The sequence below is a fragment of the Anolis sagrei genome, chromosome 1 (assembly GCF_037176765.1).
Source record: "Anolis sagrei isolate rAnoSag1 chromosome 1, rAnoSag1.mat, whole genome shotgun sequence".
Classification (NCBI taxonomy): Eukaryota; Metazoa; Chordata; class Lepidosauria; order Squamata; family Dactyloidae; genus Anolis; species Anolis sagrei.
Genome location: NC_090021.1, coordinates 5,052,508 through 5,191,399, shown reverse-complemented (window position 1 = coordinate 5,191,399; position 138,892 = coordinate 5,052,508). Strand labels below are relative to the sequence as shown.

The following is a 138,892-nucleotide window of genomic DNA, read 5'->3' as shown; positions in this document are numbered from 1 at the left end:
TAAAGAATTTATCAATACGGGTTAAAGAAAATTACTATACATTTGTACAGTTATGCGCGAACCAATGGTACAGGTGTGGATGATTATGGAGGGAATTAATCTCAGGCCTCAATTGTGTATAAGAATATATTATAGAGGAGGCCAATTATTACTTGTAAATTAAGGTAACTGCCACCAACGTGAGGTATTTGAGGTACCACCGATGAGATCTGGCTTTACAGACGCAGATTAATTGAGATGAGACGGTCTTCAACAAAAGATAACAAGTTTATTGTGTACGAAGCGTATGGTTGCAGGCTGTTAAATAACTTATAGAACTTTGAATATCACTTGGTTTGTAACACAGTCCACTCTTCCCTATAACACAGCTCGTGGCTAACTTACTGAGGTGAAGCTCTTTAGTGAACAATGTTTCCTACTATGAATAGCCTTCCAATTTGATCTTTCCTTGATCAAATTTCTGATCTCTAGTCCTTCCTTGACTAGGCTTAACAAGCTTCCTTTAGTCTTCCTTGACTAAAGAAACTGGCCAGGTTTTTCTCTTTAGCCCTTCTAGACTGAAAAACCTCCAGCTGCTCACACACACCTCTCTCCCAGGCTCTTTTTCAAGCCTCCACACTCACACACACTCTGCCCCTTTTTCCAAAGACGCACATAACTTTTTCTGCTTGGCTCCACCCACTTCTCACTCTCCTGAGCTAGCCTGCCTGGTCTCCTTGGCAACGCTCACTGTGGATTCAAACCAGATAACTCTAGTTTTAGCTACTGTTACAAACACAAATATATACTCTAACAGTTAAACACATACATAGTATCAATGACTTCTGCACAACATTAATATGGAAATGATACCTTACACTAGTAAGAATAGCAAATATAAATAAAAACTACTCAAAAAATTGCTGGAGAGGATGCCAAAAATCAGGAACATATATACATATGTGGTGGCAATGTAAATACATAAATAATTTTGGGGGGAAAGTGTTTAGAAAAATAGAGTATATAATGAGCATTAAAATAGAAAGAAGTCCTAGTATAGCTTTATTATCATTATATAATAATAAACAATTGAAAAAAGAGGATAAAGATGTGATAACAAACACCAATGACCACCATGTCAGACTACACAGAGAAGCCATTGAAATCCACAAGCATGTGGACAATTTCAACCTAAAGGAAGAAACCATGAAAATGAACAAAATCTGGCTACCAGTATTAAAAAACTCTAAAATTACAACAGCAAAACAGCAGAGAGGAAACAACCAGGCACATCTTAACACCTCTCAACAAAAGATTTTCCCAGGCTCAGGCAGGCCTTCAAATGCTAATGAAGGTGGTCAGTTGAAACATTCACACCTAGCTCCAGCAGAGAAGAGCTCTTTGCCCCACCCCAGCCATTCCACAGATATATAAACCCATTGTCCTAATTCCAACAGACCTCACTACCTCTGAGGATGCTTGCCATAGATGCAGGCGAAACGTCAGGAGAAATGCCTCTAGAACATGACCCTATAGCCCGAAAAAACCCACAAGAACCTAATTACACTTTAATTGTAATTGGACATCTAATTGTAAAAGGACTTCTAATCACCTCTCAACAAAGGTTTGCTCCAGGCACTGTCAGGCCATTATATGCTAATCAAGGTGGTCAGCTGAAACATTCACACCTAGCTCCAGCAGACAAGAGTCCTTTGTCCCACCCTGGTCATTCCACAGATATATAAACCCTTTTTCCTAGTTCCAACAGACCTCACGACCTCTGAGGATGCTTGCCATAGATGCAGGCAAAACGTCAGGAGAGAATGCCTCTAGACCATGGCCACCTACAACAACCCAGAGATTCCGGCCATGAAAGCCTTCGACAATACAATGACACTTTTAAGTTTCTGCAGCCTTTGGAACTCTCTGCTGCAGGCACGAAGGGAACAAATAATAATAATTTTGCCCAGCTGGGGGGTTTCATGCATGCCACATGATTATAGCTTCCTTCCTGGCCGCGCGGGCCTCCCATGGAAGTCCCATGTCACGGAAGAGGAGCCAGCTGGTGCTCCTGAGTGGAAGGTGGTGTTGTGGTTCCTGCTTCCTGTGTGGTGGTTTGGGGCTTGCCTGTGGTGGGAATGGAGGACAGGCAGGCCCTCCTGGGGTTCTCCGCCCACTCCTGAGTTCCATCCATCCTTTCCTTGGCTGGGAGCAGCAGGGCTTCCCTCCGTCTGGGGCAGTGTTTCTCAACCTGGGGGTCGGGACCCCTGAGGGGGTCACGAGGGGGTGTTAGAGGGGTCGCCAAAGGCCATAACAAAACACAGTATTTTCTGATGGTCATGGGGATTCCATGTGGGAAGTCTGAGCCAATTCTATCGTTGGTGCAGTTCAGAATGCTCTTTGATTGTAGGTGAACTATAAATCCCAGCAACTACAACTCCCAAATGTCAAGCTCTAATTTCTTCAAACTCCACCAGTATTCACATTTGGGCAAATGGAGTATTCGTGCCAAGTTTGGTCCAGATCCATCATGGCATGAGTCCACAGTGCTCTCTGGATATAGGTGAAGTACAACTCCCAAACTTCCATCAAACCTTTCCAGTGTTTTCCATTGGTCATGAGAGCCAAGTTTGGTTCAAATCCATCGCTGGTGGAGTTCAGAATGCTCTTTGATTGTAAGTGAACTATAAATCCCAGCAACTACAACTCCCAAATGACAAAATCAATCCTCCCCCAACCCCACTAGCATTCACATTTGGGTGTATTGGGTATTTGTGCCTAGTTTGGTCCAGTGAATGAAAATACATCCTGCGTATCAGAGATTTACATTATGATTTATAACAGTAGTAAAATGACTGTTACGAAGTAGCAATGGAAACAATGTTATGGTTGGGGGTCACCACAACATGAGGGACTGTATTCAGGGGTCAGGGCATTAGGAAGGTGGAGAACCACTGCAGTCTGGGGGCTCCCACCCAAGCCCCATCCAGGGCTGGCCCTACTCACCCTCCCAGGTTTTGTTCTTCTTGGGGGCTGGGCCCTCCTCCCTCCCTCCCCTTGCACAGGGCCCTCTCTCCTGAGTGTTGAGCCTGGGAATGACCCCTAGTCTGGGCTTTGGAGCTGCTTGAGCCTCACAATGGACAAGAGATGGCAGCACCTTCCCTGCAGCCAAGGAAGCCTGGCAGCCCTCCAGAAGGAAGGAAGGAAGGAAGGAAGGAAGGAAGGAAGGAAGGAAGGAAGGAGAGAAGCCCTGAGTGAGTGGGTGGGTGGGAGGGAGGGGCCCCAATGGCTTTAACCCACTACTATAGGGGCCCTATAGTAGTAATAGAAGTCATAAAATAATAATAATAATAGTAATAATAATAATAGTAATAATAATAATGATGATGATAAGTAACAGAATGTGACCCAGCTTCTGTTCCTGACTGGAGAGTTTTCATAGAATCATAGAATCAAAGAGTTGGAAGAGACCTCATGGGCCATCCAGTCCAACCCCATTCTGCCAAGAAGCAGGAATATTGCATTCAAATCACCCCTGACAGATGGCCATCCAGCCTCTGCTTAAAAGCTTCCAAAGAAGGAGCCTCCACCACACTCCCCCTGGGGCAGAGAGTTCCACTGCTGAACAGCTTTCACAGTCATAGAATCCTAGAGTTGGAAGAGACCTCCTGGGCCATCCAGTCCAACCCCATTCTGCCAAGAAGCAGGAATATTGCATTCAAATCACCCCTGACAGATGGCCATCCAGCCTCTGTTTCAAAGTTTCCAAAGAAGGAGCCTCCACCACACTCCCCCTGGGGCAGAGAGTTCCACTGCTGAACAGCTTTCACAGTCATAGAATCCTAGAGTTGGAAGAGACCTCATGGGCCCTCATCCAGTCCAACCCCATTCTGCCAAGAAGCAGGAATATTGCATTCAAATCACCCCTGACAGATGGCCATCCAGCCTCTGCTTAAAAGCTTCCAAAGAAGGAGCCTCCACCACACTCCCCCTGGGGCAGAGAGTTCCACTGCTGAACGGCTCTCACAGTCAGGAAGTTCTTCCTTGTGTTCAGATGGAATCTCTTCTCTTGTAGTTTGAAGCCATTGTCCCATTGCGTCCTAGTCTCCAGGGAAGCAGAAGACAAGCTTGCTCCCTCCTCCTCCCTGTGGCTTCCTCTCACATATTTATACAGTTGTTCCTCCTTCCTGTGTGCTGGTGTGGGGCTTGCATGTGGGGGGAAGGGAAGCCAGGCAGGCCCTCCTGGGGTCCCCCCCCCCACACTCCTGACTCCTGGAGGGCCTTCCTTCCTTCCTTTTCCTTCCTTCCTTTTCCTTCCTTCCTTCCTTGGGTGGGAGCAGCAGGGCTTCCCTCCCTCTTGGGACTCTGGGGGCCTCCCACCCAAGCCCCATCCAAGGCTGCCCCTGCTCAGCCTCGCAGGTCAGCCAGGAAAGAGTGGGTGGGGGCCTCCAGGGGACTCAGGCCAGGCAGAGCCAGAATGGTGGTGGACCACGTGGTGTTGTTATGGTGGCTCTTCTGGGACCCTGGCCACCCCTCCCTCCCTCTCTCTCTCTCCTCCTGAGTGTTGAGCCTGGGAATGATCCCTACTAGTCTGGGCTTGGGAGCTGCTTGAGCCTCACAATGGAGAAGGGAGGGCAGCACCTTCCCTGCAGCCAAGGAAGCCTGGCAGGAGAGAGAAGGAAGGAAGGAGAGGAGCCCAGAGTGGGAGGGAGGAGCTACCAAAGGCTATCCAGCCACGCCCCTTTTACAGGGCAGGCCCCGCCCCTTCTGTAAGTCACATGGCCACGCCTACTTTGCGTCATAGAGGCGCGTCGTCACCCAGACCACGCCCCCTCGCAGCCGCCATTTCTGGGAGGAAGACAAGGAATGAAGACGGAGAAGGTGAGGAGGGTTCTGAGGGGAGCCATTTCAGCTTCTCCCAAGAGGACAAAGGCAGGCTGAGGTGGGCCAGGAATGAGGCCTTGGGGGCCTCTTTGGCCTCCTTTGTGCTTCAGGCAGGGCTAGGCCGGGAGGGGGAAAGGCACCCAAGGGAGGGAGGGAGGTGGGCCTTCCTTTCCCAACTCATCCGCGGCCTCCTCCTCTTTCCTGAGGGATTCCTTTCTTTCAGGCCTTGAGAGAGAGAGAGAGAGGCCCAGGCCCTTCTGGAGTGAGTCTCCTCCTCGCAGAGCCTGCCTTCCGCTTCCCCTTCAGCTGAGGGATTTCCAACTCTGTCCCTTGTGTTTTGATCTCCGTTCTGTGTCTATTTCAATATGTCTTTTATAGAAACACGTTTTAATAGACATCTTTTATAGAAATACATTTATACTATGCATATTTATTTATTTATTTATTTATTATTATTAACTTTATTTGTACCCCGCTAGCATCTCCCGAAGGACTCGATGCGGCTTACACGGGCCAAAGCCTCAAAACACAATATAATAGAAAACATAACACAACAATAGACAAAGCAAATCAAAACAATTAAGCAAATAACCACAATAACAATACATCAAGACACTATTAAAACTGGTTGGGCCAGCGCAATGGGGTACAGGGTTAAAAGTGCTGAGATGGCAGGAGGAACGTAGGATTAAGTGCGGTGTGCAGCAACATTAGTTGTGCTAAAGTGCATCTAGGACTTGGGTGGGGATTCCTAATCTGCGAATGCACATCGGAACAGCCAAGTTTTTAGGTTCCTTCTGAAAACTGCCAGAGTAGGGGCCTGACGAAGCTCTTTTGGAAGGGCATTCCAAAGTCGGGGGGCTGCCACAGAGAAGGCCCTGTCCCACGTCCCCACTAAGCGCGCTTGCGACGTAGGTGGGATCACGAGCAGGGCCTCCCCAGATGACCGGAGCGAGCATGTGGGTTCGTAGATGGAGATGCGGTCACGCAGGTAGGGTGGTCCCAAACCGTTCAGGGCTTTGTAGGTGAGCACCTGCACCTTGAATTGGGCTCGGAAAATAAATGGCAGCCAGTGGAGCTCCTTGAACAAGAGGGTTGACCTCTCTTGATAATGAGCTCCAGTTAGCATCCTGGCTGCTGCCCGCTGGACCAATTGTAGTTTCCGAGCCGTCTTCAAGGGCAGCCCCACGTAGAGCGCATTGCAGTAATTTACCTTACTTATATACCGCTGTTCTCAGCCCGAAGGCGACTCACAGCGGTTCACAACAAATACGAACAGCAAAAATTCAGTGCTACAGTATAGAAACAGTTAACAACCTAACACATGACACAATTAATAAACAGTTACTACAATACCCATTCACTGTCGTCTCGTCATCAAAAACATGATCCAAATTCGTCATCCATTGTTCCATTCCAGTGTTCATTAACTAAACATTGCACTAATTATTCGAACGCCTGCTCAAACAGCCAGGTCTTCACCTTTTCGCGGAATACCATTAGAGATGGTGCTAGTCTAATGTCCGTAGGAAGGGCGTTCCACAGCCGAGGAGCCACCACCGAGAAGGCCCTATCTCTCGTCCCCGCCAGCCGAGCTTGAGAAGCAGGCGGGATCGAGAGCAGGACCTCCCCGGAAGATCTCAAAGTCCTGGTGGGTTCATAGGCAGAGATGCGGTCAGATAAGTAGCTTGGGCTTCTGGCAGGTCATTCCACAGTTTAGGGGAGACCTCCTCTCTTATATTTATTTATACCCTCCTTATCTCGCTTGTTCAGAGACCCAAAGCTTTAAAATTAGCATTTAAACCCCATATAATATTTATATTAAAAGAGAACTAAACTTCATGGAATTTTTGTGATGTTTCTCAAGTGTGCCTCAGGGAGGGAGGAAGGAGTTCTTCTCAGGATTTATTTATTTGTCGTGTCAGAGCAACCAGTTCATTATATGACATTTCTAATAGAACAAAGCAAACAAACAGACAAAATACAAAACTTGTGAGTTTGGTAGTTGGTTAAATGTCCTTTGACCAGCATCTGGCCACTTGGAGTGCCTCTGGTGTTACCACAAGAAGGTCCTCCATTGTGCATGTGGCTGGGCTCAGGTTGCATTGCAGCAGGTGGTCAGTGGTTTGCTCCTCTCCACACTCGCATGCCGAGGATTCCACTTTGTAGCCCCATTTCTTGAGGTTGGCTCAGCATCTCGTGGTGCCAGAGCGCAGTCTGTTCAGCGCCTTCCAAGTTGCCCAGTCCTCTGTGTGCCCAGGAGGGAGTCTCTCGTTTGGTATCAGCCATTGGTAAAGGTGCTGGGTTTGAGCCTGCCACTTTTGGACTTTCGCTTGCTGAGGTGTTCCAGCGAGTGTCTCTGTAGATCTTAGAAAACTATGTCTAGATTTAAGTCGTCGACGTGCTGGCTGATACCCAAACAAGGGATGAGCAGGAGATGTCTCTGCCTTGGTCCTTTCACTATTGGCTGCCACTTCCCGGCGGATGTCAGGTGGTGCAATACCGGCTATCAGGATGATGATGGGAATCCCTTCACAGGCAGACCTGATGGGAGTGTTTCCCGTGAAATGCAAACAAAAGGGAAATTAAGAAGAAATGGGTTCCCGAAGGCCAACAAGACCGGCAGGTCCACTCTTACCAAAGTAGAACAACACCAATCATATATTTCACATCTTGTACAAGGTACAATACACCAAAATCTACAATAAACACCAGTATGTTGGGTTCACAATACTGGTTATGTGTTTATTGTTGGATTTTGTATCTTGTACAAGATGTGAAATATACGCTTGGTATTGCTCTACTTTGGTAATAGTGGACCTGCACGTCTGAAAACCTTTTCATGCTTCTGCCTTTTATGTAGACTTCGGAGGCACTTTGGGATGTATCTCTGAACTAGTTTTTTGCTATATTACACTTCTTTTTAGAATAAACTTTACCTCAGTTGACTACTTCCTTGTTGGCTGAGCCTCATTTTGGGTGCAGAAGTGTCACATCGTTGGCTGGGCTGCAGCACCGAACTCCCTTCCAACTCCCACACCCAAGGGGCCCTCCCGCCACTCAAGCCACACTCCAAAGGTACTCACACCCAAGCTGCATTCTCAAGCTCCGCTACCTGCCCATTACCCACACCCAAGCCGCATTCCCAGTCCACTCCTCACAACCAAGCCACCTTCCCTTCCCACTCCTCTCACCCAAGCCCCCTCCATGCACATTCCCACTCCCCACACCCGAGTCTCCTCCTTTCCCAATACCCATACCCAAGCCCCCTCCCTTCCCACTCTCTACACCTGAGCCCACTCCCAACATCTAAATATCCTCCCTTCCCACTCCCAATACCCAACCCCCTCTCCCTTCCCAGTCCCCACACTCAAACCCCATCCATTCCCATCTCCACACCTAAGCTTTCTCCCTGCTTAGTCCCCACACCCAATCTCCCTCCATTCTCACTCTCCACACCCAAGACCTCTCCCTGCCCACTCCTCCCACCTGAGCCATCTCCCCCACTCCCAATACCCAAGCCCTTTCCCTTCCCATTGCTCATACCCAAGGCCCCTCCATTCCCACTCCCCACACCCAAACACCCTCCCTTCCCACTCCCCACAGCCAACCCCATCCCTTCCCACTCTCCACACCAAGCCCCCTCCCTTCCCACTCCTCACACCCAACCTCCCTCCCTTCCCACTCCCCATATCCAACCCCTCTGGCTTCCCACTCCTCACATCAAGCCCCCTCCTTTCCCACTCCTCACACCCAACCCCCTCCCTTCCCACTCCCCATACCCAAGTCCCCTCCTCTTCCACTCCTCACACCCAAACCACCCTTTATGTGCCAAGGCCACCCTGGTTTGCAAGGCCTCTCCACCTGCACTTTGTGCATTTACTGCATGGCAGTAGAGGTTGAACTGGGTGGCCCGTGGCATTGCTTCTGTTGTTGTTGTTGTTATTTTAAAGGCTGGAGGGCCATCTATTCATGGTGCTTTGATGGCTTTTATGGCGTGGCAGAAGGGAGTTGGACTGGGTGGCCCCCAGGGTTTTCCACTGAAATAGAGTTATGTTTATTTTGGATAAGATTATCCTTCACCTAAAATGGCTGCCTCTAGCTTCCATACAAAACGGATGCCAGACCACTGGACCTATTCTACCCCTGGTCTTCTATGGTAAGGAAATCCGTCACATCATGCAAGAGGACGGTGCGTCTGAGTAAAGGACCTTCCTTCTTTCCCTCCTTCCCTCCTTTCACGGCTTCCTTATCTTCACTCCTTTCCTTCATCCTCCCTTTCCTTCCTGCCTGCCTCTCTTTCTTTCCTTTCCTTTCCCTTCCTTTCCTTCCCTCCCTCTCCTTCACTCCCTTCCCTCCTTCCTTTCCCTCCTTCCTTCCCTCTTCCCTTCCTTTCCTTTTTTCCATCCTTCCCTCCCTCTCTTCATTTTTCTTTCCTTCCTGTCCCTCCCTCTTTCCTTCTACCTTTCCTTCTTTCCCTCCCTCCTCCCTCTCTTCCTTCATTTCACATTTCTCCCTTTCCTTCCCCTTCCTTCCCTTCCCTCCCTCCTTCCCTTTCTGTACATCCTTCCTGCTTCCTTTCCTTCCTTCCCTCCCTTCCTTTCACCTTTCTCCCTTTCCTTCCCTTCCTTCCCCCTCCTTCCCTTCCTTCCCTCTCTTCCCTTACTTCCGTTTTTCTCCCTTCTTGTTCCTCCTCCTTTCCTTCTTCCTATCCTTTCTTTCTTTCCCTCTTTCCCTCCTCCCTTCCTTCCTTTCATCATTATCCCTTTCCTCCCTTTCTTTCCTTCCCCTTCCTTTCCCTCCCTCCTTCACTCCCTTTCCTCCTTCCTGTTCCCCTTGCTTCCTTCTTCCTTTCCTTTCCCTTTTCCCCCCTTCCCTCCCTCTCTTCCTTTTTCCTTCCTTCCTAACCCTCCCTCTTTCCTTCTTCCTTTCCTACTTTCCCTCCCTCCCTCCATTCACTTCCTTCCTTTCACCTTTCTCTCTTTCCTTCCTTTCATTCCTTCATCCCTTCCTTTCCTTCCCTCCCTCCTTCCCTTCCTGTCCATCCTTCCTTCCTGCTTCCTTTCCTTCTTTCCATCCCTCCCTTCCCTTCCTTTCACCTTTCTCCCTTTCCTTCCTTTCATTCCTTCCTGCCTTTTTTCCTTCCCTTCCTTCCCCCTCCTTCCCTTCCCTCCCTTCTTCCTTCCCTTCTTTCCCTCTCTTCCCTTTTCCTTCCTTCTTGTTCCTCCTCCTTTCCTTCTTCCTATCCTTTCTTTCTTTCCCTCTTTCCTCCTCCCTTCCCTTCCTTCCTTTCATCATTATCCCTTTCCTTCCTATCATTCCTTCCTCCCTTTCTTTCCTTCCCCTTCCTTTCCCTCCTTCCCTCCTTCACTCCCTTTCCTCCTTCCTGTTCCCCTTGCTTCCTTCTTCCTTTCCTTCCTTCCTTTCTTTCCCTCCCTCCTTTTCCTTCTTCCTCCCTTTCCTTCCTTCCTCCCATTCTCCCATTTGCCATTTTTGTTATTCCCTGGAAACCATCCTGAGTCTCCTCAGGGAGAGAGGGCTGGTTATAAAGAAAGTGTTGTTGTTGTTGTTATATTTCTTTATACCCTACTTTATCTCTCCAAAGGGAGATAAAAATTAGAAGGAGTCCTCTTTTCTTCCTTCTATCATTCATTCTTTTCCTTCTCCGTCCCTTTTCTTTTTTATTTTCTGAATTCATTCCCTTCTTGTTTAAGAATCAGTGATTGCCTTGATTGGCATCAGTGTATGCGCTTGAGACTCTGCATTTCTTGGTATTCCCTTTTTCAACCTGACTCTTGAAGGGAAAGGAGGAAAATCTTGCAGGTAAAGAAGGTTTCCGCCTGTCTTCACTGATCTTTTGCTTCTTTCTTCCCCAGGGAAATGAGGATTCTATGGAGCCACCTCTTGGGTGCAGTAAGAAAACCAATAATATAGGAAAAAGGAATAATCCAAGGTGATGCTCTTGCTGAATTCTTGACTTCACTTACAGATAAGAAAGAGAAAAAGTAGTGCCAAGTATCTGTATTGCAATTCAACAACCATATCACTGTTGACATGGAGGAGAAAGCATTTAAGTGCCTAGAGTGCGGAAAGAGTTTTACTCAGAAGGTTCATCTTCAGCAACATGAACGGACTCACACTGGGGAGAAGCCCTATAAGTGCCTGGAGTGTGGACAGAGCTACCCTCATAGTTCAACACTACGTTCGCATCAAAGAATTCACACTGGGGAGAAACCCTATACATGCTTGGAGTGTGGACAGAGCTTCACTTTTAATTCAGGACTACGTGTGCATCAAAAGACTCACACTGGGGAGAAACCCTATAAATGCCTGGAGTGTGGACAGAGCTTCACTCAGAATTCACATCTACATTCGCATCAAAGGACACACACTGGGGAGAAACCCTATAAATGCCTGGACTGTGGACAGAGCTTCACTCAGCATGCACACCTACGTTCACATCAAAGGTTACACACTGGGGAGAAACCCTATAAATGCTTGGACTGCGGACAGAGTTTCACTAAGAAGGGAACTCTGGATGTCCATCGAAGGACTCACACTGGGGAGAAGCCCTATATATGCCTGGAGTGTGGACAGAGCTTCACTCACAGTGGAAGTCTACGTTTGCATCAAAGGACTCACACTGGAGAGAAACCCTATAAATGCTTGGAATGTGGACAGAGCTTCAAGCAGAATGGAAATCTAAAGTGTCATCAGAGGACTCACACTGGGGAGAAACCCTATAAATGCTTGGCATGTGGACAGAGCTTCACTCAGAAGTCACAACTACAGAAGCATCAAAGGACTCACACTGGGGAGAAACCCTATAAATGTTTGGAGTGTGGACGGAGCTTCAGTGAGAATGGAAATCTACGTTTGCATGAAAGGACTCACTCTGGGGAAAAACCTTATAAGTGCCTTGAGTGTGGACAGAGCTTCACTTGTAATTCAGGTCTACGTTCACATCAAAGGACTCACACTGGGGAGAAACCCTATAAATGCTTAATGTGTGGACAGGTCTTCACTCATAGTTCAGGTCTACGTTCACATCAAAGGACTCACACTGGGGAGAAACCTTATACATGCCTGGAATGTGGAAAGAGCTACACTCAAAGTTCAATGCTGCGTTCGCATCAAAGGACTCACACTGGGGAGAAACCCTATACATGCTTGGAATGTGGAAAGAGCTTCACTTACAAATCAGGTCTACGTTCACATCAAAGGACTCACACTGGGGAGAAACCCTATAAATGTCTGAAGTGTGGACAAAGCTTCACTCACAATGGAAATCTACATTCGCATCAAAGGACTCACACTGGGGAGAAACCCTATAAATGTCTGAAGTGTGGACAAAGCTTCACTCACAGTGGAAGTCTACACTCGCATCAAAGGACTCACACTGGGGAGAAACCCTATACATGCTTGGAGTGTGGACAGAGTTTCACTCAGCATGCACACCTGCGCTCGCATCAAAGGACTCACACTGGGGAGAAACCCTATAAATGCTTGGAGTGTGGACACAGCTTCGCTAGAAGTGGAAATCTACGATTGCATCAAAGGACCCACACTAGGGAGAAACTCTAGAAATGCATAGTGTGTGGAAAGAGCTTCTCTGAGAGTTCAAATCTACATAGACCTAGAATTCACATCGAAAAGAACAGTAGTGTTTGATCCCAGAGAGACTCCTTAAAACAAAGCTTTGCAAACTTTTCATGTTGGTGACACTCTTTTTAGACATGTATCCTTTTGCAACATGGTAATTCAATTCAACTAGTAACCAGAGGTTAAACCAACTCCTTATAAGATTTTAAATATAAATATAATATAGTAATATCGACAAATTTGTTTTTTTAATTAGAATTTTATTAATTTTTATATAGATTACAACGAAAGAGTGAGAACAATAAAGTATAGGAAAGTAAGGAAAAGAAGAAAAAAAAGAAAAAAGAAGAAGCAAAAAAGTATGCTAAAATCCCAAATAGCCCCTAAAAAATATTAACTACAAAAATACACAAAAAAGAAAAACAAACAAAAAAATGACCTCCATTCCATCTTCTTGGATCATATCTTCTTATTATTCAAAAATATAAAATAAGTTCAAAAAGAAATTGTCTCCCTTGTTTCTTATTTTCCCAAATTGTCCAGATATTCATGGAGATTATCCCAATTTGTTCTTCTTAGTATCATACCTGTATTTTTCTTCAACAAAAAAGTCAATTCATCCATGTCCTTTATTTCTCTGATTTTTCCCACCCATTCCTGTACGGGTGGTACTGAGTCATTCTTCCATTCTCTAGCAAAAACAATTCTAGCGGCAGTCGTCATATATGTAAAACGTTTATCCTCTTGTTCCGTCAGTTGTAGATCTAAATCTGTAAAACCTAACAAATAAAACTCCGGTTTTCTTATAAATGTTCTTTTAAAAACCTTTTGTGTCTCTTCATGAATTACCCTCCAAAACTTTACTACTTCTTTACAAGTCCGCCACATATGGTAGAAGGAGCCAACCTGTTCCAAGCATTTCCAACACTTATCAGAAACTGTTTTATACATTTTAGCCAATTGTTTCAGTGTGGTATACCATCTGTGGAACATTTTAATCCAATTTTCTTTTAAATCCATTGCGTATGTATATTTTAATTTTTTGTTCCACATCTGTTCCTACTTTCTCATTTGAATTGGTCTTCTTAAATTTTCAACAAATTTGTTTTATATACTCACTATTGCATAAACAAGTCTTATATCTTTTCAAAATTGCTAATAGGCTTACTCTTATGGCATAATAAAAAAAAAAATATTAATTCCATCTTTTCCATTCAATAAATACGCATTCCAGCCAAATCTTAGCTTATATCCTTCTCGATAGAGTAAAACTCGATTTTCTAATCTAACCCACTCCTTTAGCCAGCTGAAACCTACCACTTCATAAAGGTAAAGTCCCCTGACATTAAGTCCAGTTATGTCTGACTCTGGGGTGTGGTGCTCATCTCCATCTCTAAGCCAAAGAGCCAGCGTTGTCCATAGACATCTCCAAGGTCATGACTGCATGGAGTGCCGTTACCTTCCCGCCAGAGCGGTACCTATTGAGCTACTCACATTTGCATGTTTTCGAACTGCTAGGTTGGCAGAAGCTAGGGCTGACAGTGGAAGCTCACGCCGCTCCCCGGAATCGAACCTGCGACCTTTCGATCAACAAGCTCAGCAGCTCAGTGCTTTAACCCACTGCGCCACCGGGGGCTCCTTCATATTAATAACTAATGTCTGGCAGTGCTAAGCCCCCCCCCCCCCCTTTGACATCTATTAGGTTTTTGTAAGCAATGCTAGCTTTTCTTCCATTCCATATAAATTTAGTTAAATCCTTCCTCCAAAGTTTGAAAATTCTCACTACTTTAAATATTGGTAGATTTTGGAATAAAATCAGCATTTTGAGCAAGATCATCATTTCTATCACCGCTATATTCCCCACCCAAGTTAATTGAATTCTTTGCCATCTTTCCAAATTTTCTTTAATCTCCTTCCATGTTTTTTCATAATTATTTTGAAAGAAGTTATTTTTGTTGGTTAGCCATAATCCTAGAGAGGTTACTTGCGAGGCTGCCTTACTGTTAAGAATGTGTGTGTGTTTTGATTAACTGTATTGTAGTTTTCAAAGTTAGTGTTTGTGTGCTTAGAAATGTGATGCTTTGTAATGCAATGTTCTGGAGATTGTAATTCCTGTGTGGAAAGGGTTAACCGTATCATGAAGGAAGAGTCGTAAATCTCAGTGCGGAAAGTGTTGTACGCTGTGTTGCGTCGTACGTCATACATCCTCTCATCACTGTGGACTGTAATGCGGTGCCCGATTCTAGATTACAACGAAAAACCAAACCATGTTGGAGATATTTCTTGTTCTGCTTAGCTTCTAGTGTAAATATTATTTTTGTTTTGTGTTAAATAAAGTAGTTTTTAGACAAGAAGATGTGTTTCAGTGCCTTGTGTGTGCTGAGATTGTCGCCATTCCATTGACACTTACCAGCTGATAAATTCTCTAATTTATTGATATTGCTTTTTGACAGATTTTTTAGTGAGGAAGACGGAATTCTCTTTATTCATTTTTAATCTTGCCCCATTCCCATACTCATTAATCATTTCCATCAAGCTTTGAATACTTTTCAGTGGCTCTTCTATCATGCATAACATATCATCAGCATATGCTTTAACTTTGAATTCTTGTCCTTGTATTTTCACTCCTTCAATGCAGCTGTCTTCCTTAATTCTAGTATTTAATATTTCTAACATCCACATGATAAACAAGGATGACAAAGGGCATATGGATTTCCGCCTATATGTCAGTCGCATGGCTCCAAGTTCGATTTTTATTTTTATTCTTTAGTTATTAAATACATGGGTTATCCGGAAAGTAAGGTTACAAGGCATGTAGCTCTCGTGGGGAATTTTCGTGGGAGAAGTTGGTATCACTGCCGTGTAGTGTGAAGCCAGTGGAAGCAAAGGAGCAGTACCAGTCGTCAGTAGCTCATCGACTACTGCAGTCATCGCTAATAGCACGGATTTATCAAAAACAAGTCATGCCAGACTAAGCTTGATCTCTTCTTTCGATAGAGTTACGAGCTGGGTAGATGCTCTATTCTGCCTTGGTTAGACCACACCTGGAATACTGTGTCCAATTCTGGGCACCACAGTTGAAGAGAGACATTGACAAGCTGGAATGTGTCAAGAGGAGGGCAACTAAAACGATAAAAGGTCTGGAGAACAAGCCCTATGAGGAGCGTCTTAAAGAGCTGGGCATGCTTTCCTGAAGAAGAGAAGGCTGAGAGGAGACATGATAGTCATGTATAAATATGTGAGGAGAAGTCATAGGGAGGAGGGAGCAAACTTGTTTTCTGCTACCCTGGAGACTAGGATTGAGCAATGCCTTCAAATGATAGGAAAGGAGATTCCACCTGAACATGAGGAAAAACTTCCTAAGTGTGAGAGCTGTTCAGCAGTGGAACTCTCTGCCCTGAAGTGTGGTGGAGGCTTTTAAACAGAGGCTGGGTGGCCATCTGTAGGGGTTCTTTGAACGCGATTGTCCTGCTTCTTGGCAGAATGGGGTTGGACTGGATGGCCCTTGAGGTCTCTTCCACCTCTAGGATTCTATGACAGACATTGTGGTGAAGGTTAAAAGTGAGCATCCTCATTCTGCTTCCCTCCAAGTGCAACGTTCGCACTGTACGAGGAATATCCAGAATCATAGAATTGGAAGAGAACTCCTGGGCCATCCAGTCCAACCCCATTCTGCCAAGAAGCAGGAATATTGCATTCAAATCCCCCCTGACAGATGGCCATCCAGCCTCTGTTTAAAAGCTTCCAAAGAAGGAGCCTCCACCACACTCCGGGGCAGAGAGTTCCACTGCTGAACGGCTCTCACAGTCAGGAAGTTCTTCCTCATGTTCAGATGGAATCTCCTTTCTTGTAGTTTGAAGCCATTGTTCCATTGCATCCTAGTCTCCAGGGAACCAGAAAACAAGCTTGCTCCCTCCTCCCTGTGGCTTCCTCTCACATATCACGCCTCAGTGGCCTTCCTGAAAAGTGTCTTTTTGGATTCTTATCTGCAAGGGAGCCATCTGGTTGAACCCAATGACTTTTGTATTGTTGAAGGCTTTTATGGCCGCAATCACTGGGTTGTTGTAGGTTTTTTTGGGCTATATGGCCATGTTCTAGAGGCATTTCTCCTGACGTTTCGCTTGCATCTATGGCAAGCATCCTCACAACCTCTGAGGATGTTTGCCATAGATGCAGGCGAAACATCAGGAGAGAATGCCTCTAGAACATGGCCATATAGCCCGTAAAAACCTACAACCCAATGACATTTAGGTTCTTGTGTGTTTTTTCGGGCTATATGGCCATGTTCTAAAGGCATTTCTCCTGACGTTTTGCCTGCATCTATGGCAAGCATCCTCAGAGGTAGTGAGGATGCTTGCCATAGATGCAGGCGAAACATCAGGAAAGAATGCCTCTAGGACATAGCCGTATAGCCCGAAAAAACCTACAACCGACCTCACTACCTCTGAGGATGCTTGCCATAGATGCAGGCGAAACGTCAGGAGAAATGCCTTTAGAACATGGCCATATAGCCCGAAAAAACCCACAAGAACCTAGTGATTCCAGCCATGAAAGTCTTCGACAATCCAATGACATTTGTTTCTCATTATGGGCTCGATACCAGAACTCGTAAAGACACTGCGATTGGTAGGTCCATTCTCTCTACCTGCCCACCTTGACTTCCCTCCCCAACTAAGTCAGATTTTTCTTCTATCTTGCAAAAATGACTCATTCACAAAGTTTGTACTCGATTGCTCAAATCCTTATTGTGCGTATATTGTGCAAATATCCAACTGTTACTGTTGATATATCTGCCCGCCTTCTCCGCTTGTCTATCCTCAGGTAAGTCTTGACTGTTGTGGACTTCCTACCGTTGATTCTTTTCTCCAAACATGTTCTGTAGCGGAATTCATGCACCGTTATTCTAATGTGTTTTCATGTAGCCGTTTCCACGTTATGACTATTGTCCATCTCAACTACACTAGCCTAAGCGTCTGCCCAACTCCCTCTTCTTTAGGTGTTGTGACCTTACTGGGCCGCAGAGGCCCCTGCTTGTTTCCTTTCGTGCGCCTCCCGCATGGAAATGCTCCCTGTTCTTTGCCACACAGTGGTTATATCATATCTTTGTATTCTGTCAAGGGATATATGCCTGTTCTTCCTTTTTGGCAATTTGCCTCTCCCTATAAGGTTTTCTCACTGAGATGTACCTTGTTTGGCTACATATGTTCCCACAATAAATCATGTGCTGGTCCTTAAGAAAGGTGTGGGTTTGCTTTGTCCCACCTTCCAAGACCTCCGCTTGCTAGTCTCCATAGGAATGCATTCACAGAGTCCACGAAGAAAAGGGACAGGCTACTCAGCTGTAACCACGTTTCTTCGAGTGGTACTCTGTGAACCCACACAAACCCACACGGCCTGCCCTCTAATAAACCTCCTCCTTTCTCGCTGCCTTTGCAGAGCGTGCGGCCAGGGCGCCTTTGATGCCCGGGAGAGGGGACTGGCTGGGGGTTACCCCCAAAACGTTGGATTTACACTTTCCGTTGGAGACTGCGCAAGCACGGATCCTCCATACGTGTGGATTCACAGAGTACCACTCGAAGAAACATGGCTACAGATGAGTAACCATCACAGACCTCTAGAGAAGGAGACTCCACCAGACTCCCCGGAATGCTATATGAAATTTGGCAGGGACCTCAAAGGGCATCTAGTCTGGCCCCTTTAGCTAGGCAGGAAGATACACAATGCAAGTCTGCCCAGCAGATGTCCATCCAGCCTTTGAGTTAAAGAGCTCCAGAACTGGAGACTCCCCCAAACTCCAAAGAAGTCTATATTACATGTGGAAGGGACATCTTCTGCCAGGCAGAAAACACACAATCCAAGCCTGCCCAGGAGATTGCAATCAAGTTTTTCATAAAGCGCTAGAGAAGAGACTCCACCAGACTCCAAGAAGGTCTATATGAGATTTGGAGCTCAAAGGTCAGCTAATCTGACCCCTTCTGCTAGGCTGGAAGACACACAATCCAATTTTCCGCAACAGTTGGCCATCTGGCCTTTTGGTTTAAGGACCTCTAAAGATGGAACCCCCAAAGAAGTCTATACTATATTTGGAAGGGATCCCAAAGGTCATCTAGTATCTCCCTCACCCCCCCCCCCCCCTTCTTGCCATGCAGGAAGACACACAATCCAAGCCTGCCCAGGAGATAGCAATCCGGTCTCATTTTCACAGCGCTCCAGACAAGAGACTCCACCAGACTCCAAGAATGTCTACATGAGGTTTAGAAGGGACCTCAAAGGGTATCTAGTCTGACCACTTCTGCTAGGCTGCAAGACACACAATCCAAGTCCCCTCATCAGTTGGCCACCCAGCCTTAAATTTAAAGACCTCTAGAGATGGAGACTCCACCAAACTCCATTGAAGTCTATATTCCATTCGGAAGGGATCTCAAAGGTCATCTAGTCTGACCTCCTCCCCCTTCTTGCCATGCAGGAAGACATACAATCCAAGGCTGCCCATCAAATAGCCATTCAGCCTCTGTTTCAGAGACCTCTAAAGAAGGCGACTCACTCCACCAGACTCCTGGGAAGTCTGTATTAGGTTTGGAAGGGACCTGAAATATCATCCAGTCTGCCCCCCCCCCTTCTTGCCATGCTGGAATACACAACCCAAGTGTCTTAACTATGTTGTGCCTCCAGCCCCGAGGAGAGGCCTGGAAGACATAGAATAATAATAAGTAATATTTATTTTATTTATTTAGTATATTTCTATACCGCCCCTCTCAGCCTTCCGGCGATTCGAGGCGGTTTACAAGGCAAGAATTCAATGCCTCTAAGGACACAGATTACAATATGCAATATAAAAAACATCAGCAACAATAAAATCAAACATTATAGTGAAAGATACTTCAATCAATATTCATTAAAACAATGTCCATTTCTGTCATATAGTTATTCCGTTATTATATCCGTTACTCCATATTCTCAAATGCCCGCTCAAATAGCCATGTCTTAAGATTCTTCCAGAATGATAGGAGCGAGGAAGCCGATCTAATCTCCCTAGGAAGGGAAAATCCAAGAAGAGCTGGATATGTCTTGCTCAGAATGCTGGACCTTGAACCTGCCATGAGCAGTCCAGAAGATGCATGGCCAGTCCCACAGCACTTAAATGTCTTCTATCCTTTCATTTTGAGAAGCATCAGGAAACCACGGCCATTCACTTGTGGGTCTTCTGTATGCTGAACATATAAGCTGTAGGTTTGTTTTTGATGTATATTTTTTTAGCTCTGCACATTTTTGTATAGAGAAATGTAGTAAATTGAGTGTCTGACAGCTCTTGAAATCCATGTTCTGTTGCTTGTCAGGTTGGATACTTGGCTCAGTTCTCTGTGTCATTTGGCCCCCATATAGCTGATCTGGAAGGGAGACTGCTAAAGGACCAATGCCATTTGGGGTGGCATTAGCACCAAGCTAAGGCAACGGAGATGAAGTTGCACACACTTCCCTCTTATGCTGTTATTGTACCCATCAAGCCCCAGTTCTTAAAATCCGTAACTCTTAGGGCCTTTTCACACAATTATTCCATTTGAAATTCCCTCCAGGATAGTAAGACACTTAGTACTCTCTTTTGCACAGCTGGTGCATTTCCGCCTTAAAAGCATTGTTTATATGGGTTTGGTCCCCATTCATTACCTTTACTTTGATATTGATTCAGATATTGATTCAGATACTGGTCAAAGGACATTTAATCAACTTCCAAGCTTGCAAACTTTGTGTTTTGTCTGTTTGTTTGTTTTGTTTTGTTAAAAATGTAATACAACTGTCTGGTTGCTCCTGACACGATAAATAAATAAATAAACAGCAAACAAAAGTAATAAGGGTTGTTGTAGGTTTTTTCGGGCTGTATGGCCATGGCCTGGAGGCGTTCTCTCCTGGCGTTTCGCCTGCATCTGTGGCGGGCATCCTCGGAGGTGGGGAGGTCTGTTGGAACTAGGAAAAAGGGTTTATATATCTGTGGAAAGAGCAAACATTCACACCTAGCTCCAGCAGACAAGAGTCCTTTGTCTCACCCTGGTCTTTCCACAGATATATAGTTCCAACGGACCTCACTACCTCTGGGGATGCTTGCCGTGGATGCGGGCGAGGCGTCGGGAGGGGGTGCCTCTGGACCATGGCCATGCAGCCCGAAAAAACCTACAACAACCCAGTGATTCCAGCCATGAAAGCCGGCAGCACATATATTAAGACTACTATTAATAGTAGTAATAGTAAAGGTAAAGGTTGTCCCCTGACATTAAGTCCAGTCACGTCTGACTCTGGGGTGTGGTGCTCATCTCCATTTCTAAGCCGAAGAGCCAGTGTTGTCCATAGACACCTCCAAGGTCATGTGGCCAGCATGACCGCATGGAGCGCTGTTACCTTCCTGCTGGAGCAGTACCTATTGATCTACTCACATTTGCATGTTTTCGAACTGCTAGGTTAGCAGAAGCTAGGGCTGACAGTGGAAGCTCATGCTGCTCCCTGGAATTGAACCTGCGACCTTTTGGTCAACAAGCTCAGCAGCTCAGTGCTTTAACCCAATGCGCCACCAGGGGCCCTATAGTAGTAATAGAAGACATAAAATAATAATAATAATGATGATAAGTAAGAGAATGTGACCCAGCTTCTGTTCCTGACTGGAGAGTGTTGTTCCTCCTTCCTGTGTGCTGGTGTGGGGCTTGCATGTGGGGGGAAGGGAGGCCAGGCAGGCCCTCCTGGGGTGTCCCCCCCCCCACTCCTGAGTCCTGGGGGGCCTGCCTTCCTTCCTTCCTTCCTCCCTTGGGTGGGAGCAGCAGGGCTTCCCTCCCTCTTGGGGCTCTCGCCCTAGTCCCCCCCAGGGCTGTCCCTGCTCAGCCTCCCAGGCCAGCCAGGAAAGAGCGGGTGGGGGCCTCAAGGGGACTCAGGCCAGGCCGACCCAGAATGGGGGTCCACGTGGTATTGTTATTATGTCTGTTCTGGGACCCGGGCCACCCTATGGGCTGAGCCTGGGATCCCTCTCGGCTTTTGGTCTGCTTTATTTGTCGTGTCAGAATAACCAGTCAAATTATATTACATTTCTAACAGAACAAAGCAAACAAGCAAATTACAAAATGTGTGAGTTTGGTAGCTGATTAAGTGTCCTTTGACCAGTATCTGGCTACTTGGAGTGCTTCTGGTGTTGCTGCAAGGAGGTCCTCCATTGTGCATGTAGCAGGGCTCAGGGTGCATTGCAGCAGGTGGTCAGTGGTTTGCTCCTCTCCACACTCGCATGTTGAGGATTCCACTTTGTAGCCCCATTTCTGAAGGTTGGCTCTGCATCTCATGGTGCCAGAGTGCAGTCTGTTCAGTGCCTTCCAAGACGCCCAGTCCTCTGTGTGCCCAGGGGGAGTCTCTCATTTGGGATCAGCCATTGATTGAGGTGATGGGTTTGAGCCTGCCACCTTTGGACTCTCACTTGCTGAGGTGTTCCAGTGAGTGTCTCTGCAGATCTTAGAAAATTATTTCTAGTTTTAAGTCGTTGACGTGCTGGCTGATACCCAAACAGGGGATGAGCTGGAGATGTCTCTGCCTTGGTCCTTTCATTATTGGCTGCTAGTTCCCGGCGGATGTCAGGTGGTGCAATACCGGCTAAGCAGTGTAATTTCTCCAGTGGTGTAGGGCGCAGACACCCCGTGATAATGCGCCATGTCTCATTAAGAGCCACATCCACTGTTTTAGCGTTGTGAGATGTGTTCCACACTGGGCATGCGTACTCAGCAGCAGAGTAGTACAGCGCAAGGGCAGATGTCTTCACTGTGTCTGGTTGTGATCCCCAGGTTGTGCCAGTCAGCTTTCGTATGATGTTGTTTCTAGTGCCCACTTTTTGCTTGATGTTCAGGCAGTGCTTCTTGTAGGTCAGAGGACGGTCCAGAGTGACTCCCAGGTATTTGGGTGTGTTGCAATGCTCCAGTGGGATTCCTTCCCAGGTAATAATCCTCAGAGCTCGGGATGCTTGTCTGTTCTTGAGATGAAAGGCACATGTCTGTGTTTTAGATGGGTTGGGGATCAGTTGGTTTTCCCTGTAGTAGGCAGTAAGAGCACCTAGAGCTTCGGAGAGCTTCTGTTCAACCATCTCAAAGCTCCCTGCTTGAGTGGTGATGGCACGATCATCAGCATAGATGAAGCTCTCTGTCCCTTCTGGCAGTGGCTGGTCATTTGTGTAGACGTTGAACATGGATGGAGCAAGCATGCTCCCCTGAGGCAGGCCGTTCTTCTGCTTCCGCCATCTGCTTCTCTGGCCCTGAAACTCAACAAAGAAGCTCCTGTTTTGTAGCAGGTTTCCTATGAGGCGGGTGAGGTGGTAGTGCCCTTTGTGATACTATACATTTCTCTCAGGAGGAGGCAGAGGGCAGCACCTTCCCTGCAGCCAAGACAGCCTGGCAGGAGAGAGAAGGAAGGAGGAAAGCCCCGAGGGGGAGGGAGGGAGGGAGGGAGCTGTGGCCACGCCCCCTCGCGTCATAGATGCGCGTCGTCACCCAGGCCACGCCCCCTCGCAGCCGCCATTTCTGGGAGGAAGACAAGGCATGAAGACGGAGAAGGTGAGGAGGGTTTGTGAGAGGAGTCTCCCTTCCTTCCTCCTCTGTTTCCCACCCAGGAGCCATTCCGGCCTCTCCCCAGAGGACAAAGGCAGGCTGAGGCGGGCCAGGAATGAGGCCTTGGTAGCCTCTTTGGCCTCCTTTGTGCGCCAGGCAGGCCTAAGCCGGGAGGGAGGCCTTCCTTCCTTTCCCAACTCATCCGCGGCCTCCTCCTCCTCTTTCCTGAGGGATTCCTTCCTTCCTTCCTCCCTGGAGGACAGGCCCAGAGAGAGAGAGGGAGAGAGGCCCAGGCCCTTCTGGAGTGACTCTCCTCCTCTCAAAGCCTGCCTTCAGCTTCCCACCCACTTCAGAGCACGGGTTTCCAACTCTGTCCCTTGTGTATTGTCGAAGGCTTTCATGGCCAGAATCCATGGGTTGTAGGTTTTTCCGGGCTGTATGGCCATGTTCTGGAGGCAATTTTTTCTCCTGACGTTTCGCCTGCATCTGTGGCAAGCATCCTCAGAGGTAGTGAGGTCTGTTAGAACTGGGAAAATTGGGTTTATATATCTGTGGAATGACCAGGGTGGGAAAAAGGACTTTTGTTTGCTGGGGCTAACTGTGAATGTTTCAGCTGATCACCTTCATTAGCATTCAATGGCTTGGAAGCGCCTGGGGGGAATCTTTTGTTGAGGGTGATTTCATGTGCCACAAGAGGCATGTGGACAATTTCAACAGAAAGGAAGAAACCATGAAAATGAACAAAATCTGGCTACCAATATTAAAAAACTCAAGAATTACAGCAGCAAAACAACAAAGAGGAAACAGGTTTGCTGCTGTAATTCTTGAGTTTTTTAATACTGGTAGCCAGATTTTGTTCATTTTCATGGTTTCTTCCTTTCTGTTGAAATTGTCCACATGCCTCTTGTGGATTTCAGTGGCTTCTCTGTGTAGCCTGGCATGGTGGCTGTGAGAGTGGTCCAGCACTTTTGTGTTCTCCAATAATATGCTGTGTCCAGGTTGGTTCACCAGGTGCTCTGCTACGGCTGATTTCTCTGGTTGGAGTAGTTTGCATTGGCTTTCTTGTTCCTTGATGCGTGTCTGGGCAATACTGCGTTTGGTGGTCCCTATGTAGACTTGTCCACAGCTGCATGGTACACGGTAAACTCCTGCAGAGGTTTATTTATTTCTCGTGTCAGGGCAGCCAGTCAAATATATTACATTTCTAACAGAACAAAGCAAACAAACAGAGAAAATACAAACTGTGTGAGTTTGGTAGTTGATTAAATGTCCTTTGACCAGTATCTGGCCACTTGGAGTGCCTCTGGTGTTGCTGCAAGAAGGTCCTCCCTTGTGCATGTGGCAGGGCTCAGGTTGCATTGCATCAGGTGGCCAGTGGTTTGCTCTTCTCCGCACTCGCATGTCGAGGATTCCACTTTGTGGCCCCATTTCTGAAGGTTGGCTCTGCATCTCGTGGTGCCAGAGCGCAGTCTGTTCAGCGCCTTCCAAGTCGCCCAGTCCTCTGTGTGCTCCTGCAGAGGTGAGTGGATCCCTCTTTTCTTTTGCTGAACGTAGCATTTGTTGGATTTTCTTGGTGGGTCTGTAAGTGGTTTGTACGTCCCTTGTGTTTTGATCTCTGTTCTGTGTATATTTGAATATTTGTATATTTGAATTCAAATATATATTTGTTATATATATTTGTTATATATTATTCAAATATATATTTGTATATTTGAATATGTCTTTTCTAGAAACACCTTTTAATATACATCTTTTATAGAAGTACATTTTTACTATGTATATTTTATGGAATTTTTGTGATGTTGATATCAAGTGTGCCTCAGGGAGGAAGGAAGCAGTTCTTCTCGGGATGATGATGATGGGAATCCCTTCACAGGCAGACCTGATGGGAGTGAGAGTGTTTCCCATGAAATGCAAACAAAAAAAGAAGTTAACAAGAAAGAAATGGGTTCCCGAAGGCCCACAAGACAGGCAGGTCCACTCTTACCAAAGTAGGACAACACCAAGCGTATTCTTCACAGCTTGTACAAGATACAATACACCAAAATCTACAATAAACATCAGGATGTTGGGTTCACAATACTCAACAATTATATGTTTATTGTCGATTTTTGTGTGTTGTATCATGTACAAGCTGTGAAATATATGCTTCGTATTGTTCTACTTTGGTAATAGTGGAACTACCTGTGTGCCTCATGCAACGCAATGCAGCCAGAGGCTTGGCTTGACCCTGGGAGGGATGCCAGGCAGAAAGCAAGGACGGGGCTGGGATGATGCCCGTCTCTCAGCACCTTTGGTTAAGAGGAGATAACGCTAGGCAAAGGCAATCTTTTTGAAAGTTTTAAAACATTATATATATACACACACATACATATTTTTATATTATGAGTAATTATGGCTAAGCAAGCAACAAGAACGGACAAACAAAATGACATTTAGTGGGCCACTAAATTGGCCTTTTTTAGTTGTTATTGTATTAATTGAATGTTTTTAACTATTGTGGTTATTGCTGTTATGTATTTTATTTGTTGAATTATTGGCATCAAATTGTGCCAGTTGTAAGCCGCCCTGAGTCCCCCCAAGGGGATTGAGAAGGGCGGGGTAGAAGTGCCCTAAATAAATAAATAAATTACAAATAGATGGAAAGTCTACTTCAACTGGGTGAAAAATGGGGGAGCCAACGATCACATCAAACAAAAAATACAAAGACATCACCAGTCACTGGATCTGCTTGTTGTTGTTCATTCGTTCAGTCGTCTCCGACTCTTCGTGACCTCGTGGACCAGCCCACGCCAGAGCTCCCTGTCGGCCGTCACCACCCCCAGCTCCTTCAAGGTCAGTCCAGTCACTTCAAGGATGCCATCCATCCATCTTGCCCTAGGTCGGCCCCTCTTCCTTTTGCCTTCCACTTTCCCCAGCATAATTGTTTTCTCTAGGCTTTGCTGTCTCCTCATGATGTGGCCAAAGTACTTCAACTTTGTCTCTAGTATCCTTCCCTCCAGTGAGCAGTCGGGCTTTCTTTCCTGGAGGATGGACTGGTTGGATCTTCTCGCAGTCCAAGGCACTCTCAGCACTTTCCTCCAGCACCACAGCTCAAAAGCATCTCTCTTCCTTCGCTCAGCCTTCCCTATGGTCCAGCTCTCACATCCGTAGGTTACTACAGGGAATACCATGGCTTTGACTAGGCGGATCTTTGTTGCCAGTCTGATGTCTCTACTCTTTACTATTTTATCGAGACTGGACATTGCTCTCCTCCCAAGAAGTAAGCGTCTTCTGATTTCCTGGCCACAGTCTGCATCTGCAGTAATCTTTGCACCTAGAAATACAAAGTCTGTCACGGCCTCCACATTTTCTCCCTCTATTTTCCAGTTGTCAATCATTCTTGTTGCCATAATCTTGGTTTTTTTGACGTTCAGCTGCAACCCGGCTTTTGCGCTTTCTTCTTTCACCTTGATTAGAAGGCTCCTCAGCTCCTCCTCGCTTTCGGCCATCAGAGTGGTGTCATCTGCATATCTGAGGTTGTTAATGTTTCTTCCAGCAATCTGGATCTGCAAGATTAGTAAAAATATACTGTGATTGAGGATGGAAGGGAGGAAAAAAATATAAATATATTTATCAAGATATAACATATATATTGCAGTGTAAACTAGCATAATGCCATTAATGTTTGTTGAATTACTTGGGATTTACGCTTGTAACATTTGGAATATGGTTTGCTGATTTGTGTTTATACCATAATAAAATATGGTTTTAAAATACATACATACGTATGTGTGTTTATATATATATATATATATATATATATATATATATATATATATATATATGGTGGCACTGTGGGTTACACCGCTGAGCTGCTGAACTTGCCAATCGAAAGGTCGCAGGTTCGGATTTGGGGAGCGGCATGAGTTCCTGCTGTTACCCCAGTTTCTGTCAATCTAGCAGTTCAAAAACATTCAAATGTGAGTCGATCAATAGGTACCACTCCAGGTGGGAAGGTAACGGCGCTCCATGTAGTCATGCCGGCCACATGACCTTGGAGGTGTCTACCGACAATGCTGGCTCTGATATAACCCAAAAACCTCTGGACGAATTGACACCAAATTTGGACACAAGACACCTAACAGGCCAACAAGTGACTCACTCATAAAAACACTGAAAAACAGCAGAAGAGACTTAAGAGCCAAAAAATAAAAAAATGCATTACAAAGCATGCACAATACCACATATATATATACGCAAACACACATAAATATACGCAAATAGGTTGTTGTAGGTTGATTAGCATTTGATGGCCTGGCAGTGCCTGGGGCAATCTTTTGTTGAGAGGTGATTAGATGTCCCTGATTGTTTCCACTCTGTTGTTTTGCTGTTGTAATTTTGGAGTATTTTTTTAATACTGTTAGCCAGATTTTGTTCATTTTCCTGGTTTCCTCCTTTCTGTTGAAATTGTCCACATGCTTGTGGATTTCAATGGCTTCTCTGTGTAGTCTGACATGGTGGTTGTGAGAATGGTCCAGCATTTCTGTGTTTGCAAATAAAATGCTGTGTCCAGGTTGGTTCACCAGGTGCTCTGCTATGGTTGGAGTAGTCTGCAGTGCCTTTCATGTTCCTTGATTCGTGTTTGGGCCATGCTGCTGCATTTGGTGGTCCCTGTGTAGACTTGTCCATAGCTGCATGGTACACGGTAGACTCCTGCAGAAGCGAGAGGATCCCTCTTGTCCTTTGCTGAACGGAGCATTTGTTGGATTGTCTTGGTGGGTCTGTAGATAATTTGTATGTTCTGTTTCCTCATCAGCTTCCCCCTGCGGTCAGTAGTCCCCTTGATGTCTGCCAAGAACACTTTTCCTCTGGGTGGATCTTCGTCTTGACTCTCGTGGCTTCTTCTCAGTGGTCTTGCAGTTCTTCTGATGTCTGAGGTGGAGTCTCCATTGGCCTGGAGAACCCAGTTGAGGTGGTTCATGTCATGCGCTAGCATGAGAAGCATGCGGATTGACTCTAGCCCAGTTAACAGTGTGTGATGAATTGGCTCTTAAAAGAAAAAATACATGAGACGTTGACTTCAAGTAGAAAAGAAAATATTGTTGTATTGGCAGCATACAAAATAAAGTAGCAGGATTACTGTTTCCACAAATGTAACATAAAACAATATCTTCTGAGAGATATCACCACTCAGCTGAGATAAGCAGGAATCCTTGTCCTCTTCTCAAGGCTGTGTCTTCACAGGACATCTGCAGCATAGTCCCCGACAGAACGGCATAGAAGCAAACACGCACAATGGCAAACACGCACAATGGCATTAAGGCACAATGGCAAAAAACTAAACACACAGTAGCTATCTTTATACACATGAAAATAATACTCTCAATTAACTCTTCAATTAACTAAAACAGCTGTAGCACAAACAGCTACAGTACCTTACAGTAAGTTAAAGGTATAGCACAAATAACATTGATCCTTACAACAACTTAGATAAAGTACGTTGCAACCTCTTAGTAGCAACATGCCCCTTCACTTTATCTAAGTTACATTATTTACAAATTTTGTTTTAATTCTACTAGGCCTAACATTCTGGTTGCTTCACCATGCTTAGCTGCCGTTAGAGGTTTTGTAAAAATATCTGCCAAGTTATCTTCAGACCTACAATAAACCATTTTGATAAATCCTTCCTTGATTAAGGTTCTTATATTTTGATACTTCACTGCTATGTATTTTGTTGTATTCTTTAAACTTTCGCTTTCTGACATAGCTATACACGTTTGAGAATCGTCATACACAGTAATAGGCAATTTACATTCTACACCTAAATCATCAAATAACTGTTTAATCCAAAGTAACTCATTTGCAGCTTGAGACAACGCTGCATATTCTGCTTCAGCCGTAGAAACTGCAACAGTTGTTTGCTTTCTGGACCTCCAGCAGATGGGAGATTTTCCATGTAGCACTATGTATCCACTTATAGATTTTCTATCTTTTTCATCAGCAAAAGAACTGTCGGTGTACATTACCAGTTCTTTGTCAGCCTCTTTAGAAAAACACAAACAATAATTAGCAGTTCCTTTTAAATATCTAATCAATCTTTTTAATGCTAGCCAGTCACTTATAGTTGGTTTTGATACTTTCCTACTAAGTAAACTCACTGCATATGCAATATCTGGCCGAGACCAATTTGCAATGTGCAAAAGACTTCCAACAAAAGAATGATATAACTTTGTGTTTTTTAGTTCTCTTGTGTCTTCCATTCTTAAGAAATCTCCTGTTAAAGGAGTTTTAACAGCATTAGCATCTTGTAAACCTGCTTTGGTTACAAGGTCTAAAATTTTCCTTGTTTGATTTAGAAATATCACCCCTTCATTGTTTACTACTTCGATGCCTAAATAATGTTTCAAACATCCCAAATCTTTTAGCCTAAAATGTTTTGACAAATACGTATATACAGTTTGTATTTTAGAGTCAGTTTGTGCGGCTATACATAGATCATCTACATAAATTAACACAATTATCTTATCTTTGCCTTCACCTAATGTATAAACACATGCATCGGCCACACTTTGTTTAAATCCTAATTTCAGCAATACTTCATGTATACACTGGTTCCACCTCCGGGCCGATTGTTTCAATCCATACAATGCTTTCCGAAGCCGACAAACCTTTCCTACTTGAATTTCGTATCCAGGCGCTTGCCTCATATATATCTCCTCATTAATTGTGGCATTTAAATACGCTGTTTCAAAATCAAAATGTTTTAACTTAAATCCTTCTTGCTCAGCTAAAGCAATTATAATTCTCATTGATTCAGCTTTTGCTGTAGGGGCAAAGGTGTTATCATAATTTACGAATTGCTTTTGCGCAAATCCTTGAGCTACTAGCCTAGCTTTATATTTACAACTTCCATCGGGTAATAGTTTCTTCCTAAAAACCCATCTGCACCCAATAACTGGCTTATCTATTGGAACATCAACAATATCAAACACTTCTAAATTTAGCAAAGATTCAAATTCATCATCCATTGCCTTTTTCCAATTTCTTTGTTCTTCTGGACTACAATTATTTAAATCCTGAAAGGTTTCAGGTTCCATTTCTGGTTGACCAGTCATTACCCCCTGGACCACAAACCTATCTGGAGGTACACCTTTGTTAGATCTTTGTGACCTTCTTGGTATTACAATTTGCTCCTCAGCATCAGCTTCCTGTAAACTTAATTCAGGCTCTTCTTTTATATCATCCTCACTTTGTTCCTCAATGTGTTTTTCAGACTCAGATTTTAAATCTATCTTTGATGGCGTATGTTCCTTTAAATGAAAAAACACTTCACTATTCTGATGAACATGTTCCCAACCTGTATTCTTTTCAAAGTTTGCACTTCTTGAAATCACAATCTTATTATTGTCTTTAATAAAACGATACCCCTTGGTATCATCCTGGTAACCAAGAAAACGTAGTCTCTGCCATTTTTTCTGACCTTTTGTTCTAGTTTGTCTAGGTACCAGCACATTAGCATAGCTTCCAAATATTCTAAGATGTTTTAGAACTGGCCTTTTCTTATGCAACAAATAATATGGAGTATTATTTACACATGAACTCCAACTTCTATTTAAGATATATGTAGCAGTGGAAATTGCTTCTGCCCAATACCTATTAGACATTTTCGCATCTGCTAACATGCAGTCTTTCATAGTTTTCAAAACACCTATTTTTCTTTCTGCCACACCATTCTCAGCAGGTGAATATGGGTTTGTTTTATAGTGTCTAATTCCTCTCTTTCTTAACCAGTCTTGAAATTGTGTCCCCATAAATTCTCCACCCTGATCAGTCCTTAAACATGATACCTTAAAAGGAAATCTTCTCTCAATCATGGCTACCCACTCTTTGAATTTACTGAAAGCTTGAAACTTTGATTTCAAAATAATACAATAAGTGAATCGTGAAAAATCATCCACTAACACAAATATAAATTTTGCATTTCCAAGTGAAAGAGGAAATGGTCCTGCTAAATCAGCGTGAACTAATTCAAATGGTCTGGTAGTTGTGTTTAAACTTTTCTTAGGTATTGGATGTGCCTTTACTTTTGCTTTAGAGCACACAGCACAGTCTAAATACCTTTGACATGGCTTTACCTCTAAATCAGTCACTTTTGATAATTTTTGTAGATAATTAAAGTTCACGTGACCAAAAACTCTATGCAAGTAATGAATACAATCATTATGTATAGGTTTGTTATTTACACAAGAAACATTAGGTGAACTATCTTTGTTACTCATCACATATACTTTGTTAACTAATTTACCTTTGGCACATAACTTATTTTCTTTCCATACAGTACACCCAGAACTATTAAGTTTGATGTCATATCCTTGCAGACACAAACTTGATGCACTCAATAAACAAAAATCAAGTTTTTCAACCAACATAACATTATCTAAATATCTTCCTAAACTAGGAACAAATGCTGAGCCTACAAGTTTGCACTCAGCTAATGATCCATCTGCTAAAGTAACATGATTAATATCTGGTTTTTTAGTGTCCTTTAACAATTTTAAGTTATTAACACAATGCTCTGCACACCCAGAGTCAAGTAACCACGTGGCCTCATCATACTTAGCCTTTGATAACACAGTCATTACATCAGCATTTCTTCCCCTTGCATTTCTGTCATGCCACCCAAGGTTCCTCTTCATTTCTTCTTTCTTCTTCTTCTTCTTGGGACAGGCCTTGACAAGATGGTTTACATCTCCACAATTGTAGCACCGCCTTACGTTACAAACAGCAGGGTTCTTTCTGCATCCAACCCCTTCACAAGCTGCATTTTCTGAAATGATGTTTGTTTCTTTAAGAAACTGCTTTCTTCTTTCTTCCTCAAGAAGCCTTGCAGAAACCAAATCCAAGGTTAACTGTGCTTCAGGCACACTCTGCATACTGAACACAAAATTGTCCCAACTAGAGTCCAAAGAAGATAACAAAATGAAAGCTTTATGGGTTTCGGTAAACACCATTTGTCTATTTTCCAACTCCATCAACAAATGCCTGAGCTTTTGCAAATGCTCAGTTATGTTGTCACCCCTTTTTAGCTTCAAATTATAAAGCTGCCGGGTCAAAATAATTTTTATGCCAGAAGTTTCAGTTTGATAAACTTCCTTTAACTTCTGCCAACAGTCTGCTGCAGATATAGTGTCCCTTAAGTAAATTAATTGCCCGTCCTCAACAGCGAGAAAAATGCTTGCCCTGGCAATTCGGTCTTGCTTTTTTACCTCTTCACTCGAAGCTTCTGTGGGTGGGGTTTCAACCACAGTCCACAAATCTTCTCTTATGAGAAAACTCTTCATTTTCACATTCCAAGCCATGTAATTGTCAGCATTTAAACGCTCAAATGGTAAGCTTGCCATATGATGAGCCATAGCTGCTTACTTTTCTATTTAAGCACAAAACACACACACAAAAAAAAAACTCTCCCAAAGTCTCAGAGTTATGGGCTTTGGAGTCCTTATGCCGCTATGCTGGGCCCATAACCTATGTCATGCGCTAGCATGAGAAGCATGCGGATTGACTCTAGCCCAGTTAACAGTGTGTGATGAATTGGCTCTTAAAAGAAAAAATACATGAGACGTTGACTTCAAGTAGAAAAGAAAATATTGTTGTATTGGCAGCATACAAAATAAAGTAGCAGGATTACTGTTTCCACAAATGTAACATAAAACAATATCTTCTGAGAGATATCACCACTCAGCTGAGATAAGCAGGAATCCTTGTCCTCTTCTCAAGGCTGTGTCTTCACAGGACATCTGCAGCATAGTCCCCGACAGAACGGCATAGAAGCAAACACGCACAATGGCAAACACGCACAATGGCATTAAGGCACAATGGCAAAAAACTAAACACACAGTAGCTATCTTTATACACATGAAAATAATACTCTCAATTAACTCTTCAATTAACTAAAACAGCTGTAGCACAAACAGCTACAGTACCTTACAGTAAGTTAAAGGTATAGCACAAATAACATTGATCCTTACAACAACTTAGATAAAGTACGTTGCAACCTCTTAGTAGCAACATGCCCCTTCACTTTATCTAAGTTACATTATTTACAAATTTTGTTTTAATTCTACTAGGCCTAACATTCTGGTTGCTTCACCATGCTTAGCTGCCGTTAGAGGTTTTGTAAAAATATCTGCCAAGTTATCTTCAGACCTACAATAAACCATTTTGATAAATCCTTCCTTGATTAAGGTTCTTATATTTTGATACTTCACTGCTATGTATTTTGTTGTATTCTTTAAACTTTCGCTTTCTGACATAGCTATACACGTTTGAGAATCGTCATACACAGTAATAGGCAATTTACATTCTACACCTAAATCATCAAATAACTGTTTAATCCAAAGTAACTCATTTGCAGCTTGAGACAACGCTGCATATTCTGCTTCAGCCGTAGAAACTGCAACAGTTGTTTGCTTTCTGGACCTCCAGCAGATGGGAGATTTTCCATGTAGCACTATGTATCCACTTATAGATTTTCTATCTTTTTCATCAGCAAAAGAACTGTCGGTGTACATTACCAGTTCTTTGTCAGCCTCTTTAGAAAAACACAAACAATAATTAGCAGTTCCTTTTAAATATCTAATCAATCTTTTTAATGCTAGCCAGTCACTTATAGTTGGTTTTGATACTTTCCTACTAAGTAAACTCACTGCATATGCAATATCTGGCCGAGACCAATTTGCAATGTGCAAAAGACTTCCAACAAAAGAATGATATAACTTTGTGTTTTTTAGTTCTCTTGTGTCTTCCATTCTTAAGAAATCTCCTGTTAAAGGAGTTTTAACAGCATTAGCATCTTGTAAACCTGCTTTGGTTACAAGGTCTAAAATTTTCCTTGTTTGATTTAGAAATATCACCCCTTCATTGTTTACTACTTCGATGCCTAAATAATGTTTCAAACATCCCAAATCTTTTAGCCTAAAATGTTTTGACAAATACGTATATACAGTTTGTATTTTAGAGTCAGTTTGTGCGGCTATACATAGATCATCTACATAAATTAACACAATTATCTTATCTTTGCCTTCACCTAATGTATAAACACATGCATCGGCCACACTTTGTTTAAATCCTAATTTCAGCAATACTTCATGTATACACTGGTTCCACCTCCGGGCCGATTGTTTCAATCCATACAATGCTTTCCGAAGCCGACAAACCTTTCCTACTTGAATTTCGTATCCAGGCGCTTGCCTCATATATATCTCCTCATTAATTGTGGCATTTAAATACGCTGTTTCAAAATCAAAATGTTTTAACTTAAATCCTTCTTGCTCAGCTAAAGCAATTATAATTCTCATTGATTCAGCTTTTGCTGTAGGGGCAAAGGTGTTATCATAATTTACGAATTGCTTTTGCGCAAATCCTTGAGCTACTAGCCTAGCTTTATATTTACAACTTCCATCGGGTAATAGTTTCTTCCTAAAAACCCATCTGCACCCAATCACTGGCTTATCTATAGGAACATCAACAATATCAAGCACTTCTAAATTTAGCAAAGATTCAAATTCATCGTCCATTGCCTTTTTCCAATTTCTTTGTTCTTCTGGACTACAATTATTTAAATCCTGAAAGGTTTCAGGTTCCATTTCTGGTTGACCAGTCATTACCCCCTGGACCACAAACCTATCTGGAGGTACACCTTTGTTAGATCTTTGTGACCTTCTTGGTATTACAATTTGCTCCTCAGCATCAGCTTCCTGTAAACTTAATTCAGGCTCTTCTTTTATATCATCCTCACTTTGTTCCTCAATGTGTTTTTCAGACTCAGATTTTAAATCTATCTTTGATGGCATATGTTCCTTTAAATGAAAAAACACTTCACTATTCTGATGAACATGTTCCCAACCTGTATTCTTTTCAAAGTTTGCACTTCTTGAAATCACAATTTTATTATTGTCTTTAATAAAACGATACCCCTTGGTATCATCCTGGTAACCAAGAAAACGTAGTCTCTGCCATTTTTTCTGACCTTTTGTTCTAGTTTGTCTAGGTACCAGCACATTAGCATAGCTTCCAAATACTCTAAGATGTTTTAGAACTGGCCTTTTCTTATGCAACAAATAATATGGAGTATTATTTACACATGAACTCCAACTTCTATTTAAGATATATGTAGCAGTGGAAATTGCTTCTGCCCAATACCTATTAGACATTTTCGCATCTACTAACATGCAGTCTTTCATAGTTTTCAAAACACCTATTTTTCTTTCTGCCACACCATTCTCAGCAGGTGAATATGGGTTTGTTTTATGGTGTCTAATTCCTCTCTTTCTTAACCAGTCTTGAAATTGTGTCCCCATAAATTCTCCACCACAATCAGTCCTTAAACATGATACCTTAAAAGGAAATCTTCTCTCAATCATGGCTACCCACTCTTTGAATTTACTGAAAGCTTGAAACTTTGATTTCAAAATAATACAATAAGTGAATTGTGAAAAATCATCCACTAACACAAATATAAATTTTGCATTTCCAAGTGAAAGAGGAAATGGTCCTGCTAAATCAGCGTGAACTAATTCAAATGGTCTGGTAGTTGTGTTTAAACTTTTCTTAGGTATTGGATGTGCCTTTACTTTTGCTTTAGAGCACACAGCACAGTCTAAATACCTTTGACATGGCTTTACCTCTAAATCAGTCACTTTTGATAATTTTTGTAGATAATTAAAGTTCACGTGACCAAAAACTCTATGCAAGTAATGAATACAATCATTATGTATAGGTTTGTTATTTACACAGGAAACATTTGGTGAACTATCTTTGTTACTCATCACATATACTTTGTTAACTAATTTACCTTTGGCACATAACTTATTTTCTTTCCATACAGTACACCCAGAACTATTAAGTTTGATGTCATATCCTTGCAGACACAAACTTGATGCACTTAATAAACAAAAATCAAGTTTTTCAACCAACATAACATTATCTAAATATCTTCCTAAATTAGGAACAAATGCTGAACCTACAAGCTTGCACTCAGCTAATGATCCATCTGCTAAAGTAACATGATTAATATCTGGCTTTTTAGTGTCCTTTAACAATTTTAAGTTATTAACACAATGCTCTGCACACCCAGAGTCAAGTAACCATGTGGCCTCATCATACCTAGCCTTTGATAACACAGTCATTACATCAGCATTTCTTCCCCTTGCATTTCTGTCATGCCACCCAGGGTTCCTCTTCATTTCTTCTTTCTTCTTCTTCTTCTTGGGACAGGCCTTGACAAGATGGTTTACATCTCCACAATTGTAGCACCGCCTTACGTTACACACAGCAGGGTTCTTTCTGCATCCAACCCCTTCACAAACTGCATTTTCTGAAATGGTGTTTGTTTCTTTAAGAAACTGCTTTCTTCTTTCTTCCTCAAGAAGCCTTGCAGAAACCAAATCCAAGGTTAACTGTGCTTCAGGCACACTCTGCATACTGAACACAAAATTGTCCCAACTAGAGTCCAAAGAAGATAACAAAATGAAAGCTTTATGTGTTTCGGTAAACACCATTTGTCTATTTTCCAACTCCATCAACAAATGCCTGAGCTTTTGCAAATGCTCAGTTATGTTGTCACCTCTTTTCAGCTTCAAATTATAGAGCTGCCGGGTCAAAATAATTTTTATGCCAGATGTTTCAGTTTCATAAACTTCCTTTAACTTCTGCCAACAGTCTGCTGCAGATATAGTGTCCCTTAAGTAAATTAATTGCCCGTCCTCAACGGCGAGAAAAATGCTCGCCCTGGCAATTCGGTCTTGCTTTTTTACCTCTTCACTCGAAGCTTCTGTGGGTGGGGTTTCAACCACAGTCCACAAATCTTCTCTTATGAGAAAACTCTTCATTTTCACATTCCAAGCCATGTAATTGTCAGCATTTAAACGCTCAAATGGTAAGCTTGCCATATGATGAGCCATAGCTGCTTACTTTTCTATTTAAGCACAAAAACACACACAAAAAAAACCTCTCCCAAAGTCTCAGAGTTATGGGCTTTGGAGTCCTTATGCCGCTATGCTGGGCCCATAACCTATGTCATGCGCTAGCATGAGAAGCATGCGGATTGACTCTAGCCCAGTTAACAGTGTGTGAAGAATTGGCTCATAAAAGAAAAAATACATGAGACGTTGACTTCAAGTAGAAAAGAAAATATTGTTGTATTGGCAGCATACAAAATAAAGTAGCAGGATTACGGTTTCCACAAAAGTAACATAAAACAATATCTTCTGAGAGATATCACCACTCAGCTGAGATAAGCAGGAATCCTTGTCCTCTTCTCAAGGCTGTGTCTTCACAGGACATCTGCAGCATAGTCCCCGACAGAACGGCACAGAGGCATAGATAAACGCACACTGGCAAACATGCACAATGGCATTAAGGCACAATGGCAAAAAACTAACACACAGTAGCTATCTTTATACACATAAAAATAATACTCTCAATTAACTCTTCAATTAACTGAAACAGCTGTAGGACAAACAGCCTTGAACCTTACAGTAAGTTAAAGGTATAGCACAAACAACATTGATCCTTACAACAACTTAGATAAAGTACATTGCAACCTCTTAGTAGCAACAAACCAAACCACTCTTGCTGCCCAGACCCATGGGGCCCTCCCTGCCTACTTCCCACACCCATGCTGCCTTCGCTCCCCATGCCCAAGGTGGCCTCTCTGCCCACAACCCACTCCCAAGTCGCTTTCCCAAGCTGCTCTCCCTGCCCACTCCCCACACCCAAGGCGGACTCAGTGCCCACTCCCCACAACCAAGCTGCCCTCCCTGCCCAGACCATGGGGCCCTCCCTGCTCATTCCTCACACACAAGCTGCATTCCCAAGCTGCCTCCCTACCCAGTTCCCACACCCAAGGCACCCTCTCTGCTCACTTCTCTTCACCCAAGGCCTCACTCTTGGGTGTTCCTTCCTGTGTGCTGGTGCGGGGCTTGCATGTGGGGGAAGGGAGGCCAGGCAGGCCCTCCTGGGGTTCCCCCCCCTCCCCACTCCTGATCATTTCAGTTGTTATTTCCATGTGTTCCATTTTGTTCTGTGAGAATTTTTCTTCGAACTCCTTTATCCACCCAGCGTTTTTGTTGTAATTCTTATTATTTTTCCAGAGTTCTTTCCAAAACTTAGTTGTTGCAGTTTTCTCAGCCTTTATGACTACTGTGTCTGTTCTTTGGTTCAGACTCTGGTAGAGCCATCTGTGGTCTGATTGAAACAGTTGATTTTGTCTGTACTGGATGATTCTGGCGTCCTATCTTTCAGTTTTTCTGGCTGTTGCTGTAATTTGTTCTTTCACAATTTCCAAAGCTTCTTCAATTTTTCTGGTGTTCAGCCAGTACTTTCTGATCAGATACAGCTTGATTTTGTCATTCTTCAGTTTCTTCTTCTTCATATTTTTCTGGTTACTTGCACCTGATCGTAGATTCTTGATTTTCAACTCTAACCTGACCTTCCATTTTGGTTTTCCGGTCGATTTCCTTGGAAGCTGCATTGGTTGTTGGAGCCCAAGCTCTTCTGTTACTATCCCTGCTGTACTGTAGGCAAACTGATTTGATTATTCAATGGATGTTATTTGGACAGTAGAAAGTAATGTATTCACATCCTTCACGAGAGGCGCCAGGTGTCTCTTAGGCACTGTTTTGAAAGTTGGGAGTCGCTTTCTTACTGCATTCGAAACAGCATGTGCCATGATTTTATCCTTGAGCTCTTGTTGTCTTACTGTCAATGTACCTGGTAGTTCAACAAGTGCTTCAAGTGCTGGTTCTTCAAATTCTTGCAAAAGCTGCACATTTTCTTCTGGTTCAGTCTGTTCCAGAGTTCCAGGTGTTGCTGGAGTCTCTGCTACTGTCTGTGCTGTGACCTGATGGTCATTTGCTTTGCAGATTTTCTGAATTTCTTCGAGTTCACTGAACACTTTGTTTCTGATTATGAATCTTGGTTGATCAGCCAGTCGGGCTTCAGTTATCTGTGAGTCAGGATATTCTTGTCTCCACAACCGATGCATCCTTTTTTGGTAGCCACGCTTTTGAGGTTCTGATTTGTAATAGCATTTCATAACTGGGCAGTTTTCTGGCATTGTATATTTCTGCCGCTTCTGTGATCGTTCATTTGTATTTTGATTCTGTAGCTCTCTTGTTGATGGATGTCCAGAATCTGCAGCTTCCACCGTGGTCTTTTTTATCTTGGGCGTTGACCGAGCCAGTATAGACTTCGTTTTGGTTTGCTTCTCCATAGTGCTAATGGGTTAGGTGCTCTTGGTTCCACTCCTCAGCTGAGACCTCTCTGGCTTGGTTGGACCTGCTGGTAGTTAAACTACGGCCAGCACAGCTCTCAGCCTCCTTGGAGCAGTTAAGCCCCCACCACGACAAGGTGGCACCCATCGGGGGGAATTATTATTATTATTATTATTATTATTATTATTATATTTATACCCTGCTTTATCTTGCCAAAGGGAGGTAAATATTAGGAGTCCCCCTTATCATTCATTCGTTTTGTTCTCCATCCTTTCTTTTCATTTCTTCTTTCTGGATTCCCTTCTTGCTTAAGAATCAGTGGTTGCCTTTGTTGGCATCTGTGTATGTGCTTGAGACCCTGATGTCTGCATTTCTTGGTATTCCCATTTTCAACATGACCCATGAAGGGAAAAGGGGGAAATCTTGCAGGTAAAGAAGGTTTCTGGCTGTCATCACTGATCTTTTGCTTCTTTCTTCACCAGGGAAATGAGGACTCTGTGGAGCCAACTCTTGGGTGCAGTAAGGAAACCATTAATATAGGAAAAAGGAAGGAATAATCTCAAGGTGACGATCTTGCTGATTCTTGACTTCACTTACAGATGAGAAAGGAAAAAAGTAGTGCCAAGTATTTGTACTGCAATATCACTGTTGAAATGGAGGAGAAAGCATTTAAATGCCTGGAATGTGGAAAGAGTTTTACTCGGAGGGATCATCTGCAGCAACATGAAAGGACTCACACTGGAGAGAGGCCCTATAAGTGTCTGGAATGTGGACAGAGCTTCACTCATAGTTCAAGTCTACGTTCACATCAAAGGATTCACACTGGGGAGAAACCCTATGTATGCCTGGAGTGTGGAAAGAGTTTTACTCAGAGACCTCATCTGCAGCAACATGAAAGGACTCACACTGGGGAGAAGCCCTATAAGTGCCTGGAATGTGGACAGAGCTTCACTCATAGATCAAATCTACGTTCACATCAAAGGACTCACACTGGGGAGAAACCTTATGCATGCCTGGAGTGTGGAAAGAGCTTCAGTGAGAATGGAAGACTACACAGGCACCAAAGGACTCACACTGGGGAGAAACCCTATAAATGCCTGGAGTGTGGACAAAGCTTCCCTAGTAGTTCACATCTACGTTCTCATCAAAGAACTCACACTGGGGAGAAACCCTATACATGCCTGGAATGTGGAAAGAGCTTCGGTGAGAATGGAACACTACGTGTGCATCAAAGGACTCACACTGGGGAGAAACCCTATACATGCCTGGAGTGTGGAAAGAGCTTCAGTGAGAACGGACATTTACGTGTGCATCAAAGGACTCATACTGGGGAGAAACCCTATACATGCCTCGAGTGTGGAAAAAGCTTCACTCACAGTAGTACTCTACGCTTGCATCAAAGGACTCATACTGGGGAAAAACCCTATACATGCCTGGAGTGTGGAAAGAGCTTTATTAAGAATGCCAATCTACGTTTACATCAAAGGACTCACACTGGGGAGAAACCCTATTCATGCCTGGAGTGTGGGCAGACCTTCACTCAGAGTTCAGGTCTACGTTCACATCAAAGGACTCACACTGGGGAGAAACCCTATACATGCCTGGAATGTGGGCAGACCTTCACTCAGAGTTCAGGTCTACGTTCACATCAAAGGACTCACACTGGGGAGAAACCCTATACATGCTTGGAGTGTGGAAAAAGCTTCAGTGAGAATGGAAGTCTCCGTTCGCATCAAAGGACTCACACTTGGGAGAAACCCTATAAATGCCTGGAGTGTGGACAGAGCTTCAGTAAGAATGGAAGTCTACGTGTGCATCAAAGGACTCACATTGGGGAGAAACACTATAAATGCCTGGAGTGTGGTGTGAGCTTCAGTAAGAATGGAAGTCTATGTGCGCATCAAAGGACTCACACTGGGGAGAAACCATATACGTGCCTTGAGTGAGGGTTTCACTGAAAGTGGACTTCTACTTTCACATCAAATTACTCACGCTGGGGAAAAACCCTATAAATGCCCGGATGTGGATAAAGATTTACTCGCAATTCATGTTTGCATCAAAGGATCCACGCTAGGGAGAAACTCTAGAACTGCATGGAGTGTGGAAAGAGCTTTACTCATAATTCAACTCTGAGTTTGTATCGAAGGACTCACACTGGGGAGAAACCCTATACATGCCTGGAGAGTGGACAGGGCTTCACTCATGGTGGAAATCTAGGTTCACTTCAAAGGACTCCCATTGGGGAGAAACCATGTGCTATGCATGCTTGGAGTGTGAACAGAGCTTCACTCATAATCCAGGTGTACTTGTGCATCAAAGGACTCACACTGGGGAGAAACCCCATAAATACCTGGAGTGTGGACAGAGCATCACTGATAATTCAAGCTGAAACCAACCCCTTATAAGATTTTTAATAGAAGTATAAATAATTATATAGAAATACTTGTTTAATATACTCTCTACTATATAAACAATTCTTGTGTAGTTTCCTCTATAGCAGATCCAGATTTTATTTGATTGTATCAATAGATTTTATTTTCTCAATTAATTTAGGTCATTATTGTGCAAATAACAAAAGTTGTAACCAAACCTACACTTGAACACACCAGCGTTCCCCTTCTGTAGTGATTACACCTCTCTAAATGTTTCTAAACAGAGGCTGCAGAGCCTTCCATGGGTGCGTTGACTGTGCCTTTCTGGCTAGTTGAAGGGGGCTGGACTAAATACTATTTGGGGGTCCCGTACAATCCCAGTGAAGTATAGACTGCCTACTTATTTATTTACAGTATTTTTATTCTGCCCTTCTCACCTCGCAGGGGACTCAGGGTGGATTACAATGTCCATATACAGTGCAAACATTCAATGCCATAGACACACAACATATATAAACAGATATACAGAGGCCATTTAACATTCCAGCTTTCATGAGGGTATTCTGGCCACCAAGGGAACTGTTGCTTCACCGTCCATTTGAGAAGCTGATGGAGTACTACCTCATTCTTTGCTTGCTTGCTGGAGTTTTTATGGCGTCGTAAATTAGTTAAATTAGCCTCCCGGCATAAGCGGTTCCTAAATTTCCTACTTGACAGATGCAACTGTCTTTCGGGCTGGCAAGGTCAACAGCAAGCTAGACAAATGGTCAGGAGCTCACTCTGACCCGGGCTGGCTTCGAACATTTTGACAGTAGAGATCTTAATGCAGCTGATTCCCAACCAGCTGCGCCACAGTCTTGGTCCAAGGAGTCTGGAGTCAATTCTGGAGGGGTTTGAGCTGCGGTTGCATGGCTGTCTGTTGGGAGGGCTTTAACTGTGCCTTCCTGCCTAGCTGATAACTGCAGCAAGCACCATTTATCTTCAGAGATGGTAAGAAGTCATTATCCCACACAAAAAGAATGACTGATGAACGTCTGCGAACGATCAGAGATGGACAGAGTGACTCTGCTGATTCAAGGGAAACCTTTGAGCATCTTCAAGAAAGATTGGGACTTGTTTATCACTTTTTCACAACAACAACAACAGGAGCAAATGTCAGTTAGTTGGTTTTATGAATTTAGAAGAGTGTTGTCAAAAGCAGAAGTGGACTTACATAGGATTATCTAAGGGGAATCGAATAATGAGGGATACAATCAATTCAGTGTGAAGTTCTTACGTTTAGACCCAAGTCTGTTTGTTGATTTGTTCGTTAGAATACTTTGTGTATCTATATAGGTGTGTCTTATTGGTGTGTTGTTTTTTAAATTGTATTGGGTTGTGTTGGCCACTCAGTGTATTATATAATTTGAGCATATATGTATTACTGTGTTGTTTCTCTTTTTCCTAATTAAAAATGTGTTTGCGAAAAGGGGATTTAGAAGGGTCAGAATATCAGAGACTGGAAAGGCAGATACAGCTGGGGTTTAAGACATCATTGAAGTTCTTTTGGATAGCGTTGTCTTTTCATTTTAAATAAGTTTTTATTTAGTGAATTAATTGCATACAGAATATGAGAAAGAAAAACATTTCTTTCCTCCTCCAGCAACCTCCAGGATCCAAAGTGGAAGAACTGCTGAGCGGCCTGTATCTCTCTGTATGTCTTGTATGTCAAAAACGCCACTGAATGCTTGCCGTGTATGTGTGCGTTGCTATCCGCCCTGAGTGCCCTTCGGAGTGAGAAGGACGGAATATAAATGCTGTAAAGAAATAAGTAAAGATAATCAGATACACATAATGCATGTATGATTAATGACTTTTGGAATGGCCCCAGATCACAACTATGGATGGCGTAATTTTAATAATGAAATCTTTTTTCATTTTAATTATTTTAAAATCATAAAATAATGATTTTAATGAAATGCAAAGATACAGAATGGGGGACAATGCCTGGCTTGAGAGCAGTACGTGTGAAAAAGATCTTGGAGTCCTCGTGGACAACAAGTTAAACATGAGCCAACAATGTGATGTGGCGGCAAAAAAAGCCAATGGGATTTTGGCCTGCATCAAGAGGAGCCTAGTGTCTAGATCTAGGGAAGTAATGCTACCCCTCTATTCTGCTTTGGTTAGACCACGCCTGGAATATTGTGTCCAATTCTGGGCACCACAATTCAAGAGAGATATTGACAAGCTGGAATGTGTCCAGAGGAGGGCGACTCAAATGATCAAGGGTCTGGAGAACAAGCCCTATGAGGAGCGGCTTAGGGAACTGGGCATGTTTAGCCTGAAGAAGAGAAGGCTGAGAGGAGATATGATAGCCATGTATAAATATGTGAGAGGAAGCCACAGGGAGGAGGGAGCAAGCTTGTTTTCTGCTTCCCTGGAGACTAGGACGCAATGGAACAATGGCTTCAAACTACAAGAGAGGAGATTCCATCTGAACATGAGGAAGAACTTCCTGACTGTGAGAGCCGTTCAGCAGTGGAACTCTCTGCCCCGGAGTGTGGTGGAGGCTCCTTCTTTGGAAGCTTTTAAGCAGAGGCTGGATGGCCATCTGTAAGGGGTGATTTGAATGCAATATTCCTGCTTCTTGGCAGAATGGGGTTGGACTGGATGGCCCAGGAGGTCTCTTCCAACTCTTTGATTCTATGATTCTAATAATGATTATAATGTTTATATATATGTTTTAATGTGCATTTTAACTCAAATTTAATTATTTAAATGTTAACTTGAATGTATTTAATTGTTGTTCTCTAAAGGCATCAAATAGTTGCCATTTGTAAAGCCGCCTTGAGTCTCCTTCGGGGCAGAGAAAGGGGGGATAGAAATAAACACATAAATAAAACATGCCATTCTGCCGAATCCCCCACTCATGGGACCCCCACTGCCACCGAGTATGAAACTAATGTCACAAAAACCCACCCTTATCCTGCATTAATAAACTCCCTTTGTGACAACACCAAAATCTAGTTTTTCTCTTCTCTCTCGATCTCCAAATGCAAGCCTCCATTTCTTAACAAAATCTTCCTTCTTTCCTCCCCGTATGTCGTGGGATAGTTTGGCCTTTGGGAGATATTCCCATACTTCTTTCTCTCCAGTCCTTTAGCAATCGCTCTTTTTCTCCTTTCCAAGATTTTGCTATTATCCTTTTGTTGGATTATCTTCTAGGTTGTATTCTAATACGTCCCTATATAATCTGGAAACAAATCCCTTATTCTTCTCTAAAATATTCTCCTATTCCAATTTTCTTTTAGTGAATCCTACTTTATTATCTTTTTAAAATATATAATTGGTGGTAGCGAAACCACCAATAGGTAAAAGGAAGAGGGGCCGACCAAGGGCAAGATGGGTGGATGGCATCCTTGAAGTGACTGGACTGACCTTGAAGGAGTTGGGGGTGGTGACGGCCGACAGGGAGCTCTGGCATGGGATGGTCCACGAGGTCACGAAGAGTCGGAGACGACTGAATGAATGAACAACAACAGCGAAACCAATCATTCTTCCCTAACTTTGATGTATTTAACGTTGCTTCCAGAAGTCATATACATAATAGTTTTTTTACTCTTATGGGATGTTTATGGAAAACTTTATTAATGCCATCTTGTCCATTCCATAAATATGCATGCCAGCCAAATCTTAGGTCATATCCCTCCAGGTTGAGTAAAGCTCAATTTTCTACTCTTACCCCTTCCTTTAGCCAGCTGAAGCCTAGCGCTTTCTAATAATACCTAACTCATTTTGAAAGCATTGTGCTTCCAGACTATAACCGAAGTGGAGAAAGCGAGCCTTGGATTGCGGCTCTGGAGACCAGGGGCTGAATCTCCGCTTGGCCACGAAGTCCACTGGGTGACCTTGGCTGTGTCACGCTCTCTCAGCCTCAGAACAAAGCCAGGGCAAGCAGATTTTGAACAATGTATTGTCGAAGGCTTTCAAGGCCGGAATCACTGGGTTGTTGTGTGTTTCCTAATCTTGCCCCTTCCTTTAGCCAGCTGAAGCCTCCCACTTCGTATTCATACTTCATGTCTGGCAGCGCTAAGCCCCTCTCTCTTGGGCATCTATTAGGTTCTTGTCAGCAATGCTAGCTTTTTCCCCATTCCATATAAATTTAGTCAAATCCTTCCCCCAATGTTTGAAAATTCTCCCTCCTTTAAATATTAGTAGATTTTGGAATAAAACAGCATTTTGAGTAAGATAATCATGTTTATCACCGCTATTCTCCCCACCCAAGTTAATTGAATTCTTTGCCATCTTTTCAAATTTTCTTCAATTTTCTTCCACATCTTTTCATAATTATTTTGAAAGATGTACAGCTGAGTGAACAGACGTGTTTTCTTTACTTCTGTAAATAGTATATAGTTTGTAGTTTAGTATTTGCAATAAAGAAACCACTCTAGGCTTTGGAGTTGATCCAAGGAAGCATGGTGAATTTATTTTCCTTGTGCTTTCCAAGCAGAGGCTGGAGTGTCAAGAACTATTGGGGTAAGAAAGAGAGGTAATTTATCTCAATAAATCAACAGTTATTTTTGTTGGTTAGCCATAATCCTCAAATATGTAACTTTCGTGGCTTCCTTACCAGCTGAAAAATTCTCTAATATATTGATATTGCTTTTTGACAGAATTTTAATTAAGAACATGAGCTTCTCTTTATTCATCTTAAATCCTTCCACATTCTCATACTCATTAATCATTTCCATCAAGCTTTATTTTCTCTCCTTTAATACAGCTGTCTTCCTTAATGCTAATATTTAATATTTCTAACATCTATATGGAAAGGAAAAGTGACAAAGGGCGTATTGTTTTCTGCCTATATGTGGGTCGCATGGGTCCGAGTTTGATTTTAATTTTTATGTTTCAGTTATTAAATACGAGGGTTATCTGAAAAGTAAAGTCACAAGGCATGTAGCTCTTACGGGGAATTTTGATGTGAGAAACTGGTATCAATGCCGTGTAGCGAGAAGCCAGTGCCAGTCGTCAGTAGTTCATCCACTGGCATTGTGGTGAAGGTCAGAGATGAGCGTCCTTATTCCGTTTCCCTCCAAGTGTGAAGTCTGTGCTTTTTGAGGGATATTTGGAAAGTAAGGTTACAATATTTTTTTAAAATACAAAGAATGGATATAGTTAAATAAAAGTTAGATGGATTATAGCATAGGTATTACATTATTTTTGTACACAATCGCCATGCGCTTCAATACGTTTTGTCATCTACGGGACGGGTTTTTGATGCCTGTGTCATAGAAATCTCCCGCCACCTTTTTCAGCCAGGTCATCAGTCACAACGGACAGCTGCCCATTTCTGTCTTCATTGTGAATTTCCGTCCTTCCGCAGTTGGAATTCTGTACCCATTTTGCCACATGCCCTCCTGACATTACGTCCTCTCCATAAAATTAAACGATCTCGTGATGATTTTTATTTTTAAAATATCTTGTAACCTTATTTTCCAGGCCAGGCAGACCCAGAATGGGGGTGGACCACGTGGAGTTGTTATGATGGCTCTTCTGGGACCTTGGCCACCCCTCCCTCCCTCCCTCCCTCCCTCTCTCTCTCCTCCTGAGTGTTGAGCCTGGGAATGATCCCTAGTCTGGACTTGGGAGCTGCTTGAGCCTCCCAATGGAGAAGGGAGGGCAGCACCTTCCCTGCAGACAAGGAAGCCTGGCAGGAGAGAGAAGGAAAGAAGGAAGGAAGGAAGGAAGGAAGGAAGGAAGGAAGGAGAGAAGCCAAGAGTGGGAGGGAGGGAGGGCCCCCCTCCAGGGGACTCAGGCCAGGCAGACCCAGAATGGTGGTGGACCACGTGGTGTTGTTATGATGGCTGTTCTGGGACCTTGGCCACCCCTCCCTCCCTCCCTCCCTCTCTCTCTCTCCTCCTGAGTGTTGAGCCTGGGAATGATCCCTAGTCTGGGCTTGGGAGCTGCTTGAGCCTCCCAATGGAGAAGGGAGGGCAGCACCTTCCCTGCAGACAAAGAAGCCTGGCAGGAGAGAGAAGGAAGGAAGGAAGGAAGGAAGGAAGGAAGGAAGGAAGGAAGGAAGGAAGGAGAGAAGCCAAGAGTGGGAGGGAGGGAGGGCCCCCCTCCAGGGGACTCAGGCCAGGCAGACCCAGAATGGTGGTGGACCACGTGGTGTTGTTATGATGGCTGTTCTGGGACCTTGGCCACCCCTCCCTCCCTCCCTCCCTCCCTCTCTCTCTCTCCTCCTGAGTGTTGAGCCTGGGAATGATCCCTAGTCTGGGCTTGGGAGCTGCTTGAGCCTCCCAATGGAGAAGGGAGGGCAGCACCTTCCCTGCAGACAAAGAAGCCTGGCAGGAGAGAGAAGGAAGGAAGGAAGGAAGGAAGGAAGGAAGGAAGGAAGGAAGGAAGGAGAGAAGCCAAGAGTGGGAGGGAGGGAGGGAGGGCCCCCCTCCAGGGGACTCAGGCCAGGCAGACCCAGAATGGTGGTGGACCACGTGGTGTTGTTATGATGGCTCTTCTGGGACCTTGGCCACCCCTCCCTCCCTCCCTCCCTCCCTCTCTCTCTCTCCTCCTGAGTGTTGAGCCTGGGAATGATCCCTAGTCTGGGCTTGGGAGCTGCTTGAGCCTCCCAATGGAGAAGGGAGGGCAGCACCTTCCCTGCAGACAAAGAAGCCTGGCAGGAGAGAGAAGGAAAGAAGGAAGGAAGGAAGGAAGGAAGGAAGGAAGGAAGGAGAGAAGCCAAGAGTGGGAGGGAGGGAGGGCCCCCCTCCAGGGGACTCAGGCCAGGCAGACCCAGAATGGTGGTGGACCACGTGGTGTTGTTATGATGGCTGTTCTGGGACCTTGGCCACCCCTCCCTCCCTCCCTCCCTCTCTCTCTCTCCTCCTGAGTGTTGAGCCTGGGAATGATCCCTAGTCTGGGCTTGGGAGCTGCTTGAGCCTCCCAATGGAGAAGGGAGGGCAGCACCTTCCCTGCAGACAAAGAAGCCTGGCAGGAGAGAGAAGGAAGGAAGGAAGGAAGGAAGGAAGGAAGGAAGGAAGGAAGGAAGGAAGGAAGGAAGGAGAGAAGCCAAGAGTGGGAGGGAGGGAGGGAGGGCCCCCCTCCAGGGGACTCAGGCCAGGCAGACCCAGAATGGTGGTGGACCACGTGGTGTTGTTATGATGGCTCTTCTGGGACCTTGGCCACCCCTCCCTCCCTCCCTCCCTCCCTCTCTCTCTCTCCTCCTGAGTGTTGAGCCTGGGAATGATCCCTAGTCTGGGCTTGGGAGCTGCTTGAGCCTCCCAATGGAGAAGGGAGGGCAGCACCTTCCCTGCAGACAAAGAAGCCTGGCAGGAGAGAGAAGGAAGGAAGGAAGGAAGGAAGGAAGGAAGGAAGGAAGGAAGGAAGGAAGGAAGGAGAGAAGCCAAGAGTGGGAGGGAGGGAGGGAGGGCCCCCCTCCAGGGGACTCAGGCCAGGCAGACCCAGAATGGTGGTGGACCACGTGGTGTTGTTATGATGGCTCTTCTGGGACCTTGGCCACCCCTCCCTCCCTCCCTCCCTCCCTCTCTCTCTCTCCTCCTGAGTGTTGAGCCTGGGAATGATCCCTAGTCTGGGCTTGGGAGCTGCTTGAGCCTCCCAATGGAGAAGAGAGGGCAGCACCTTCCCTGCAGACAAAGAAGCCTGGCAGGAGAGAGAAGGAAGGAAGGAAGGAAGGAAGGAAGGAGGGAGGGAGGGAGGGAGGGAGGGAGGGAGGAAGGAAGGAGAGGAGCCCTGAGTGGGTGGGTGGGTGGGAGGGAGGGAGGGGCCCCCAATGGCTTTAACCCACTGCGCCACCGGGGGCCCTATAGTAGTAATAGAAGTCATAAAATAATAATAATAATAGTAATAGTAATAATGATAATAAGTAAGAGAATGTGACCCAGCTTCAGTTCCTGACTGGAGAGTGTTGTTCCTCCCTGTGTGCTTGCATGGGGGGGGGGGGGGGAGGGAGGCCAGGCAGGCTCTCCTGGGGTCCCCCCCCCACTCCTGACTCCTGGGTGGCCTTCCTTCCTTCTTTCGTTCCTTGGGTGGGAGCAGCAGGGCTTCCCTCCCTCTGGGGGCTCCTGGGGACCTCCCACCCATGTCCCCCTCCCCCAGGGCTGTCCCTGCTCAGCCTCGCAGGCCAGCCAGGAAAGAGCGGGTGGGGGCCTCCAGGGGACTCAGGCCAGGCAGAGCCAGAATGGTGGTGGACCACGTGGTGTTGTTATGGTGGCTGTTCCGGGACCATGGCCACCCCCCCCCTCTCTCTCCCCCTGAGTGTTGAGCCTGGGAATGATCCCTAGTCTGGGCTTTGAGCTGCTTGAGCCTCACAAGGGAGAAGGGAGGGCAGCACCTTCCCTGCAGACAAAGAAGCCTGGCAGGAGAGAGAAGGAAGGAAGGAAGGAAGGAAGGAAGGAAGGAAGGAAGGAAGGAGAGAAGCCCTGAGTGGGTGGGCGCCACCGGGGGTCCTATAGTAGTAATAGAAGTCATAAAATAATAATAATAATAATAATAATGATAATAAGTACCAGAATGTGACCCAGCTTCTGTTCCTGACTGGAGAGTGTTCATAGAATCATAGAATCCTAGAGTTGGAAGAGACCTCCTGGGCCCTCATCCAGTCCAACCCCATTCTGCCAAGAAGCAGGAATATTGCATTCAAATCACCCCTGACAGATGGCCATCCAGCCTCTGCTTAAAAGCTTCCAAAGAAGGAACCTCCACCACACTCCCTCCGGGGCAGAGAGTTCCACTGCTGAACGGCTCTCACAGTCAGTCAGGAAGTTCTTCCTCGTGTTCAGGTGGAATCTCCTCTCTTGTAGTTTGAAGCCATTGTTCCCTTGCGCCCTAGTCTCCAGGGAAGCAGAAGACAAGCTTGCTCCCTCCTCCTCCCTGTGGCTTCCTCTCACATATTTATGCAGTTGTTCCTCCTTCCTGTGTGCTTGTGTGGGGCTTGCATGTGGGGGGAAGGGAAGCCAGGCAAACCCTCCTGGGGTCTCCCCCCCCCCCCTCACTCCTGACTCCTGGGTGGCCTTCCTTCCTCCCTTGGCTGGGAGCAGCTGGGCTTCCCTCCCTCCCTCTGGGGGCTCCCACCCAAGCCCCATCCAGGGCTGTCCCTGCTCAGCCTCGCAGGCCAGCCAGGAAAGAGTGGGTGGGGGCCTCTAGGGGACTCAGGCCAGGCAGAGCCAGAATGGTGGGGGACCACGTGGAGTTGTTATGATGGCTGTTCTGGGAGCCTGGCCACCCCTCCCTCCCTCTCTCTCTCTCTCTCCTCCTGAGTGTTGAGCCTGGGAATGATCCCTACTAGCCTGGGCTTGGGAGCTGCTTGGTCCTCCCAATGGAGAAGGGAGGGCAGCACCTTCCCTGCAACCAAGGAAGCCTGGCAGGAGAGAGAAGGAAGGAAGGAGCCCAGAGTGGGAGGAGGGGAGACCCAAAGGCCGTCCAGCCACGCCCCCTTTTGCCGCGCAGGCCCCGCCCCTTCTGTAAGTCATGTGGCCACGCCTACTTTGCGTCATAGAGGCGCGTCGTCACCCAGGCCACGCCCCCTGCGCAGCCGCCATTTTTGCGAGGAAGACAAGGAAGGAAGGAAGAAGGAGGTGAGAGTGGTTGTTTGTTGTTGTGGAGCCTCCTTGGCCCTCCTCCTCCTGTGTTTCCCATCCGGGACCCCTTTGGGCCTCTCCCCACTCGACCAAGGCAGGCTGAGGCGGGCCAGGGATTCCTCTCCTGCCTCTTTGGCCTCCTTTGTGCTGCGGGCAGGGCTGGATCACGAGGCCCAAAGGCAGGCAGGCAGGCAGCCGGGGAGGGAGGGAGGCCTTGGAATATTGTGTCCAATTCTGGGCACCACAATTCAAGAGAGATATTGACAAGCTGGAATGTGTCCAGAGGAGGGCGACTAAAATGATCAAGGGTCTGGAGAACAAGCCCTATGAGGAGCGGCTTAGGGAACTGGGCATGTTTAGCCTGAAGAAGAGAAGGCTGAGAGGAGATATGATAGCCATGTATAAATATGTGAGAGGAAGCCACAGGGAGGAGGAGGGAGCAAGCTTGTTTTCTGCTTCCTTGGAGACTAGGACGCGGAACAATGGCTTCAAACTACAAGAGAGGAGATTCCATCTGAACATTAGGAAGAACTTCCTGACTGTGAGAACCGTTCAGCAGTGGAACTCTCTGCCCCGGAGGGAGTGTGGTGGAGGCTCCTTCTTTGGAAGCTTTTAAGCAGAGGCTGGATGGCCATTTGTCAGGGGTGATTTGAATGCAATATTCCTGCTTCTTGGCAGGGGGTTGGACTGGATGGCCCATGAGGTCTCTTCCAACTCTTTGATTCTATGATTCTATGATTCTATAATTCATTGTAATTCGCCTGTTCAAATAACAAGGTTTTCACTTTCTTCTGAAATGCCATTAATGAGGGAGCCAATTTGATGTCTGTGGGGAGGGCGTTCCACAGCCGAGGGGTCACCACCGAGAAGGCCTTGTCCCTCGTCCCCGCCAACCGTTAAGAGGAGATAACGCTAGGCCAGTGGTTCTCAACCTGGGGTCCCCAGATGTTTTTTGCCTACAACTCCCAGAAATCCCAGTCAGTTTACCAGCTGTTAGAATTTCTGGGAGTTGAAGGCCAAAAACATCTGGGGACCCCAGGTTGAGAACCACTGCACTAGGCAAAGGCAATCTTTTTGAAAGTTTATATATATACACACACACATACATATTTCTATATTATGAGTAATTATGGCTAAGTAAGCAACAAGAATGGGCAAACAAAATGACATTACGAATCGATGGAAGGTCTACTTCAACTGGGTGAAAAATGGGGGAGCCAACAATCACATCAAACAAAAAATACAAAGACATCACCAGTGGCTGGATCTGCAAGATTAGTAGAAATATGCTGTGGTTGAGGAGGGAGGGAGGAAAACATAAATATATTTAGAAATATATAAAATATATATTGCAGTATAAACTAGCGTAATGCCATTAATGTTTGTTGAATTACTCGGGATTTATGCTTGTGACATTTGGAATATGGTTTGCTGATTTGTGTTTATATCGTAATAAAATATGGTTTAAAAATACATATTTATATTGATAATAGTGGGTAGCACTGTGGGTTAAACTGCTGAGCTGCTGAACTTGCCGATCGAAAGGTCGCAGGTTCAGATTTGAGGAGCGGCATGAGTTCCTGCTGTTAATCCCAGCTTCTGCCAATCTAGCAGTTCAAAAACATTCAAATGTGAGTCGATCAGTAGGTCAATAGGTACCACTCCAGGTGGGAAGGTAACGACGCTCCATGTAGTCATGCCAGCCACATGACCTTGGAGGTGTCTACAGACAATTACAGCTTGTCAGCTTAGAAATGAAGATGAACACCAACCCCCAGAGCTGGACATGTCAGAGTAAAACCTTCTCTCTCTCTCTCTCCCTCTCCCTCTCTCTCTATAAAATGTAATATTAGTTTGTGGGATTGATATAACCCAAAAACCTCTGGACGAATTGACACCAAATTTGGATACAAGACACCTAACAGGCCAACAAGTGACTCACTCATAAAAACACTGAAAAACACAGCATAAGAGACTTAAAAGCCAAAAAAATTAAAAAATGCATTACAAAGCATGCACAATACCACATATATATACGCAAACACACATAAATATACACAAATAGGTTGTTGTAGGTTGATTAGCATTTGATGGATGGCCTGGCAGTGCCTGGGGCAATCTTTTGTTGAGATGTGATTAGATGTCCCTGATTGTTTCCTCTCTGTTGTTTTGCTGTTGTAATTTTAGAAGGTTTTTAAAATACTGGTGGCCAGATTTTTTTTTTTCATTTTCATGGTTTCCTCCTTTCTGTTGAAATTGTCCACATGCTTGTGGATTTCAATGGCTTCTCTGTGTAGTCTGACATGGTGGTTGTTAGAATGGTCCAGCATTTCTGTGTTCTCAAATAATATGCTGTGTCCAGGTTGGTTCACCAGGTGCTCTGCTATGGCTGACTTCTCTGGCTAAATCAGTCTGCAGTGTCTTCTATGTTCCTTGATATGTGTTTGGGCAATGCTGTGTTTGGTGGTCCCTAGGTAGACTTGTCCACAGCTGCATGGTATACGGTAGACTCCTGCAGAAGTGAGAGGATCCCTCTTGTCCTTTGCTGAACGTAGCATTTGTTGGATTTTCTTGGTGGGTCTATAGATAGTTTGTATGTTGTGTTTCCTCATCAGCTTTCCTATGTGGTCAGTGGTTCCCTTGATGTATGGCAAGAGCACTTTTCCTCTGGGTGGATCTTTGTCTTGACTCTCGTGGCTTGTTCTCGGTCTTGCGGCTCTTCTGATGTCTGAGGTGGAGTCTCCATTGGCCTGGAGAGCCCAGTTGAGGTGGTTCAGTTCATCTTGGAGGAGGTGGGCTTCGCAGATTCTTTTTGCACGGTCTGCCAAGGCTTTAATGGTGCTTCTTTTTTGATTTGGGTGATGGTTGGAGTTTTTATGTAGATATCTATCTGTGTGTGTGGGTTTTCTGTAAACGGTGTGACCCAATTGTTGATCTGGTTTGCGGATGACTAGGACATCTAGACAAGGCAGTCTTCCTTCATTTTCTTTTTCCATGGTGAACTGGATGTTTGGGTGGATGCTGTTAAGATGGCCCAGGAACCTGTTGAGTTCTTCTTCTCCATGGCTCCAAATGGTGAAAGTGTCATCCACATATCTGAACCATATTGTGGGCTTTTTGGTTGCTGTTTCCAGGGCTTGTTTTTCAAAGTGTTCCATGTAGAAAGTAACTATGACCAGGCTGAGAGGGCTCCCTATAGCTACTCCATCTTTCTGTTCGTAGAAATCCTTGTCCCACTGAAAGTAGCTGGTGGTGAGGCAATGGTGAAACAGAGCTGTAATGTCTTCTGGGAAGCTCTGGTTGATTAGTGCAATGGTGTCTGCTACCAGGACCATGGGAAATGGAGACACCACATCGAAGCTGATCAGTTTGTCGTTTGTATTTAGCTTGAGATTGCTGATTTTTTTTCTATGAAGTGGGCTGAGTCCTTGATGTAGTGTGTAGTGAGCCCAATATGGCTTTGTAACTGTGCAGGAAGAAATTTTGCCAAGTCATATATGGGGGATCCAATGGCACTCACGATGGGTCTGAGTGGGGTGGAGTCCTTATGGATTTTTGGGAGTCCGTAAAGCCTAGGTGGAAGGGCTTCCGATTACATAGCTGTTGTCGTATGTCAAAGTTGATTGAGGAGTTCTTAATCAGAGTGTTGGTTTTCCTGGTTATTTTGGAAGTTGGGTCTTGTTTAAGTTTTCTGTATATCGTAGGATCCAGGAGTTTTCTGATCTTCTCCTTGAATTGTTCTGTATCCATGATTACTGAGGCATTCCCCTTGTCTGCTGGGAGAATGGTGGTATCTGGATCTGAGTTGAGGTCTCTCATGGCTTGTCTTTCCTTCCTTGTTATGTTACTGGAGGGAAGCATATGCTGGACAGTCCATTTAGAAATGCTCAATATCTTCCACTGTTTGTTCTCCCCATACACAGAACCTCTCACTTCTTGGGATGTTACACTAATGCCCAGTTTGCATCATAATACCTAGTTGTTCAAACCTAGCCCTAGTATATATTCTTCAGGGAAACGGAAGTGGGATAGTCAGATTGTGTTCTAAATGAAGATTTCTTTTGTGAGAAGCTAAAAACCTTGTGGCAGTAGACCTACCTATTCTTGCTAGGTCTGGTTGAGCATAGATATCTCGAGTGCGTTGCATGAGCCCTTGTTTTGCCTTAGGTCCTAGATCATTCAAAAATGGAAAAGGAAGGCCGATTTTAGCAAACTCATTATTTAGAGCCACTCTCCATGATGCCTTTTGGTCACGCTGGACTTGGTCTTCTAGACATAGGCGTGGAAGTCTATTGGGATTTGTCTGGTTTATTTTTGAGGAGTAATTGAAGTGTCTCATTAGTATTTGAGCTTTGACTGGGGGCATTCCTTGCTCCCCCCTTACCACCGCCTTCAGCGTTGTTCTGGAAAGGCCCAGGAGGGTGCGTAGCTGCTTCACTTGGAAGGCTTCCATCTTGGTCCAATTGATGTGCCCCCAAATTTCAGCCCCAAATATAAGTGTTGGCATTATTTTTGTCTGAAAGACTTATAAGTAAAATTATTATTATTAGTAGTGTTAGTATTATTAGTATTATATTTATACCCTGCTTTATCTTGCCAAAGGGAGATAAATATTAGGCATCACCCTTTCTTCCTTCTATCATTAATTCTTTTAATTCTCCATTCTTTCCTTTTCTTTTTTCTTTCTGGATTCTTTCCCTTGTTTAAGAATCAGTGGTTGCCTTTGTTGGCATCTGTGTATGTGCGTGAGACCCCGATTTCTGCATTTCTTGGTATTCCCATTTTCAACATGACCCATGAAGGGAAAAGGGGGAAAAGGCTTGCAGGTAAAGAAGGTTTCTGGATTTCATCCCTGATCTTTTGCTTCTTTCTTCACCAGGGAAATGAGGATTCTGTGGAGCCAACTCTTGCGTGCAGTAAGGAAACCATTAATATAGGAAGAAGGAAGAAAGAATCTCAAGGTGATGATCTTGCCGATTCCTGACTTCAGTTACAGATAAGAAAGGGGAAAAAAGTAGCGCCAACTATCTGTATTGCAATTCAACATCCTTATCACTATTGACATGGAGGAGAAAGCATTTAAATGCCTGGAGTGTGGAAAGAGTTTTACTCGGAGGGATCATCTGCAGCAACATGAAAGGACCCACACTGGGAAGAAGCCCTATAAGTGTCTGGAGTGTGGACAGAGCTTCAGTCATCGTTCATATCTACATAGACATCAAAGAACACATACTGGGGAGAAACCCTATAAATGCTTGGAGTATGGAAAGATCTTCACTGAGAATGGAAGTCTACGACTGCATGAAAGGACTCATACTGGGGAGAAACCCTATGCATGCCTGGAGTGTGGAAAAAGCTTCACTCGTAATTCAGGTCTACATGTGCATCAAAGAATTCACACTGGGGAGAAACCCTATGCATGCCTGGAGTGTGGAAAAAGCTTCACTCGTAATTCAGGTCTATATGTGCATCAAAAAACTCACACTGGGAAGAAACCTTTTAAATGTTTGGAGTGTGGACTTAGCTTCTCTGAGAATAGAAGTCTACGACAGCATGAAAGGACTCATACTGGGGAGAAACCCTATAAATGCCTGGCGTGTGGACAGAGCTTCTCTCAGAATTCAGGTCTACGTTTGCATCAAAGGATACATACAGGAGAGAAACCCTATAAATGCCTGGAGTGTGGAAAGAGCTTCACTGACAGTGGAAGTCTACATGTGCATCAAAGGACTCACACTGGGGAGAAACCCTATAAATGCCTGGAGTGTGGACAGAGCTTCAACATCAATGGAAATCTACGTAGACATCAAAGGACTCACACTGGGGAAAAATCTTTTAAATGCCTGAAGTGTGGACAGAGCTTCATTGATAATTCAAGTCTACATAGACATCAAAGAACTCACACTGGGGAGAAACCTTATACATGCCTGGACTGTGGACAGAGCTTCACTCAGGGTTCAAGTCTGCGTTTACATCAAAGGACTCACACTGGGGAGAAACCCTATAAATGCCTGGAGTGTAGTCAGAGCTTCACTCAGGGTTCAAGGCTGCGTTCACATCAAAGGACTCACACTGGGGAGAAACCCTATAAATGCCTGGAGTGTGGAAAGAGCTTCACTCATAATTCAAATCTACATGTGCATAAAAGGACTCACACTGGGGAGAAACCCTATAAATGCCTGGAGTGTGGACAGAGCTTCAGTAACAATGGAAATCTACATGGACATCAAAGGACTCACACTGGGGAAAAACCCTATACATGCCTGGAGTGTGGACAGAGCTTCACTCAGGGTTCAAATCTGCATTCACATCAAAGGACTCATACTGGGGAGAAGCCCTATAAATGCCTGGAGTGTGGAAAGAGCTTCACTCAGAGTGGACATCTACGTAGACATCAAAGGACTCACGCTGGGTAGAAACCCTATACATGCCTGGAATGTGGACAGAGCTTCACTTGGGGTTCAAATCTGCATTCACATTAAAGGATTCACACTGGGGAGAAAGCCGATACCTGCCTGGAGTGAGGAAAGAGTTTCACTGAGAGTGAACTTCTACATTCACATCAAATTACTCACACTGGGGAGAAACCCTATAAATGCCTGGATTGTGGACTACGCTTCACTTGTAATTCAAGTCTATGTTCGCATCAAAGGACCCACACTAAGGAGAAACAGTGAATGGAGTGTGGAAAGAGCTTCTCTGAGAGTTCAAAGCTACATAGACATAGAATTCACATTGGAAAGAGCAGTAGTATTTGACCCCAGAGAGACTCCCTAAAACAGAACTTTGCCAACGTTTCATGTTGGTGACACTCTTTTTAGACATGCATCCTTTTGCAATGGATGTATGATTAATGATTTTTGGAACGGCCCCAGATTACAAGTATGGGTGACATGATTTTAATAGTGATTATAATGTTTATATGTTTTTATGTGCATTTTTCTTCAAATTTTTAATTTCTTAAATTGTAACTTAAATGTATTTGTTGTTCTTTAAAGACATTAAATAGTTGCCATTGGTAAAGCCGCCTTGAGTCCCCTTCAGGGTAGAGAAAGGGATAGAAATAGAGTAAACACATAAATACAACATGACACTCTGCCAAACCCCCCACCCATGACTTCTGGTGCCACCTAAGGAAGTAAGTAAGTAGTGTGAAACTAATGTTACAAAAATCAAAACCCCACCCTTATCCTGCATTAATAAATTCCCTTTGTGACAACTCTGAAATCTAGTTTTTATCTTCTTTTCCAGATCCATTCCATAACTACACATGCCGTAATGGGTTTTTTTGTTCCGTCCCCACCTTATATCTTTTCCAAATCGCTAATAGACTTAGACTCTAATGGGATGTCTATGGAAAACTTTATTAATTCCATCTTTTCCATTCCATAAATACGCATACCAGCCAAACCTTAGGTGATATCCCTCCAGATTGAATAAAGCTCAATTTTCTAATCTTACCCATTTCCTTAGCCAGCTGAAGCCTAGCGCTTTCTAATAATACCTAACTCATTTTGAAAGCATTGTGCTTACAGACTATAACCGAAGTGGAGAAAGCCAGCCTTGGATTGCGGCTCTGGAGACCAGGGGCTGAATCTCCGCTTGGCCACAAAGTCCACTGGGTGACCTTGGCTGTGTCACGCTCTCTCAGCCTCAGAACAAAGCCAGGGCAAGCCGATTTTGAACAACGAATTGTCGAAGGCTTTCAAGGCCGGAATCACTGGGTTGTTGTGGGTTTCCTAATCTTGCCCCTTCCTTTGCCAGCTGAAGCCTCCCACTTCGTATTCATACTTCATGTCTGGCAGCGCTAAGCCCCTCTCTCTTGGGCATCTATTAGGTTTCTGTAAGCAATGCTAGCTTTTTCCCCATTCCATATAAATTTAGTCAAATCCTTCCCCCAATGTTTGAAAATTCTCCCTCCTTTAAATATTAGTAGATTTTGGAATAAAACAGCATTTTGAGTAAGATAATCATGTTTATCACCGCTATTCTCCCCACCCAAGTTAATTGAATTCTTTGCCATCTTTCCATCTTTCTTCAGTCTCCTTCCACATTTTTTGATCATTATTTTGAAAGAAGTTATTGTCAGAACATGGGTTTAAATGTAGTGAAATATTGTTATAGTTTCAACTGTGTGATGAAGCAATATAATGTAAGATTTAAAAGCATAGAGCTGTGATGGATTCCTAGAGCGTAACTTTGAAGAGTTCCAGTGACGTAGTTACATTCCAAAAGATCTGATAACCACGTGCTCTTGCTTCCAACAATGTACGGCTAGGTGAATGGACCTGTTTTCTTTACTTCTGTAAATATAGTTTGTAGTTTAGTATTTGCAATAAAGAAACCACTCTAGGCTTTGGAGTTGATCCAAGGTAGCATGGTGAATTTATTTCCTTGTGCTTTCCCGAGCGGATGTTAAGAGAGTCAAGAAGTATTGAGATAAGAGAGAGAGGTAATTTATCTCAAAGTATGTTACTTTCGAGGCTTCCTTACCAGCTGTAAAGTTCTCTAATTTATTGATATTGCTTTTTGACAGAATTTTAATTAAGAACATGAACTTCTCTTTATTCATTTCAAATCCTTCCACATTCCCATACTCATTAATCATTTCCATCCTCACTACCTCTGAGGATGCTTGCCATAGATGCAGGCGAAACGTCAGGAGAAAATGCCTCTAGAACATGGCCATATAGCCCGAAAAAACCCACAAGAACCAAGCTTTAAATGCTTTTCAATGGTTGTTCTATAATGCATACCATATCATCAGCATATGCTTTAATTTTGAGTTCTTATCCTTTTATTTTGACTCCTTTAATATAGCTGTATTCCTTCATTCTAATATTTAATATTTCTAACATCCATATGAAAAGGAAAGGTGACAAAGGGAATATTGTTCTCTGCCTATATGTGGGCCGCATGGCTCCGGGTTTGATGTATTTTTTATGCTTCAATTATTAAATACGAGGGTTACCTGGAATGTAAGGTTACAAGATATGTAGCTCTCACGGGGAATTTTCGCAGGAGAAGTTGGTATCAATGCTGTGTTGCGAGAAGCCAGCGGAAGCAAACGAGCAGTGCCAGTCGTCAGTAGCTCATCAACTGGCGTTGTGGTGAAGGTCAGAGATGAGCGTCCTCATTTCGTTTCCCTCCAAGTACGAAGTTCCCGCTGTACAAAGGATATCTGGAAAGGAAGGTTACAAGATATTTTTAAGATATAAAGAATGAATATATTGGAATAAAATTTACATGGATTATAGCATAGAGATTACATTATTTTTCCATATAATCACCATTCAGTTCAATACATTTTGTCATCCGTGGAATGAGTTTGAGGTCATGCTTTTCTTGACTCGTGGTTTTCAAAAGGTGGTCTCCACAGTTTCAGGGAGATTCACTTTTGCCAAACAGATGTGATGTCATTTTTACCTTTTCGATAAGGTTATGGTGTACTTATTTCCAAACGGAGCTCCCAGTTGTGCAGTGGGTTAAAGGCTTGTGCCGGCAGGACTGGAGACCGATAGGTCACAGGTTCGAATCTGGGGAGAGTACAGATGAGCTCCCTCTGTCAGCTCCAGCTCCACAATGCGAGGACATGAGAGAAGCCTTCCACAAGTATGATAAAACTTCAAAACATCTGGGCATCCCCTGGGCAATGTCCTTGCAGACGGCCAATTCCCTCACACCAGAAGTGACTTGCAGTTTCTCAAGTTGCTCGTGTCACGAAAAAAAACAACCCTTATTTCCAATAGTTTATGGAATGTCCAATACTGGAAGCTTTTAGTGCTCCAACATTTTGAGTTCAAAGAAGGGATTCTCAGCAGGCAATGACCAAGTGACAAAAAGAGGGAACTTTCTGCAACTGTGCATTACATTCATTAGATTCTACGGCACATTAGACTCGAGTAAATACGACACACACAGCGCCTAGCAGGGTCTCTGCAGGGAAGTGCCCCCTTCTCTGTCTCCGTCTCCCTTAAATGTCAGGGGAACATGTCTCAATGGAAGCATGAGCAGCAGACACCAGCAGAGTGACTACGGAAGGACGAGCTTCAGCTCCAGGTGCCAAGCACTTTCCTCTGGGAGATGTAGGGCTGTTGGAAACCGGCACCCCCGAAACACCCCTGACCAGCTGCCAAGGCATCACAACTTGTGAGTGGCTTAAGAAAGGAGGAAGAGGGAGAGGGAAGAAAAGGCAATAGGGACCCATGGGAGTAGCAAAGAATCCTGGAGGCGGGACAGACCACCTCCCAAAGGTCATCTAGTCTGACCCCTTCTGCCAGGGAGGAAAGCACACAACCCAAGCCTGAACACCCAGCCTCTATTTCACAGAACTCTAGAGAAGGAGAGTCCACCAGATTCCTAGAAAGTCCATATGAGTCTTGGAAGGGACCCCCAAGGGCGTCTAGTCTGGCCCCTTTTCCTAGGCAGGAAGATACACAATTGAAGTCTGCCCAACAGAGGACCATCCAGCCTTTGATTTAAAGAGCTCCAGAGATGGAGACTCCACTAAACTGCAAAAAAGTCTATATTACATGTGGAAGGGGTCTCAAAGGTCATCTAGTCTGACCCCCCCCCTCTTGCCATGCAGGAAGACCCAAGCCTGCCCAAGAAATAGCCATTCAGCCTCTACAGAAGGTGACTCACTCCACCAGACTCCTGGGAAGTCTGTATGAGGTTTGGAAGGGTCATTCAGTGTGCCCCCCCCCCCCCTTCTTGCCATGCTGGAATACACCAAGTGTTCTAACGAGGCTGTGCTCTGCCTCCAGTCCTGAGGAGAGGCCCCGAAGACATAGAATAATAATAATAATAATAATAATAATAATAATAATAATAATAATAAGGTTCTTGTGGGTTTTTTCGGGCTATGTGGCCATGTTCTAGAGGCATTTTCTCCTGACATTTCATCTGCATCTATGGCAAGCATCCTCAGAGGTAGTAAGGTCTGTTGGAATTAGGAAAATGGGTTTATATATCTGTGGAATGACTGGGGTGGGGTAAAGAGCTCTTCTCTGCTGGAGCTGGGTGTGAATGTTTCAACTGACCACCTTCGTTAGCATTAGAAGGCCTGGCTGAGCCTGGGGGAATCTTTTGTTGAGAGATGTTAAGATGTGCCTGGTTGTTTCCTCTCTGCTGTTTTGCTGTTGTAGTTTTAGAGTTTTTTAAAATACTGGTAGCCAGATTTTGTTCATTTTCATGGTTTTTCCTCCTTTCTGTTGAAATTGTCCACATGCTTGTGGATTTCAATGGCTTCTCTGTGTAGCCTGACATGGTTGTTATTATTATTATTATTAATAATAATAATAATAATAATAATATAAGAATTATAACAGAATGTGACCCAGCTTGTGTTCCTGATTGGAGAGTGTTGTTCCTCCTAGGGCTGGGCGGTTTCGTTCATTAATTTCGTAATTCGTTATTAATTCGTTATTTTTTTTTATAACGAAGCGATATTGAACCATTCAGGAGCAACTAAAAATTGAAACGAATTTTTAAAATTTATTTCGTAATTGTTTCGTTATTATTTCCGTATGTCTGGTGCTAGTTTTATGGTTGCTGTTTGTTTTATCAGTGATAAAAAATAACTTATCACACCAACAGTCAACAACAGAGGGAGAGGGAAGCTTCAGAAGTTCCCCCTGTCCCATTTGGAGGTTTTTTTAGCGTATTGCGCAATCGCGTCCGCCATTAACGAATCGATTCGTTATTGTTTTGAAATTGTTTCGTAATTTCCGAAATTTCGTAAATATCAAACTTTTTTAAAGAAAAATTTCGGAATTCTTTTAAATAACGAAACGCAAAAAAACCCTAAAAACGAATTGAGTTTAGAAACAAATTTTTCCGTGGTTGCCCAGCCCTAGTTCCTCCTTCCCATGTGCTGGTGCGGGGCTTGCAATGTGTGTGTGTGTGTGGGGGGGGGGGGGGGTGGGAGGCCAGGCAATCCCTGCTGGGGTGTGCCCCCCTCCCCACTCCTGAGTCCTGGAGGGCCTGCCTGCCTGCCTTCCTTTTCCTTCCTTCCTTTTTTTTCCTTCCTTCCTTTTCCTTCCTTCTTTCCTTCCTTCCCTCCCTCCCTCCTTCCTTCCTCTCTTCCTTCCTTCCTTTTCCTTCCTTCCGTCCCTCCCTCCTTCCTTCCTTCCTCTCTTCCTTCTTTTCTTCCTTCCTTCCTTTTCCTTCCTTCCTTCTCCTTCCTTTTCCTTCCTTCCTTCCTTTTCTTTCCTTCCTTCCTTTTCCTTCCTTCCTCTCTTCCTTCCTTCCTTCCTGCCTTCCTTCTCTTCCTTCCTTCCTTCTTTCCTCTCTTCCTTCCTTCCTTCCTTTTTTTCCCTTCTTCCTTTTTTCCCTTCCTTCCTTCCTTTTCCTTCCTTCCTTTTCCTTCCTTCCTTCCTCTCTTCCTTCCTTCCTTCCTTCTCTTCCTTTTCCTTCCTTCCTTCTTTCCTCTCTTCCTTCCTTCCTTCCTTTTTTCCTTCCTTCCTTCCTTTTCCTTCCTTCCTTCTCCTTCCTTTTCCTTCCTTCCTTCCTTTTCCTTCCTTCCTTCCCTCCCTCCCGCCTTCCTTCCTCTCTTCCTTCCTTCCTTCCTTTTCCTTCCTTCCCTCCCTCCTTCCTTCCTCTCTTCCTTCTTTCCTTCCTTTTCCTTCCTTCCTTCTCCTTCCTTTTCCTTTCTTCCTTCCTTTTCTTTCCTTCCTTCCTTTTCCTTCCTTCCTTCCTGCCTTCCTTCTCTTCCTTTTCCTTCCTTCCTTCTTTCCTCTTTCCTTCCTTCCTTTTTTTCCCTTCCTTCCTTCCTTTTCCTTCCTTTTCCTTCCTTCCTTCCTTCCCTCGCTCCTTCCTTCCATCCTTCCTTCCTGCCTTCCTTCCTTTTCCTTCCTTCCTTCCCTCCTTCCTTCCTTCCTTCCTCTCTTCCTTCTTTTCTTCCTTCCTTCCTTCCTTTTCCTTCCTTCCTTCTCCTTCCTTTTCCTTCCTTCCTTTTCCTTCCTTCCTTTTCTTTCCTTCCTTCCTTCTCTTCCTTTTCCTTCCTTCCTTCTTTCCTCCCTCCCTTCCTTCCTTCCTTCCTTCCTTGGGTGGGAGTTGCAGGGCTTCGCTCCCTCTTGGGGCTCCGGGGGTCAGGCAGGAAAGAGCGGGGCCCACAAGGGGGCGGGGGCCAGGCAGGCAGAAGGGGCCCCTCAAGGGGCTGAGGAGGAGGCTCTGTCCTGGGAGGAGAGGGCTGGGCCCACATTCCCTCCTTCCTTCCTTCCTGCCTTCCTTCCCTTCCTTTTCCTTCCTTCCTTCTTTCCTCTCTTCCTTCTTCTCTTCCTTCCTTCCTTCCTTTTCCTTCCTTCCTTCTTTCCTCTCTTCCTTCTTCTCTTCCTCCCTCCCTTCCTTCCTTCCTTCCTTCCTTGGGTGGGAGTTGCAGGGCTTCGCTCCCTCTTGGGGCTCCGGGGGTCAGGCAGGAAAGAGCGGGGCCCACAAGGGGGCGGGGGCCAGGCAGGCAGAAGGGGCCCCTCAAGGGGCTGAGGAGGAGGCTCTGTCCTGGGAGGAGAGGGCTGGGCCCACATTCCCTCCTTCCTTCCTTCCTGCCTTCCTTCCCTTCCTTTTCCTTCCTTCCTTCTTTCCTCTCTTCCTTCTTCTCTTCCTTCCTTCCTTCCTTTTCCTTCCTTCCTTCTTTCCTCTCTTCCTTCTTCTCTTCCTCCCTCCCTTCCTTCCTTCCTTCCTTCCTTGGGTGGGAGTTGCAGGGCTTCGCTCCCTCTTGGGGCTCCGGGGGTCAGGCAGGAAAGAGCGGGGCCCACAAGGGGGCGGGGGCCAGGCAGGCAGAAGGGGCCCCTCAAGGGGCTGAGGAGGAGGCTCTGTCCTGGGAGGAGAGGGCTGGGCCCACATTCCCTCCTTCCTTCCTTCCTGCCTTCCTTCCCTTCCTTTTCCTTCCTTCCTTCTTTCCTCTCTTCCTTCTTCTCTTCCTTCCTTCCTTCCTTTTCCTTCCTTCCTTCTTTCCTCTCTTCCTTCTTCTCTTCCTCCCTCCCTTCCTTCCTTCCTTCCTTCCTTGGGTGGGAGTTGCAGGGCTTCGCTCCCTCTTGGGGCTCCGGGGGTCAGGCAGGAAAGAGCGGGGCCCACAAGGGGGCGGGGGCCAGGCAGGCAGAAGGGGCCCCTCAAGGGGCTGAGGAGGAGGCTCTGTCCTGGGAGGAGAGGGCTGGGCCCACATTCCCTCCTTCCTTCCTTCCTGCCTTCCTTCCCTTCCTTTTCCTTCCTTCCTTCTTTCCTCTCTTCCTTCTTCTCTTCCTTCCTTCCTTCCTTTTCCTTCCTTCCTTCTTTCCTCTCTTCCTTCTTCTCTTCCTCCCTCCCTTCCTTCCTTCCTTCCTTCCTTGGGTGGGAGTTGCAGGGCTTCGCTCCCTCTTGGGGCTCCGGGGGTCAGGCAGGAAAGAGCGGGGCCCACAAGGGGGCGGGGGCCAGGCAGGCAGAAGGGGCCCCTCAAGGGGCTGAGGAGGAGGCTCTGTCCCGGGAGGAGAGGGCTGGGCCCACATTCCCTCCTTCCTGAGGGGGCAGCCTTGGGCTTTTGGGCTGCTCAAGGGACCCTTTAAGGGACAACGGGTGGCAGCAGCCCCTTCCCTGCAGCCAAGGAAGCCTGGCAGCCCTCAGGAAGGAAGGAAGGAAGGAAGGAAGGAAGGAAGGAAGGAAGGGAGGGAGGGAGGGAGGGAGGGAGGGAGGGAGGGGAGGAGCCCCCAGTGGGAGGGAGGGAGACCCAAAGGCCATCCAGTTGGGCAGGCCCCGCCCCCTTTGTAAGCCCCATGGACACGCCCACTTTGCGTCAGAAAGGCGCCGACGTCTCCCAGGCCACGCCCCCTGCGCCGCCGCCATGTCTGAGAGGAAGACAAGGAAGGCGGAAGCAGGTGAGAGTGGTGGTTGTGAGTCCTCTTGTCTTCCTCCTCCTCCTCCTCCTCCTGTGTTTTCCATCCGGGACCCCTTTGGGCCTCTTCCCACTCGACCAAGGCAGGCTGAGGCGGGCCAGGGATTCCTCTCCTGCCTTTGAGGAACTTAGTGCCTCAGGCGGATCAAGAGAGAGGGAGGGAGGCCTTCCTTTCCAAACTCAGCCGCGGCCTGCTCTTTCCTGAGGGATTCCTTCTCTCCCTGGAGGCCAGGTCTGGAGGGAGAGAGGGAGAGGGAGAGGGAGGCCCTTCTGGAGGGAGTCTCCTCCTCGCAGAGCCCGCCTTCCGCTTCCCATTTATATTATTTATTCCACAGTTTTCTATACCGAGCTTCTCAACCTCGTTGAGGGACTCAGCCCGGTTTCCAGCCATAAAAAACATATACACTCATTAAAATATCATATATCACAATTACACAAACAACTTTAAAAACACTATGTCTAAAACTACAGTGGTCAGTCGTCCTATTAAGATGGATCTACATCAGCTTCCATCCAGGGCCCTATGGCATTGTCTCATTCATCGAAGGCCTGACTCCACAGCCACGTCTTCACCCGTTTCCTAAATGTTAGGATGGATGGGGCGGTTCTGGCCTCCAGAGGGAGAGAGTTCCAGAGTCGTGGGGCCGCCACCGAGAAGGCCCTGTCCCTCGTCCCCACCAGGCGCGCTTGCGAGGCCGGTGGGACCGAGAGCAGGGCCTCTCCAGATCTTAATAATCTTGATGGTTCGTAGGGGAGAATACGTTCGGAGAGGTAAACAGGGCCGGAGTCATTTAGGGCTTTATAGGTCAACACCAGCACTTTGAATTGTGCTCGGAAGCTAATTGGCAGCCAGTGGAGCTGGCGTAACAGCGGAGTGGTGTGCTCCCTGTATCCAGCCCCCGTTAGTAATCTGGCTGCCACGCGTTGGACTTGCTGCAGCTTCTGGGCAGTCTTCAAAGGCAACCCCACGTAGAGAGCGTTGCAGTAGTCTAAGCGGGATGTAACCAAAGCGTGTACTACCGTGGCCAAGTCAGGCCTCCCATCCCGTTCTCAGCACAGGTTTCAAACTCTTGTCTTGTGTTTCAATCTGCCGCTTTTATAGACATACATTTTCGTATTTGTATATTTTATGGGGTTTTATATTGTTTACAATGTGTTTAGTTCTGCTGTAACCCGCCTTGAGGCACGAGGGGAGGCGGGTTAGGAACACAATAATTATTGTGGTATCATCGAAGGCTTTCATGGCTGGAATCACTAGGTTCTTGTGGGTTTTTTCGGGCTATAGGGCCATGTTCTAGAGGCATTTCTCCTGACGTTTCGCCTGCATCTATGGCAAGCATCCTCAGAGATAGTGAGGTCTGTTGGAACTAGGACAATGGGTTTTTCCTGGAGGATGGACTGGTTGGATCTTCTCACAGTCCAAGGCACTCTCAGAACTTTCCTCCAACACCACAGCTCAAAAGCATCGATCTTCCTTCGTATTGTCTCTACTAATAATATAATATAGTATATTGTATATACATATAATATTTATTTATTTATTTATTTATTGCATTTATTGACCGCCCCTCTCAGCCCTGTGGAATGCCCTTCCCACAGATATTAGATTAGCACCATCTCTAGTGGTCTTCCGCAAAAAAGTAAAGACCTGGTTATTTGTGCAGGCGTTCGAATAATTAGTGCAAGACTGGTAATGACATAGGAATGGAACAATCGATGACGAATTTGGATCATGTTTTTAGTGACGAGACGCTAGTGAATGGTTATCATAGTAATTGTGTATTAATTGTGTATTAGATTAGGGTATTAATTGTTTATATTGGTGTTGAATTCTGCTGTGTCCTGTGTTTTGTGAACCACTGTGAGTCGCCTTCGGGCTAAGAACAGTGGTATAGAAGCAAAGTAAATAAATAAATAAATAAATGTATATATCTGTGGAATGGCTGGGGTGGAGCAAAGAGCTCTTCTCTGCTGGAGCTAGGTGTGAATGTTTCAACTGACCACCTTCATTCGCATTTGAAGGCCTGGCTGAGCCTGGGAAAATCTTTCGTTGAGAGGTGTTATTTATTTATTTATTTATTTATTTGCTATATTTATATACCGCCGTTTCTCAGCCTAGCCGGCGACTCAACGCGGTTTACAACATAATATAACAATCAACAGTAAAAAAGTTAAAAGCATAAAAAACATAAAAAACATAAAAACACAATTCATACATCAATACCAATCCAGTTCGACTCTTAACTAAAAACGTGATCCAGTTCGTCATCCATGTTGCCAGTCCTTTAGTCAGTTACCATTCGTTGCATTGGGTTAACCAAATGCCTGCTTAAACATCCAGGTCTTCAATCTTCTTCGGAATATCATCAATGAAGGGGCTGATCTTACCTCCAAGGGCAGGGCGTTCCATAGCCGCGGGGCCACCACAGAAAAGGCCCTGTCTCTCGTACCCGCCAGCCGCACCTGTGAAGCAGGCGGGATAGAGAGCAGGGCCTCCCCAGAAGATCTTAGGGTCCTGGCGGGCTGATAGGCCGAGATACGTTCGGATAGGTAAGTTGGGCCAGAACCGTTTAGGGCTTTAAAGGCCAACGCCAGCACTTTGAATTGAGCCCGGTAGCAGATCGGCAGCCAGTGGAGCTGGTGCAGCAGAGGAGTTGTATGCTCCCTGCGCTCCGCTCCCGTTAGTATCATTGCTGCCGAACGTTGGACTAGTTGGAGCTTCCGGGCCGTCTTCAAAGGCAACCCCACGTAGAGAGCGTTGCAGTAGTCCAAACGGGATGTAACCAGAGCGTGGACTACCGTGGCCAAGTCAGACTTCCCAAGGTACGGGCGCAGTTGGCGCACGAGTTTTAACTGTGCGAATGCTCCCCTGGTCACCGCCGAAACCTGGGGCTCCAGGCTCAGCGATGAGTCCAGGATCACACCCAAACTGCGAACCTGCGTCTTCAGGGGGAGTGCGACCCCATCCAACACAGGCTGTAACCCTATACCCTGTTCGGCCTTGCGACTGACCAGGAGTACCTCTGTCTTGTCTGGATTCAATTTCAATTTGTTCGCCCCCATCCAGACCGTCACAGCGGCCAAGCACCGGTTCAGGACCTCGACAGCCTCCTTAGTAGCAGGTGGAAAGGAGTGACAGAGTTGGACATCATCCGCGTACAGATGACATCGCACTCCGAAACTCCGGATGATCTCACCCAGCGGCTTCATGTAGATGTTAAACAACATGGGAGACAATATTGAGCCCTGAGGAACCCCACAAGACAAAGGTTGTGGGGTTGAACAGGAGTCTCCCAGTAACACCTTCTGAGACCGACCCTCGAGGAATGAGCGGAGCCACTGTAAAACAGTTCCTCCAAGACCCATTCCCGCGAGGCGTCTCAGAAGGATACCGTGGTCGACAGTATCGAAGGCCGCTGAGAGGTCCAGAAGCACCAACAGGGACACACTCCCCCTGTCGAGCTCCCGGCGCAGATCATCCACTAAGGCGACCAAGGCTGTCTCAGTACCGTGCCCCGGCCTGAAGCCAGACTGTGCCGGATCCAGATAATCCGTGTCTACCAAGAATGCCTGGAGTTGTGAGGCCACCACACGTTCCAGGACTTTGCCCAAAAAGGGGAGATTGGAAACAGGCCGGAAGTTGACGAATTGAGTGGGGTCCAGTGATGGTTTCTTCAACAGCGGTTTTATTACAGCTTGCTTTAAGCTGGCTGGAAAGATGCCTTCCCGGAGGGAGGCATTAACCACCACCTTCACCCACTCAGCCAATCCCCCTCTGGCCTCCTTCAGAAGCCAGGATGGGCAGGGGTCTAGGATGCATGTGGTAGCTCTCATTCCTCCAAGCACCTTGTCCACATCCTCGGATTGAACCAATTGAAATGAATCCATCAAAACCGGACAAGCAGATGCTCGTGTTACATCCTCAGAGACTGCCGTTAATATGGTGTCCAGACCAGAGCGGATCAAAGCGACTTTGTCTGCAAAGAACTGAGCAAAGGCTTCACAGCGAGCTGCCGAGTCATCAGGGCACCCATCCTGAATGGTGGGTTTTAACAGGCCTCTGACAACTCGGAACAGTTCGGCCGGACGGTTCTTTGCAGACGCAATAGTGGCCGCAAAGAAGGTCTTCTTTGCGGCTTTTATTGCCGCGGCATATGCCCTTAAGAAGGACATAAACCGTGTTCGATTTGGCTCGCTCGGATTCGAACGCCACACGCTCTCTAGTTCCCTCTTCTTTCGCTTCAACGCTGCCAGCTCCTCAGTGAACCAAGGAGCTGGTTTAGCTCGGCTACTTGAGAGGGGACGTTCTGGAGCGATCGTGTTTATTGCCCTAGTCATCTCCCCATTCCAGAGAGCGACCAGGGCATCAACAGGATCACCAACCGAGGCGGCAGGAAATTCCCCAAGAGCCGTCAGGAATCCATCCGGATCCATAAGCCTCCTGGGGCGGACCAACTTAATGGGTCCTCCACCTCTGCAGAGGTTAGGGGGTGCAGTTAATCTAAAGCTGACCAGGTGGTGGTCGGTCCATGGCAACGGAGAGATGGATAACTCCTCAACACCGCCACCTTCCTCCCATCCCTGGCAGAAAACCAAGTCCAATGTATGTCCAGCACTGTGGGTGGGGCCAGATACCTGTTGGGACAGCCCCATGGTTGCCATGGTAGACATGAAGTCCTGAGCCGCTCCCGATAGGGTGGTCTCGGCGTGGACATTGAAGTCCCCCAGCACAAGCAGCCGCTGGGACTCCAATGCCAGGTCCGAGATCACCCCCGCTAGCTCAGTCAGGGAGTCTGTAGTGCAGCGAGGTGGACGGTACACTAACAGAATCCCTAATCTGTCCCGGTCACCCACCCTCAGGTGGACGCATTCAAAATTTGTTGACTGCGGGATGGGGGCCCTGGTCAGAAGAATGGAGTCTCTATAGATCACTGCAACCCCGCCTCCCCGCCCCCCGGATCTTGGTTGGTGCTGCACGGAGAAACCTGGCGGGCAAAGCTGGGTCAAATTCACACCTCCAGCTTCGTCCAGCCAGGTCTCCGTGATGCACGCCAGATCTGCCCGTTCAGATCTGTTAAGATGTGCCTGGTTGTTTCCTCTCTGCTGTTTTGCTGTTGTAATTTTAGAGTTTTTTAATACTGGTAGCCAGATTTTGTTCATTTTCATGGTCTCTTCCTTTCTGTTGAAATTGTCCACATGCTTCTTGTGGATTTCAATGGCTTCTCTGTGTAGTCTGACATGGTGGTTGTGAGCGTGGTCCAGCATTTCTGTGTTCTCAAATAATATGCTGTGTCCAGGCTGGTTCATCAGGTGCTCTGCTATGGCTGACTTCTCTGGTTGAAGTAGTCTGCAGTGCCTTTCATGTTCCTTGATTCCTTGAATCCCAACAGACCTCACTACCTCTGAGGATGCTTGCCATAGATGCAGGCGAAACGTCAGGAGAAATGCCTCTAGAACATGGCCATATAGCCCGAAAAAACCCACAAGAACCTAGTGATTCCAGCCATGAAAGCCTTCGACAAAACCTAACAATTATTATTGTGGTATCGTCGAAGGCTTTCATGGCCGGAATCCCTGGGTTGCTGTGAGTTTTTCAAGCTGTATGGGGAACATGTTCCTGCAGCACTCTCTCCTGACGTTTTGCCTGCTGCATCTTGAGAGGTTCAGTTGGTGGTCAAGCAAGTGGGGTGTACCTAATGTCTGTGGGATGTCCAGGGTCAGAGGAAAGAAGCCTTGTTTGTGTAAAGGAGTTGGGAATGTTGCAGCCTCGGGGGCCCACACCCAAACCCCATTCCCAAGCTGCCCTCCCTCCCTCTCCCTACCTACACCCCACACCCAAGCCGCATTCCCAAGATTCTCTCCCTGCCCACTCCCCTCACCGAAGCCACCCTCACTGCCCAAGCCCCATGCCCAAGCCAGCCTCCCTGCCCACTCCCAAGCAGCCTTCCCTGTTTCCTCCCCACACCCAAGGCTTGCTCCCTGCCCAGACCCATGGCCCCCTCCCTGCTCATTTCCCACACACAAGCCGCATTCCCAAGCTGCCCACTTCCCACACCCAAGGCCCCCACTTCCCACTCCTCACACCCAAGCTGCCCTCCCTATCCACACCCAAACCGACCTTCCTGCCCACTATCCACACCCAAGCCCCACTCCTCATACCCAGCCCTCCCCCCCCCCCCCCACACACACATGGCCACCCAATATTTCTGTTCATAGAATTATTTTCCCACTGTGTGTAGCCTGTCGTGGGGGAATGTTTAAACAGGGCTGCGATGTCTTCTGGGAAATTCCGAGTACGATGGTGTCGTACTCATTCCAAAGCGGAATAGAGCATGGGGAGCATGACTTCCCTAGACCTAGACACTATGCTCCTATGGATGCAGGCCAAAATCCCATTGGCTTTTTTTTTTTTTTTTTTTGCCGCCACATCACATTGTTGGCACATGTTTAACTTGTTGTCCACGAGGACTCCAAGATCTTTTTCACACGTACTACTCTCGAGCCAGGCATCCCCCATTCTGTATCTTTGCATTTTGTTTTTTCTGCCTAAGTGGAGTATCTTGCATTTGTCACTGTTGAACTTCATTTTGTTAGTTTCGGCCCATCTCTCTAATCTGTCAAGATCATTTTGAATCCTGCTCCTGACCTCTGGAGTATTGGCTCTCCCTCCCCATTTGGTCCTGTCTGCAAACTTGATGATCCTGCCTTCCAGCCCTTCATCTAAGTCATTAATGAAGATGTTGAACAGGACCGGGCCCAGGACGGAACCCTGCGGCACTCCGCTCGTCACTTCTTTCCAGGATGAAGAGGAAGCATTGATGAGCACCCTCTGGATTCGTCCATTTAACCAATTACAGATCCACCTCACCGTAGTTTTGCCTAGCCCACATTGGACTAGTTTGTTTGCCAGAAGGTCATGGGGACCTTGTTGAAGGCCTTACTGAAATCCAGGTACGCTACATCCACGGCATTCCCCGCATCTATCCTGCTTGTAACTATCGAAAACTCTATCGGAACTCATTGCCTCCATATATTAGAGCAATGTCTTAGTTGCGACCTTTTGCAAAGGCGCTCAAGACTTGGCTGTTTGGTTGTGCATTTAAGTAACCGGATCAAATTTTGCCATAGTAACTGCTGAATGTTTTTATGTTGAATGTTTTTATATTGAATGTTTTATATTGTATATAAACTGTTTTAAATTGTAAGTCGCTCGGAGCATCTTGGTGGAGAGCGACTAATTAAGAAATAAAGTGATGATTATGATGATGATGATGAAAAAAGAGATCAGATTAGTCTAGCATGACTTGTTTTTGATAAATCCATGTTGACTATTCGCGATGACCACATTTGTTTCTAAGTGTTTGCAGACCACTTCCTTAACAATCTTTTCCAGAATCTTGCCTGGTATCGACGTGAGGCTGACTGGACAGTAATAGTTTGGGTCATCCTTTTTTCCCTTCTTGAAGATTGGGACCACATTGGTCCTCCTCCAATCTGCTGGAACTTCTCCTGTTCTCCAAGAACTCTCAAAGATGATTGCCAATGGTTCCGAGATGACTTCCGCTACTTCCTTCAATACTCTCGGGTGTAGTTGATCTGGCCCTGGGGACTTGAACTCATTGGCCAGGTATTCCTGTACGACTTGTTTCCCAATTTGGGGTTGGATGTCCTCTAATCCCTCATCCACTCCATCTTGCTGAGGTTGAAGATGATTTTCTTTTGTGAGAAGACCGAGGCAAAGAAGGCATTAAATAGGTCTGCCTTTTCCCTATCCCCTGTCAGCATTGTCCCATCTTCTCCTCGAAGAGGCCCTATCGCATCCTTATTCTTCCTTTTTCTACTGACATAAGAAAAGAAGCCCTTTTTATTGTTTTTAATGTCCCTGGCAAGCCTGAGCTCATTTTGTGGTTTACCCTTGCGGTCCTTTTCCCTTCAGGAGTTGGCTATTTTTTTTTTACATTCTTCTTTGGTGATTTCTCCCTTTTTCCACTTCTTGTGCATGTCTCTTTTGAGGCTTAGCACAGTTAGAAGTTCTTTGAACATCCATTCTGGCTTCTTTGCACTTGTCCTATTTTTTCTCTTTGCTGGCATTGTTTGCAGTTGCGCCTTGAGTATTTCATTCTTGAAAAACTCCCATCCATCCGTAACTCCCTTGTCTTTTAGTATCTGTGTCCATGGAATGCTGCTCAGTGTTTCCTTCATTTTTTGGAAATCAGCTGTTCTAAAGTCCAAAATGCAGGTTTGACTTGTCTTAGTTTTGGCCTTTGTACCTCAAATTGCAGGAGCACATGGTCACTTGCCCCTAAGGATCCTACCACTTCAACCGCATCGATCAGGTCCCCTGCATTTGTTCGGATGAGATCAAGAGTAGCCGACCCCCTTGTTGCCTCTTCTACCTTCTGGACCATGAAATTGTCTGCAAAGCAAGCAAGGAATTTGTTGGCCTTTGTACTCTTGGCCGAGTTTGTTTTCCAGCAAATATCGGGATAGTTGAAATCGCCTATGACTACTACATCTCTCTGTGCCTGTTTGGTCAACAGTTGGCAGAAGACTTCATCAAGTTCTTCTTCCTGACTTGGAGGTCTGTAGTAGACGCCTACATCGAGATCTTTTTGAGTCCCAGTTCCCTTGATTCTTATCCAGATGCTTTCAAGCTGGTTTCCCAGATTGCTGTCTTGCATCTCTTCTGCAGCGTAACGGTTTTTGACATATAAGGCTACTCTGCCTCTTCTCCCCTTTGTTCGGTTTCTGTGAAAGAGGTTATAGCCCTCCATGTCTACATTCCAGCGATAGGAGTCATCCCACCAGGTTTCAATGATGCCTATGACATATTTGTGGTGTGATAAAAGTTGGTGTTCGTCTTATTTATTTCCCATGCTCTGTGCATTAGTGTAGACATGTGAGCCCCTGAGATCTTCCCCTGAGCTGTTTATTTGGGATTATTGTGCTTTCGGTACTTGGTCCTCATTGCGTTAGTGCAGCCCTCCGTTTAACCTTCTGGCGGTTCCCTGACTTTGTGGATAAAGTACTGTTCGCAAGGCTGTTGTCCCCCTCTCCCGGTGGAACTAGTTTAAAGTGCGCCTAATGAGGTTTGTGAGTCTGTGAGCAAAAAGGTGTTTCCCTACTTGTGTGAGATGCACCCCATCCCTTGCCAGCAGGCCATCTTCCTGGAAAAGCAGGCCATGGTCGAGGAAGCCAAAGTGTTCCTCCTGACACCATTTTCTAAGCGAGTTTTTGACCTGTACTATTTTTCTGGCCCTTGTAGGACCGTGTCTTACAACTGGGAGAAGGGATGAAAAACCACCTGTACCTTAAATTGTTTTAGCTTTGTTTTGAGAGCTCAAAATCATTTATGATCTTTTGAAAAGTATGCCTAGCAGTATCATTGGTTCCTACATGAATCAACATGAGGGGGGGAGGACGGTGATGGGGCTTGAGGAGCCTGGTGAGCCTCTGAGTGATATGGTGTATTTTTGCCCACAATAGGCAGCATATTTCTCAAGCTATCCCATCTTGTCTGGAAATGACTGCTTCCGTTCCTCTAAGGAGGGAATCGCCTACCACCAAGACCTGCTTAGCATTGACAGGGTCCCTTTTGTGGAATGTAGTATGTAGGTCCCCAGAAAAGTGATCCTGTTGATGTGAGTTGTGTAGGTTTAAAGTGTTGTCCTCCTCCTCGACATCCCCGGTGCATTCATCAAGGACAATCCATTGAGATTCGTCCAAGAGCCTATCATTCTTCTGTGTGTGTTCCTGTTGCACCTGGTCTATGGTTGAGAATGGTACCTCTGCATGATTTTGTAAGTGTGAATGTTGTGAAGTGTTATCCCAGTCAGGGCTATCCCCCACATACTGATCAGGGACGAGCCACAGATCAGTATCTAAGTCATTCTGGTCTTCCCCAAGATGTTGTGTTTCTTGTTTGGTGTTAGTTGTGTGAGAATTTGGAATCTATTGTGTAGCTGCAGTATTCTGAGGAGGCTTCCTGGTCCTATGTCTCTTTCTAAGGGTGACATTCCTCCAAACTTGAGGGTTATCCACATCTGAGGTGATCTCCTCATGAGCCTCCCCATAATGTTGGGGTGGTGTGGGTTGCATGTCTAGGACAGTGTGCTGTGTGGTGTCCAAGAACAGCTCGAGTTCCTGAATGTCCTTAAGGGTCTTAATACGGCCCTCGAATTGTTGGATCCTCTGTTCCATGTGAGTGATCTGTTTACACTTGGGGCAGATGTAATTGAATAATTGTTGCGTGAAAAAGCTGTACATGCCACAGCTTGTGCATGAGATGGGAAGATTTTGTGTTTGCTCCATCTGTAAACTGCGGATTACCTCCCCTCTAGTGTGTGTTTTATGTTGTCTGTATGCAGGGGTGAAGATGTAGGTTAGTGAGTGTATAAATTCTGTGGGAGCACAACTGCCACTTGAGCTCAGGCCCTGGCTTATATAGGTTACACAGGAAGCACCGATTCAGTCCCAGAACAATGAGCCACTAATTGCTGCCCTGCAATTGTGAATCACTGCTGGCTAAAATAATTTAGCCCCGCCCCGCCTCTCAAACAAAGCAAACACTGACAGCAGCTAATCTTAAACACTCACTCAGATTCCCAGTGCACTCTAACACAAGGCTTACCTGAAGCAGAAGGGAACAAGATGGCTTCTTGCTTCTTCAACTTCTGTGGAAGCACGACTGCCACTTGAGCTCAGGTCCTGGCTTATATAGATTACACAGGAAGCACCGACTCAGTCCCAGAACAATGAGCCACTAATTGCTGCCCTGCAACTGTCAATCACTGCTGGCTAAAAGAATTTAGCCCCGCCCCTCCTCTCAAACAAAGCAAACACTCACAGCAGCTAATCTTAAACACTCAGATTTCTAGTGCACTCTAAGACAAGGCTTACCTGACGCAGAAGGGAACAAGTTGGATTCTTGCTTCCTCAACTTCTGTGGGAGCACAACTGGATACTGGATACAATTCAAGAATACAAACATACTTAATTTAGAAGGACACGGAATAAGATACGGGTGGCATGCATTTCTATTGTATGAAGGAGAGAGATTAAATAAGGCTTTCAATAAACATATAATTAGAAGAAGCCTAATAGACCACTGGAACAGGTAAAAGTTAGGTATGGAACCAAGAACAACCTGTGGGTGAGACCAATAGGAGCTCTTGCGAGACTCACCTGTAAGGATGATGTCAGAACATATGGGGAATTCCTCATCAGGCTCAGTGGCCAGCGGACGCTGAGGGGGAAAGACGAACTGGGTATCAAAGACTGGTTCCTCTATCACCAATTATACAAAAGATTCAAAAAGGGGATTTGCCCCCAAAAAATCAAAACTGAAAATTATACTAGATAAAGGGGGAAAAGTCTAATAGCCAAATTGTATAAATATTTCCTATGTTACAAAATTGGAAGATAGTAATGTAAAAACCTCCATGATTTCATGGGCAAAAGATCTGGGGAGAAGAATAGATTTCAAGATTTGGGAAAACCTGTGGAACAAAAGCTTCAAATTACAGTGGCAACTTCAATTGGGGACAACTTATATACAGATGTTGTATATCTCCAGCTCTCCTGGCCAAAATAGATAACTCACAATCAGGATCCTGTTGGAGGTGCATAATTAAGAAAGGGACCTTTTTTCACGTATGGTGGTCTTGTGAATTGGTGCAGGTCTACTGGAAAAGAATCATAAAGAAAAAACCAAAATGTTCCACAACAAAGTAAAAAAACAACAACACGAATATGCCTATTAGGAATATTCAGAGATGGTTTAGAGCAGCCAGAACAAGAAATCTGCCTGTACAGCTTGGCACGCATTACACTTGCCAAAGATTGGAAGGATGAAAAAAATATTAAGCATTAAAAGACAAGGCGCAAAATGAACACCCAAGCCCTTCAGGAGCCCTCCAAATGAGCCCTTCTCCAAACAGCACTCAAGGACCATCTACCCACAATACACCCCGAAAATGTTGAGGAACATTGGAACAAACTGAAGACCTCCATCATCACAGCCTGCGAAGAAACTATTGGATATCAAACCAAGAAACATCAAGATTGGTTTGACGAAAATGACGAGACCCAACAGCCTTCCAAATATGGCAGAGAGACATCAACTGTGCTGCTAAGAAAAAGATCTACGCCAGCACAAAAGCTGAGGTCCAAAGAAGGACAAAAGAACTCAAGAACATCTGGTGGACAAAGAAGGCTGAAGAAATCCAACACCTGGCAGATACCCATGATGCTCAGGAATTTTTCAAAGCCACAAAGGTCACCTATGGACCAAGAAGCCATGGCATACAGCCTCTCCGCTCATCAGATGGAACCAAACTCCTGAAGGACCAAAAATCAATTGCACTACGTTGGAAAGAACACTACCAAAGCCTCCTGAACCGCAGCTCCAATGTGGCCGAAGAGGTTCTCTCACAAATCCCGCAACAACAAACTAGGGATGAGCTTGCAGCACTGCCTAGTTTGGAAGAAGTCAGCAATGCCATCAGCCAACAAAAATATAACAAAGCCAGCGGACCTGATGGGATCCCTGCTGGAATCTTTAAAGAGGGAGGACCTGAGCTCATAGAAAAAGTGTGGTTGACTGAGAAAATCCCAGCAGATTTCAAGGATGCCACCATCATCACCCTCTTCAAAAAAGGGGAAAGAACAGACTGTGGAAACTATCGAGGTATCTTCCTCCTAACCTCCGCTGGGAAAATCCTCACACGAATCCTTGCAAACCGCCTTCTGCCCCTCTCAGAAGACACCCTCCCAGAATCCCAGAACGGCTTCCGCCCCTCCAGAGGAACTGTGGACATGATCTTCACTGCACTACAGCTCCAAAAAAAAAAAATGCAGGGAACAAAATCAACCTCTGTACATGGCATTCATTGACCTTGCAAAGGCATTCGACACAGTGAATCGCAGCACTCTCTGGACCATCCTCCAAAAAATTAATGTGCCCAAACATCCTGCAGCTCCTCCATGATGACATGATGGCAACAGTCCTGGAGAGCAGTGGCTCCCAAAGTGACCCATTTAAGGTGGAATCAGGCATCAAACAGGGATGTGTTATTGCCCCAACTTTATTCTCCATCTTCATCGCTATGATACTTCACCTTGTTGATGGGAAGCTTCCCACCGGAGTGGAAATCATCTATCGGACAGATGGCAAGCTGTTTAACCTCAGCAGACTGAAAGCCAAAACCAAGGTTACAACAACATCTGTTATAGAGCTCCAGTATGCTGATGACAATGTCGTCTGTGTGCATTCAGAAGAAGATCTACAAGCCACTCTAAACACCTTTGCAGAAGCATATGAGAAACTCGGCCTGTCATTGAACATCGAGAAAACCAAAGTGCTGTTCCAACAGTCACCAGCCAACCCCTTTCCAATGCTAGAGATACAGCTTGATGGTGCAATATTACAAAATGTTGACCATTTCTGCTACCTTGGCAGCCACCTCTCCACCAAAGTCAACATCGACACCGAAATACAACACCACCTGAGCTCTGCGAGTGCAGCATTTTTCCGAATAAAGCAGAGAGTGTTTGAGGACTGGGACGTCCTTAGGGATACCAAGGTGCTTGTTTGTAAAGCTATTGTCCTCCCAACCCTGCTATAAGCCTGCGAGACGTGGACTGTCTACAGACGTCACATGCAACTCCTGGAACGTTTCCATCAGTGCTACCTCCGGAAAATCCTGCAAATCTCTTGGGAAGACAAGCGGACAAATGTCAATGTGCTGGAAGAAGCAAAGACCACCAGCACTGAAGCAATTGGTCCTCCGCCACCAACTCCGCTGGACCGGCCACGTTGTCCGGATGCCCAACCACCGTCTCCCAAAGCAGTTGCTCTACTCCGAACTCAAGAACGGAAAACAGAATGTTGGTGGACAGGAAAAGAGATTTAAAAATGGGCTCAAAGCCAACCTTAAAAACTCTGGCATAGACACTGAGAACTGGGAAGCCCTGGCCCTTGAGCGCTCTAGCTGGAGGTCGGCTGTGACCAGCAGTGCTACTGAATTTGAAGAGGCACGAATGGAGGGTGAAAGAGAGAAACGTGCCAAGAGGAAGTCATGTCAAGCCAACCCTGACCGGGACCGCCTTCCACCTGGAAACCAATGCCCCCACTGCGGGAGAAGATGCAGATCAAGAATTGGGCTCCACAGTCACCTACGGACCCACAAGAATTCTGATCCTGGAAGACTATCCTACTCGGCCAACGAGGGATCGCCTAAGTAAGTAAGTGTGTGAATCACACACACACACACACACACACATATATATATATATATATATGGTAGACATATATATTATTATGATAGATATATAGATATTATTATTGTAGATATATTATAGCCCAGGGTTGCTATAAAGTAAAACTTGATGGACATCTTTTGGGAGTGTTTTGATTGTGCCTTCCTGGTCAGCTTTTGTTAACTCACAGAGCGTGCCTTTTTGTCCTTTCTTTGAATACTAGACTTCATTTCCCAGAATTCCTTCCCATAACTCAATATGGGTGAGCTTTCTCGGCACACACACACACACACACAATCCCTCCCGTGTGAGTTCCCAGCAGGTACCTCCATGCTGCCGAGAGCCAAGACTCAAGAGAGAAAGGGGGAAAAAAGAAAGGAAAGGGAGGGGGTCAATTTGGAGAAGGATGTTTTCTCTCTCTCTCTCTCTCTCTCTCTCTCTCTCTCCTTCCTTCCTAGAAATATAAAGGGTTAAATAAAATGTGTACAGACTCTGTGAGGTAAAGTGATGGAAGTCAATGTAGTGGGTAGGTTGTGGGGTTGCTTTACTGTGGGTGGTGAGTTGTCTTTGTTTTTGTTTTTCTTTCTGGATTCATTCGCTTCTTGTTTAAGAATCAGTGATTGCCTTTGTTGGCATCTGTGTATGTGCGTGAGACCCTGATGTCTGCATTTCTTGGTATTCCCATTTTCAACATGACCCATGAAGGGAAAAGAGGGAATTCTTGCAGGTAAAGAAGGTTTCTGGCTTTCATCACTGATCTTTTGCTTCTTTCTTCACCAGGGAAATGAGGACTCTGTGGAGCCAACTCTTGGGTGCAGTAAGGAAACCATTAATATAGGAAGAAGGAAGAAAGAATCTCACGGTGATGATCTTGCCGATTCCTGACTTCACTTACAGATAAGAAAGGGAAAAAAAAGCAGTGCCAACAATCTGCATTGCAATTCAACATCCATATCACTATTGACATGGAGGAGAAAGCATTTAAAAACATGGAGTGTGGAAAGAGTTTTACTCGGAGGGATCATCTGCACAAACATGAAAGGACCCACACTGGGGAGAAGCCCTATAAGTCTCTGGAGTGTGGACGGAGCATCACTCATCGTTCATATCTACATAGACATCAAAGAACACATACTGGGGAGAAAGCCTATAAATGCCTGGAGTGTGGAAAAAGCTTCACTTGTAATTCAGGTCTACATGTGCATCAAAGAACTCACACTGGGGAGAAACCCTATGCATGCCTGGAGTGTGGACAGAGCTTCACTCAGAGTGGACATCTACGCACACATCAAAGGACTCACACTGGGGAGAAACCTTTTAAATGTTTGGAGTGTGGACTTAGCTTCTCTGAGAATGGAAGTCTACGACTGCATGAAAGAACTCATACTGGGGAGAAACCCTATACATGCCTGGAGTGTGGACAGAGCTTCTCTCGTAATTCAAGTCTACATTTGCATCATAGGACTCACACTGGGAAGAAACCCTATAAATGCCTGGAGTGTGGAAAGAGCTTCAATGACACTGGAAGTCTACATAGACATCAAAGGACTCACACTGGGGACAAACCCTATAAATGCCTGGAGTGTGGACAGAGCTTCAATGACACTGGAAATCTACGTAGACATCAAAGGACTCACACTGGGGAAAAGCCCTTTAAATGCCTGAAGTGTGGACAGAGCTTCATTGATTCTTCAAGTCTACATAGACATCAAAGAACTCACACTGGGGAGAAACCCTATGCATGCTTGGAGTGTGGAAAGAGCTTCACTGAGAATGGAAGTCTACGTAGACATCAAAGAACTCACACTGGGGAGAAACCCTATGCATGCTTGGAGTGTGGAAAGAGCTTCACTGAGAATGGAAGTCTACGTAGACATCAAAGGACTCACACTGGGGAAAAAGCCTTTAAATGCCTGAAGTGTGGACAGAGCTTCATTGATACTTCAAGTCTACATAGACATCAAAGGACTCACACTGGGGAGAAACCTTATACATGCCTGGACTGTGGGCAGAGCTTCACTCAGGGTTCAAGACTGCGTTTACATCAAAGGACTCACACTGGGGAGAAACCCTATAAATGCCTGGATTGTAGTCAGAGCTTCACTCAGGGTTCAAATCTGCGTTCACATCAAAGGACTCACACTGGGGAGAAACCCTATAAATGCCTGGAGTGTGGAAAGAGCTTCACTCACAGTGGACATCTACGTAGACATCAAAGGACTCACGCTGGGTAGAAACGCTATACATGCCTAGAATGTGGACAGAGCTTCACTTGGGGTTTAAATCTGCATTCACATTAAAGGATTCACACTGGGGAGAAAGCCGATACCTGCCTGGAGTGAGGAAGAGTTTCACTGAGAGTGAACTTCTACATTCACATCAAATTACTCACACTGGGGAGAAACCCTATAAATGCCTGGATTGTGGATGACGCTTCACTCGTAATTCAAGTCTATGTTCGCATCAAAGGACCCACACTAGGGAGAAACAGTGAATGGAGTGTGGAAAGAGCTTCTCTGAGAGTTCAAAGCTACATAGACATAGAATTCAAATTGGAAAGAGCAGTAGTATTTGACCCCAGAGAGACTCCCTAAAACAGAACTTTGCCAACTTTTCATGTTGGTGACACTCTTTTTAGACATGCATCCTTTTGCAATGGATGTATGATTAATGATTTTCGGAACGGTCCCAGATTACAAGCATGGATGACATGATTTTAATAGTGATTATAATGTTTATATGTTTTAATGTGCATTTTTCTTCAAATTTTCAATTTCTTAAATTTTAACTTAAATGTATTTGTTGTTCTGAAAGACATCAAATAGTTGCCTTTTGTAAAGCCGCCTTGAGTCCCCTTCAGGGTAGAGGAAGGTGGGATAGAAATAGAGTAAACAAACAAATACAACATGACACTCTGCCAAACCCCCCACCCATGACTTCCGGTGCCACCTAAGGAAGGAAGGAAGGAAGGAAGGAAGGAAGGAAGGAAGGAAGGAAGGAAGGAAGGAAGGAAGGAAGGAAGGAAGGAAGGAAGGAAGGAAGGAAGGAAGGAAGGAAGGAGTGTGAAACTAATGTTACAAAAAAAAAACCCCACCCTTATCCTGCATTAATAAATTCCCTTTGTGACAACTCTGAAATCTAGTTTTTATCTTCTTTTCTAGATCCATTCCATAACTACACATGCCATAATGGGTTTTTTTGTTCTGTCCCCACCTTATATCTTTTCCAAATCACTAATAGACTTAGACTCTAATGGGATGTCTATGGAAAACTTTATTAATTCTATCTTTTCTATTCCATAAATACACATGCCAGCCAAACCTTAGGTGATATCCCTCCAGGTTGAATAAAGCTTGATTTTCTACTCTTACCCCTTCCTTTAGCCAGCTGAAGCCTAGCGCTTTCCAATAATACCTAACTCATTTTGAAAGCATTGTGCTTACAGACTATAACCGAAGTGGAGAAAGCGAGTCTTGGATTGCGGCTCTGGAGACCAGGGGCTGATTCTCCGCTTGGCCACGAAGTCCACTGGGTGACCTTGGCTGTGTCACGCTCTCTCAGCCTCAGAACAAAGCCAGGGCAAGCAGATTTTGAACAACGTATTGTCGAAGGCTTTCAAGGCCGGAATCACTGGGTTGTTGTGTGTTTCCTAATCTTGCCCCTTCCTTTAGCCAGCTGAAGCCTCCCACTTCGTATTCATACTTCATGTCTGGCAGCGCTAAGCCCCTCTCTCTTGGGCATCTCTTAGGTTCTTCTAAGCAATGCTAGCTTTTTCCCCATTCCATATAAATTTAGTCAAATCCTTCCCCCAATGTTTGAAAATTCTCCCTCCTTTAAATATTCGTAGATTTTGGAATAAAACAGCATTTTGAGTCAGATCATCATTTTTATCACCGCTATTCTCCCCACCCAAGTTAATTGAATTCTTTGCCATCTTTCCAAATTTTATTCAATCTCCTTCCACATTTTTTGATAATTATTTTGAATTTATTGTCAGAACATGGGCTTCATTGTTATAAATTAAACTGTGTGATGTAGCAATATAATGTAAGAGTTAAATGCATAGAGCTGTGATGGATTCCTAGAGCGTAACTTTGGAGAGTTCCGGTGGCGTAGTTACATTCCCAAAGATCTGATAACCACGTGCTCTTGCTTCCAATGATGTACGGCTAGGTGAACGGACGTGTTTTCTTTACTTCTGTAAATAGTATATAGTTTGTAGTTTAGTATTTGCAATAAAGTAAGCCACTCTAGGCTTTGGAGTTGATCCAAGGTAGCATGGTGAATTTATTTTCCTTGTGGTTTCCAAGCGGACGCTGGAGAGTCAAGAAGTATTGAGAGAAGAGACAGAGGTCATTTATCTCAATATATCAACAGTTATTTTGTTGGTTAGCCCTAATCTTCAGTATGTTACTTTTGAGGCTTCCTTACCAGCTGAAAAATTCTCTAATTTGTCAATATTACTTTTTGACAGAGTTTTTATTAAGAACATGAATTTCTCTTTATTCATTTTAAATCCTTTCACGTTCTCATACTCATTGTTTCCATCAAGCTTTGAATGCTTTCCAATAGCTCTTTTATAATGCATAACGTATCATCAGCATATGCTTTAACTTTGAATTCTTGTTTTATTTTCTCTCCTTTAATACAGCTGTCTTCCTTAATTCTAATATTTAATATTTCTAACATCTATATGAAAAGGAAAGGTGACAAAGAGCATATTGTTTTCTGCCTATATGTGGGTCGCATGGGTCCGGATTTGATTTTAATTTTTATGCTTCAGTTATTAAATACGAGGGTTATCTGAAAAGTAACGTTTCAAGGCATGTAGCTCTTACGGGGAATTTTGATGTGAGAAACGGGTATCAATGCCGTGTTGCGAGAAGCCAGTGCCAGTCGTCAGTAGTTCATCCACTGGCATTATGGTGAAGGTCAGAGATGAGCGTCCTCATTCCGTTTCCCTCCAAGTGTGAAGTCTGTGCTTTTTGAGGGATATTTGGAAAGTAAGGTTACAATATTTTTTTAAATACAAAGAATGAATATAGTTAAATAAAACTTAGATGGATTATAGCAGAGGTATTGCATTATTTTTCTACACAATCACCATTCGCTTCAATACGTTTTGTCATCTACGGGATGGGTTTTTTATGCCTGTGTCATAGAAATCTCCCGCCACCCTTTTCAGCCAGGTCATCAGTCACAACGGACAGCTGCCCATTTCTGTCTTCATTGTGAATTTCCGTCCTTCCGCAGTTGAAATTCTGTACCCATTTTGCCACATGCCCTCCTGACATTACGTCCTCTCCATAAACTTAAACGATCTCGTGATGAATTTTATTTTTAAAATATCTTGTAACCTTAATGTCCAGATACACCTCATACAGTCAAAATTAACATTTGGAGGGAAACGCAAGGGTAAGAAATAGAAGCTCATCTGTAACCTTCACCACAATGCCAGTCAATGAGCCACTGACGACCGGCACTGCTCGTTGGCTTCTGCTGGCTTATCACTACACAGCGGTGATACAAACCTCTCCTGCAAAAATTCCCCATAAGAGCTACATGCCTTGTAACCTCACTTTTCGGATAACCCTCGTATTTGATAATTGAAGCATAAAAATTCAAATCATCTCTTGCTTTTTCGGGTCTGACTTTGGTTTTCTTTGCTGCACATCTGAATCCAGCTTCTCAGTACAACTCTTTCTCCATATTTGCAGGCATGGCTTTCATGGATGATGATGATAATAATAATTTTATTTCTTGCCATCCTCTCCTCAAGGCTGGTTGCAACAGAGCTAAAATCAGCTAAAATATTCTATAAAACACCATAATAATAATAATGTGTGGGGAATCATTATTTAGTTAGTTATTCACTATATAACCTGCGTTCTCTACCTCGGAGGGGACTAAAGGCGGCTTACAGATAGGCAATAGTTCAGTGCCTTAACAACAATATACAATTAAAATACAGCTAAATTAACATTAAGTACATTAAACACTATAAAACAAAGTATTATGCAATTGTTTGCATTAACTTGGGGATAAGTAATAATAATTTATATGGAATCGTAATGAAAGTATTATAACACTGAAATAAAATTTGGAAAAAAAACATGTTTCTGTTGTCAAAGTGTTGTTTCCTTTTCAATTGCTTGGTTCTTCCTTTGAAAGTAGTTGTTGTACCCTAGAAACTTTGTTTTTGTGGTTGTCACAAACTTGACTAGTGGTTTTCAAAAGGTGGTCTCCACATGTTCAGGGAGACTCACATTTGCCAAGCGGATGTGACATGGTGGTTACCTTTTCGATAAAGTTTTGGCGCACTTATTTCCAATAGGTTATGGGATGTCCAATACTGGAAGCTTTGGTGCTCCAACTTTTTTGTGTTGAAAGAAGGGATTCCCAGCAGGCAGCGACTGCAGTGGCCAAGCGACAGGAAGATGTGTTTTCTGCAACTGTGCATTACATTCATGAGATTCTACGGCACATTAGACTCGAGTAAATACGACACACACAGCGCCTAGCAGAGCCTCAGCAAGGAAGGTCAGCCTTGAAGGTGTCGCTCTCTTAGTAGGTGCCCCCTTCCTCCTCCTCCTCTTCCTCCGCATCACTTAAATGTCAGGAGAACGTGTCACAATGGATGCAGCAGCAGCAGGGACTAGGGAAGGATGAGCTGCAGCTCCAGGTGCCAAGCACTTCACCCTGGCAGATGGAGGGGAGATGACACCCCCGAAACACCCCTGAGCAGCTGCCAAGGCATCACAAAGTATGAGTGGCTCCAAGACAGGAGGAAAAGGGAGAAGGGAGAAAAGGCAAGAGGGACCCATGGGAGTAGGGCAGAATCCTGGAGGTGAGAGAGACCCCCTCCCAAAGGCCATCTGGTCTGGCCCCTTCCGCCAGGGAGGAAAGCACACAACCCAAGCCTTGTCAGCCAGCATCTCTTTCACAGAACTCTAGAGAAGGAGACTCCACCAGACTCCTATAAGGTCTATATGTGATTTGGAGGGGACCTCAAAGGGCATCCAGTCTGGCCCCTTTTGCTAGGCAGGAAGACAACAATGCAAGTCCACCCAACAGATGGCCATCCAGCCTTTGATTTAAAGAGCTCTAGAGAAGGAGACTCCACCAGACTCCTAGAAATTCTATATGCGGTTTGGAAAGGACCTCAAAGGGCATCTAGTCTGATTCTCCCTTCTTGCTCTGCAGGAAGACATACAATCCCAGCCTGCCCAACAGATGGCCATCCAGCCTTTGATTTAAAGAGTTCTAGAGATGGAGACTCCACCAAACTCCAAAGAAGCCTATATTCCATGTGGAAGGGGGCTCAAAGGTCAGCTAGTCTGACCCCTTCTGCCAGGCAGAAAGACACACAAGCCAAGCCTGCCCAGTGGAGAGCACAGAGAAGGGATTCCACCAGACTCCAAGAAGGTCTGTATGAGGTTCGGAAGGGACCTCAAAGGGCATCTAGTCTGACTCCCCCTTCTTGCTCTGCAGGAAGACATACAATCCCACCCTGCCCATCAAATAGCCATTCAGCCTCTGTTTCAGAGACCTCTAGAGAAGGAGACTCACCCCACCAGACCCCCCAGGTTTGGAAGGGACCTGAAATATCATCCAGTCTGCCCCCCCCCCCCTTCTTGCCATACAATCCAAGTGTCTTAACTATGTTGTGCTCTGCCTCCAGCCCTGAGGAAGATATAAAATAATAATAGTAATAAGAAGAAGAGGAGGAGGAGGAGGAGAATGTGAACCAGCTTCTCTTCCTGAGTGGAGAACGTTGTTCCTTCCTGTGTGTCCCCCCCCCCCTTGCTTGTGGGGGGAAGAGAGGCCAGGGAGGCCCTCCTGGGGTTCCCCCCTCCCCCCACTTCTGAGTCCTGAGCCCTATGAGGAGCGGTTTAAGGAGCTGGGCATGTTTAGCCTGAAGAAGAGAAGGCTGAGAGGAGATAGCCATGTATAAATATATGAGAGGAAGCCACAGGGAGGAGGGAGCAAGCTTGTTTTCTGCTTCCCTGGAGACTAGGACGCGGAACAATGGCTTCAAACTACAAGAGAGGAGATTCCATCTGAACACGAGGAAGAACTTCCTGACTGTGAGAGCCGTTCAGCAGTGGAACTCTCTGCCCCGGAGTGTGGTGGAGGCTCCTTCTTTGGAGGCTTTTAAACAGAGGCTGGATGGCCATTTGTCAGGGGTGATTTGAATGCAATATTCCTGCTTCTTGGCAGAATGGGGTTGGACTGGATGATGGCCCAGGAGGTCTCTCCCAACTCTTTGATTCTATGCTTCTATGAGGCTGGATGGCCATCTGTCAGGGGTGCTTTGAATGCAATATTCCTGCTTCTTGGCAAAATGGGGTTGGACTGGATGGCCCATGACGTCTCTTCCAACTCTAGGATTCTATGAGGCAGGATGCCCATCTGTCAGGGGTGCTTTGAATGCAATATTCCTGCTTCTTGGCAGAATGGGGTTGGACTGGATGGCCCAGGAGGTCTCTTCCAACTCTAGGATTCTATGCTTCTATGAGGCTGGATGGCCATCTGTCAGGGGTGCTTTGAATGCAATATTCCTGCTTCTTGGCAGAATGGGGTTGGACTGGATGGCCCATGAGGTCTCTCCCAACTCTTTGATTCTATGCTTCTATGAGGCTGGATGGCCATCTGTCAGGGGTGCTTTGAATGCAATATTCCTGCTTCTTGGCAGAATGGGGTTGGACTGGATGGCCCAGGAGGTCTCTTCCAACTCTAGGATTCTATGATTCTATGAGGCTGGATGGCCATCTGTCAGGGGTGCTTTGAATGCAATATTCCTGCTTCTTGGTAGAACGGGGTTGGACTGGATGATGGCCCAGGAGGTCTCTCCCAACTCTTTGATTCTATGCTTCTATGAGGCTGGATGGCCATCTGTCAGGGGTGCTTTGAATGCAATATTCCTGCTTCTTGGCAGAATGGGGTTGGACTGGATGGCCCATGAGGTCTCTTCCAACTCTAGGATTCTATGAGGCTGGATGGCCATCTGTCAGGGGTGCTTTGAATGCAATATTCCTGCTTCTTGGCAGAATGGGGTTGGACTGGATGGCCCAGGAGGTCTCTTCCAACTCTAGGATTCTATGATTCTATGAGGCTGGATGGCCATCTGTCAGGGGTGCTTTGAATGCAATATTCCTGCTTCTTGGTAGAACGGGGTTGGACTGGATGATGGCCCAGGAGGTCTCTCCCAACTCTTTGATTCTATGCTTCTATGAGGCTGGATGGCCATCTGTCAGGGGTGCTTTGAATGCAATATTCCTGCTTCTTGGCAGAATGGGGTTGGACTGGATGGCCCATGAGGTCTCTTCCAACTCTAGGATTCTATGAGGCTGGATGGCCATCTGTCAGGGGTGCTTTGAATGCAATATTCCTGCTTCTTGGCAGAATGGGGTTGGACTGGATGGCCCAGGAGGTCTCTTCCAACTCTATGCTTCTATGAGGCTGGATGGCCATCTGTCAGGGGTGCTTTGAATGCAATATTCCTGCTTCTTGGCAGAATGGGGTTGGACTGGATGGCCCATGAGGTCTCTTCCAACTCTAGGATTCTATGAGGCTGGATGGCCATCTGTCAGGGGTGCTTTGAATGCAATATTCCTGCTTCTTGGCAGAATGGGGTTGGACTGGATGGCCCAGGAGGTCTCTTCCAACTCTAGGATTCTATGAGGCTGGATGGCCATCTGTCAGGGGTGCTTTGAATGCAATATTCCTGCTTCTTGGCAGAATGGGGTTGGACTGGATGATGGCCCAGGAGGTCTCTCCCAACTCTTGGATTCTATGATTCTATGAGGGAGGGAGGGGCCCCCAGAGGCTATCCAGCCCCGCCCCTTTGGCCGCGCAGGCCCCGCCCCTTTTGTAAGTCCCGTGGCCACGCCCACTTTGCGTCAGAAACGCGCCGACGCCTCCAAGGCCACGCCCCCTTCACCGCCGCCATTTCTGGGAGGAAGACAAGGAATCCAGAAGGGAAAGGTGAGGAGGAGGAGGGTTTGTGAGTGGAGTCGCCCTTCCTCCTCTGTTTCCCACCCGGGAGCCATTCCGGCCTCTCCCAAGAGGACAAAGGCAGGCGGAGGTGGGACAGGAATGCCTTGGTGCCCTCTTTGGCCTCCTTTGTGGGGCAGGCAGGCAGGCAGGGCTGGGCCGGGAGGGGAGAAGGAGAGAGGGAGGCCTTCCTTCCTCCCGGGAGGCCAGGCCTTGAAGGAGAGAGAGAGAGAGAGGCCCAGGCCCTTCTGGAGTGAGTCTCCTCCTCTTAGAGCCTGCCTTCCGCTTCCCCTTCAGCTTAAGGATTTCCAACTCTGTCCCTTGTGTTTTGATCTCCGTTCTGTGTATATTTCAATATATCTTTTATAGAAACACGTTCTAATCTACATCTTCTATAGAAATACATTTTTACCATGTATATTTTATGCAGTTTTGTTATCATGTTTATGATGTGTGCCTGAGGGAGGGAGGAAGGAGTCCTTCTCGGGATGATGATGATGATGATGGGAATCCCTTCCCAGGCAGACCTGATGGGAGTGAGAGTCTTTCCCATGAAAGGCAGCCAGAGGCTTGGCCTGACCCTGGGAGGGATGCCGGGCAGCCGGGAGGGGCTGGGGGGTTGCCCATCTCTCAGCGCCTTCGGTTAAGAGGAGATCGTGCTAGATACACGTAAATGTTTTCCCCTGACGTTGAGTCCAGTTGTGTCCAACTCCGGGGGTTGGTTCTCATCTCCATTTCTAAGCCAGCGAGCCAGCATTGTCCATATACACCTCCAAGGTCATGTACTAGCTACCATAGCTGCATGGAGCACCATTACCTTCCTGCTGGAGTGCTACCTATTGATCTACTCACATTTCCATGTTTTCAAACTGCTAGGGAAGGCTGAACGAAGGAAGAGAGGTGCTTTTGAGCTGTGGTGCTGGAGGAAAGTTCTGAGGGTGCCTTGGACTGCGAGAAGATCCAACCAGTCCATCCTCCAGGAAATAAAGCCCAGCTGCTCACTGGAGGGAAGGAGACTAGAGACAAAGTGGAAGTCCTTTGGCCACATCATGAGGAGACAGCAAAGCCTGGAGAAGACAATGATGCTGGGGAAAGTGGAAGGCAAAAGGAAGAGGGGCCAACCAAGGGCAAGATGGATGGATGGCATCCTTGAGGGGACTGGACTGACCTTGAAGGAGCTGGGGGTGGTGACGGCTGACAGGGAGCTCTGGCGTGGGCTGGTCCATGAGGTCACGAAGAGTTGGAGACGACTGAACAAATGAACAACAACAGGTTGGCAGAAGCTGGGGCTGACAGCGGAAGCTCACTCTGCTCCCCGGATGCGAACATGCGACGTTTCGGTCAACAAGTTTAGCAGCTCAGTGGTTTAACTCACGGCGCCACTGGGGACCCCTAAGATAATGCTAGGCAGAGGCTATTAAGGTTCTCACAGTGCGTCAGATGCAAAGAAATGCCAGGTGGTCGAGCCTTAGTGTCTCATGGAAAGGAGTAGGTTTCTTAAGTCAGCTTCCCGAGTTACTCTTTGTGATAGCAACTTTGCATATTTACGAGAAAGTTACCCTGTTTTCATGAGCTCCAGGATAGAAGATTTCAGGCCTTGCTTTCATGTCACATTTCCTGATTTGGAATTAGAGAGTCGTGTTTTGGATATAGTTCTTGGTCTAAGTTCTGTGGATTTCAGGCTTTATTTTCCATAGTGATCTGTGTGGTTTGCTGCATCAAGAATATTACGACTGTAACCTGAATTTTGGAACATTCCTTGAAATCAGTATTTGGGATGTATTCATTCTTCTGTCTTTTATGTAGACTTCAGAGGCGCTTTTCTAGTATTTACTTTGAGATGTAGTTCTGAATTAGCTTGTTCTATATTACCCTTCTTTTTAGAATAAACTTTACCTCAGTTGACTACTTTCTTGTTGGCTGAGCCTTATTTTGGGTGCAGAGGTGTCACATTGGTAGGTGGGCTGCAGCATCGAACCCCCTGCCGACTCCCCACACCCAAGGGGCCCTCCCGCCACTCAAGCCACACTCCATAGGTACTCACACCCAAGCCGCATTCCCACTCCCCACACCCAATCCCCCTCCATTCCCACTCTCCACACCCAAGACCTCTCCCTTCCCATTGATTGTACACACCCCCTCCCTTCCCACCCCCCCATACCCAACCCCCTCCATTTCCACTCTCCACACCTAAGCCCTCTCCCTTCCTAATCCCCATCTCTTCCCACTCTCCACACCCAAGTCTCCTCCTTTCCCACTCTTCATAACCAACCCCCCTCTATTCCCAGTCCACACCCAAGCACCCTCCCTTCCCACTCCTCATATCCAACCCCACTGGCTTCCCACTCCTCACTCTAAGCCCCCTCCTTTCCCACTCCTCACCCCCAACCCCCTCTCTTCCCACTCCCCACAACCAACCTCCTCCCTTCCTACACCCAACCCCCCTCCCTCTCCCCACATCCAAACCTCCTCGCTTCCACTCCCAATACCCAAGCCTCCTGTCTTCCCACTCCCCACACCCAAGATCCCTCCATTCCCACTCTCCACACCCAAGACCTCTCCCATCCCATTGCCCAATCCCCATCTCTTCCCACTCCTCACACCCAAGCCCCCCTCCCTGCCCACTCTCCATTCCCAACTTACTCCGCTCACCACACCCAATCCCCATCTATTCCCACACCCAAGTCTCCTCCTTTCCCAGTCCTCATGCCCAAGCCCCCTCCCTTCCCACTCCCCATATCCAACCCCTCTGGCTTCCCACTCCTCACACCAAGCCCCCACCATTCCCACTCCTCACACCCAACCCCCTCCCTTCCCACTCCCACTCCCCATACCCAAGTCCCCTCGTCTTCCACTCCTCACACCCAAGCCTCTCTCCCTGCACCCAAACCACCCTTTATGTGCCAAGGCCACCCTGGTTTGCAAGGCCTCTCCACCTGCACTTTGTGCATTTACTACATGGCAGTAGAGGTTGAAGTGGGTGGCCCGTGGCATTGCTTCTGTCCTTGTTGCTGTTATTTCAAAAGCTGGAGGTCCATCTATTCATGGTGCTTTGATGGCTTTTACGGCGTGGCAGAAGGGAGTTGGACTGGGTGGCCCCTGGGGTTTTCCACTGAAATAGAGTTACATTTATTTTGGATAAGATTGTTCTTCATTTAAATGCTGCATTGCTCTATGCAGTCATGCCAGCCACATGATCCTGGAGGTGTCTATGGGCAACGCCGGGTCTTTGGCTTAGAAATGGAGATGAACACCAACCCCAGAGTCAGATACGACTGGACTTAATGTCAGAGGAAAACCTTTACCTTTACCTTTTATTGTGCTTTCTTTCATTTTGCATTACAAACAAGACATGTGCAGTGAACTTTTTTTTCAATTAGTTCACATAAACATTCAGCATTTGTCACTGGCCCTGCCCCTCTGTTAAACTTTAAAATGCAAGTTTCTTGGGACTGCACGAGAAAGTTTCCCTTCAAAAAGGGCTGCATGGCTTTAAAAGTTTGAGAACTCTGGGGTTAGAGGATCCCTTTTACCCCTTGCTCAACGTAGCATTTGCTGACTTGTCTTGGTGGAGCTGGAGATTGTTTGTAGGTGTTGGCGGTAGCAAGGAGCGGCTTCACACAGTTAAAACTTGTGCGCCAGCTGCGCCCATACCTTGAGGCGCCAGATATGGCCACGGTAGTCTATGCCTTAGTTATGTCTTGTCTGGACTACTGCAAGGCTCTCTATGTGGGGCTGCCTTTGAAGTTGGTTTGGAAGCTACAACAAGTTCAGAGATCGGCAGCCAGCTTACTAACTGGAGCCCAGTGCAAGAAGAGAACCACTCCCATGTTATGGCAGCTCCAGTGGCTGCCGGTCTGCTTCTGTGCTCAATACAGTCCTGGTTATTACCTCTGCTGTGTCAGCTCCACTGGCTGCCGGTTCAGTTCCGAGCCCAATTCAAGGTGCTGGTCTTGACCTACAAAACCCTGTACGGTTCCGGTCCAGCGTATCTGTCCGAACGTATCTCCCTCTAAGTCCCACCACGGAATTTAAGATCATCTGAGGGGGCCCTGCTCTCGACTCCACCGCTTTCCCAAGCAAGGCTGGTGGGGACGAGGAGCAGGGCCTTCTCAGTGGTGGCCCCCCACCTGTGGAACTCGCTCCCAGTGGATATCAGGGCATCGACATCACTCCTGTCCTTTAGGAGAAAAGCAAAGATGTGGTTGTGGGACCAGGCCTTCGGGCAATCTGCTAACTAGATAGGACAACCAGGCAATTAGGACCGGCAGGACTGATATATGTGGACTGATAAATGTGGAAGAAAACTCTGAACCATGAGATAGCGAACATTGACTGGCAATAAGGAAGAAGCGGTTTGTATCGGTTTGTATGAAATTTTATTGGTTTTATTGGTTTTAACGGGTTTAGATGCAATGTATTGTTGTTGTTGTTGTTTGCTAATTTGTTATTTTGTTTTATTGCTTATTATTGATGTATGCTATGGGCATCGAATTGTGCCTTGGATGTGTAAGCCGCCCTGAGTCCCCTTCGGGGTGAGAAGGGCGGGGTAAAAGTAAACCAAATAAATAAATAAATAAATAAAGCCCTAACCAAGTATTTGAAAAGCCGCGTCTCTGCATACAAAACAGCATGAGCACTGTGGTCTGTGGAGGAGGCCCTGCTTTTGCTCCCACACCCGCCATAAGCACGGTTGGTGAGAACAAGATAGGGGGCCTTCTCCGTGGCTGCTCCCCATCATGAAGAACTAAAAATGGTCCCCTCTCTTCTCTTTGTAAAAAGTCATTTAAAGACCTATCTTCGCAATCTAGCTTATGGAGAGGAGGAAGATGAATATACTTTTACATATATCCTTGCCTTGATCTACCTCAGGATGTGGTATACTATTTTATGCATTTAATGTATTGTGTTTAATTTGTATGACTCCTTGTGTTATATTACCACATATACTCAAATATAAGCCGGGTTTTTCAGTCCTTTTTGGGGGCTGGAAAAACCTCCCTCGGCTTATATTTGAGTCAAGGGCCTATGGAGCTTGGAGACGAGGCTCCAAAGTGGGCTGGAATTTGCCTCCATGGAGCGGCCGGAGGAGGACAATGAGTAGCGGCCATGGCAGCAGCGTAGCCCAATGGCAGGCGAGGCTCCAATGCCCTTGCAACCGCTACTCATCGTCCTCCTCTGAGACTGGCTGGCCAGGGAGGAAGAGGAAGGGGAGGATGAGCAGCGGCAGCAGCAGCAACGGAGCCCCCAGCAAGAAAGAAGGGGAGGAGGAAGCGAGGAAGGCTGGGGAAAAGATGAGAGGAAGAAGGCTGCTGCTGCTTCTGATGGTGAGCGGGTGCGGGAGGGACTTTTGGAGCCCACCCCACCCACTGTCCTCCTCTTCCTCCCTGAAACAGCAGCAGCAAAGACAACAACAACACAAGGGTCAGCCTGAAGTTGCGCCGCTGCCGCCACTGCTTTAGAATTGAGGAAGAGGAGGAAAGAGAGGAGGAGGTGAGTGGTTGGGCTCTTAAATTCTCTCCTCTTGGCTGCCCCCCCCCCCCCCCCGGCTTTCCCTCCTCCTCCAAGATGCCCGGAGGAAGCAGCAGGCAGGAGGGAGGCAGTTCCCTTCTTCGCCAACTCTTTCTTGCCTCATTTCCTTCACTGCAGGAAGGAAGGAAAGAAAGAGGCAGAAACGAGTTTTATTTTTGAATTCCGCCATTCCTCTGCCTCCTGCTCCCTTCTTCCTCCTCCAACTCCTTCTTTCTTTCCTCCCTCTTCTTCTCCCCCATTGCTGTAGATCCCTCCCCTTTCTTCTTCAACTCCTTCCTTCCTTTCTGTCTGCTTGCCCTGCTCGGCTGCCCCCAACAACGCACGCTCACACTTACACACACACACACACATTGTCCTTTTAACATCCAGACCAGGAGGCAGCTGCCTCTGCCGCACTCCACGTGTAATGGCCTAATTGGGGCAAGGCCAAAACAAGCCACTGCGACCAATAAATGTGAAGAGACACTCTGTGTCCTTTCACGTGGCAGGGTGGACCATTTTCTATTTAATCCCACTGCTGCCACCAATTATATGTGAAGAGCTCAGACTCTGAACACTGAGCAGGGCAAAACAAAACAATATTCACTCAAGGAATTGATCTTCGACTGGGCCACCACCAAAATTAAGAAGGGTCACTTGAGGTTTAACTGGAGTACACTGAAGCAAAATGGAGTAGTCCGAATTCGAACTCAGGGTATAAATACCAAGGTCTTCCGAGTAGTGCTGCCACCAAATTCAAAATACGCTTCCCCAGTCTAGGGTATGGGGATTCTTGACCAGAGAGGCACACAGAGGCAGTGTTTCATTAACAATAAAGAAAGATGTTTATTTGAACATTCAGAACAGGCAACGAATTGTGATGGTTACAGTAGTGTAAGGAGCTTAATGTTACGTAGGACAGTTCAATGCTTCAAAACTTCAGGTTACGGTTTAACTTTCGAAATTTGCAGGAATCTGGTAATCTTCCACTAACTAGACCCTAATTCTCAAACAGCCCTATCCCCGGGATCTGTTTTTAACCACTATAAAACTATTCTTCCTTAAGTTCTCACTGAACTTCTCTAAACTCACTCCTGGCTTCACAATTCCCAACCGCTAACTTTTCCTCCCTTCCTCCGACTCCTTTTCCAGAACTGCCGTTTTCTAACTGTCAGAATTCAAAACTCCAAGGTTCCTTTTGTTTCTCCACTCGGCCAACCTCCGCCCACTTACTCCTGGCCAATCAAAATTGTTTTCCACATTTCCCCCAGGCTGCCTACAAGCCTTGTCCCTTCTTTTGACCTACAAAACCCTGTACGGTTCCGGTCCAGTGTATCTGTCCGGACGTATCTCCCTCTACGTCCCACCCCGGAGTCTGAGATCATCTGGGGAGGCCCTGCTCCCGACCCCACCGCTCTCACAAGTGAGGTTGGTGGGGACGAGGAGCAGGGCCTTCTCGGTGGTGGCCCCTCACCTGTGGAACTCACTCCTGGGAGAAATTAGGGCATCAACATCCCTCCTCTCCTTCAGGAGGAAAGTAAAGACGTGGTTGTGGGACCAGGCCTTTGAGCAATCTGACAACTACATAAGGACAATCAAACGACTAGGACTGACAGGACTGACAGTGTGGAATTGGAAATTGGACTATGAGATAGCGAACGCTGACCGTCTATGAGGGGTAATTGGGATTGTATTGTTTTATTGGTTTTATTGGTTTTAGGGTTGTAATGCAGGAATTGTTGTTTAGCTGTTCAACTGTTTAACTGTTTAATTGATGTTATCTTGTTTTACTACTCTTATGTGATGCTGGCATCGAATTGTGCCTTTGTAAGCCGCCCTGAGTCCCCTTCGGGGTGAGAAGGGCGGGGTAGAAGAAACCGAAATAAATAAATAAATAAATGCCTTCACCTAAAATGGTTGCCTCTAGCTTCTATATAAAAAGAATGCCAAACCACTAGGCCTAATTCTGAGCTATCCCTGGTCTTCTAAGGTAGGGAAATCCATCACACCATGCAAGAGGAAGGTGTGTCTGAGTGAAGGACCTTCCTTCCTTTCCTTCTTTCCCTCCCTTCACGGCTTCCTTATCTTCATTTCTTTCCTTCTTCCTCCCTTTCCTTCCTTCATGCCTCCCTTTCTTTCCTTCCCCTTCCTTTCCTTCCCCCCTCTCTTCATGTGCTTGAGACCCTGTTGACTGCATTTCTTGGTATTCTCATTTTCAACATGACCCATGAAAGGAAAAGGGGAAAATCTTGCAGGTAAAGAAGGTTTCTGCCTGTCCTCAATGATCTTTTGCTTCTTTCTTCACCAGGGAAATGTAGATTCTATGGAGCCACCTCTTGGGTGCAGTAAGGAAACTGTTAATATAGGAAGAAGGAAGAAATAATCTCAAGGTGATGCTCTTGCTGACTTCTTGAGTTCACTTACAGATAAGAAAGGGAAATAGTGCCAAGTATCCATATTGCACTTCAACAACCTTATTACTGTTGACATGGAGGAGAGAGCATTTAAATGCCTGGAGTGCGGAAAGAGTTTTACTCAGAGACATCATCTGCAGCAACATGAAAGGACTCACACTGGGGAGAAGCCCTACAAGTGCCTGGAGTGTGGACAGAGCTTCACTAGTAATTCAAGTCTACGTGTGCATCAAAGGATTCACACTGGGGAGAAACCCTACAAATGCTTGGAGTGTGGACAAAGCTTCACTAGTAATTCAGGTCTACGTGTGCATCAAAGGATTCACACTGGGGAGAAACCCTATAAGTGTCTGGAGTGTGGACAAAGCTTCACTCGTAATTCAGGTCTACGTGTGCATCAAAGGATTCACACTGGGGAGAAACCCTATACATGCCTGGAGTGTGGAAAGAGCTTCACTGATAATTCAGGTCTACGTTCACATCAAATGACTCACACTGGGGAGAAACCCTATACATGCCTGGACTGCGGACAGAGCTTCACTCAGCACGCACACCTAAATTCACATCAAAGTACACACACTGGGGAGAAACCCTATACATGTCTGGAGTGTGGACAGAACTTCACTCAGATTGGAAATCTACAATCACATCAAAGGATTCACACTGGGGAGAAGCCCTATAAATGCCTGGAGTGTGGACAGAGCTTCACTCAGAGTTCAAATCTACGTTCGCATCAAAGGACTCACACTGGGGAGAAACCCTATAAATGCTTTGAGTGTGGAAAGAGCTTCACTGGTAGTGGACCTCTGCATAGACATCAAAGGACTCACACTGGGGAGAAACCCTATACATGCCTGGAATGCGGAAAGAGCTTCATTGATAATGGAAAGTTACGTTTGCATCAAAGGACTCACACGGGGGAGAAACCCTATAAGTGCCTTGAGTGTGGACAGAGCTTCACACAGAATTCAAGTCTACGTTCACATCAAAAGACTCATATTGGGTAGAAACCCTATAAATGTCTGGAGTGTGGACACAGCTTCACTAAAAGTGGAAATCTACGATTGCATCAAAGGACCCACACTAGGGAGAAACTCTAGAAATGCATGGTGTGTGGAAAGAGCTTCTTAAGGGAGCTCAAATCTATATAGACCTAGAATTCACATTGGAAGGAGCAGTAGTATTTGACCCCAGAGAGACTCCCGAAAACAGAGCTTTCCAAACTCGTCATATTGGTGACACTCTTTTTAGACATGCATCCTTTTGCAACATGGTAATTCAATTCAACTAGTAACCAGAGGTTATAAGATTTTGAGTATCAATATAATATAATAATATCGACAAATTTGTTTTATATACTCACTACTGCATAAACAAGTCTTATATCTTTTCAAAATCGCAAATAGACTTACTCTTATTCCAGCCAAATCTTAGCTTATATCCTTCTAGGCAGAGTAAAACTCGATTTTCTAATCTAACCCACTCCTTTAGCCAGCTGAAGCCTACCACTTCATATTAATAACTAATGTCTGGCAGCGCTAAGCCCCCCTCTCTTTGACGTTGTTAGGTTTTTGTAAGCAATGCTAGCTTTTCTTCCATTCCATGTAAATTTAGTTGAATCCTTCCGCCAAAGTTCGAAAATTCTCACTCCTTTAAATATTAGTAGATTTTGGAATAAAAACAGCATTTTGAGTAAGATCATCATTTTTATCACCGCTATATTCCCCACCCAAGTTAGTTGAATTCTTTGCCATCTTTCCAAATTTTCTTTAATCTCCTTCCATGTTTTTTCATAATTATTTTGAAAGAAGTTATTTTTGTTGGTTAGCCATAATCCTAGACATGTTACTTGCGAGGCTACCTTACCAGCTGATAAATTCTCTATCAATATTGCTTTTTGACAGAATTTTTAGTGAAGAAGATGGAATTCTCTTTATTCATTTTTAATCCTGCCACATTCCCATACTCATTAATCATTTCCATCAAACTTTGAATACTTTTCAGTGGCTCTTCTCTAATGCATAACATATCATCAGCATATGCTTTAACTTTGAATTCTTGTCCTTGTATTTTCACTCCTTCAATACAGCTGTCTTCCTTAATTCTAGTATTTAATATTTCTAACATCCACATGATAGACAAGGATGACAAAGGACATATGGATTTCTGCCTATATGTCGGTCGCATGGCTCCAAGTTTGAATTTTATTTTTATACTTTAATTATTAAATACACAAGTTATCCAGAAAGTAAGGTTACAAGACATGTAGCTCTTATGGGGTATTTTCGTGGGAGAAGTTGGTAGCACTGCTGTGTAATGTGAAGCAAGTGGAAGCAAATAAACAGTACCAGTCGTCAGTAGCTCATCGACTACTGTGGTCATCACTAATAGTCAGCACGGATTTATCAAAAACAAGTCATGCCAAACTCAGCTGATCTCTTCTTTCGAAAGAGTTACAGCTGGGTAGATGCTCTATTCTGCCTTGGTTAGAGCACACCTGGAATACTGTGTCCAATTCTGGGCACCACAATTGAAGAGAGATATTGACAAGCTGGAATATGACCAGAGGAGGGCAACTATAATGATCAAGGGTCTGGAGAACAAGCCCTATGAAGAGCGTCTTAAAGAGCTGGGCATGTTTATCCTGCAAAAGAGAAGAGTGAAGAGACATGATAGCCATGTATAAATGTGTGAGGGGAAGTCACAGGGAGGAGGGAGCAAACTTGTTTTCTGCTGCCCTGGAGACTAGGACACAGAACAATGGCTTCAAACTACAAGAAAGGAGATTCCATCTGAACATTAGGAAGACTTCCTAACTGTGAGAGCTGTTCACAAGAGGAACCCTTACCCCGAAGTGTGGTGGAGGCTCCTTCTATAGAGGCTTTTAAACAGAGACTGGATGGCCATCTGTTGGGGGTGCTTCAAATGCGATTGTCCTGCTTCTTGGCAAGGGGTTGGACTGGATGGCCCACGAGGTTTCTTCCAACTCTAGGATTCTATGACTGGAATTGTGGTGAAGGTTAAAAGTGAGCGTCCTTCTTCTGCTTCCCTCCAAGTGCAAAGTTCACACTGTATGAGGAACATCCAGAAAGTCAGGTTACGAGATTTTTTAAAAATACAAAGAATGAATATGTTTGAATAAATCTTACGTGGATTATAGCATAGGTGTTAGATTATTTTTCCACATGATCACCATTCAGTTCAATACATTTTGTCATCTGTGATGTCTTGGACTTTTCCATTTGTGCTCAGTTTTAGGGGTGGAGCTTAAACCCTCCTATAGGCCTGGCTCTGTTGGTTTAGCCTTTTTGCCTCAGAGCTTGTCTGAAAGGGTTTTCCCTCCTTATTCTGGCTTAAAGCTTTAGAGAAGAAGGCCATAATTGTCTGGGTTCCTTGGCCTGGCAATCTAAACAGGCATTCTATAGCACGTATATACCTCATCATAGTTGTGTATTTACCACATAGTCAACATAGTCTAGTACTTACCACTATAGCCCAGAGTGCTTTACCGATATAGCTTTGTACATACCATGATCATAGCTTGTACTATACCATTAGCATAAATAGTATTTACCAACATAGCTGTGTATATATCATATAGCTTAGTATTTACCAAAAGTATTTACAAAATAGTCATTTTAGCTTGTATTTCTATCATATAGTTATTATAGTTCTATACTTTACCATTTTAGTCCAATATTTTACTTTCAATAGCCAAGTATTTTACCAAATGACTTCCCACAATTATAGCCAAGTATTTTAAGTCATGTTGTGCAAATATAGTCAAGTGTTCATTTCCAGTGTAACCAAATTCAAGCAACAAACTGTCTTTGTAATATTTTATTTTGATTCGCCTTTCAAGAACTCTTGACTGAAGTTAATTTTGCCTTTTGTTTCAGTAAACTTATTTGATTATCTTTACTCCTGTCTCAAGAGTCTTTATTTTAAAGAACTGAAGTACATCAGAGGGTATACCGATAGCCACCGGGAATAGCCAGACTTATAGTTTTCCTTTTACACCCAGCGTGCCATCACAGTGCTATAGACCTCTTTGGCCTTGCCGAATGGATCGCCAATAGAAAGTTAAAGTAAAAGCCTGCTCCCTGTGAAGGGTGTGGGAGAGAGAAAGGCCCTGCTTACACAGTGCTGCGGTCCTGCTTGGCCCTGCCATTTTGGTGTCGCGTATAGAAAAATAAAGAGATAGCCTGCTCCCTGAGAGGGGTGTGGGAGAAAGAAAGGCACAGCTTCTGTAGCGCTGTGTTCCAGTTCGGCCCTGCCGATTAGATTGCTTATTGAGAGAAAAAAGATCGGGCCCGCTCCCTGAAGTTTATGAGGGAGAGAAGGGCAGTTTTCAAAGTGAGAAATACCTGTCTGCCTGCCCTTTAAAGACATTAGAAGCTTGCCCCCTGTGAGGGGTGTGTGAGAGGGTGAAAAGGGCTAGGCTCGCAACTGCTATTTGGCTGAAAGAGGTGTTTTGGTGCCAAAAAAAAAAAGGGGGTTCATAGTTTTGGCAGCCATTTGGTGTTCATCCTTTTAAGCCTCTTTTATAGAAGCATCATAGTTGTGGCGGCCATATTGTCTCTGTAGAGATATGTTTATTATAAAGTGTTTATTATAATGTGTTTAAAACTGTATTTGTGTTCTACATTGGTTGCCATGGCCTAGCTGTGAGAGATAGGTTGCCATGGAGACAAGGCAGAAGAGGAGGTGGGAGGAGCTTAAAGAGAAAAAGGTTTGAAAGTGACAGTTAAGTTTCAGTCAGGAGGAAGAGACCCTGAGAAGAGGAGCAGAGTCAGATAAGGACTCTGAGATAGTAGCAGAGTCAGGAAGGGACTCTGAGAAGTGAAGCAGTGTAGACTCAGTTAGTTTTTAGTGATTGTGAATATTTCTTCAGCAAAGGAGCTGAAGGTGAAACCTTGTTAGATTGCTTGAGTAAAAAGAATCTAACAGAGGCGTTTTAGGATCGCCAGTAGTGGAAGACTGGAGATCAGTGGTTTGATCCGGTATAGGACAAACAGTGAAAATATTCACAACAGGGAACACTGAAATAATAAAGCGCTTCACTGTAGAAGGAGTTTATAAGATTGTAACATCAAAAGACTGAATGTATCTCAACCAAGCCATATTGTAACCATCAAGCATATGCCAAGCTCAACATCTTAATATTGCAACAATACGCTTTGTTTAACAATAAACTTGTTCTCTTTGTTATTTTAAACCTGCCTCATCTCCATTGATTTTACGTTCGGTGCATTCCACTCTACCAAAGTTACCTCACAACGCAAATAGAGACAAACAGAGACTTTAATACTAGAGTCTCTATACATTATGGTGGCAGTTTAATTTAGCATTCTCGGAACTTCCTTACAGTTCTTGGTGGCATTAGGTGGATTAACACTTCCTTACAGTCTCAAAGAAGCGGTGGCCATACTGTCTTCATCAAAGTTGTGGCTGCCATATTGTCTCCTCAAAAGAAGCGGTGGCCATTTTGCCTTCACCAATCTATATAGATTTCAATGGGATTAGTGCTTATAGTTTAAAAGGAGCGCGCACGCACAGGGCAAACCCAATAATCTCCTGGCCTGTTGTCACCAATTTATATAACACGCTGCCACCAAAATAAAGTAATATTCTAAGGTGTTTTACTATTGAATCAGGCTACAACCAAAATAAAAGGCTTTTAGTTTTCTTGTTTGACCAAATGTATTGTAAGTAGCTGGATGGTGCTGAATTCGCACTAAGGGCACAGGACACTGAGGTGATTAATATTGGAATTCTTTTAAGTAGATTGCTGCCACCAATCTGGTAACTCTGTTTCCCTAGCTTGTTAAGAATACTGCTTCACACTGAGACAGTTGTTTGTTAACAAAGAACAAAAATGTTTATTTGCGAGATTTTCAAAAACACAGGCACTTAAGCGTAATGGTTGCAAGAACGAGATGAAGCTTATTTGGTTACTTAAAACAGTTCAGTACTTGGTTTCCAATAACAACTCTCAACTTCCTCAGGAAGCCTAGCAGACTTCCTCCTGACTAGAATCCTATTACTTCAAACAGTCCTTTTCCTGGGATCTGTTTCTATTCAGTATACCAGCTATTCTTCCCTAATAGCTCTCTGAATACTCTAATCTAACTCTTCGGCTTCACTGACTTTATTTATTTATTTATTTTGCGTATTTCTACCCCGCCCTTCTCAACCCCCGAGGGGGGACTCAGGGCAGCTTACAAAAGGCACAATTCGATGCCTACTCAATAATACAGACAAACATATATAAACAGCAATTAAAACAGTTATAACAGTTAAAACAATCAATTATATATCACAGTCAATAAAACCAATCTCAAGCTCAACGTTGGCCAACTCAGAGTCCATAAGTTCATTCATTCCACATTGTCCATTCCTATCAGTTGTCGTTGTCCTTTATTTATCTGCCAGATTACCCAAACGCCTGGTCCCAAATCCATGTTTTTAATTTCCTTCTAAAGGAGGGGCCTCGCTGATCTAATTTCCCCGGGGAGTGAATTCCACAGGTGAGGGGCCACCACCACCGAGAATTATTTATTTATTTATTTATTTACATCACTTATATCCCGCCCATATCAGCCCGCAGGCGACTACATATCGGCACAATTCGATGCCATCAATACAATACAACAGCAAAACAATTAAGTGCATTTAGACAAAAAAGACAGTGCAATAACAATTTAAAAAGAGCTATATCCTCTCATTCCAATCCTCATCCGTTTCATCGTCTTGGCCGTTCCTGGGTCATTCTCCCATCTCAAGCTTGACTATCTATTCCGGGGTTCCGAATGCTTGCTTGAAGAGCCAGGTTTTTACTCTCTTCCGAAAAGTCAGGAGGGAGGGGGCTGATCTAATATCCCTAGGCAGGGAGTTCCACAGCCGAGGGGCCACCACAGAGAAGGCCCTGTCCCTCGTTCCCGCCAATCTCACTTGTGATAGAGGCGGGGCCGAGAGCAGGGCCTCCCCAGAAGATCTTAAACTCCGAGGCGGGACATAGAGGGAGATGCACTCGGACAGATACGCTGGGCCAGAACCATATAGGGTTTTGTAGGTTAAAACCAGCACTTTGAATTGTGCTCGGAACTGGATCGGCAGCCAGTGGAGCTGACATAACAGAGGGGTGGTGTGCTCCCTGTATGACACTCCGGTGAGTAATCTGGCTGCCTCCCGCTGGACTAATTGAAGTTCCCGAACATTCTTCAAAGGCAACCCCACGTAGAGTGCGTTGCAGTAATCTATTTGGGATGTAACAAGAGTGTGGACCACTGGCCAGATCCGACTTCCCAAGGTACGGGCACAGCTGGCACACAAGTTTTAATTGTGCAAAAGCTCTCCTGGCCACCGCCAAGACCTGAGGTTCCAGGCTAAGCGATGAGTCCAGGATCACACCCAAGCTGCGAACCTGCGTCTTCAGGGGGAGGCTGTAACCCTATGCCCTGTTCAGCCTTACGACTGACCAGTAGGACCTCTGTCTTGTCTGGATTCAGTTTCAATTTGTTAGCTCTCATCCAGTACGACACAGCACCCTCCTCCTAACTCTCTCCTTCAAACAGCAGAACCTGACTAACTTCTTCGACACTCAGAATCTGGCTGACTGTCAGAATTAAAAAAAAAAAAAACACTCCTCAAGGCTCCTTTTTTCCTGCACTTCAACTAAGCTCTGCCCACTTTCTCCCAGCCAATCACAATGGTTCTCCACATTTCCCCCCACAATTACTTACTTACTTACTTAGGCGATCCCTCGTTGGACGAGTAAGATGGTCTTCCATTATGGATTTCCTTGTGGATCCGTAGGTGGCTGTGGAGCCCTATTCTTGCTCTGCATCTTCTTCCGCAGTGAGGGCATTGGTTTCCAGGTGGAAGGCGTTCCCGGTCGGGGTTGGCTTGACGCGCCTTCCTCCTGGCACGTTTCTCTCTTTCACCCTCCACTCGTGCCTCCTCGAATTCTGCAGCACTGCTGGTCACAGCTGACCTCCAGCTGGAGCGGTCAAGGGCCAGGGCTTCCCAGTTCTCAGTGTCTATGCCAGAGTTTTTAAGGTTGGCTTTGAGCCCATCTTTAAATCTCTTTTCCTGTCCTCCAACATTCCGTTTTCCGTTCTTGAGTTCAGAGTAGAGCAGCTGCTTTGGGAGACGGTGGTCGGGCATCCGGACAACATGGCCGGTCCAGCGGAGTTGGTGGCGGAGGACCATCGCTTCAATGCTGGTGGTCTTTGCTTCTTCCAGCAAGCTGACGTTTGTCCGCTTGTCTTCCCAAGAGATTTGCAGGGTTTTTCGGAGGCAGCGCTGATGAAATCGTTCCAGGAGTTGCATGTGACGTCTGTAGACAGTCCACGTCTCACAGACATGGAGCAGGGTTGGGAGGACAATAGCTTTATAAACAAGCACCTTGGTATCCCTACGGATGTCCCGGTCCTCGAACAGTCTCTGCTTCATTCGGAAAAATGCTGCGCTTGCAGAGCTCAGGCGGTGTTGTATTTCGGTGTCGATGTTGACTTTGGTGGAGAGGTGGCTGCCAAGGTAGCGGAAATGATCAACATTTTCTAATGTTACACCGTTAAGCTGTATCTCTGGCATTGGAGAGGGGGTGGCTGGTGCCTGCTGGAAAAGCACCTTGGTTTTTTCAATGTTCAGTGACAAGCTGAGCTTCTCGTATGCTTCTGCAAAGGTGTTTAGAGTGGCTTGTAGATCTTCTTCTGAATGCGCACAGATGACGTTGTCTGGTTTAAAAGGCAGGCAATTCATCACACAGCCACCATTTTGCCTTCACCAATCTATACCGATTTCAATGGGATTCGTGCTGATAGTTTAAAAGGAGCAGGGATACGGTGTGATTTGTGTCTGTTTTTACATTTATCTGAGGAAAAGGAACTAGGAGGCTCTTCACACACTCAGTCCTCTTCACTCACATAGAGTTTGTTATGTTGGCAACTAGTGAGCAACTAGAATGGATAGGCTTTCTGAAGGAGGTACAGACAGACATTCACTCAGCCACCGCTCGCACCCGACAGAAAAGGCCCTAAACTGTTGCTGGAAAAGGAAAGCCATTTGATTGTAAAGGCTGAAGGTGCTTGGAAACACCTGCAATATGGCACGCACACCTTGTCAACTTCCAGAGACCCTGATGAAATAGCAGTGCATAAAGAAGAGCTCCAGGATAGTTTGTTTACACTGGAAACCCCTTATAGAAACCAAATTCAAGCAACAAACTTAGTCTTTGTCATATTTTATTTTGATTCAAGAACTCTGACGGAAGTTAACTTTGCCTTTTGTTTCAGTAAACTTACTTGGTTAACTGTAATCCTGTCTCAAGAGTCTATATTTTGTCTTCCGTGGGGCGAGTTTTTTGATGCCTGTGTCATACAAGTCTCCCGCCGCCTTTTTCACCCAGGTCATCAGTCACAATGTACGGCCGTTCACTTCTGTCTTCATCGTGAATTTCCTCACCAGGGCAATAAAAATACCTTTTAAAGATGAAGTTACATTTTCCCTGAAGAGATCATATTGCTAAGTGTGCCATCACACTCAGACGCCTTAAAGATGAAACGATGATGTGCTGCTATCTTTGTCTGGGCGGACCGCTGGGATCTTTCTTAAGGGTTGGAGCTTTCTGAGTAACTGAGCCCACTTCAAGTATGGAACAGCAAACAGGGTATGTATTAACAAAGTCTTTGTAGACTTGGCATGGCTTATCAACGTTACAAACAGTCAATTGGTAAAGCGTAGAGATGAGCTTTGTTGCATTCAGATAATGAATTAGCTTTCCTCCAAAGGGTATAGTGGATTCTGAAATTCTTCTATCCTAATCTTGAGCCCCTATAGTAAGAAAAAGCAGGTTTTTCTCCTATCTATAGCCCAAAATTAGCTTTGGAGGCAAATGCTCAATACTATCTATAATTTCTCTATAAACTCAATAAGCTTCTCTATCTATAACTCAATTGTTCTCTTTTAAACTATCTATCTATGACTCAATTACTCAATATATTTGTATTTCTATCTATCTATGGCCTAATTGATCTTTATATCCCAAATCTATCTGTTGAGACTCAGCATTCTGGCACCATACCTACTACTAGTAGTAGGAGAAGGAGAAGAAGTGATGCAGAGGCAGATGAGAATCAGCGTCAGCTGAAACGAATTCGTGACATCTTTCTGGCTTCAAGTGATTCAGAGGACTTTGCAGGATTTGGCCCAGAAGAAGCTATGGAAGCAGATTACCGGGGAGTAAAGAGAGTGGCCAGTGAATCTGGCAGTGATAGTGACACTATGTCTAAGAGGCTTAAAGACACAGCAGACAATTCCAGTGAAAGTGAGGATGAGATGGAGGAGCCTTTAGACTGGACTCTGGTTCAGAACATTAGGGACATTTGCAATCAAGCAACCTCCAGCGATGATTTTGAGGGTTTTCAGGATAACTGGAAAGAGGGATCATCTTGGCAGGATCAGGCATTAGAACAAAGGTGGCAGACTTGGCGTGGCTTAGATGCTTCAGCTGCGCAAGGAGAATCAGATGGGACTAATGAATCTCAATCTAGTGATAGTGAATAAAATGAGCACATTGGGAACCGTTTCTTTGCAGACGACAAAGTGTTGTTTACGTGTTGTTACTCTGCCTAACCTTGCTTGGATTTCCAGTATCCTGTTTCCTTGCCGTGCTTCTTCGGACCTTGGAATCTGCTTTCGTGAGTGTTACGCCTGGCTACCTGACCTTGGAATTGACTGGACTACGCATTTGCCTATCGGACCTTGCTTTGAACTTTGCATTACTTAAAGACTATTTTGCTTTGCATTTTGCTACTAGCTCTTGTATCTCCTGTTTTCTTTTGGTTGCTATTCTAGCCTGTTAGATATCCGGATTATCTACTGTTTACATTATTGCCTGAAAACACCTTTTGAACTGCCTTCACTGCTGTTAAAGTGCCTCTTTAAGTTTGTTATTCATTAAAAGACTATTATTTTGCATCTCAATTGCTGTTTGAGACAATCTGTGTTCCTTGGGTCGCGACACTATCTATCTATGGCCTAATTGATCTTTATATCCCAAATCTATCTATCTATGGCCTACTTGATCTATTTACTTATATATTTAGTACTTGCAATGATTTCTCTAGGATTTCCTGCTGGCCTCTAGCACATCTGAAATCTTTTTTCCCAACTGAAAGGGCAGGGAGGCCTCTAAAATGGAGGTCTTTCCCTGGGAGCAGGGGCGGGCTCAAAGAGCTGCTCTCTAGGCCAATCATTGCAAAGAGGCCTGCAAGCAGGCTTTTCTGCCTCTGAGCTGCTAGCCTTCTAGGGCTTTGCAAAGCTGCAACAGCTCTGAGAGAAATGCAAGGGGAAGCAACGTTAAGGTAAGACAAACCAGGCTCCTGGGAGACGAAACACTAAGTATTAAAAGAGGAAGGAGACAGTGGCATGCGGGATAAATAAGACAAACCGCCCTCTAAGCCCCTTCTTAAGATAAGCATGCTTGAGGAATATGGGGGAGGAATCCCTCATCCTAATCTATCTAGGCTGAGTACTCATTGAGGGCTGGAGCCTTGTAGAGTCAGGGATGAAACTCAACACTAACCAAATCTATTTTTGTAATGGCATGTCTTTATCCTTGGCAGTTTAAAGACATGGTTCTTCAGTTTAACAGATGAGTTGCCCGTGTGCCATTACATGAATGCTTACGAATATCACTTGTTCAAAGAGTTGACTTCTAACAAGGTCATGCTTTTCTTGACTAGTGGTTTTCAAAAGGTGGTCTCCGCATGTTCATGAAGTTTCACATTTGCAGAACTGATGTGATAACATTTTTATCTTTTCGATAAGATTATGGGGCACTTATTTCCAATAGGTTATGGAATTTCCAATACTGGAAGCTTTGGTGCTCCAACACTTTTGTGTTGAAAGAAGGGATTCTCAGAGGCAGAGACTGCAATGGCCAAGTGACAAAAAGAGGGTGTGTTATGGCGCTGGGCATTACATTCAGCAGGAAATCCTTTTCTTTTTTCTTTTTTGGCTTCAGGGCTTTGTAAATGGAGGGGCACTTTAGATTCTGTGGCACGTTAGACTTGAGTAAATACGACACACACAGTGCCTAGCAGGGTCTCAGCAGGGAAGGTCAGCCTGGAAGATGCCAGTTCTCGGTAGGTGCCCCCTTCCTCCTCCTCCTCCTCCTCCACATCCCTTAAATGTCAGGGGAACGTGTCACAATGGAAACATCATCAGGAGACACCAGCAGAGTGAGAAGGGAAGGCTGCCAGGATGAGCTGCAGCTCCAGGTGCCAAGTACTTCCACCGGGAGATGTAGGGCTGTTGGAAACTGGCACCCCTGAAACACCCCTGAGCAGCTGCCAAGACATCACAAATTTATTTATTTATTTACTAGCCGTCTCCTGCCAGGCGTTGCTGTGGCCCAGTCTGGTGATCTGGAAAATAAAGTAATTAGAAAGTGTTGGTTTCTGAAGTATGTAATTCCTTGATGCTTGTGGGTAAACAGTATTTCTTGTTGTTTGTCAGTGTGGAGAAGAGCAAACCACTGACCACCTGCTGCAATGCACCCTGAGCCCTGCCACATGCACAATGGAGGACCTTCTTGCAGCAACACCAGAGGCACTCCAAGTGGCCAGATACTGGTCAAAGGACATTTAATCAACTACCAAGCTTGCAAATTTTGTGCTCTGTCTGTTTGTTTTTGTTAAAAATGTAATACAAATGTCTGGTTGCTGATGACACGATAAATATAAAATATTTGTCACTGTTGATGAGGACACCACCAGCTATTTTCAGTGGGACAATGAATTCTACGAACAGAAAGATGGAGTAGCTATGGGGAGCCCTCTCAGCCCAGTCATAGCTAACTTCTACATGGAACAATTTGAAAAACAAGCTCTTGAAACAGCAACCAAAAAGCCCACGATACGGTTCAGATATGTGGATGACACTTTCACCATTTGGAGCCATGGAGAAGAAGAACTCAACAGGTTCCTGGAACATCTTAACAGCATCCACCCAAAAATCCAGTTCACTATGGAAAAAGAAAAGGAAGGAAGACTGCCTTTTCTAGATGTCCTAGTCATCCGCAAACCAGATCAACAATTGGGTCACACCGTTTACAGAAAACCCACACACACAGATAGATATCTACATAAAAACTCCAACCATCACCCAAGTCAAAAAAGAAGCACCATAAAAGCCTTGGCAGACCGTGCAAAAAGAATCTGTGAACCCCACTTCCTCCAAGATGGACTGAACCACCTCAACTGGGCTCTACAGGCCAATGGATACTCCACCTCAGACATCAGAAGAGCTGCAAGACCAAGAACAAGCCACGAGAGTCAAGATGAAGATCCACCCAGAGGAAAAGTGTTCCTGCCATACATCAAGGGAACCACTGATCGCATAGGAAAGCTGATGAGGAAACACAACATACAAACAATCTACAAACCCACCAAGAACATCCAACAAATGCTCCGTTCAGCAAAGGACAAGAGGGATCCTCTCACCTCTGCAGGAGTCTACCGTATACCATGCAGCTGTGGACAAGAAGTCTACATAGGGACCACCAAACGCAGCGCCCAAACAAGAATCCAGGAACATGAAAGGCACTGCAGACTACTCCAACCGGAGAAATCAGCCATAGCGGAGCACCTGATGAACCAACCAGGACACAGCATTTTATTTGAGAACACAAAAATGCTGGACCATTCTAACAACCACCATGTCAGACTACACAGAGAAGCCATTGAAATCCACAAGCATGTGGACAATTTCAACAGAAAGGAGGAAACCATGAAAATGAACAAAATCTGGCTACCAGTATTAAAAAATTCTAAAATTAAAACAGCAGAGAGAAAAACAGGCAGGGACATCTAATCACCTTTCAAGAAGAGTTTGCTCCAGGCACAGTCAGCCCATTGTATGCTAATCAAGGTGGTCAGTTGAAAAGATTCACACCTAGCCCAACTCACAAAAGCCTTTTGTCTCACCCTGGTCATTCCACAGATATATAAACCCCTTTTTTCCCAGCTCCAGCAGACCTCTGAGGAAGCCTGCCATAGATGCAGGCGAAACGTCAGGAGAAATGCCTCTAGAACATGGCCATATAGCCCGAAAAAACCCACAAGAACTGGATGAGGAGATTGTCTGGTTTGCCTTCTCTGGAACATGCAACATATCATTGTCCTTCTTTAGGGGTCCCTTTCACATCTATGATACTACATCTCTCTGTGTGTGAATCATATCTATCTATATCTATGGCTGGATAGCTCTTTGTCAGATCTTTGATTATGTTTTCTTGCCCTGGTGAAGGGATTACCTTAAGTATTTTCTGTTGCTTATGGGGGTTCTCTGTGGGAAGTTTGCCCCAATTTTATTGATGGTGAGGTTCAGAATGCTCTTTGATTGCAGATGAACTATAAATCCCAGCAACTACCACTCCCAAATGTTGAGGTCTATTTCCCTCAAACTCCATCTGTGTTCATATTTGGGCATATGGAATATTCGTGCCAAGTTTGGTCCAGATCCATCATTGTTTGAGTCCACAGTGCTCTCTGGATGTAGGTGAACTACAACTCCCAAACTCAAGGTCAATGCCCACCATACCAATCTAGTGTTTTCTGTTGGGAGTCCTGTGTGCCATGTTTGGTTCAATTCAATCATTGGTGGAGTTCAGAATGCTCTTTGATTGCAGATGAACTATAAATCCCAGCAACTACAACTCCCAAATGTTGAGGTCTATTTCCCTCAAACTCCATCTGTGTTCATATTTGGGCATATGGAATATTCGTGCCAAGTTTGGTCCAGATCCATCATTGTTTGAGTCCACAGTGCTCTCTGGATATAGGTGAACTACAACTCCCAAACTCAAGGTCAATGCCCACCATACCGATCTAGTGTTTTCTGTTGGGAGTCCTGTGTGCCATGTTTGGTTCAATTCAATCATTGGTGGAGTTCAGAATGCTCTCTGATTGCAGATGAACTATAAATCCCAGCAACTACCACTCTCAAATCACAAAATCAATTTTCTTGAGTGAAGGTCACTCCTTGGGTTAGTAGACCTCCAGAGAAGGCGGCTCACTTCGCCAGACTCCTAGGAAGTGTATATGAGGTTTGGAAGGGACCCGAAATATCATCCAGTGCCCCCCCCCCCCCTCTTTCTTGCCATGCTGGAATACACAACCCAAGTGTTCTAACTAGGTTGTGCTCTGCCTCCAGCCCTGAGGAGAGGCCAGAAGACATTAAAATAATAATAAGTATCAAAATGTGAAGCAGCTTCTGTTCCTGATTGGAGTGTTCCTCCTTCCTGTGTGCTGGTATTTTATTTATTTGTCGTGTCAGGATAACCAGTCAAATTACTTTACATTTCTAACAGAACAAAGCAAACAAACAAACAGACAAAATACAAAATGTGTGAGTTTGGCAGTTGGTTAAATGTCCCTTGACCAGTATCTGGCCACTTGGAGTGCTTCTGGTGTGGCTCCATTGTGGTGTTGCTCTAAGGTCCTCCATTGTGCGTGTGGCAGGGCTCAGGTTGCATTGCAGCAGGTTGTCAGTGGTTTGCTCTTCTCCACACTCGCATGTCGAGGATTCCACTTAGAATCATAGAATCAAAGAGTTGGAAGAGACCTCATGGGCCATCCAGTCCAACCCCATTCTGCCAAGAAGCAGGAATATTGCATTCAAATCACCCCTGACAGATGGCCATCCAGCCTCTGCTTAAAAGCTTCCAAAGAAGGAGCCTCCACCACACTCCGGGGCAGAGAGTTCCACTGCTGAACGGCTCTCACAGTCAGGAAGTTCTTCCTAATGTTCAGACTTTGTAGCCCCGTTTCTGAAGGTTGGCTCTGCATCTCGTGGTGCCAGAGCGCAGTCTGTTCAGCGCCTTCCAGGTCGCCCAGTCCTCTGTGTGCCCAGGGAGTCTCTCATTTGGTATCAGCCATGGATTGAGGTTCTGGGTTTGAGCCTGCCACTTTTGGACTCTTGCTTGCTGAGGTGTTCCAGCGAGTGTCTCTGTAGATCTTAGAAAACTATTTCTAGATATAAGTCGTTGATGTGCTGGCTGATACCCAAACAGGGGATGAGCTGGAGATGTCCTTGCCTTGGTCCTTTCACTATTGGCTGCTACTTCCCGGCGGATGTCAGGTGGTGCGATACCGGCTAGACAGTGTAATTTCTCCAGTGGTGTAGGGCGTAGACACCCCGTGATAATGCGGCATGTCTCATTAAGAGCCACATCCACTGTTTTAGTGTGGTGAGATGTGTTCCACACTAGGCATGCATCCTCAGCAGCAGAGTAGCACAGCGCAAGGGCAGATGTCTTCACTGTGTCTGGTTGTGATCCCCAGGTTGTGCCAGTCAGCTTTGGTATGATGTTGTTTCTAGCACCCACTTTTTGCTTGATGTTCAGACAGTGCTTCTTGTAGGTCAGAGCACGGTCCAGAGTGACTCCTCCCAGGGATTTGGGTGCGCTGCAATGCTCCAGTGGGATTCCTTCGTTCCCAGGTGATCTTCAGAGCTCAGGGTGCTTCTCTGTTCTTGAGATGAAAGGCACATGTCTGTGTTTCAGATGGGTTGGGGATCCCTCTGGGCCTTTGGTCTGCTTGAGCCCTACAATGGAGAAGGGAAGGCAGCACATTCCCTGCAGCCAAGGAAGCCTGGCAGCCCTCCAGAAGGAAGGAAGGAGGGAGGAAGGGAGGGAGGGGCATCCAAAGGCCATCTAGCCCCGCCCCTTTCGCCTGGCAGCCCCGCCCCCTTTGTAAACTCCGTAGCCACGCCCACTTTGCGTCAGAAAGGCGCCGACGTCTCTCAGGCCACGCCCCCTTCGTCGCCGCCATGTCTGAGAGGAAGACAAGGAAGGCGGAAGCAGGTGAGAGTGGTTGTTGTGAGTCCTCTTGCCCTCCTCCTCCTCCTGTGTTTTCCATCCGGGACCTATTTGGGCCTCTTCCCACTCGACCAAGGCAGGCTGAGGCGGGCCAGGGATTCCTCTCCTGCCTCAGGCAGATCAAGAGAGAGGGAGGGAGGCCTTCCTTTCCAAACTCAGCCGCGGCCTGCTCTTTCCTGAGGGATTCCTTCTCTCCCTGGAGGCCAGGCCTTGAGAGAGAGAGAGAGAGACATCCGGGCCCTTCTGGAGTGAGTCTCCTCTCAAAGCCTGCACTCAGCTTCCTACCCAGTTTTCAGCACGGGTTTCCAACTCTGTCCCTTGTATTGTCGAAGGCTTTCATGGCTGCAATCACTCTTGTTGTTGTTCATTCGTTCAGTCGTCTCCGACTCCTCGTGACCTCATGGACCAGCCCACGCCAGAGCTCCCTGTCGGCCGTCACCACCCCCAGCTCCCTCAAGGTCAGTCCAGTCACTTCAAGGATGCCCTCCATCCATCTTGCCCTTGGTCGGCCCCTCTTCCTTTTGCCTTCCACTTTCCCCAGCATCATTGTCTTCTCTAGGCTTTGCTGTCTCCTCATGATGTGGCCAAAGTACTTCAACTTTGTCTCTAGTATCTTTCCCTCCAGTGAGCAGTCGGGCTTTATTTCCTGGAGGATGAACTGGTTGGATCTTCTCGCAGTCCAAGGCACTCTCAGCACTTTCCTCCAGCACCACAGCTCAAAAGCATCGATCTTCCTTTGCTCAGCCTTCCCTAAGGTCCAGCTCTCACATCCGTAGGTTACTACAGGGAATACCATGGCCTTGACTAGGCGGATCTTTGTTGCAAGTCTGATGTCTCTACTCTTCACTATTTTATCGAGACTGGACATTGCTCTCCTCCCAAGAAGTAAGCGTCTTCTGATTTCCTGGCCACAGTCTGCATCTGCACTCATCTTTGCACCTAGAAATACAAAGTCTGTCACGGCCTCCACAGTTTCTCCCTCTATTTCCCAGTTGTCAATCATTCTTGTTGCCATAATCTTGGTTTTTTTGACGTTTAGCTGCAACCCGGCTTTTGCGCTTTCTTCTTTCACCTGGATTAGAAGGCTCCTCAGCTCCTCCTCGCTTTCAGCCATCAGGGTGGTGTCATCTGCATATCTGAGGTTATTAATGTTTCTTCCAGCAATTTTCACCCCAGCTTTGCATTCATCCAGCCCCGCACTGGAATCACTCAGTTCTGTGGAATGACCAGGGTGAGACAAAGGGGCTTTTGTCAGTTGGGCTAGCTGTGAATCTTTCAACTGACCACCTTGATTAGCATACAATGGGCTGACTGTGCCTGGAGCAAACTCTTCTTGAAAGGTAATTAGGTGTCCCTGCCTGTTTCCTCTCTGCTGTTTTTGCTGTTGCAGTTTTAGAATTTTTTAATACTGGTAGCCAGATTTTGTTCATTTTCATGGTCTCTTCCTTTCTGTTGAAATTGTCCACATGCTTCTTGTGGATTTCAATGACTTCTCCATCTACGAACCCACGCGTTCTCTTTGGTCATCTGGAGAGGCCCTGCTCGTGATCCCACCAGCGTCGCAAGCGCGTTTGGTGGGGACGCGGGGCAGGGCCTTTTCCGTAGTGGCCCCCCAACTCTGGAACACCCTCCCCAAAGACCTTAGACAGGCCCCCTCACTGGCTATCTTCAGAAAGAACTTAAAAACTTGGCTTTTCCGATGCGCCTTCCCAGATTAGGAAATCTCCACTACCGAGTCCTACAAGTACTTTACCAGAACTGATTGCTGCACATTGCACTTGCCCTAGAAACCCTTTATACACCTCCTGTCACATCAGCACTTTTAACCCTTGTACCCACCTTTTGGCCCGGCCCAGTTTTACTGTGTTTTAATGTATTTTGCTTGTTGTTTATTTTTGCTTTAATTTGTTTTAATTGTTTGATTTGCTTGTTTATATTGTTATGTTGTATTGTTGCGGCCTCGGCCTGTTGTAAGCCGCATCGAATCCTCCGGGAGATGCTAGCGGGGTACAAATAAAGTTTAATAATAATAATAATAATTCTCTGTGTAGCCTGACATGGTGGTTGTGAGAGTGGTCCAGCATTTTTGTGTTCTCAAATAAAATGCTGTGTCCAGGTTGGTTCATCAGGTGCCAAGAAGCAGGAATGTTGCATTTAAATCATCCCTGACAGATGGCCATCCAGCCTCTGTTTAAATACTTCCAAAGAAGGAGCTTCGACCACACTCCCTCCGGGGCAGAGAGTTCCACGGCTGAACGGCTCTCACAGTCTGGAAGTTCTTCCTCATGTTCAGATGGAATCTCCTCTCTTGTAGTTTGAAGCCATTGTTTCACATCCTAGTCTCCAGGGAGGCAGAAAACAAGCTTGCTCTCTCCTCCCTGTGGCTTCCTCTCACATATTTATGCATGGATTTTTTTGTGATGTTTAATAGGCTTGGGCAATCCATGGTTCTAAATGGTTCTAAAGTACTTACAAAACTAAAGTTCGGGTGGTGGAAATTTCAGAACTCAAACAAAACTCTCAAAATTTCATAATAAATGGCAGTTCCTAATTGGTTCTGTCATTAAAATCACCAATAATGAAATAATAATTAAATTTTGAAAGTTTTGTTAGAGTTCTGAAATTTTCACCACCAGAACTTTAGTTTTGTAAGTACTTTAGAACCATTTAGAACCATGGATTGCCCAAGCCTAATGTTTAAGATGTGTGGCTGTAGTGCCTCAGGGAGAAAGTAGTTCTCGGGATGATGGGAATGGCTTCACGGGTGGAACTGATGGGAGTGAGAGTGTTTCCCATGAAATGCAAACAAAAAAGAAATCAAAAAGAAAGAAATGGGTTCCCGAAGACCAACAAGACATGCAGCTCCACTATGACCAAAGTAGAACAACGCCAAGCATATAATTCACAGCTTGTACAAGATACAATAAACCAAAATCTACAATAAACATCAGTATGTTGGGTTCACAATACTGGTTATATGTTTATTGTTGATTTTTGTTTGTTGTATCTTGTACAAGCTGTGAAATATATGCTTGGTATTGCTCTACTTTGGTAATAGTGGACCGGTGTGTGTCATGGAATGCAGCCAGAGGCTTGGCCTGGCCCTGGGAGTGACGCCAGGCAGAAAGCAGGGAGGGGAGGGGGTGGTGCCCGTCTCTCAGCACCTTCAGTTAAGGCAAGATAATGCTAGATACTAGGCTTGGGCGATCCAGTTCGTTAATTCCGTTATTCGTTATTGATTCTTATTTAAATTAGCTTACGATCCAATATCGAGCCATGCAGGAATAGTGTGAGGAGTAATTAAGAATCGAAACAATTTTTCCTAAACGGTTCCGGCCCAAAATACCTGTCTAACCGCATCTCGGCCTATGAGCCCACGAGGACTTTGAGATCGTCTGGGGAGGCCCTTCTCTCGATCCCGCCTGCCTCACAGGCACGTCTGGCGGGGACGAGGGATAGGGCCTTTTCGGTGGTGGCCCCCCGGCTATGGAGCACCCTCCCTGTAGACATCAGACAGGCGCCCTCCCTCATGGCATTCCGTAAGAGACTAAAGACGTGGTTCTTTGAGAAGGCGTTTGATTAAGTGCTATGACAATTGGCAATGATGATTGGAACGGAATATGGAAAACGAGATTGGATTGTGATTCTACGATGAGACGTCGCGAATGTTTTAGTGTAATTGTAGTATTAATAGGGATGTTGTTGTTGGTTGTGTAATTGTCTTATTGTAAAGTGCTTTTATATGTTGTACACCGCTGTGAGTCGCCCTAGGGCTGAGAACGGCGGTCTACAAGTGCAGTTAATAAATAAAAAAATAAATAATAATAAATAATATAATAATATTATAATATATATTATATTATAATACTATTATATTATAGTATTGTATATTATAATATAATCTATATAATATATTATAATATTATATATATATATAATATGTTATAATATAAAGTAACATAATATAATATAATAATATTATAATATACAATAATATAATATAATATAATAATATTATAATAAAAATATAATATTATAATATATAATATATATAATATAATAATATATTATATATAATATAATAATACATTATATATATAATATAATAATATATTATATATAATATAATAATATGTAATATAATAATATATAATATAATAATATTATAATAATATAATATAATATAGTTGTTGTTCGTTTTATCACACCAACAGTCAACAACAGAGGGAAAGGGAAGCTTCAGAAGTTCCCCCTGTCCCATTTGGATGTTTTTTTTTTTTAGCATATTGCGCAATCGCGTCCGCCATTAACGAATCAATTAACAAAATTTTGAAAAGGACAATTTCGGAAGTCCAAAAAAAAAGAAATCGAAATGCCATCGCCCCCTACAAACGAAATGAGTTTAGAACCAATTTTTTCCATTGTTACCCAAGCCTACTAGATACAGGTAAAAGTTTTCCCATGACATTAAGTCCAGTTGTGTCCGACTCTGGGGGTTGGTGCTCATCTCCATTTATAAGCCAAAGAGCCAGCGTTGTCCATATACACCTCCAAGGTCATGTAGCTAGCATGACCGCATGGAGCACCATTACCTTCCCACCAAAGTGCTACCTATCGATCTACTCACATTTGCATGTTTTCAAACTGCTAGGTTGGCAGAAGCTGGGGCTGACAGTGGAAGCTCCTGCAAATTCAAACCTACGACCTTTCGGTCAACAGATTTAGCAGCTCAGGGGTGATTTAACCCACTGTGCCACCGGGCCCGGGCCCCCCTAAGATAATGCTAGGCAGAGGCTATTAAGGTTCTCTCAGTGTGTAAAAGATAAAGAAATGTCAGGTGGTAGTTCCTTAATTTCCCCACAGAAAGGACAATTTATGTATTTATTTACAACATTTATACACCCCCCTTCTCACCCCAAAGGGGACTCAAAGCGGCTTACAAGGTATATATATATACATACAATATATTATATTATTAGCATCGTACAATATCAGTATTAAATATTACTTACCTTACTTACTTAGGCGATCCCTCGTTGGACGAGTAAGATGGTCTTCCATCATGGCTTTCCTTGTGGGTTCGTATGTGGCTGTGGAGCTCTATTCTTGCTCTGCATCTTTTTCCGCAGTGAGGGCATTGGTTTCCAGGTGGAAGGCAGTCCCGGTTGGGGTTGGCTTGACGCGCCTTCCTCCTGGCACTTTTCTCTCTTTCAACCTCCACTCGTGCCTCCTCGAATTCTGCAGCACTGCTGGTCACAGCTGACCTCCAGCTGGAGCGCTCAAGGGCCAGGGCTTCCCAGTTCTCAGTGTCTATGCCAGAGTTTTTAAGGTTGGCTTTGAGCCCATCTTTAAATCTCTTTTCCTGTCCACCAACGTTCCGTTTTCCGTTCTTAAGTTCAGAGTAGAGCAACTGCTTTGGGAGACGGTGGTCAGGCATCCGGACAACGTGGCCGGCCCAGCAGAGTTGATAGCAGAGGACCATTCAGTACTGGTGGTCTTTGCTTCTTCCAGCACGCTGACATTTCTCTGCTTGTCTTCCCAAGAGATTTGCAGGATTTTCCGGAGGCAGCGCTGATGAAATCGTTCCAGGAGTTGCATGTGACGTCTGTAGACAGTCCATGTTTCACAGGCATGTAGCAGGGTTGGGAGGACAATAGCTTTATAGACAATCACCTTGGTATCCCTACGGATGTCCTGTACTCAAACACTCTCTGCTTCATTCGGGAAAATGCTGCACTTGCAGAGCTCAGGCGGTGTTGTATTTCGGCGTCGATGTTGACTTTGGTGGAAAGGTGGCTGCCAAGGTAGCGGAAATGGTCAACATTTTCTAATGCTACACCATTAAGCTGTATCTCTGGCATTGGGAAGGGGGTGGCTGGTGACTGCTGGAACAGCACTTTGGTTTTCTCGATGTTCAGTGACAGGCCAAGCTTCTCGTATGCTTCTGCGAAGGTGTTTAGAGTGGCTTGTAGATCTTCTTCTGAATGTGCACAGACGACATTGTCATCAGCATACTGGAGTTCTATAACAGATGTTGTTGTAACCTTGGTTTTGGCTTTCAGTCTGCTGAGGTTAAACAGCTTGCCATCTGTCCGATAGATGATTTCCACTCCGGTGGGAAGCTTCGCGTCAACAAGGTGAAGTATCATAGCGATGAAGATGGAGAATAGAGTTGGGGCAATAACACATCCCTGTTTGACACCCAATTCCACCTTAAATGGGTCACTTTGGGAGCCATTGCTGTCCAAGACTGTTGCCATCATGTCATCATGGAGGGGCATCTGTTTAAATACTTCCAAAGAAGGAGCCTCCACCACACTCCCTCTGGGGCAGAGAGTTCCACGGCTGAACGGCTCTCACAGTCAGGAAGTTCTTCCTCATGTTCAGATGGAATCTCCTCTCTTGTAATTTGAAGCCATTGTTCCATTGCGTCCTAGTCTCCAGGGAAGCAGAAAACAAGCTTGCTCCCTCCTCCTCCCTATGACTTCCTCTCACGTATTTATACATGGCTATCATGTCTCCTCTCAGCCTTCTCTTCTGCAGGCTAAACATGCCCAGCTCTTTAAGCCGCTCCTCATAGGGCTTGTTCTCCAGACCCCTGATCATTTTAGTCACCCTCCTCTGGACACATTCCCTACTCACTCCTGTCAGGCAGTAAGACATAATGCAACAGGTGGTCATCAAGTTTTGCTTGATAATAATAATAATAATAATAATAATTATTATTATTATTATTATCATGGAACCCTTGAGTTGGAAGGAACTCCAATGGCCATCCAGCCCAACTCCACTCACTTCTGTCAGCAGGAAGGCACAATGCAAGCCCTGCCAACAGGTGGCCATCCAGTTCTGCTTGATAATGATGGTGATGATGATTATGAAACCCATGAGTTGGAAGGGACCCCAATGGCCATCCAGTCCAACTCCACTCACTCTCCTTGATAACAACAACAACAATGGAAACCCTAATTTTCTGGTTAATCTTATCACATGATTTTGTAATGCTGGCTTTCTCTTTTTGAATTATCTTTAATTCTTGTTGGATATCTCTGACATCTTTTTTGATTGTCGAGATTTCTTCTTTGATTTCGCTTATTAGTTTCCCTGTCTCATCTTGGAATGTTTTTTGCAGACTTTCCTGCATTTTTTCTTGGTTATCCTGTATTTTCTGTAATTGTAACATAAGGTCTTTTAGAGATGGTTCCCCTTGTATGGAGAGTCTTCTTGTTAGTGTGGTTATTGTGTCCTATTTTGGGCACCGCAATTGAAGAGAGATATTGACAAGCTGGAATGTGTTCAGAGGAGGGTGACTAAAATGATCAGGGGTCTGTAGAACAAGCCCTATGAGGAGTGGCTTAAAGAGCTGGGCATGTTTAGCCTGAAGAAGAGAAGGCTGAGAGGAGACATGATGAGGGCCATGTATAAATATGTGAGAGGAAGCCAGAGGGAGGAGGAAGCAAGCTTTCTTTCTGCTTCCCTGGAGACTAGGACACAATGGCTTCAAACTACAGGAAAGGAGATTCCACCTAAACATGAGGAAGAACTTCCTGACTGTGAGAGCTGTTCAGCAGTGGAACTCTCTGCCCTGGAGCATGGTGGAGGCTCCTTCTTTGGAGGCTTTTAAACAGAGGCTGGATGGCCATCTGTCAGGGGCGCTTTGAATGCAATTTTCCTGCTTCTTGGCAGAAAGGGGTTGGACTGGATGGCCCAGGAGGTCTCATCCAACTCCATGATTCTATGATTCTATGGTTGTGAGGTTTTTGTTCATTTTAGGAGTTGTAAATTTGTCCATATTAATGTGTCTGCCCACTAGCTTGCTCTTAACCTTAATTCTTTCTTCTGTAATTGTCCCAAGGACCCTCCTAGTAATTGCTCTTTCTTGATTAGGATGTAAAAGGTCCCACCCTGAGGATTCTTCTTTTTGTACGTGATGGGCCACGGCAGTCTCATTAATTAAATTCCCCAGCTGATTTCCTTTATTGTCTTTCCTTCTCCTCACTCCCTCTCTCCTTTTTGGGCATCTGTATATTCTTTTTACTCATTTTGTTATTTTTCTTTATTTCTTGCTGTTTATTATTTTATTGTTCTTTTTATTATGTTTATTCTTCTTTTATTATGTTTATTCTTCATTAACCACCAGAAGGTGGTGGTTAATGCCTCCCTTCGGGAAGGCAATATTCCAGCCAGCTTAAAGCAAGCTGTTATAAAACCGCTGTTGAAAAAGCCATCACTGGACCCCACTCAATTCGTCAACTTTCGGCCAGTTTCCAGTCTCCCCTATTTGGGCAAAGTCCTGGAACCTGTGGTGGCCTCGCAACTCCAGGAATTCCTGGTTGGCACGGACTATCTAGATCCGGTGCAGTCTGGTTTTAGGCCGGGACATGGTACTGAGACAGCCTTGGTCGCCTTAGTGGATGATCTTCGCCGGGAACTAGACAGGGGGAGTGTGTCCCTGTTGGTTCTGCTGGACCTCTCTTGGGCCTTCGATACCGTCGACCACGGTATCCTTCTGGGACGCCTCGCGGGAATGGGTCTTGGGGGTACTGCTTTGCAGTGGCTCCGGTCCTTCCTCGAGGGTCACTTTCAGAAGGGGTCACTAGGGGACTCCTGCTCGACTCCTCGGCCGTTGTACTGCGGAGTCCCGCAGGGTTCAGTACTGTCCCCTATGTTGTTTAACATATACATGAAGCCGTTGGGAGAGATCATCCGGAGTTTCGGGGTGCGGTGTCATCTGTACGCAGATGATGTCCAACTCTGTCACTCCTTTCCACCTGCTACTAAGGAGGCTGTTGAAGTCCTGAACCGGTGCTTGGCCGCTGTGACGGACTGGATGAGGGGCAACAGATTGAAACTAAATCCAGACAAGACAGAGGTACTCCTGGTCAGTCGAAAGGCCGAACAGGGTATAGGGTTACAGCCTGTGCTGGACGGGGGTACACTCCCCCTGAAGGCGCAGGTTCGCAGTCTGGGGGTTCTCCTTGATTCATCGCTGAGCCTGGAGCCCCAGGTTTCAGCGGTGGTCAGGGGAGCTTTCGCACAATTAAAACTTGTGCGCCCGTACCTTGGGAAGTCTGACTTGGCCATGGTGGTCCACGCTTTGGTTACATCCTGTCTAGATTACTGCAACGCTCTCTACGTGGGGCTGCCTCTGAAGACTGCCCGGAAGCTGCAGCTAGTCCAACGCTTCTGAGGGGAGGAAAGACTCCCCAGATTGCCTCCCCCCCCCGCCTCCCCACCCCCTCCGGCTTCGATTCCCAGCACTCCTCCTCCTTGCCCCCTCCCTTCTCCTCAGGCTGCGCCGCCAAGAGAGGCAAGGGAACAACGAGGGCTACAACGGCGGCGAGGTGCTGCCTGGGATGCAAGGAAGGCAGATTCAATTGATGGAATAACAAAACAACTTCCATTGTGACTGCTGTTCCCAGTCTTTGAAGGGCAAAACATTTTCTCATCCCACATTAAATATCCATATCACCTTACAACACTTCACTACATGCTCCACGGACAATATTGTCTACGTACTCCAATGTCCGTGTCAATTATTATATGTCGGGATGACCACCAGACCCCTGAAAATCAGAATTAGTGAACACCGCTCTCGAATAAGAAATGGGTCTACTGACTCTTCTTTATATTGTTTAACTGTTATTTTGGAAGTTATTGTTTAACTGTTATTTTGGAAGTTCTAAGTTCATTGTGTTGACAAAATATTGATAAACCATGTGTCACTGTTTCTGATGTTGTTTATGGAAGAAGATCTTTCGATAATATAGGAAGTGTTATTTTGTGTCACTGTGCCTGACATTATTCAATTGTGATTTTGGAAGCTCTAGTTTTACTGTGTTAACAAAGTATTGAAAAATTATCTTCCAATTATAAACAGTCTTTAATTAATCGTGTGAATGTTCTCATGTTACATTCAATGTAGAAATTCTTAGAATATACAAATTGTGATTTGCAATCTACAGTTTTTGTAATTGTTGTTATAGATATCTGTGCATGTTACAATAAGATTCAGTGATTGCCTTGACTGGCATCAGGGTATGCGCTTGGGACTCTGCATTTCTTGGTATTCCCTTTTTCAACATGACCCTTGAAGGGAAAGAAGGAAAATCTTGCAGGTAGAGAAGGTTTCCACCTGTCCTCACTGATCTTTTGCTTCTTTCTTCCCCAGGGAAATGAGGATTGTGTGGAGCCACCTCTTGGGTGAAGTAAGGAAACCAGTAATATAGGAAGAAGAAGAAATAATCTCAAGGTGATGCTCTTGCTGACTTCTTGAGTTCAGTTACAGATAAGAAAGGGAAATAATACCAAGTATCCGTATTGCAATTCAACAACCTTATCACTGTTGACATGGAGGAGAAAACATTTAAATGCCTGGAGGGCGGAAAGAGGTTTACTCAGAAGGTTGATCTGCAGCAACATGAAAGGACTCACACTGGGGAGAAGCCCTATAAGTGTGGCCAGAGCTGCACTCGGAGTTCAACTCTATATTTACATGAACGGACTCACACTGGAGAGAAACCATTTCAATGCCTGGAGTGTCGAAAGAGCTTTACTGGTAATGCAAGTCTACACAGACATCAAAGAACACACACTGGGGAGAAACCTTATACATGCCTCGATTGTGGACAGAGCTTCAGTCAGAATGGAAATCTATGTGTGCATCAAAGGACTCACACTGGGGAGAAACCATTTCAATGCCTGGAGTGTCGAAAGAGCTTTACTGATAATGCAAGTCTACATATACATCAAAGAACACACACTAGGGAGAAACCTTATACATGCCTCGATTGTGGACAGAGCTTCAGTCAGAATGGAAATCTACGTGTGCACCAAAGGATTCACACTGGGGAGAAACCCTATAAATGCCTGGAGTGTGGACATAGCTTCATGAACAATTCAAATCTACGTTCGCATCAAAGGACTCACACTGGGGAGAAACCCTATACATGCCTGGAGTGTGGACAGAGCTTCACTCAAAATTCAGGTCTACGTTCGCATCAAAGGACTCACACTGGGGAGAAACCCTATACATGCCTGGAATGTGGACAGAGCTTCACTCATAATTCAGGTCTACGTATGCATCAAAGGACTCACACTGGGGAGAAACCCTATAAATGTCTGGAGTGTGGAAAGAGCTTCACTCAGAATTCACATCTACAAAGGCATCAAAGGATACACACTGGGGAGAAACCGTTTAAATGCTTCGATTGTGGACAGAGCTTCACTGAGAATGGAAATCTACATATACATCAAAGGATTCACACTGGGGAGAAAGCCTATAAATGCTTGGAGTGTGGACAGGGTTTCACTGGGAGTGCAAATCTACGTTCACATCAAAGGATTCACACTGGAGAGAAACCCTACAAATGCCAGCAGTGTGGACAGAGCTTCATTAGGTTTACACAGCTACGTTCACATCAAACAACTCACACTGGGGAGAAACCGTTTAAATGCTTGGAGTGTGGACAGGGTTTCACTGAGAATGCAAGTCTACATAGACATCAAAGAACTCACACTGGGGAGAAACCTTATACATGCCTGGATTGTGGACAGAGCTTCAGTCAGAATGGAAGTCTATGTGTGCATGAAAGGACTCACACTGGGGAGAAACCCTATACATGCCTGGAGTGTGGACAGAAATTTTCGCAGCATGGACATCTACGTTTGCATCAAAGGACTCACACTGGTGAGAAACCTTATGCATGCCTGGAGTGTGGAAAGAGCTTCAGTAATAATGGAAATCTACGTGTGCATGAAAGGACCCACACTGGGGAGAAACCCTATAAATGCTTGGAGTGTGGACACAGCTTCACTCAGATTGGAAATCTACGTGTGCATCAAAGGACCCACACTAGGGAGAAACTCTAGAAATGCATGGTGTGTGGAAAGAGCTTCTCTGAGAGTTCAAATCTACATAGACCTACAATTCACATTGGAAAGAACGGTAGTATTTGACCCCAGAGAGACTCCCGAAAACAGAGCTTTCCAAACGTTTCATGTTGGTGACATCCTTTCGCAACATGGTAATTCAGTTCAACATGTGACCAGAGCTTAAACCAACCTCTTATAAGATTTTGAATATAAATATAATATAATAATATTGACAGATTTGTTTTATATTCTCAATACTGCATAAACAAGTCTTATATCTTTTCAAAATCGTTAATAGACTTACACTTATTCCAGCCAAATCTTAGCTTATATCCTTCTAGGTAGAGTAAAACTCGATTTTCTAATCTAACCCACTCCTTTAGCCTTCCTAATTCTAATATTTAATATTTCTAACATCCACATGATAGTCAAGGATGTCAAAGGGCATATGGATTTCTGCCTATATGTCGGTCGCATGGCTCCAAGTTTGATTTTTATTTTTATACTTTAATTATTAAATACACGGGTTATACGGAAAGTAAGGTTACAAGGCATGTAGCTCTCGTGGGGAATGTTGGTATCATTGCCATGTAGTGTGAAGCCAGTGGAAGCGAACGAGCAGTGCCAGTTGTCAGTAGCTCATCGACTACTGTGGTCATTGCTAATAGTCAACAGGGATTCATCAAAAACAAGTCATGCAAGACTAACTTGATCTCTTTCTTTGATAGAATTACAAGCTGGGTAGATGTTCTATTCTGCCTTGGTTAGACCACACCTGGAATACTGTGTCCAATTCTGGGCACCACAATTGAAGAGATATTGACAAGCTGAATGTGTCCAGAGGAGAGTGACTATAATGATTAAGGGTCTGGAGAACAAGGCCTATGAGGAGCATCTTAAAGAGCTGGACATGTTTAGCCTGCAAAGGAGAAGACTGAGAGGAGACATGATAGCCATGTATAAATATGTGAGGAGAAGTCATAGCGAGGATGGAGCAAACTTGTTTTCTGCTGCCCTGGAGACTAGGACACAGAGCAGTGGCTTCAAACTACAAGAAAGCAGATTACACCTGAACATTAGGAAGAACTTCCTAACTGTGAGAGCTGTTCACCAGAGGGACTCTCTACCCCGGAGTGTGATGGAGGCTCCTTCTATGGAGGCTTTTAAACAGAGCCTGGATGGTGCTTTGAACACGATTGTCCTGCTTCTTGGCAGAATGGGGTTGGACTGGATGGCCCACGAGGTTTCTTCCAACTCTAGGATTCTATGACTGGAATTGTGGTGAAGGTTAAAAGTGAGCGTCCTTATTCTGCTTCCCTCCAAGTGCAAAGTTCTCACTGTATGAGGAACATCCAGAAAGTCAGGTTACGAGATTTTTTAAAATACAAAGAATGAATATGTTTGAATAAAACTTACATGGATTATAGCATAGGTGTTAGATTATTTTTCCATATGATCGCCATTCAGTTCAATACATTTTGTCATCTGTGATGTCTTGGACTTTTCCATTTGTGCTCAGTTTTAGGGGTGGAGCTTAAACCCTCCTATAGGCCTGGCTCTGTTGGTTTAGCCTTTTTGCCTCAGAGCTTGTCTGAAAGGGTTTTCCCTCCTTATTCTGGGTTAGAGCTTTAGAGAAGAAGGCCAGACATTGTCTGGGTTTCTTGGCCTGGCAATCTAAACAGGCATTCTATAGCAGGTATATACCTCATCATAGCTGTGTGTTTACTACATAGTCAACATAGTTTAGTACTTACCACTATAGCCCAGAGCTTTGTACATATAGCTTTGTACATACCATCATCATAGCTTGTACTATATCATCACCATGCATAGTATTTACCATCATAGCTGTGTATATATCATATCGCTTAGTATTTACCAAGAGTATTTACAAAATAGTCATTATAGCTTGTACTTCTACCATATAATAATAAATAATAATAAAACTTTATTTATACCCCGCTCCATCTCTCCCAGGGAGACTTGGGACGGCTTACATGAGGCCAAGCCCAACAATTCAATAAATATAATATTACACAAAAGCATAACAAACCAAAAAAATTAAAATACATCAAATGCAAAACCAATAGAATAAATGACACAGCAATATAAAATCAAACATTAAAACACAACGCAATTACACTGGGCAGGGCCAAATTAAAAAATTTTAAAACACTGGGAGATAGGGTTATATAAATAGTCGGGAATGAGGATCCGGGGATGAGGAAGGATTTAATTGCACGAACCATAAAAATAAAGTGCTTCTGAGGTCATTTTCTGCAAAATTTGGTCAGGGAGTGTCTTACATTCAATCACTGAACGAATATAGTTATTATAGTTCTATACTTTACCATTTTAGTCCAATATTTTACTTTCAGTAGCCAAGTATTTTACCAAATGACTTCCCACAATGATAGCCAAGTATTTTACGTCATGTTGTGCAAATGTAGTCAAGTGTTCATTTCCAGCGTAACCAGATTCAAGCAACAAACTGTGTCTTTGTAATATTTTATTTTGATTCGCCTTTCAAGAACTCTTGACTGAAGTTAATTTTGCCTTTTGTTCCAGTAAACTTATTTGGTTATCTTTAATCCTGTCTAAAGAGTCTTTATTTTAAAGAACTGAAGTACATCAGAGGATATATTGATAGCCACCGGGAATAGCCAGACTTATAGTTTTCCTTTTACACTCGGCGTGTGTGTGATCACAGTGCTATAGAGCTCTTTGGCCTTCCCGAATGGATTGCCAATAGAAAGTGAAAGTAAAAGCCTGCTCCCTGTGAAGGGTGTGGGAGAGAGAAAGGCCTTGGGCAACGTCCTTGCAGATGGCCAATTCCCTCACACCAGAAGCGACTTGTAGTTTCTCAAGCTGCTCCTGTCATGGAAAAAAAAAAACCTTATTTCCAATAGGTTATGGAATTTCCAATACGGGAAGCTTTTCGACCTCCAACATTTTGAGTTTAAAGAAGGGATTCTCTGCAGGCAATGACCAAGTGACAAAAATAGGGAACTTTCTGCAACTGTGCATTACATTCATGAGATTCTATGGCACGTTAGACTCGAGTAAATACGACACACACAGTGCCTAGTAGGGTCTCAGCAGGGAAGGTCAGCCTGGAAGATGCCAGTCCCTCGGTAGGTGCCCTCTTCCTCCTCCCCCTCCTGTAGTCTCTTAAATGTCAGGGGAACGTGCCACAATGGAAGCATCACCAGCAGAGTGAGTAGGTAAGGATGAGCTGCAGCTCCAGGTGCCAAGCATTTCCCCCCGGGAGATGTAGGGCTGTTGGAAAGTGACACCCCCAAAGCACCCCTGAGCAGCTGCCAAGGCGTCACAAAGTGTGAGTGGCTCCAAGAAAGAAGAGGGAGGGGGAAGAAAACGCAGTAGGGACCCATGGGAGTAGCATAGAATCCTGGAGGCAAGAGAGACCCCCTCCCAAAGGCCATCTGGTCTGACCCCTTCTGCCAGGAGGAAAGCACACAATCCAGGCCTGGCCAGTAGATGGTCATCCAGCCTCTGTTTCACGGAACTCTAGAGGTGGAGACCACCAGAGTCCCAAGAATTCTATATGAGTCTTGGAAGGGACCTCAAAGGACATCTAGTCTGGCCCCTTTTGCTAGGCAGGAAGATACACTATCCAAGTCTCCCCAACAGACGACCATCTAGACTTTAATTTAAAGAGCTACAAGTAGCCATTCAGTCTCTAGAGAAGGCGACTCTCTCCACCAGAATCCTGGGAAGTCTGTATGCGGTTTGGAAGAGTTATCTAGTGTGCCCCCCCCCCCCCCCACTTCTTGCCATTCTGGAATATCCAATCCAAGTTTTCTAACCAGGTTGTGCTTGGCCTCCAGCCCTGAGGAGAGGCCCGGAAGACAGAGAATAATAATTATTTTATTTATTTGTCGTGTCAGGGCAACCAGTAAATTATATTACATTTCTAACAGAACAAAGCATACAAACAGACAAAATACAAAAAAAATGTGAGTTTGGTCGTTGATTAAATGTCCTTTGACCCGTATCTGGCCACTTGGAGTGCCTCTGGTGTTGTTGCAAGAAGGTCCTCCCTTGTGCATGTGGCAGGGCTCAGGTTGCATTGCAGCAGGTGGTCAGTGGTTTGCTCTTCTCCACACTCGCATGTCAAGGATTCCACTTTGTGGCCCCATTTCTGGAGGTTGGTTCTGCATCTCGTGGTGCCAGAGCGCAGTCTGTTCAGCGCCTTCCAAGTCGCCCAATCTTCTGTGTGCCCAGGTGTTGCAATCCAGAGCAGGGAACGAGGCCCTCAGATAACTATCCACCACACTTGGCTGTGAAAAACAATCCTTTTTTATTGAAGAAAAATGGTTACAAAATAAAGGAAAAATGCAAGTCAAAAGCCACAGCAAAATCAGCAAACATGAATTTAAATGGAGAAAGCAAAACCAAAAGCCTCACTGCAAAATACTGGAACCTGTTAGCAATCCACTAACCGTACTTGATATCTAGAAATCTTCCCAAACTATGGCCAGGGAACCGGGAGAACTGCCAAGGTCTTCATCAATTCTGAAACGATGCCTGAACTGAAACAATCAGCTCAGCGTATTGCAATTAAAACTCAAGAATCGGTTCCGTGAACCGCCCTTCTGTTTTGAAGCCAATGTTTTTAATTCTTGAATTCGGGAGGATCGACGCAAACTGAGTGATTTACTTCTGTCTTCCCAAATTTGGCCCCTTCTGTTGTCATTACAGTTACCAGGTGCAGAAGGGAGGGAAAGTTCAAGGTCTCCCTCTGCAACATTCTCAGGAACACTGGTACTTTCATTTTCCAAATCTACAGAAGTTCCTTCCTCACTAATTTCAGGAACATTGGCATTTTCCAAACCTACAGCAGTTTCTTCCTCACTAATTTCAGGAGCATTGGCATCAAAAGGTACATTTCCACTAGCATCAGTAAATATACTTTCATTAGCATCAGGAGGAACAAACAGAGAATCAGGTTCAAGTTCAAACTCAGGCTGAACCCCAACACCAGGAGGGAGTCTCTCATTTGGTATCAGCCATGAGTTGAGGTGCTGGGTTTGAGCCTGCCACTTTTGGACTCTCGCTTGCTGAGGTGTTCCAGCGAGTGTCTCTGTAGATCTTAGAAAACTATTTCTAGATTTAAGTCATCGACGTGCTGGCTGGTACCCAAACAGGGTATAATAATAATAATATAAGAATAATAACAGAATGTGAGCCAGCTTGTGTTCCTGATTGGAGAGTGTTGTTCCTCTTTCCTGTGTGGGGGTGCGGGGCTTGCATGTGGGGTGGGGGGAGGGAGGCCAGGCAGGCCCTCAGGGTGTCCCCCCCTCCCCACTTCTGGGTCCTTCCTTCCTTCTTTGGGTGGGAGGTGCAGGGCTTCGCTCCCCTTTGGGGCTCCCGGGGTCAGCCAGGAAAGAGCGGGGCCCTCAAGGGGACGGGGGTAGGCAGCCAGAAGGGACCCCTTGGGGTTAGGAAGGAGGGAAGGAAGGAAGGAGGGAGAGAGGGAAGGAAGGAAGGAGAGAAGGAAGGAAGGAGGGAGAGAGGGAAGGAAGGAGAGAAGGAAGGAAGGAGGGAAGGAAGGAAGGAGGGAGGGAGAGAGGGAGGGAAGGAAGGAAGGAGAGAAGGAAGGAAGGAAAGAAGGAAGGAGGGAGGGAGAGAGGGAAGGAAGGAGAGAAGGAAGGAAGGAGGGAGAGAGGGAGGGAAGGAAGGAAGGAGAGAAGGAAGGAAGGAGAGAAGGAAGGAAGGAAAGAAGGAAGGAGGGAGAGAGGGAAGGAAGGAGAGAAGGAAGGAAGGAGGGAAGGAAGGAAGGAGGGAGAGAGGGAGGGAAGGAAGGAAGGAGAGAAGGAAGGAAGGAGAGAAGGAAGGAAGGAAGGAAAGAAGGAAGGAGGGAGGGAGAGAGGGAAGGAAGGAGAGAAGGAAGGAAGGAGGGAAGGAAGGAAGGAGGGAGAGAGGGAGGGAAGGAAGGAAGGAGAGAAGTAAGGAAGGAGAGAGGGAAGGAAGGAAGGAGAGAAGGAAGGAGGGAGGGAGGGAAGGAAGGAGAGAAGGAAGGAGGGAGGGAAGGAAGGAGGGAGGGAAGGAAGGAAAGAGAGAAGGAAGGAAGGAAGGAAGGAAGGAGGGAGAGAGGGAGGGAGGGAAGGAAGGAAGGCAGGAAGCCCCGAGGGGGAGGGAGGCAGAGAGGCAGGCAGACAGACCCAGAGGACATCCAGTCGGCAGGCAGGCCGCGCCCCTTTGGTAAGGCCCGTGGCCACGCCCCCTTGGCGTCGCAGAGGCGCTGTCGTCACCCAGGCCACCCCCCCTTCGCCGCCGCCATTTCTGAGAGGAGGACAACCAGGAGAAGAAGGAGAAGGTGACGGGATTGGGCCGAGTCTCTCTCTCTCTCCCTCTCTCTCTCTCTCTCTCTCTCTCTCTCTCTCTCTCTCTCTCTCCCTCTCTCTTCCTCCTTTGCCCCCTTCTCTGTTTTCGGTCCGGGGCTCTTTTCGGGAGGGAGGAAAGAAAGAAAGAGGGAGGGAGGCCTTCCTTTCTTTCCAAACTCAGCCTCCTCTTTCCTGAAGGATTCCTTCCTCCCTGGAGGCCAGGCCTTGAAGGAGAGAAGGAAGGAAGGGAGGGAAGGAGAGAAGGAAGGAGAGAGAGAGGGAAGGAAGGAAGGAAGGAGAGAGGGAGGAAGGAAGGAGGGAGGGAGGGAAGGAAGGAGAGAAGGAAGGAAGGAGGGAGAGAGGGAGGGAGAGAGGGAAGGAAGGAAGGAGAGAAGGAAGGAGAGAAGGAAGGAAGGAGAGAGGGAGGGAGGAAGGAGGGAGGGAAGGAAGGAGAGAAGGAAGGCAGGAGGGAGAGAGGGAAGGACGGAAGGAGGAAGAGAGGGAGGGAAGGAAGGAGGAAGAGAGGGAGGGAAGGAAGGAGAGAAGGAAGGAAGGAGGGAGGGAAAGAAGGAAGGAGAGAAGGAAGGAGGAAGAGAGGGAGGGAAGGAAGGAGGGAGAGAGGGAGGGAAAGAAGGAAGGAAGGAGAGAAGGAGAGAGGGAAGGAAGGAGGGAAGGAAGGAAGGAGGAAGAGAGGGAGGGAAGGAAGGAGGGAGGGAAAGAAGGAAGGAGAGAAGGAAGGAGGGAGGGAAAGGAGGGAGAGAGGGAGGGAAAGAAGGAAGGAGAGAAGGAAGGAGGAAGAGAGGGAGGGAAGGAAGGAGGGAGGGAAGGAAGGAGAGAAGGAAGGAGGGAGGGAAAGAAGGAAGGAGAGAAGGAAGGAGGGAGGGAGGGAAAGGAGGGAGAGAGGGAGGGAAAGAAGGAAGGAGAGAAGGAAGGAGGAAGAGAGGGAGAGAATCATAGAATCAAAGAGTTGGAAGAGACCTCATGGGCCATCCAGTCCAACCCCCTGCCAAGAAGCAGGAATATTGCATTCAAATCACCCCTGACAGATGGCCATCCAGCCTCTGCTTAAAAGCTTCCAAAGAAGGAGCCTCCACCACACTCCGGGGCAGAGAGTTCCACTGCTGAACGGCTCTCACAGTCAGGAAGTTCTTCCTAATGTTCAGATGGAATTTCCTCTCTTGTAGTTTGAAGCCATTGTTCCGCGTCCTAGTCTCCAAGGAAGCAGAAAACAAGCTTGCCCCCTCCTCCCTGTGGCTTCCTCTCACATATTTATACATGGCTATCATATCTCCTCTCAGCCTTCTCTTCTTCAGGCTAAACATGCCCAGTTCCCTAAGCCGCTCCCCATAGGGCTTGTTCTCCATACCCTTGATCATTTTAGTCGCCCTCCTCTGGACACATTCCAGCTTGTCAATATCTCTCTTGAACTGTGGTGCCCAGAATTGGACACAATATTCCAGATGTGGTCTAACTAAAGCAGAATAGAGGGGTAGCATTACTTCCTTAGATCTAGACACTATGCTCCTATTGATGCAGGCCAAAATCCCATTGGCTTTTTTTGCTGCCACATCACATTGTTGGCTCATGTTTAACTTGTTGTCCACGAGGACTCCAAGATCTTTTTCACACGTACTGCTCTCGAGCCAGGCGTCCCCCATTCTGTATCTTTGCATTTCATTTTTTCTGCCAAAGTGGAGTATCTTGCATTTGTCACTGTTGAACTTCATTTTGTTAGTTTTGGCCCATCTCTCTAATCTGTCAAGATCGTTTTGAATTCTGCTGTCCTCTGGACTATTGGCTATCCCTCCCAATTTGGTGTCGTCTGCAAACTTGATGATCATGCCTTCTAGCCCTTCATCTAAGTCATTAATAAAAATGTTGAACAGGACCGGGCCCAGGGGGGAACCCTGCGGCACTCCGCTCGTCACTTCTTTCCAGGATGAAGAGGAAGCATTAGTGAGCACTCTCTGTGTTCGTCCACTTAACCAATTACAGATCCACCTCACCGTAGTTTTGCCTAGCCCACATTGGACTAATTTCCTTGCCAGAAGGTCATGGGGGACCTTGTCGAAGGCCTTACTGAAATCCAGGTACGCTACATCCACGGCATTCCCCGCATCTACCCAGCTTGTAGCTCTATCGAAGAAAGAGATCAGATTAGTCTGGCATGACTTGTTTTTGATAAATCCATGTTGACTATTAGCGATGACTGCATTTGTTTCTAAGTGTTTGCAGACCGCTTCCTTAACAATCTTTTCCAGAATCTTGCCCGGTATCGACGTGAGGCTGACCGGACGGTAGTTGTTTGGGTCGTCCTTTTTTCCCTTCTTGAAGATTGGGACCACATTGGCCCTCCTCCAATCTGCTGGAACTTCTCCCGTTCTCCAAGAACTCTCAAAGATGGTTGCCAATGGTTCCGAAATGACTTCCGCTAGTTCCTTCAATACTCTGGGGTGTAGTTGATCTGGCCCTGGGGACTTGAACTCATTAAGAGCGGCCAGGTATTCCTGGACGACTTCTTTCCCAATTTGGGGTTGGATGTCCTCCAATCCCTCATCCACTCCATCTTGCTGAGGTTGAAGACTCTCTTTTTGTGAGAAGACCGAGGCAAAGAAGGCATTAAGTAGTTCTGCCTTTTCCCTATCCCCTGTCAGCATTGCCCCATCTTCTCCGCGAAGAGGTCCTATCGCCTCCTTGTTTTTCCTTTTTCTACTGACATAAGAATAGAAGCCCTTTTTATTGTTTTTAATGTCCCTGGCAAGCCTGAGCTCATTTTGTGCTTTAGCCTTGCGGACCTTTTCCCTACAGGTGTTGGCTAATTGTTTGAATTCTTCTTTGGTGATTTCTCCCTTTTTCCACTTCTTGTGCATGTGTCTTTTGTGTCTTAGCACAGTTAGAAGTTCTTTGGACATCCATTCTGGCTTCTTTGCACTTGTCCTATTTTTTCTCTTTGTTGGCACGGTTTGCAATTGCGTCTTGAGTATTTCACTCTTGAGAAATTCCCATCCATCCATAACTCCCTTGTCTTTTAGTATCTGTGTCCACGGAATGCTGCTCAGCGTTTCCTTCATTTTTTGGAAATCAGCTCTCCTAAAGTCCAAAATGCGGGTTTGACTTGTCTTAGTTTCGGCCTTCCTTTGTACCTCAAATTGCAGGAGCACATGGTCACTTGCCCCTAAGGATCCTACCACTTCAACCGCATCGATCAGGTCCTCCGCATTTGTTAGGATGAGATCAAGAGTAGCCAATCCCCTTGTTGCCTCTTCTACCTTCTGGACCATGAAATTGTCTGCAAGGCAAGCGAGGAATTTGTTGGACCTTGTACTCTTGGCCGAGTTTGTTTTCCAGCAAATATCGGGATAGTTGAAATCGCCCATGACTACTACATCTCTTTTCTGTGCCTGTTTGGTCAACTGTTGGCAGAAGACTTCATCAAGTTCTTCCTCCTGGCTTGGGGGTCTGTAGTAGACGCCTACAACGACATCTTTTTGAGTCCCAGTTCCCTTGATTCTTATCCAGATGATTTCAAGCTGGTTTCCCAGATTGCTGTCTTGAATCTCTTCTGCAGCATAAGAGTTTTTGACATATAAGGCTACTCCGCCTCCTCTCCCCTTTGTTCGGTTTCTGTGAAAGAGGTTATACCCCTCGATATCTATATTCCAGCGATAGGAGTCATCCCACCAGGTTTCAGTGATCCCTATGATATCATATTTGTGGTGTTGTGCTAAAAGTTGGAGTTCGTCTTGTTTATTTCCCATGCTCTGTGCATTAGTGTAAAGACATGTGAGCCCCTGGGATCTTCCCTTGAGTTGTTTAATTGGGATTATTGTGCTTTTGGTACTTGGTCCTTGTTGTGTTTGTGCAGCCCTCCGTTTAGCCTTCTGGCGATTCCCAGACATTATGGGTAAAGTAGTGTTCGCAAGGCTGTTGTCCCCCTCCCCTGGTGGACCTAGTTTAAAGTGCGTCTAATGAGGTTTGCGAGTCTGTGAGCAAAAAGGTGTTTTCCTACTTGTGTGAGATGCACCCCATCCCTTGCCAGTAGGCCATCCTCCTGGAAAAGCAGGCCATGGTCGAGGAAGCCAAAGCGTTCCTCCTGACACCATTTTCTAAGCCAGTCATTGACCTGTACTATTTTTCTGGCTCTTGTGGGTCCGTGTCTTACAACAGGGAGGAGGGATGAAAAGACCACCTGTACATTACATTCTTTTAGCTTTGCTCCTAGAGCTCGAAAATCATTTGTGATCTTTTGAAACGTATGCCTTGCAGTATCATTGGTTCCTACATGAATCAACATGAGGGGAGGACGGTGATAGGGCTTGAGGAGCCTGGTGAGCCTCTGAGTGATATGGTGTATTTTTGCCCCCGGTAGGCAGCATATTTCTCGAGCCATCCCATCCGGTCTGGAAATGACAGCTTCCGTTCCTCTAAGGAGGGAGTCGCCTACTACCAAGACCTGTTTACTTTCAGGAATGACAGGGCCCCTTTTGTGCAATGTAGTGTGTTGGTCTCCAGAAACGTGATCCTGTTGGTGTGAATTGTGTAGGTGAAAAGTGTTGTCCTCCTCCTCGACATCCCCGGTGCATTCGTCAAGGATAATCCATTGAGATTCGTCCAAGAGACTATGGTTCTCCTGTATGTGTTCCTGTTGCTCCTGGTCTATGGTTGGGGATGGTACACCTGCAGGATTGTGCAAGGAAGGAAGGAAGGAGGGAGAGAGGGAGGGAAAGAAGGAAGGAGAGAAGGAAGGAGAGAAGGAAGGAAGGAGGGAGAGAGGGAAGGAAGGAGGGAAGGAAGGAAGGAGGAAGAGAGGGAGGGAAGGAAGGAGGAAGAGAGGGAGGGAAGGAAGGAGGGAGGGAAGGAAGGAGGGAGGGAAAGAAGGAAGGAGAGAAGGAAGGAAGGAGGGAGGGAAAGGAGGGAGAGAGGGAGGGAAAGAAGGAAGGAGAGAAGGAAGGAGGAAGAGAGGGAGGGAAGGAAGGAGGGAAGGAAGGAGGAAGAGAGGGAGGGAAGGAAGGAAGGAGGGAGAGAGGGAGGGAAAGAAGGAAGGAGAGAAGGAAGGAGGGAGAGAGGGAGGGAAGGAAGGGAGAAGGAAGGAGGGAAGGAAGGAGAGAAGGAAGGAAGGAGGGAGAGAGGGAAGGAAGGAAGGAGAGAAGGAAGGAAAGAGGGAAGGAAGGAAGGAGGGAGAGAAGGAAGGGAGGGAAGGAGAGAAGGAAGGAGAGAGAGAGGGAAGGAAGGAAGGAAGGAGGGAGGGAAGGAAGGAGGGAGAGAGAGAGGGAAGGAAGGAAGGAGAGAAGGAAGGAGAGAGGGAGGGAGGAAGGAGGGAGGGAGGGAAGGAAGGAGAGAAGGAAGGAAGGAGAGAGGGAAGGAAGGAGGGAGGGAAGGAGAGAAGGAAGGAGGGAGGGAAAGAAGGAAGGAGAGAAGGAAGGAAGGAGGGAGAGAGGGAGGGAAAGAAGGAAGGAGAGAAGGAAGGAGGAAGAGAGGGAGGGAAGGAAGGGGGGAAGGATATTAAGTCC

The 138,892-nt window shown here is 45.5% G+C and overlaps 4 protein-coding genes and 2 pseudogenes across 4 annotated transcripts in view; all 6 read left to right on the top strand.

Annotated features, from left to right (window-relative positions):
* The first annotated feature begins 3,756 nt into the window (after positions 1 to 3,756).
* LOC132761685 (zinc finger protein 658B-like) lies at positions 3,757 to 13,589 on the top strand (annotated as a pseudogene).
* A 9,387-nt stretch (positions 13,590 to 22,976) lies between these two features.
* Positions 22,977 to 43,020, top strand: LOC137094767 (zinc finger protein 135-like). The gene is made up of 2 exons (XM_067460930.1): positions 22,977 to 23,033; positions 39,766 to 43,020. The coding sequence occupies exon 2, from the start codon at positions 39,883 to 39,885 to the stop codon at positions 41,227 to 41,229; it is 1,347 nt and encodes a 448-aa protein (XP_067317031.1). The 5' UTR covers positions 22,977 to 23,033; positions 39,766 to 39,882; the 3' UTR covers positions 41,230 to 43,020.
* An 8,146-nt stretch (positions 43,021 to 51,166) lies between these two features.
* LOC132761662 (zinc finger protein 420-like) lies at positions 51,167 to 59,596 on the top strand. Its single transcript, XM_067460843.1, has 2 exons — positions 51,167 to 51,227; positions 56,110 to 59,596. Exon 2 carries the CDS (start codon positions 56,294 to 56,296, stop codon positions 57,644 to 57,646), a length of 1,353 nt encoding a protein of 450 aa, XP_067316944.1. The 5' UTR covers positions 51,167 to 51,227; positions 56,110 to 56,293; the 3' UTR covers positions 57,647 to 59,596.
* A 6,419-nt stretch (positions 59,597 to 66,015) lies between these two features.
* On the top strand, positions 66,016 to 84,619 carry LOC137094975 (zinc finger protein 420-like; annotated as a pseudogene).
* Positions 84,620 to 90,286: 5,667 nt separating this feature from the next.
* Positions 90,287 to 129,626, top strand: LOC132761649 (zinc finger protein 850-like). Its single transcript, XM_067462088.1, has 3 exons — positions 90,287 to 90,339; positions 98,168 to 99,276; positions 125,928 to 129,626. The coding sequence occupies exons 2-3, from the start codon at positions 98,348 to 98,350 to the stop codon at positions 127,030 to 127,032; spliced, it is 2,034 nt and encodes a 677-aa protein (XP_067318189.1). The 5' UTR covers positions 90,287 to 90,339; positions 98,168 to 98,347; the 3' UTR covers positions 127,033 to 129,626.
* A 3,688-nt stretch (positions 129,627 to 133,314) lies between these two features.
* The window catches only part of LOC132761686 (zinc finger protein 658B-like), a 14,519-nt gene continuing 8,941 nt past the window's right edge, over positions 133,315 to 138,892 (top strand). Inside the window, exon 1 of the mRNA XM_067461012.1 lies at positions 133,315 to 133,375. The gene's annotated coding sequence lies outside the window, so the exon portion shown is untranslated. The remainder of the gene's footprint in view (positions 133,376 to 138,892) is intronic.

Coding starts and splice junctions, on each gene's coding strand:
- LOC132761662 (XM_067460843.1), top strand. CDS start 56,294: ATGGAGGAGAAAGCATTTAAATGCCTGGAGTGTGGAAAGAGTTTTACT.
- LOC137094767 (XM_067460930.1), top strand. CDS start 39,883: ATGAGAAAGGAAAAAAGTAGTGCCAAGTATTTGTACTGCAATATCACT.
- LOC132761649 (XM_067462088.1), top strand. CDS start 98,348: ATGGAGGAGAGAGCATTTAAATGCCTGGAGTGCGGAAAGAGTTTTACT. Junction 99,277..125,927: donor CATCAAAAGACTCATATTGG/GTAGAAACCCTA, acceptor AACACACACTAG/GGAGAAACCTTATACATGCC.